Here is a 144,179-nt window from a genome sequence, read left to right on the forward strand (position 1 = left end):
GTTGTATTTATTGAGGATTAAACTCTTAAGTTAATTCATCCACGTATGAAGAAATATGTCATCTAATGCAACGCCCTGGAAGGGTTTTATATGTTTTTATGAGACATAGGTGCAAGCTGTGCTTCTGAGTAAGAGATGAAAAAAGATAAAAAGATAGAATCATGACTTATTCTTCAAAATAAGATGCTACACCCTAATAATTCAAAATAGAAAGACCAGTGAATGCATGTCTGGTGGCGTAGGAGGAGATCAGTCACTGCACGGTCATTGTTGCGTCGAGGGCTTTTAGAAGGTTGTGTGTCTGTACCTTGGTGTGTGCGTCTTGGTCTCTCCGGCCCACCACAGCTCTGACATTTGTGAGGGTGAGCCGGTACCAGCACTCCTCATCCCCTCCCAGAGCGTGGGCTTCATCCAGCAGAATCAAAGCCTGAGCAAAGTTCTGCTCCTCACAAGCCAGCACGGCCAGACTGAACTTTAAAACAAATTTCCATGACAAAATGTTTTGTGAAATCTCGGTGTATACATGAAAAAGTGAGAACATTTAGTTTTTAAACAAACAATGACAATTCCAAAGCATACAGTATAACCTTAAATGACACAAATAAATGAGAGAGAATAGTTTGATTCAAAGAATAAATATTTATATAAATGTTATAAATAGTTTCTAGCTCTGTAGCTTCTAGCTGTGTAACTTCTAGCTCTGTAGCTTCTAGCTCTGTAGCTTCTAGCTGTGTAACTTTTAGCTCTAGCTTCTAGCTCTGTAGCTTCTAGTTCTGTAGCTTCTAGCCCTAAAGCTTCTAGCCGTGTAGCTTCAAGCTGTGTAGTTTCTAGCTCTGTAGCTTCTAGCTGTGAAACTTTTAGCTCTAGCTTCTAGCTCTGTAGCTTCTAGTTCTGTAGCTTCTAGCCCTAAAGCTTCTAGCCGTGTAGCTTCAAGCTGTGTAGTTTCTAGCTCTGTAGCTTCTAGCTGTGAAACTTTTAGCTCTAGCTTCTAGCTCTGTAGCTTCTAGTTCTGTAGCTTCTAGCCCTGAAGCTTCTAGCCGTGTAGCTTCAAGCTGTGTAGTTTCTAGCCTCGTAGCTTCTAGCTGTAGCTTCTAGCTGTGTAGCTTCTAGCTGTGTAGTTTCTAGCCTCGTAGCTTCTAGCTGTAGCCTCTAGCTCTGTAGCTTCTAGCTGTGTAGCTTCTAGGTCTGTAGCTCCTAGCTCTGTAGCTTCTAGCTGTGTAGCTTCTATGTATGTAGCTCCTAGCTCTGTAGCTTCTAGCTGTGTAGCTTCTATGTGTAGCTTCTAGCTTTGTAGCTTCCGGCCCTGTAGCTTCTAGCTGTGTAGTTTCTAGCCTCGTAGCTTCTAGCTGTAGCCTCTAGCTCTGTAGCTTCTAGCTGTGTAGCTTCTAGGTCTGTAGCTCCTAGCTCTGTAGCTTCTAGCTGTGTGGCTTCTAGGTCTGTAGCTTCTAGCTCTGTAGCTTCTAACTGTAGCTTCTAGGTCTGTAGCTTCTACGTCTGTAGCTTTTAGCTCTTTAGCTTCTGGCTTCGTAGCTTCTAGCTGTGGCTCTGCTCTGTAGCCCCGTTATCAGCAACGCTCTGATGTCTGCTTCGTTAATGGCTCGTTAATGGCTCGTTAATGCCGCTTCTCCCATGTTTGAGATGTCTCATGTTTTGTCACCACACAACGAGATTAGGCAAGCATGGTTAAAGCTACACTTCTCTGGCATAGTAGATAATGCACCTGTCCATCCTGGAGAGGGATCCTCATCTGTTGCTCTCCTGGTTTCTTCCCTTTCTTCCCCGCGAAGGGTTGTTTGGGAGTTTTTCCTGATCCGATGTGAGGTTTTGGGACAGGGATGTCTATATGTACAGATTGTAAAGCCCTCTGAGACAAATTTCTAATTGGTGAAAATGGGCTATACAAATAAACTGAATTGAATAGATTATCCCGACCGCTTCCGAGCTACTGTTGCTATGGCTACGAAACTTTTCAGTTAAGTTACGTTCACTTACAGCGCGAAAAAAAAGACAATTGCGCGGTCCGTATGAGAGCATATGCATGCTTATATTTTGAGCGTCTTTCTTTTAAAAACATTAATTATTTCAAACTCAGCATAAATGAACATGTGAATACAATACATTTCCATGACTTTTCCAATTGAATTCCATTTAAGGGTGTCTATTGGCGAGATGTATCTGTAATATAGTAATTCTGAGATATTAATATTTTCTGTTGCGTAACCTAGCCTGAAAATAATAATAATGTTGTCTTCGTTGCCTAACGTACGATACTCGCATAACTTTAGTGATACCACTTATTCTGGTCATCTATTTCTCCTTTAATACCACCAATGCGTCGCTGGTTATGGCTCATACTGCCGTTAGTTATCACTTCATCATAAAGGCACACACAAATGACGGCAGACAACGGTAAACCAAGATGAGCTTTATTTATGTTATGACAAGGTCAATAGTTATCTTGTGTAGGCTATGTGAGGACAAGTGGATGTTCATGGTGGCATTTCAAGCAAACATAAATCAAATTTTGAGATGCATGAAGGCTGGTCCTGCTGTTAAAAGAAAACCAGGCTGACATTTTCAACAAAAATATTGTTACGGTTCAAGCAGGTTTCCATGTCTTTTGATGAAATGAATCACCCAATTGGGGGATACAGCCCTGATAGCAAATTTACAGTTCATGACAATGTTCTCTCTATATATACAAAATGAGGGTTAAGGCAAAAATTTTAGTCAGAGGTGTTAGGCAGATGAATTGTAACGAAATCCCTGATATCTGGCAAATGGCTGTGAGAAGGTTTACCAGTGCAAAGCATGCCAAGCTGCCTATATAAACTCTACTGAGCACACTGGACAAGTGACGTCAGTGCCGCACCACTCACATGACTTGAGGCTGCATTCATTGGTACAGTTGGAAGATACTCTGCTCTCAAATAAATAGCCAGACGAACAATGCACACAAAGTTTTAACTAGGACTATTACGCACGTCATTTTTAATTCTGGTCTGATAGCAAAAAAGACTTGCACTGCATTATGAGGATATATTTTCAAAATCTTTAAGCATATACTGTATTTCAAGATGACTTGATTTGACAATTTTCTCTACAGCAGATGACAATGATGACAATCTATATTGGTGTTATTTATACAATCGAAGCCTCTAAAATGTTCATGCTTTAGTTTGGACTTATCGGGATGAATCCACTCTATGCCTCAAAAGCCAAATCTTTTCCCCTTTATAATATCAAACAATTCCCTTTATATTGGCAGCATCAGCACATTATGAGCCATGACTAAAAAAAGAAACAAATCATAGCATTGCCTAACTATTTTTCCACAATTAATTATATTAAAACCAATATTACATTATGACACATCACTATCTTGTTCAATTCTGGTGAAATGATGAAAACAAATGTATCTATTGCTAAAGCTTTCAAAGGTACAATACAGAAGGTCACCACTGTTTCACTGAGAGAAACCGTCAGTGTAGATTGTTAATCCCAAAACAAAACAAACCGTTGCAGACCCGAATAGGAACATAAAGAAATTCTGACAATTTTCCAATCACTTGTTGTTTATAGCAGATGAAACTGTCACGAAAATTTTATTTCTTCACCTCAAGTAACAAGATGCACATGACTTGATATAACTAGCTTCTGAAAAGTGCCACGTCTGTTTAAGTTCTCATTTTGAGTATAACTGGCACCAGCTGTAACCAAAGGTCATTTTTTCTTAGGAAAACAGCATCGTTTAAAAGCTGCTCACGTCCAAGTGTTGCTAAAAGATAAATGAAGATGATAATGAAAACAACATAGAGAGGATCATGAAAAGGGCCCTCTCCAAGACAAAATGACTAGTTTTGGGACCGTATTTCTGGTCAACAGAGCGTCAGGGGCTCGATGCATGAAGAACTTCAGGAGTGCGGCTCTTCCGTTTCCCAACGAGTCTCTTCAAGGGGAGATTTTACAGTAGAACTTTGATAAGTACATTTTTGAGGAGCCTGATGATACACAACCGAGTCATTTTTCTCACAATGGGTCACTTTATGTAACGGCTGATGATTTGGTTAGATACCTGAGTAACTGTACTGAGGTCGCGGCACACGGCTCAGCTATATGCCAAAGAGTAGCCATGTTCATCGCCTTACAACAAGTAATGTGTCAAACAGTAGTACGCTGCGCACTATGGATACCAGCTATGGGTGTTATACAGGATATAAGGGCAATGACGGCATGTGTGAGAAAAATGGGAGTTGACATCACCCGATGTAGCCCCACAACAGTGTCCTCAAAACAAGCTCAATATGGTCACAAGTAAAAATGTAGTGTGGGTGATAAGAGACCGATCCTTCGTTGCATCTTTCACATCGTTACGGGGCAGAGACAGTAAGTGCCAACAGATCAGCTGCTGGTACTGCACCATTTTGAGTTGAACAGGGAACATTCTGCCTCAATTGCACATATACCACAAATCATAACACAGAAAGGCCACTAAATACAGCAATAACAAGACATCCAGTGGGACACAGACAGTACCTCTGAAAATGAAGGGAGAGCTAACCCTAACCCAATTTGACAATGACATTTATGAGTATGAATCGCAACAACAATAGAGAAAAAAATCACAATAGCAGGAGTAACAGTTTAAAGTCTGAGTGTGGCGGTATGGACTGTGAAGAGTTTCCGGTATTCCATATGGGAGTGCTTTAAGGAGCCCATCAGGTCCTGCTCAGCTGATTCACACAAGTCATGAAGGACAGCACATGGTAGCAGCTCAGCACATGGAAAGCCAGGTGGCACTGTACCTCATTGTATCACTTCCTCCTCCTCCTCTTCCTCACCTCTGTTGCTCATTTGCCTCAAGTTATAAATCAAACGTGCTTTTTTTGTTCTCATTTGTATTTTGATCTGCCTGGCATTTTCACATTGCATACTTATGTGTCCATTCTCTTGCTGATTTGTTGTACCTGTAAAATAGATGCAAAGTTTGGAAAAGGTTTCAGGTGACCTAGAAAACCAAGAACGTAATCTCCAAAAATAGCAAGGCAGTGTGACAGTGAGCAAAGCTGAGCGATGTGGTAAATGTCATTCTTGTTTTACACTCACTTTTCCCTGTCGGCCTTGTACGTATGGGCGATCTCTGGTACCAGTGGGTCGTCCGGGTTTGGATCACAAAGAAGAGAGCAGATAGACAATAATACTGTGGAAGAATGAATCAAAAAGTAATTAGATTACATTAATAGAAACCCAATGTGGCAATGACAGTGGATTGAATGTCGACTCTTACACACAGCCATGTGTGATTTTGACCGTAGATATTCATCACAATAAGGCCCAAGCAATATTGATGACAGGGAATATTAACACACTCGTGACCAAATAACTTATAATATAACTGATTGTTTGTGCCTTAAGAATTATCAAATATTTGTAAGGCACTGATTTATTCTCTCATATTGTAATTGTGATGCATCCTATAGGACATCATTTGAAATTGAAAAGTTGACTAAAAGTTCATTTGTTCAGCAGTGTTCAACAGGGTAGAAATACTTGGGTGTCAACATCACTCTTCCACATGTTGCCTGCGATGAATGGCAAGCGCAGTAATCCGAATCGAGTGTTTAGTGATTGAACACGAGACGCCATCTGAAAACGCCCTGGACTTCAGTCAGAGAACTGAAACTGAAAGGTAAGAGTGTTACACCAAGTTGTCCAAAGTAGAATGAATCTAAGGTTTAATATTACCTCAAAATGACGTACTTTTGACAAAATGGCAATTTTATAGTGAGGATTTCACCTGCCTGAACAAATAGCAGTGGGTATTTGATCCTTCTAAATCTTTTTAAGCAGTAAAATGTGATATTTCAAATGTAGGCTGAACGTTTTTCATTTTCCACTCTGTGCAAAGTGATTGTGGAAACTTTCAAATACTCTAAAACCAAAGTGTAGCTAATAATATTAATAATAATAATATAACCTTTATTGATGCCTGTGGGGAAACTACTTAGTTATTATGGAGCGGTGGGCTGCAGTGAAGCGCCTGGGGGTCCAGTGTCTTGCTCAAGAACACTTCGACATGCAACCTATGGGGAATGCGTGGATCTAACCGGCTACCTTGTGGTTACGGGACGGCCACTCTCCCAGTTGAGCTACAGCCGACCCCAAACTAATAACATTAAGATCCACGATTCAGAGCATTACATACAGCAGCAAACAACTACCTGCAATGTAAAGATATAGTGAAGTAATGTCTAGGAATGAAGTTGCTCTCCCTGTGTGTGTGTGTGTGTGTGTGTGTCAGTGTCTCTTCTTGCCTCGTTGACATGACTGTGCATGTTTTATAATGTGCATTTGTGTATTTGAGCATGCCCCACTGGTTAGCTCTCTGCTGCCACTCGACGGTTACAGCTGATAACACTATCTTGACCGACAGTGTCGTTTTGCTGTAGTTTGCTCTGCTGCAAAGCAAAAGAAATGCTCCCAATCACATATACTGCACCTTCATTGCTGCTTGCATCACATTCAGCCGTGCGCTGGCTAGTGCTAGTCAACATGTACCACTGTTAAATAAAAATGTCAATACTAATATGAATACTGTATTATCACCTACCTTTTGATACTGTAAGTGCAGGTGACCATTGTGATCTCAGTATATCCAGACAAATACTTCCATTGCTGTTGATATTAGGGTGGTAAATTTTTGTTGTGAATGCAACCTGTGACAAATTGAGAAAACAATGTTGTAATGATCAAGTGATGCCAAATAGCATGTATCACGCTTCAAATCAATGAATATGAAGCGACTAGAGAAGTTGAAACATGTGACGCATAAGATAGACCACTCACTTTGGGTGGTTTGAAAGGGTAGTCTGTCGGGAAGTGAATGGTGAGGAAAAACACTCCGCTCTGATAAGGGCTGTCACTCTATTAAAATATGAATAAAAACGAAAGAAGTCAGTGAACAGAAAATGCCAGTGATCTTGTAATATTAAAATCATAAACTATTGGTCCTAGAGAGTTTCACTTACCGGACCCATTATTGTTGCCTGCCAATGAAATACTGAGAAAAAAAGTTATAATGCATTTAGCATATGAATGCAACATTCTTACAACAAATGGCACACCCAATACACTTCTGTTGTAATCTCAAAAAGCTGATGTATAAAATGCATATACTGATTCAGCAATTTCCTCATACTTACAATCCTCCCCAACTGGTCCAGCAGAGCACTGAGCAGGTGGGTCCTTCTGCAGGTCAGACAGCTCCTAAAGGCAAGAAAACCACATCATGAATGGGCTTTGAAGGTATTAGTCAGTTGAGGTATTGCAACACCTGGGCTCTCTGCAAGGGAATTACACTTTAAATTGAGTTTGAAAACACGAGTGGTAGTTAAATCAATATTTAGATTGTGTACACGTGGGTAGAAGAAAATATGCCAAATGCTTAACCCTAAACATTAGGGCAACGTACTTATTGTCAAAATGTTGGATCACAGATTACTTAATTTTGAAGAAATTTGAATTCATCCTAAGGATTCGGATTAAAGAATATAGCATTGATTAATAATGCAATACAAGTTGGATTTAGTGCTGTGACACTGCCAACACAGGTTGAAGATGTACATTACTTTTTAATTCACTATTTCACTTTATGACAAATACCAGTGTACGGTTATATCTAAATGGAAACCCTCGAAAGTGATCAGCCATACTAATTGATCATTCCTACTTGACAGAATAAGCGGCTCTACTTAACTACACTTAGAGAGGTTTATCAGACAGGATGAGCTCCTAGGAGGTCATTCTGAGCAGGTAGCTCAAGTTTCCTGAACACTGGTTTACCAGTTTGCATAAAATCAAAATAGTCTAAACTCTTACAACGAATAAAAAAACACAGATATTTACCAAACTAGTTCTGGGGTTGTTGCCATGTTAATAGTCGTTTTGGGACAGATGGCGTCATAAATAATGTAGTCATCAGTACAGTTCGGAGATATATTTTTTGTAGGTTACAAAGCTGATTATAAATAGACAAAAAAGTTCTACAGAAATAATCAAAGCAAAGAAAAACACTCGTATGTTAAATTCCATTTATTATCCACATAAAATGTAAAGGCGAGTGCCTAACAACATAGCATTAACCGACACAACAACAAATGCTGAAATTTTAAAAAAAGCCCGTTATTTAAAATCTCTTGAAAGTAAGCCTATCTATTCTGTTTTATAAATACACACCGCGGCCTGCTCCAGTGGTCCATTTGCCATTCCATATATGGAAACACTGACACGAGGGTTCAATTTTGGCAACAAGCACGCATCTGTCATTCAGCAACTAAAAACATCACCGGCCAGACTTCTAGTGACCAACCACGAGGATAAAGACGACTGTCAAGCTAAGAAGTTAAAAGCAAATCCTGTAACGCTCGACGTCAGTCAAAGCAGAGGCCTCGCGTTAGCTCCGCGCTGCACTCCGGCTGTCTGAGAAATGTGAGGCACCTTCACTCAAGTATCGATCAGGGGCTTCACGTACAAAAGATAAATACTCACCTAAACACAAACAGACCGTAAGTAGCTGTTATAATAATGGCGCGGTTTGCGTCATCACCGGCTAACAGAAAGGTAGCAATGCAGCAACATGGCCACCAGCGGCTAACTCGTCTTTGTCTGCGAATTGTTTTTAAAATGAGCTCAAAACAAGCGATTCTACGGAAATAATATACACACGGCTACATACCGGTATGATCTTAATAGAGGGCTCAGAGAACAACAGAGGGTGATGGTGGCACATTAAATAAATATATTCACTCACCTTCTGAATTCGTTTCAACGCCATTGCATCAATGGCTAAGCTGTGTAGCCGGCTAGCTAACAGTTAGCTAGCCCTTCGCACACTGTCTCCGCGTACCTCCAAATCTCGCCGAATGTAAAGTCAGTAAATTTCGTCTGATATACAGCAGGCTTGTTTTTTTTTTAGTTTAAGTCTAGCGACAAATTCTGTGTTAAATGTAGATGTTTCGTTCGCTTGCAATAGAGAAAACGATATATGTTTGCTGTCGCTCTTCTCGCCTCCTCTTGGTGCCTGCCTGTCAACCAGGTTGTGGAAATATCGCGAGACTTTTCTTTCAACTCGTAAATGACGAACAGGCAGTAGCTCCAAAATACAGTTTTTGTGAACTGTTTTAGCACTGTGCACATCACAAAATCAAAGTTGCATTCCTTCCAACGATAAAGGCAGATAATCACAATTGGTAATTTCAACAAAACAACTGCACGTTACTTATTTTTTCCAGTCTGTTTTCCAGTTTATCACATATGCTGCATTAACCCTCCTGTTACCTTCACATTTACTAACATATTTTACCCTCGGGGTCAATTTGACCGCAACAATTAAAACCTCCAGAAAATTATTAGAATTAATATTGTTTCCCAAGTTTAAGTGTGAGGTACTTTATGTTTGTTTGTTGACTACCTAAATAGCCCTTTAAATATATAAAAAAGTTGATATGTCTTATATGTTTGACACAGTGAAAAACAGCCTGGGGTCAAATTGACCCCAAAGAACACCGACATTAAACATTGAATGGGGTCAAATTGACCCTAAAGGTAACAGGAGGATTAAATAAAAAGTGATTGTCTATTTCAATGTATTTAAAAAAAACATAAATGCATCATCAAGTTTACAGCACTATTACAATAGCTGAGAATGTACAGGGTACATGGCCCAAACAATATTTGAGGCCAGGCATCCACCAGATGTCACTATTTGAAAAGAACAAAAACACACACAGATATGTCCAGAATGGATAAAGTACAGCTTTGTCCAGAAAACGTGTTTGTCAGATCTTCTGTGTCATTTATCAAATCAGTTGCTACATACTCTGAATAAATTAATTAATTCAAACTTTGTTTTGAAATTAATTTGCTCTCGCGCAAAAAGGACATGACAATGGAGCAGCAAAGTACAATAAAGCTAAACACATGTATTATCTACGCGAGACTAAAGAAAAAGACTATAGAATTGTTCATTCAATACCCAATCATTGTAAAGGCATATTCATCTGAGTCAGCTGCATGCTCTGGTTTCCGCACAGCCTTGTCTTGCAAAGCCTCATGAGCTTCCCTTTATATGTCTTAAACAAGAGTGAAAAAAGAGCTCTCATTATTTTAGTGAGTATGTATGAATGGGTCACAGTGTTCATTCTTCTTAAATGGCTGATTCAGTGTCAGGTTGAGGATCCTATCGTCAATGTGACACTGAGAGGGACCATTTTCCTTTGGAAAGCTGAAGATTCCTTCAGATAATATCTTATTGTTTGCTCATCTCTGTGCTCTCAATGACCTGCCTGTCCTCGGGGCCTGCCTGTAATCAGATTCAGCCAGCAGCAGAGGTAGCAGTTTGGGTCTTGTGCAGCAGGGGCCTTGTGTTCCGAGTTTGTCTTCTTGGAGAGGCCATTTATCAGCATGAGGTTTTCAGACACAGTCAAGCCCACACGTTGTTGGCTTGAAGCCTCAGTTCACAAAGTCTCCCACAGTCACTCTCCTGTAGCTTCCTCTGAAATCTCAAATCACATTGCTTTGCTTGCTACTGTGTACTTTAAACCTACAGGGTTTGGAGTGGACAGATAGCGAGCCTACTTTTTTAATGTTCAAAGCAATAAGCAAGATGTGTTGTGGTTTCTATAAGGCAACATATCACTGGCCTGTATGGGGAATTTCCCATCTATAAGCAGAAGTTGAGTTTTTAGTTACAGGGCTAGTGCCCCAAGTTCCAAATTGATGTATGAGCCAAGGCGTGAGTGTGTCAGAGCTGGGATGATATGGGTGGGAGTAGGAGCTTGGTTGACCTGTCTCATGAGGAATATAGCCTATAGTGCTGTTATTTGAAACCCTGAACTGAACAGACTCCCGTGATCTGTCTCTTTGGTCACATGAATCATCATTAGTAGAAGTTCCAATTTTATAACAGAAAGCATTCCTCTTATAGCTGCAATTGTGCACAAGCTGCGTCTTCGCTTAAGTTTCTTCCTCTCCATGGCACTTTTCCCATGGTTGCCATTGCCATGACAAAGCACATGGTTACTGTCATTTTCAAAATTAACTTAAATGGATCTAGCTAATGTCTAAATTATCCAATAAAAGCACAAGCAATTAATGCTGAGCACAAGCTGGGTTCTCAGTCCCCAGAGGTGTTCTACCTTCGGTCAGTCTATTAGCTTTCTGAGGACTCTCTTATGGAACAAAGATCCATTGTTCTCACATACTCAGAGATATGTGTTCACTCCTTGTATCAATGGTCTTGATTTGATTATACACTCAATGCAATATATGCAGGCAGTGCTCATGTTTGCAGTGAAGTCAGCACTCTGCACAATCAAATAATTCTTGAGCGAAGCAACTGGAAAAAAAGGGTTATTATGTATGGAGCAATCAGTGTTTCATGGCTCATTTCCTTCGCTGTGATTTGATTTTGCTTGTCATAGTTAAAGTGGCCTTTGACCTAGAACATCTCAGAATTATTCATCAAATCTTCCGTTGGCTTTTGTGGGTATTAATATTAGTTTCACAACTTGGATCAATAACAGAATGTCCATTATAAGAGAATTGTGAAGCTTAGTCTTCTTCTTGTGCTTTGAGTATTAAAAGAAGTTGGTCCATGGTGAATGTTTCTTTTGGCCAACAAGGTTAAAATGATGCAATCACATAAACACATTTATAGCTTCAAGAATCTGCTTATTAAATAGCTCTATATGCTTTAACTGCAGGTTTTACTGGTCTAATTGCATAGCTGGTTATGGGATGTATAAAGCCCAAAAATAATACTTCATTAGTGCTTTCAGAGACGAAACCTGTTAAACGTGATGACTTGTTTGCCGAATAAGTGTACAAAAACAACTTTTGAAGAATGGTCCCTTTCAAAGGGCATCTTAGTTTAAACAATAGCAGTCTGAAAGTTTATCATATGTTTTGCATGCAATATGTTCATTTAGAAAGTAAATTCATCCGTCTTTCAGATGTAGTGAGTTACGTGTGGACAGTTTCCCTTTGAAATGTATGTCAAATTTAAAAAAAAGTATTATCAAATTAAACATTGTCGTAATTACAAAAGCAAGAATGAAATATGGATTCATCATCTCCAAAATATTATTTTGGGTTATTCTCTTAATTCCTCTCTGATTATCAGGGTTTAATGTATCTCTGGAGAGAGCAGAATGAATGAGATCTGATTCAGTCCCCTGTGACCATCACCTCTGATCCACCCTTATCAGATGAGCATCATGTGGAGCACAGACACAAAACCACACATATAGTCATAAAGAACCAGTAATCCTTTGGGGTTAAGCACTTAAAGAGAAATCCCCGGAGCCCTCTGTGTCTCTGTGTTGCTCCACAGCTCTGGCACAGTGATTGACAGTTCTGGAAACTGTTTTACTGTGCTGCTCTTGCAATGAGTGCTCTCCGGAGCCGAGGTAATAGCTAGTCTGGAGTGTTGACTAATACGTTTAGCGGCGACTCTCCGTAATTAAATGTTTTCCAGCTGTTTTTGAGTTCTGATGCAAAATTCAGGTTTTCCCAGTTTGCTGAGCTTCCTTGACAGACAAAGGAGGGATTTCCTCTGAAACAGACGGGCAGTGGCAGAACCAACAAATGGCTTGGTGCTGTTATCAAATAGAAAGTCTGACTAAATATAAACGTATCATCTGGAGCCTGAGCCTGTGCAGAAATGAAGGGAAAGCAACAGTTGAAACAATGCGCTGGTAATAAGTAGTCACAGCATGTGGTCATATTTTGAGACCTTGGTCAAACAGAAATATTCCTGTTATCTTGATACTTTTGTTAGGGGCAAAAAAAACACACACACACACACACAGACATGCATCTCTCTAACTTTTTCTCCATGATGCAGAGGTATCGAAGCGGCCACCTGTCGCTGGACATTTGACCGTGTCGAGGTGTGTGGTTAGTGTCTGTGACTGTGTGTGAACGTAAGTGACTGGTACATTGGGGGCTGTCCATCCTGCCGCACAATAAACAGTTTGTTTCCCAGGAGCACCCCTCATGTTCCTGTTGTCGGCTCCATCGTTGCTCACTGGGAAACGTCCTGGCCTCTATTGTCCAGGAGGTCGGAGGGTCACAGGATACTCCTAAAGACCCAAAAGTGGAGGTTGGTTAGTGAGGCATGATAAAGAGCTAACCCCCCCTCCTCCACACACGCACCACTTATAAACAAAACATTAAAATTTCTTTTTTTCCCCCCTCTCTTGTCTCACCGTCTTTCATTCAAAATCTCCGTCATTATCAAGAGTTTGAGGAAACGAAATCCGGACAAGGCTTCTTCGACTGACTACTTCATGTTGAACCTCCCGATGGCCCTTCGTACGTTCTTCACGTGCCGGGCTCTGTTCCTTGCGTGCGTTCTTTAACCCTTGTGTTGCCTTAGGGTCATTTTGACCCGAATCAATATTACATCCTCCCCCCGCCTTTGGGTCATTTTGACCCGATTCAATGTTTCACCCTCCTGTTACCTTTATATTTACTAACATATTTTACCCTTTGGGTTCAATTTGACGCCAGCAATTAAAACCTCCAGAAAATTATTAGAATTAATATTGTTTTCCAAGTTTAAGTGTGAGGCACTTTATGTTTGTTTGTTGACTACCGAAAGAACACCGACATTAAACATTGAATGGGGTCAAATTAATCCTAAGGCGGGGGGAGGGTGTAATATTGATTCGGGTCAAAATGACCCTAAGGCAACACAAGGGTTAAATATCTTGAATGTCGGATTTAGTCCGCAAGCTTTCCCATACAAAAATGAGAAATTCAATTCAGGCAGCGAACAGAGTGTAAGACATATCATTAAAAAAAAGAAAAATGCAGCCAAGAAAGGAGCGGTTGTATTGTTCTATTTTTACCACACAAATGTTATTCTTTAACCACAGGCAGAGCTGAAACACTGGCTGAAGCTATGGAGCAGATACATGCTTGTGATTGCAGTGGCATTTTAAAACTGACGAGCAGGTCCATTATATGTCCAAAATGCGCTGCCAGGCTGCTCACCAGGTCTAGGAGGTCTTGCCAATCACCCCCATCCTTGCGCACTGCACTGCTTCCCAGTGCATCAAGGATTTTTAATTAAGTTTTAGTAGTCAGTCAAGCCCCTGCTATATCTGTGATCTCCAGGACCAGACTTAAAACCAAAGTGACCGAGCTTTTGGGGGGCAGCAGCTGCTCTGGAATGCTCACCCCCCCTGCCCCTGAAATGCCCTCCGAGAGCATGTTTAAAAGTAATTTAAAGACTCTTTTGTTCAGGTTTAATTGTTGCTCCCTGTGCGTGTTCTATGTTCTGATTTTAAATCGTAAATGATCTGTTTGATGTTATTTTATTTTATTTTATTATTTTATTTTATTATTTTATTATTTTTATCTTACCTATTTTAGGATGTGAAGCACTTTGTACATTCGTGTTGTGAAGGGTGCTATACAAATAAAGATTTACTTACTTACTTACTTACTTACTTACTTACTTACATATAAAAAGCCACATAAATGCAGTTTTTGCAGGCTGATTAAATATGTCGCCTCATAACAGCTAAAGTTGGTAAAAACAGACACTCCATGCTGCCATAAGGGAAACTTGTTGCACCTCTCTTTACAAGCTTGTAAAGAGAGCACACTCTGAGGTGTGTATCAGTTTGAGCTATTGTGTGAAATAGCAGCAAAGCAATATTTCAATATTGTAAAGCTTTTGAGCAATGGTCTAATTCTTTTAATAACGCTTGAACCGAAGTGCTTTATAGGGTCTGCAGCCTTTGCTTCGGGACCGGAGGAATGAGTAGACATGCTAGTCTCAGGACATTCACGGAGACACATCTATCTTTTTTATGGAGCTGAGCTAACTGGAGCATTGAACAATATTCCAGATGCTTCTTGCATTTCATTATATCAGCCTAATACAAATTTATCGGCATCCACAGAAACCTCGACAGCAACAAGAAGGATGTGATCCTTTATCGGTCAGAAAACTTTATTTCACGTCTTCCACATCAAATTTCATGAATGGTGCAATCAGATGAGAGATAGAGTGACATCTCTGTTGATTAAAACATACTATAGGTTAAATTACACATTATTTTCAAACTAATCATTTAAGTGTTTTACTTATTATTTATTTATTCTGCATTAAAAATCTTATTTTAAGCAGCTAGTATCCACATTTCTATAATAACGGTGTCAAATGACGGTGCAGAAATGTGACCTGCTCAGAACCAAGTAGCAGATAGACACGTTTAGCAATTAGCTGCTGAACATAGTGGAACATTTAGCAGCTGAAGAGACAGATATTACTCTCAGTAGTTAGTTCAGACAAAAAACAGAGCTAAATGAGTGTCAATATTGGACTCTTTTGCTAATTCTAACTATGTTATGTCGGGTTGGATAGTTTGTTCTGTCACAATGTGATCATAAGTTTGGTTTGCAAAATGTGACTCAGCCAAGTCAAATAATGTCAAGGAGTTCATAGTGCAAGACTTCCCTTTAAAAGCAGTAGAAAAGTATAACATAATAAAAACTAAAATCGATCATATGATCTTTATGTAAATGTACAGTACGTATTACATTCAACCACTGCGTGCTGGGTTTTTAATGTGTTGTTTTTTGCCTTGTTGTTGTACATATGAAGACTTGGAGTGTCTGATGTAAGATAAGAAGTTAATAGAGGTAACATGAGCAACAATAGGTGCAACACTTGGCCATCTTCATTCTTCAACCGCAGGCAATTATGAACATAATGCTCATAGCTTGAGTTACATGTTATGCATCTTCCTTGAGGCCTGACCCTCATCTTGCCCTGTCATATCAGGTTAGGAGTTATACTGGAGCGGGGACGTGACAGCTGGAAATGGTTTGAGGCTCTCCGGATAGTTTGTTTTCAGATGGCGCTGCAGGGAATGGATGAGATCCACGTGCAGGTTCGCCGTTAGCTGTCGTGCTTATGGGCCTCATGGTGATTAAACTGTGACTGGTGATAAAGTCTGCACAGTAACATATTTACTCTGCTCCTACTGCTCCTTGTAAGTATGACTGGCTGTCCAGGTATCCCAGTAATGTGTCACTATCCAACTTAATTAGACTCCTCTACACTTTGAGCACTTTGACCTATCGGGGATCATTTCCTGGCCTGTTGTGCTTCTCAGCCTGCAACTGGGGTTCTGGCATATTTTGTGTTCCCACTTCTCAATCCTTCTCAGATGGTGGGGTGCTTTTCCTTTCTTTATGACCAAATAAATCTAACTGGTGCCAAAAGAAAAAATGGGATTAAAATTCCCCTTTTGCTGTCTTGAGAAGCCCAGCTGCACTGCACTGTTTGTTTTCCACAGCGCAGAGTCTGCAGCTGCAGAGTCAAGCATTACAGAGAGGTGGGCCAAAGGAAAAAAGAAAATATTTTTTTTTATCGGCATGTATACCTTCCAATTCACTGAGTACAAATTGTATTGTGGAAATGGAAAGCAAGAACGACCGTCGTGTTAAAATCATCTTAATGTGGTTCAACAAGCTCTCTGTTTGCATGTAATATCTTCAAGGTGGTTTCCTTCACTTGGAGGATTTCCTACAATCGCACTTGATCTCAGAGCTTAATTCTTCTCACCACAGTCGATTTCAGAAGACCCACCAGCCTCACAGCGCTTACATATAAACACACATCGTGACTGAGGCCAGAACACAGAGAATGATATTAACCTTCTTGGTTAAAAGACGATGTAAACTCGACAGAGCAACATGAACAGTGTTTTCTTTTTAAATGCGACAGTTATTTAACACACATACAGCAGCAGCTAAGAGCAGGTAGTCATTCACCTAGGAAGGAAAGATCTGCAGCGGAGAGAACGAGTGACGATGATGCAGAGATAACACAGGAAAAATGTGGTGCAGCAGGAAGACATGTCTGTGAGTAACATTACCCGGACTATATACTGGACATTTCAGGTGATTCTCTGACAATAATGTCTGAATGTAAATGAGCATGACTGCCCAGCAGGTTTATTATGAGAGCTGCCTCTCTCAGCTGAATCACTCAAAACTCGCCTTAACCTTGGCACAAAGAAGAAAGGGAGCTGCACTTTGCTTAATTATGCAATGTATCTCGGATTTTTTTTCTCTCTCTACAATTACGAACATTTTCAGTTCGAGGCCGGTACGTCCGATCGAGATGACTCCCTGCAAAGAGTACACTACCAGCACAGCAATTTTCTTCTTCTTCACAGCAACCCCTCCTTCCGTGATTGTGCGCACACAACCAGCTGTAGACATTCAACTGTGAGGCAACCTCCAGCAAAGGATTATAGAAATTCTATGGAAGAGAGATTTACACACCAGCACATAAAGTTGATGGTTTCCAGACCCTGTGCTGTGTTCTGACTGTGCAGGCCGTATTCTACAGCTAGAGAGGCTAAAATACGACACTAATAATAAGTAATCCATGTGAAAAACAAAAGTCCTCATGGACTGGGAATAACTTTATCTCCTCCTGTGGATACACAAAGACAAAAACCAGCAAGGACACTAAAAATATGCAGAAGACTTGTGGTGCATGTTTCCCAAGGCCAGAGAAAGGAAATGGACTGACAGTTTCTCCCTGACCTCTTTACTACCCCCCTGTAACCTCCTAACAACCCCCACGGGGGACCCTGTCTCTATGTGTAAAACAGACAGTCAAAAAGCATCCTGGAAACTTTAGAGCCACAAAAACAAGGGGACATGAGGAAGTCCAATAAGCTTGTATGTAGAGGGCTCAGTCGGGAGATAATCTCGAGGCCACACAGACCAGGCGCCAAGCCTATAGTGCCTAAAAGCTCTGTGGCGCAGCAGAGCAGCGTGGTCATTGTTGTCTTTGGAAAGTAAGCAGCATCAGTGAGGCCAGTGGTGTGAAAGCCACCTCTCTTCTTGAGTGTCTGCTCCAGACCCGGTTGTTGACATACAGGGCAGGTGCAGCTGCTCTAGAACCGCATCAAGTAGAACCCCCTCAACACACATACTTGCACTTACACGTAGAGCTTGAATGTCACAAGACGGGGTTATATGGACAAAGACAAATCTACCGTTTTCTTTAATATCTCTGCAACAATCAACGAGGCACTGCTGAGTTAACACAGGGCCCACAGAGATGAAAACAATGGTTGGATTCTTCTGGCTTTAAGATGGCTATGGGAAATGGCAGGGATGCCAGGGCTGATAAGTGACCGAGGGGCTCGAGTTACTTCCAGCTGTCTGCAGCCGTGCATGCCTCTGCGAAACGTATGGTTCACGCTTAATGCAAACCATTTCATTTGCGTGAAGCTCATAAAAAAAAAATCTGGCGGACATATTAAATAGAGTCAACAGCCTCTCACTTAGGCAGGGTTTTGTATCACAGGAAAGAATCTCCAATCCTCCGAGGAGCGCTGCAATGCATCCTCAGCTGAGAAAACACAGACAGTTGAAGACTGTGACCTTGTGAGCGATAATGTTAACTGGATCAATAAAACCAGGCGATAGCAGAAAGTCTGGATGCAGCATGTAGACAGAGTCTGACTCAGGCTTTGTGGACAATGATGGTAGCCACAGAGCTGTGCATAGTAAACAGTGTTCAGGAGGACCTGCTGGCATTACTGGCTCCGCTTGCTTTTTTCCTTAAGCCATAAAAGATAAATTTCCAGATAGACACAGCAAAAATAAAGAGTATACTTGTCCTCTTGTGTTTTAAATGCTGGAAAATTAAAGTTAATATTAAAAGAAGGCCGTAAATGATTAATAGTACTTTATTACGGATGGATTTGTGTTCTGTAAAACGAGTTACATTGAAAAACTAGCGCCACAATGCATTAGCATCATCTCAATACCAGTGAGGGCCTCTTCCTGTCCATTTGGAAAATATCAGTACATTTTCAAGCTGCTGCACACTCCAAAAGGAGAGTGCTTTTGGCAGGCTTTGAAGTTCTCAGAAATAATGCTCCTTAAAAGCATCCTCTGCAATACAGAAAAACATGAACATGTATTTCAGTCAAGAGGCGTGTGCGAGCACTTTCTAGCAACCATGTAAATCTGAACTGGAGGACTCGGACATGTTTGATGTCTTTTAAGTTTCATAATGTTGCACCCTTTGCACGGGCGGCTTTCATTAGCTTTTTGCTGAGGCAATGTTCATTATTCAATCATTAAATTAACGAGTGAAAGCAGTTCACGCACTGCTCATATGAGTTCATTTTACGGAATCTTACTCAATTAAATGCTGTCGCAATTCTGATTTGCTTATATAGAAGAAAGAAAAAACAGTCAACATCCATTTCAATATAAAGTTGTCTTTGAGTGTTTTTTATTCAACCAAACCCTTCAGTAAAAATATACTACAAATGCAAGAAAACGAAAGAGAGAAAGAGAAAGGCAAGGAACAAAAGTTTGCAACAAAGTCTTTTATTTTCTCTTCTCTGCACCGTTTAGTGTTTCAGCTACACCCTTAAGGCAGTAAAAACTGTCATCTAATCATATCCTTACACAGTCTTAAATGCCATATACGCCCCTACCAGCCTGGAAAGGAGCCCTTTCTGTGGATTATAACGGATATGAGGTTATTTTTGTGCGATCCATGATTGCATGAGGCACTCCCATCCAGACTTAGTGTGATGACTGAAGAGGTGAGCTAATATGGCACAGTGGGAATGCAAAATAGTTGCGTGAATCCATCTGCAGTGGTTCCTGCCCTTTGGTTGAAAAGTCAAATGTTTAGTTTTCGTTCTTTTGAATCTGTTGATCCTTCGGTGTTGTCTGAAATAAGGCTGGTACACAATTTATGTTTATAAAATGAGGTCATAAGAGAAAATGTCTGGATCCAATGGAAAACTCAACATCAGTGGCAGATTGAAGGATTTGAATCCCTTGAATTGGTTATTATTGTCATAGAAAAACACTAGAAAACCATATGTGTTACATACTGTGCATGTATCTCAATGGCAGCATCACATATACAACAATATGAGGCCACATCGATTATATTGGTTTCAGATTGGTTTGACTTTTTTCTTCTCAATCTTCAGAAATTCAAGCTGAACAAAGAAATGAACGGAGCTTTTCAAGGAGCACACGTCGGATTAAAGAAAGAACATGATTTTGGGTGCGCTTCAAAGACAATCAAGTGAGACCTAAATCTCCTGAAGTGAGATAGATGGAAGCAGCAGTCGCACATTGTGTGATCTGACATGTCCTCCTCACACTTTAACTGGAATTATTAGAGAGTTTGACGGGGTGGGTTTGGCCCTGGCAAGACGCGTTGGACACACCGCGGAGAGAACACAAGGGAAATGCTTTAACGCCTCTGGAACAGTGAAGCGAAAACGTGACGAGGACATGGGAATTACTGCTGAATTAAGCACCACTTTGATTGGAAACTGATTGACCGACGGTTGGCAAAACATAAAAGAATGACCTTGAATTCTCCAAAGCGAGTATGGATTGGCACACAGCATCTCTCCCTCTCTCCTCCCTCCTCCACTCTTTTTCAAACACACACACGCACACAAAACACACGCACACACCCCGAGCACACTCCGATAGGAACGCGTGGAAACACATGCATGGGGAATCGACACACACGAGTGCTCCATCTCTGCTTTTTCGGGGGGAATTAACACACTGTCACGTACGACAAGCCAGAGTTGGGAGAGCAACTTCAAAGTGAGGCAGCTGCAGGGACAACATCCACTGAATACATTCTCTGGCCACCAGTCGATCTGCCCCCAGGCTAAGATTGTGGCTGTTCGCATCTCTCCTGACCGCTCGTCAACTCCCCGTTCAAACCAATCCCACTCCAAAAAAAGGCAAGCGTAGAGGGAAGGGAGCATGAGTTCATTTAAAAGAGACACAAATGATCTCTCATGTGTTGCAGGTATGAAGAAATGAACTCCCATTACATCGTCAACTGTCAGATTTTCTAAGGAGCAAAAGTAGCTGTTTTGATGACTACATCAAGGGTACCAACACAAAGCACATTAAAAACACCTGGAATTATCATTCGGTAAATATATATGTGTAATAATTATGTTTTTTCCAACCAAAGCTAAAAGAAATCAATAACTGTGCTTTATTTTCATGCCTGCAAGCCCATTTGTAACAATAGGCGTCCTTTTGTTTTTTAATTGGTGGCTTTCTCACCTTTGATTAAAACATTTCAGATATACTTGATTTCTCTTTTTTTTCTTCACATTTATCACTGAACTGTTATATCTCACTGTGCTGTTACAGCTTACTGTGAACAACAGTCTACTTACTGCATGCCAACGGTGCTTAATAGCACACTGCTGAAACACAAGCATGTGTGAGAAGTGTCTGTATTTAGGAGATATTCCTGTTCAGCAACCACTTATGCATGTCATTATTATTTTTCCGTGTTGACTTGTTTGAATATTTCATTTCTTTATCAATCATTCATACAGCTATGGTGCATGAGCACCACTGCATGATTGTAATTACACATGCTGGGACACGCACAGTCCTTTACATCTCTGACATGTGAACGTTAAGAAGAAGAAAAAAAAGGAAAATATAGCTATACCAAAAGACTGCATCACAAATGTGGACAACAACGTGTCTGTGCCTCACATAAGGAGAATGCATTTTCTCCATATTGTATCACAAAACAACAATGATGTGTAGCCCTGAGGGCAATTATTCACCTTAGTGTGTGTATGCAGGTGCAAAAATGTGTACCCATAACCACAATGCAATGCACAGGAGATGCAGTATGCAACTACAGTATAGGTGTTGCTTCTAACTGAATACAAATACACACACAGACCCGCGCCCGCACACACTAACACCCAGGAGGAGTGTGGATATAATGAGGCCCGTGGAGACACTGCTGAATTGTCAGTCAACCCTCAGCTTGCTGACACGCAGTCGAAAACATCAATGACTTCTTTTCTCAAACGGGGGATGCCTGTCGAATAGCATCAGAAGTAAAGAGAAGGCTGAGGTCCATTGGATCTGGACTGAGACAGGTGAAGATAGAACATGCTCTAAAAGAGCTTCAGGGAAACTCAAAAAGTAGCAGCTAACTTTTGGGTTCCACCAAACTTTAAAACTGTTGATGCTTTGTGAGCAGACATTTGTTGTATATTCATTTCATTTAAAAACACACCCAAGATGTATGTGCCGCTTACTGCACGGGAACAAAGAACACACGTTGTAACCTCCCTGCTTCCTTCTTCCAAGACAGTTGTAAAACCGGGCCTCCAATCCTGTTCCTCAAAACAACAATGGAGCCATGTCTGTCAGTCAGAGAGAGACACAGAGAGAGAGAGAGAGAGAGAGAGAGAGAGAGAGAGAGAGGCTTGTCTCGTCATAAGAGGCCTGGCTTTTCAGTGGCGTGTTGCCTCACTGTCATGCGCGTACAGTTGTGCCATAATGGGCCAATGCTTATCCCAGGTGTTATTGAGCTTTGTCTTTCCCAGCGTCGTGTTTCAGGACACGCAGCCGTGCAATTTGCATGGCAGTGTGTAATTATGACTTTCTCACTAAACCCGGGTCTGTTATTTTCACACAGATGGAGGCAGTGTGGTCTCCAACAACACTGGAGCTATCAGCTGCTTACAGCGCAGCATATAGACTGCTGCTCAAGTTTATTTAAACAAGGGGGAAAAACACATACACTGGCAACATTGTCTTTTCTCCATATATGTATTCTTCCTGATCATTCATAGTAATACGAAAGCTTATAATAACACTAATACTAATAAATTACGATCATGAATACAAACCCTGTCTTTATTATATGTGGTTACTGTATTTCTCCACGCACAAGCCTCCCTCATTGTGCGGGCTGCGTGCTGGCGGCCGAGGGGAAGAGCGAATAGCTGATCTCCATGCTGCTGAATGAAGTGTCAGTTTTCACCGCTGACTCCGCCCCTCCGGACGGGCTGCGCTTTTCTTCCACTTGAACAACCCAGTGGTTTTTCTGGGCGCATTCCCCGGCAGCAATGTGGAGGGAAAGGGCGACCACGTCCCGTTGAACATTTTTTTTTTTAGAAGAAAACATATTTACTTTTACATCCGGTTATATTGCTGTTTTTTATACACATTGTTTTAGAGAAAAGCGCGACCGCGGGTTCTCCAGGAGAAAAAAAAGAAGAAGAAGAAGCGATAAGTGAAGAAAAGCTGCAGTCTGACCGTCTCGTGTATTTTTTTTTCTTCTTCTTTAAAAAAGACAAAAAACGCGAGCCATTGTTTTCTCACGCATGGATACGAGGAGATGAAATCGGACGTGTTTCTTGCTCTTTGAGTAACCCTCCCGGTCGCCTCGGACTTGTAGTTTATGTGGTATCCGGGCTCGAGGAGGAGAGAGTCCCATTCCTCAGCAGCGGCACAACACGGACAGACACGCAGGGGCCACAAGTTGTCCACAAGCTGCGACGGAGAACAAACTTTGCCAAGTTTCCGCGCATCCGGCCGGCTGACGCCAAATATCCATCCATAATTTTTTGGTAACTGTCTGTAACTTTAACTGGATTATTATCGCACGGCGCGTCATGGACCGCGGGAGCACGTTCAGAGGATGATACGGAATTTTTGAAACAACATGAACAATTTGTCGTAGTTAGTTTACTCCTCCAGTGACACGTTTGGACTACACCGAGCTTCACACAGTCCGATTGTTATTGCCGTTGTTCCCCCCCCCCCCATCTCCCCTCCTCTCTTCTCGACACTTATCAAAATTCTGCAAACATGCCACAGTTAAACGGAGGCGGTGGGGATGATTTGGGGGCCAATGACGAGATGATATCTTTTAAAGACGAGGGCGAGCAGGAGGAAAAGATATCCGAAAATGTGTCAGCGGACAGGGATTTGGATGATGTGAAATCCTCCTTGGTGAACGAGTCAGAAAACAACAGCAGCTCATCCGACTCAGAGGTAAGGACACAGCGAATAAAAAACACACTCAACGGGACGAACATCATACCATTTAATGTTGTTTCGAGTTTCAATAGTTTCTCCCCCCCACCCCCACCCCGTGTGTGTATTTCTCTCCTTGTCAGCAAGCAGAGAGGCGCCCCCAAACCAGACCCGACTTAGAAAGTTATGAGAAAGCCAGAGACTACTTCAATGAAGGTAAAAACACATGAACTAAACTCGCTACTTTAAGCACCGGCACTTGTGTGGTCGTGTGTGTCTTTCTCAAAGTCTGACTTTTTCTTTCCCCCTGCAGCGCTGAGGAGACAGCAAGATGGTGGCTTTTTTAAGAGTCCTCACTATCCTGGCTACCCGTTTCTCATGATCCCGGACCTCTCCAACCCCTACCTATCAAACGGCTCTCTGTCTCCGAGTGCAAGAACAGTAAGTGTTCCAAGTGGATGTGTTTGTGTTTACTCTATTTTTTCTCTCGTTTCGATCGCACTCTGCAAAAAAAAAAAAAAAACTTTGCGCCCGTGCGTAAAAGTTCCTTGTGCACTTCCAGACCGCCATATTCCCTCCGAGTGGCCTCTCAAGGAGTACTAACTACTTCTTTGTTCTTTTTTGGGGGGGATATTAATTTCTCCCTGCCAACCACTCCTCGACATGACTCGCATTTGACAACTTTTCATTCGGCTCAAAGTTCAGACACATTAGTCATTCTTTTTTTGTCTTTTGACGGATTTATGGCAACTCCGCGTCGAAAATAAGCCGCAGCACCCATGCTGCATTTTGATCATATCGCAAACATGCCTCACTCGAGCTCTCTTCCACGCGTTCTCTTCTTACATTTGGCAGCTGATATTCTTCAAAACGAATCTTTAAAAAAAATGTTGGCCACTAATGTGCTTTAATTGTTCTACTTGTGTTTGTAAGGAAAGCATACGAGTAACTTTTGGCTCTTTTAACCCGTTTGCACACATTTTCTGAAGAAAATATAGGAAAAGAAGATGCTCTTCATGAAGTCATACCCCCTGTAACAACAATGTAATACCTCACTTTGACACACATGGGAGGCATTTCACTGCAGTGTCCGTGACAGCTGTCCAGAGACTTAACAAAAAGTCTCCATATATTTGACAGTTGATGATGAAGAGTTCACATTCATTTACTTGTTGCATCCCATCGGTTGTCCACGAGGCTGCAAAGGGCTTTTAATCTGTACTGCGCTTATTGTGCTGCATTGATTTCGCCAGGATGCAACATATATATCACATATTAAACATGCCTTAACAGCAGGTTAATAAAGCATGTAGGGACTTTACAATAGTTCAATACAAGTTAGCAATGTTGCAAATATGACACATATGTATGTTTTTTTTTTTTAAACACTAAGGTCAAATACAATTTTATTGGTAGTGACAAAAAACACCAATTCCAAACAAATATGCACCATTTGAAGTAATTTAAACAACAATATTTGGAACAGCAACCTACAAAATGCAATTTAACTATGCAAACTTCCTTGAAATAATCTCAGTTGGAGAGCTGTGTTCTTCTGAGTTCGTCCATCCCCCAATCCATGTCACATCCCCCCCAAAAACAAGTACTTTCGTTAAAGCCTGGCAGGCATCTGACTGAAAAGACCTCCTCCCACCCTTTTTTTCTGTCTCCTTTTCACTGTTCCAGGCCCACTCCCCTCGCCTCCCTCTACCTTCCATTCAATTAGAAAGGCGTTAGTTGGCCATTGTTATTCTGAACAGTCTTGATGGCTTCATTGGAGGTCTCCATCGGGGCTCATTAACTAAAAGGCTCCTCTGCTCAGACAAGGTGAAACATACCAGCGTGTAGATCGTCTATCTTGTTGCTTTAGGCCACCCGAGTTTCGGAGGAATAATATAAGAGATAAACATGCAGGAATGTAAATGCCTCACAATGTTTTGGGCTTTTTCTTGAGGAGTTTTAGCGAGGATGGTAGATGTGTTTGGGAAATTCAGGAACAAAAGTAGCAGTCTTAAGTAGCTGACCGAATTTTAGCAGCCTATTATATAGTCTCTGCTTTGTTGTGTCTTGTGTCTCTGGTATGAAAGCCTTTCACTTCCGTGTGTTCATGTCCAGCAAAACAAAGTCGAAAAATATATAAAAAAAGCCGTTGCTCTTGTTACTTAGGCAAAGTAGCAAATAATTGAAGAGGATTTGAAATTCAGAGGTATAATCCCCCATATTAGAAAAAGAAAAGAATGAGGTCAATGGGACAGAGCGAGCTGACTGTGTCAATCATCAGCGTGGCAGAAAACATGCAGGCGGACAATGGCTGGCATACTTAGCAGGCGTCTTAAGGTCCTCCATGTGGCTCACGGCTTAGTGTGAACGCAGTGAATTTGATTGATGGGAGGTTCGATTTTGCCCTATTTTCGGCTCACATTCCGGAGGTTTGGTTTGTTTACACCTGTGGATGAAGTTTGATACAGTCGGATGATATTTCCCAGTCGCCACACCCACGGCGGGCCAACAACTTAGTTTGAAGAATACGCCGATTGGCTTGTGAGATTAAAATAAAAATGTGCCCACAGGTTCATCTTATTTGTGTTGTAACCTCTCAACAAAAAATCCCATCTTATTATAGTGTTTGCCTTTAAAGCCCAGTTGGGACTGACAGATTAGTTTTATACGTGTGGTGAGGTATGTGGTTGTACTTCAGCTGCATGAGACACATTTAACTTATGGCTCTCCAACAGATCATGTGACTTAATGCCAGGCACTAGGCACTTCTAGTTTCTTATCTTTGAATGTAATGGAAATGTGTTTGTAATCACGTATCAAACAATGCACGTGAGTTATTCTGTTTACATTTCCTGCGTTTTTTTAAATTTTACAACTGACCCTTCCAGTCTGACATCTTTTCCTTTTCTTTTTTTTGCGCAATAATGAAGCCATCTCGAGCAGTAATATTCCGCATATATCAGCATTTAAAAGAAAACGCAGCTCGATAATACAAACAAGATGTTGCTCAAGAGTCGCTGCGGAGGGTTTGGGGCCAAACTTTTACATTTGTATGTGGCAACCCTATCATGAGCAATGAGAGACAGACAGACCTACATGGGATCAGCACACAGTTCCCCCGAGGGCCACGCATAACTGATTTAAAGCCTGCTCGGAGCTGACATTCTGCTGTAATCCACTGAGAGCTGAGGAGGAGGTTTTATGTTTGCAGAGATGTTCCACCAGACTACTGCCCGCTGCGGCGTGCGGGGCCAGACGGAGTTTCGCTCCCGACCCAGTCAGCCCGGCAAATCCAGTTTACTGTTTGTCGATTCATTGATGTGATTATCGTCACACTGTTCCCGTAGTGACAGACAAGTGCCAGATTTAATTGGTGAGCACACACTCCTGCTTGACGCCGCCTCTCGTCAGCTTCATCAGCACTTTTAGATAACTCTGCGAGTACATCATCATCATCGTCACCAAAGAGCGAAATGCCTCTTGTGTGTGAGAGGTGGCACGTAAGCGAGAGCGAGGTTAGACGCTCAAATATATCTTCATCAAATACGGAGCGGGACACTCCGACTCCGGAGCGCGATTGTTGAGGAGAAAATGTTTTGAGATATGAACGGCGAGCTCGCATGAGTCTGAACACGTCTGTGGCTACGGTTGCATGCCTCTCTGACTTCTTTTTTTTCCACTCTTTCTCCTGCTTTTGGTGCTTAAAAATGTTCGGACAAAGAAAAAGTCAACACAGACATTGTCCCGGTGAACAAAAGGGCCTCTCCCTGCATAAGCAAACGATGTTTGTGAGGAGGTGTCTTTTCATCGAGTGGCTCACTTGGCATTTCGCTCACCTTGCTTCGTGTGTGTGTGTGTGTGTGTGTGTACGTGAGAATGTGCACACATGCATGCGTGCACACATGTTTGTGTGTGTAAAGTCTGAGAGAGTGTGTGTGTGTGTGTGTGTGTGGGGGGGGGGTGTTCAGGTGAGCTCTGTGGATACTTTGCAACAGAGGGAACAGTGTTCAGCGCTCACATTCTGACAACCCTCAGTGTTGTGTTCCTGAATGTTAGCGCACAAATATTTTTTCAGCCAAGCACTGTGTCAACAGAGTGGACTTCTTTTTGACAAGGTTTATAGTTTTTAAAAGATTTTTCCTTCAAAGTCAAACACATCGACATCAATCTATGTACAATTAAAAACAGGTCGCGGGCAAACACAGTAATGGCATCGCTGCCTGAGAGCTCTTGTCTGGTTGGATTAATTTAGGTAAGGAACTAGAAATGTAATTCAATTTGGCAAAAAAAAATTGAAATATTAGATTAATCATGATTTAGTTTGAGAAGGAAGAGGGAGATGTTTGGACTACATTTTGAAATAGAAGCATTTTATTTAATTACAGTTGAGATTGTTGCATAGTTCAACAATTGTGTGTTTCGGGAAATTACTTTGACTTTAAAAAAAATAAAACCCAGTGTAAAATAGGTTTTAACCTCAGTGTGTCACTTTGAGTGAATATGTATAAATCAGTCGATGTATAGCAGAGATCAAAATCAGAAGTCAATATGAAGGAATTCTGTAGCTTTATGAGATTCACTACCTCCAGGAGCACGCGTCTCTCTTTCAGGCCGAGGGTGCTCGTGTTGACTTCCTTACATCGCTTGTATAGAACTGTGTGAAATGGTGTCAGTCCTGGTCTGTATCCTTCCCTCTTTGGTCTCTGTGGAAAGCATGAGCTGGCGTCAATTCCTCCCACTACCCCATACTCTGCTAGTTCACTACCTAAACCCACCCGCCCGCCTGACATTAGAAATTCTGTTTATAGCGCTCTCTGGCTTCTCCAGCGCGGCGGGGCGGGGCCCATCAGGAGCATCTCAGCACGCTTTGAGAAAAGGATAACCAACATCTCCCCTCTCCAGCCGCAGACTCGCCATGTTCAGCGACATCAATGAATGTCTTTGATGTGCCAAGATGAATATGTGCGCAAATGTGTTTTTATCAATGAATGTGTTTTTCTCGTTGGCCATGTGTAGCCACAGCTACCGTGCAGTTCGCTACGTTGCTTTCCCCGTGAAAATGTAAAACTGAAAAACTTGTGTTGAGAGTGTTTGAGTTGTGAGACATTTGGCCGGAGGTGAACATCTCTGACACACCTGAGTTCACCCCAAAAGCTCCGCTTTTACGCTTGGCTCCGAAACAGTTACAAAAAACAAAGGTCGTGGAGTTGAGGTTAAAGCAATGCTATCTCCAGTCCTCCACAGCTGCTCATTTTCAAAACAAGTTTTTTTTTTTTTTACCACTGGAAGATGGAGACACGTTTCATGTGTCATGTGAATGCCAGCTTAGTCGTGTCTGTTCTGTGGTCTTAACATGGAGCCCGGGTGCAGGGGAGGGGGGGGGGGGGTAGTCAGACTCACTGCCGGGTGACCAGTCCTGAAACTATTTCTGGTGAAACTATTCCTAATCATCGACTAATTCTCTAACGAGTTAATTCATTAAAATACCGTATTTCCAAATAAGAGATTTGCCGCTTTTCCTCTTTTTTTTGTCGTAACAGAATATCATTCAATTTGAATATATTTTGCTTTACGGTCTGTTAGTCAGACTTTAGGGATTTCAAGACATTATGGCTGCAACAAGTGCTTCTTTTTTTACAGTCAGATTCTTCTATTGATAAATTATTTTGGGCCACATTTGGGCTGTAAAATAGTAAAAAATACTCAATTTACTTTCCCAGAACCAACAGTCATATTTTTCCATTGCTTGTTTTTTATGACCAAAAGACAATCTTATTCTGTATATTGTCAAATACAACCACACCATCAACTTGTTTAAGCAATGACTTAAACAATTAATTAATAATTCAGAAGTTGCCAATCAATTCTCTGTCGGATCAATCAGATAATTCACAAGTCGTTCCAGCCCTGCACGGCTCTGGAAGAACCCCTCCAGATGAACTGATACTGAAAACAGTCCTCACTCATGCTTGTCTCTCACTGATAGCCGGGTGTTGGGGAGCCAGTCACCGGGCTGTTGGCCGGTTCCATATATACGTGAATGCCGTCCTCTCATAGCCATAACCACTACTGTTTAGCTCACATAAAGAAATGTTTTCCCTCTGTAATTGTACCTTAAACGCTTCACTCCATGCTAATAAAACGTGATTGTACAGCAGGAAGAAAAAGAAAAAGCTCGAAACAGGGTTTCATCAGTCTGGTATTCCAAGCAGCTGTTTTCAGTTTAAGCACTGCAGGCAGCAGGAGAGAGGGAACAAGAGGGAGGGAGGGGGAGAGAGAGCAGGCAGGAGGAGAGATTGTTGATGAGATGTGGTGGTGGGAGCTTAAACTGGGCCAGATACGGGTCCTGCTATTCCTTTGCCTGTTATCCCGAGGTGGGCCGGCTTCCAGACCTTGAGGCACTCACTTATCTGAGAGACTCGGTCTCCCACAGAGCGCAGTTTCTCCACCGTGGACCACAATGCTTTGCTGTTCCCTCGCAGTCTCAGACCAATCAGCAACCGGCAGGAGGCTATCAGATTGTGAACATGTTGCATCGATACTACTAAGATTCCACTTGGGTTCTCGTATAAATGTGCTCTCCTTGCGCCGGGTCTGAGAAAGGCCGTGTCATACGTGCGTCGCGTCATACTAAATTAAGAAGTGGATGGATATCCGTCCGTGATGAGGTTAGTGGAGCAGCTGTTCGTCTGGTTGCAGTTGTAAATCAGCGCGGCCGCTTCCCACTGAGTCCGTCCCCGTAACGGCGGAGCGACTTTCGGACAAGCGACGTCCCGCTCCCGCGTAAAGCCCGCACACAGAGCGCAGCCGGTCCGCGGTCGGCATCCACACATGTCGGTTATTACACCTTTCACGTTGCATGGATCTGTCTTTTGCTGTGAACAAATAGAGATTAAAAGCTACACATGCTGTAAATTCACAGCTGTAACCGATGATGTAACCGATGAGACCGACGTGCCATCTGTAATCTGAATTTAGCTCTGGCTCTAAAAACACAAGTAGAGTCTGTAATGGATCGTATGTTTGACGGCATAAATCTCGAGCAGAGCCACAGGGAACTTTGCGTGTTTTAATAGAGACATGGAAGCGGGACACATGCTGCCATGTGGTCACTGCCTCGGCCTTTGTCTGGAATACAAGGGGAAACAGAACTAAAGTATTCAAAACATTTTTGTGTTTACTCCGCAGTTAGCTATTGTTGTGTCAGTCTCTTCTCATTGTGGTTTGCATAATGTCTGACAAAAAGTTTAGCTTTATCTCCAAAAAGGTCATTTAAAATCCAACCGGTGTTTATGGTCTCCTGTTAATATTCGGCTTAAAGATGAATCCACCATTTTCAGAATCAGAATCAGTTTTATTGGCCAAGTAAGTTTGCACAAACAAGGAATTTGAATAGGTAAAGTGTCTCTCAGTGCTTACACAAAATATACATTTCAACACAATACAATACAGAACAAACAAAACAGTGCAGTACAGAATAAACAGTGCAAAACAGTGCAACGGTCTAAGAAGTTTAAGAAAGTGACTTAAAGTATATACAAGAGGAATGGCTATATACAGTAGCTGTGAAACAGTAGTGCCAGAAGAAGTGGAGAGTGCGAGAAGTGCAGGGATAAATATATATGCTACAGTGGGTTATTGTTTAGTAGTGAGACGGCGAGGGGGAAGAAACTGTTTTTGTGTCTCGAGGTTTTGGCGAACAGTGATTTTAATACAATCTTAATTATTAGACTGTATAGATTTTTTTCTACATCTAATTGCCATAACTTATTTAATAAAGTCATGAGCCTGTTTTTTGTGATTCTTTTAAATATTTTTAGATTAGATTCAGTTATTTCTGCTCTGTGATCGTTGTCTATAATCGTCGTCGTTGAAATATCATACACATAAGACCAATTTCCCCAAGAGATCAGCCTGCGCATCCTAATATTGATAAAAATGTAACCTTTGGGTGTCCCTCGCTTTCCCCGGTCACCTTCGTAAACCAATTGCACTTGTTAAGAAGTCACAATGTTCTGTGCGGCGACAAATTCGATTTAAGCCGAGCAAAGACACCAGTCATCTAAAATGTGTCGTCTCCTTATCTGGAACCAGACTTGTGAATCCTGTTAGTATAAACAAGCAGAACTTCTGACATTTGACATTGGCCCCGGGCCACACAATATCACCCTTTTCTGACCTTATCTGCTCAATTTAATATGATGAGGTAATGTGACGGTGATTATTTGTGAGTAATGGCCGTTGCAGGCTCCTCAGACACAAGACACTCTGTTGAGATAAAGGGATTCCCCTTGTGCCTCAGATGATCAGCGTGATTAGCTCCATTTGTTTGACGATGTAATCATCTGACACACTCGGGTCCGCCTCTCTTTCTATGAAACATAAAACGTGCATTAGCGTGAGATGAATCTCGTATTGTACGACCACGATGGACGTCGGAGTGTTGGATGGCAGTTCCACATCCTCCGCTGACATAATCCCTCATCTCTGTACATGGCTAAATACCAAATCCCCACACATGTGACTGACTTATTTGCTTCGAATTTAGAGTAGCAACATGAGGAAAAAGAAGATCTAATCAGCCTTATATGACATGGAGTAGGCCAAGGAGCCCTTTTGTTTGATTTGTACATGGGTTGGAGGGGCTGGCTATTGGAAATCCCTGAAGCAGGCTTTAGGGGCAGGTCTGATTCTCGTGTGAAATGGGAAGGCTCTATAGCTCTCGGCTGACTTGACTGGGGCTGTATGGGTGTGTTGGCAGGGGGAGCGCCGGTCATGAATAGGGTCTTTGACTACCTCAGACTTGCCCTGAAAGGCAGGACAAAGACCCTAGGGCAACGGCTTAGAGCCTCACAGCTGAGCTACAGAATGCTTGGCCCAGTCGTCCTCCCTCCTTGCCTGATTTAAATACTACAGTGGCTTTTAGCATTCTGGGGACGGAGGCTCGCATTCACCGCAGCACATTAACCATCAACTTTTCTCTCTGTTTTTGTTTACAGTATACTAATGCCAGAGCTGTTTACGTAATCTTTTGTGTCGAATCCATCAGAGGTGCTGGTAAATATGCATCAGTGACTCTCTTAAAACGGCCGGAAGATTCGCTCCATGTTGTTCGTAATAAGCAGAATTTATTTGGATACGGACCAACTGCCGGCATATGTGTGGGTCACCACGCATCACAACTCTGCTCTGGGTTGTTAATTATGGAAAGTGTGTTGCTTCTCTTTGTGCAAGATGTAGGTATTGGCAAATCAACGGGACAAAACACCTTGATTATTTTTGACGGGTTTGCGCGAATCGTCAGCGGCGAGATTTGCAGAGGCAGAATAAAAAGCCATAAATCTTTTCTGCAGAGTTAATGGGGTTATTTGAGTCCTGTCCAGACACTCTCTCCCCACAGAGTGTCTAGTTTCAGATGTCACTCAGAGCTTTGTTTGCCCCCCGGGGTGAAGGGTTAGAGGTCAAGGTTCAGGGCCAGTTGGCTGAGTGGCCACAAAAGCCCAGGCTTCCCCACAGCACATCCGATCCCTTCTTCCACACCAGCCTGCAGCCACAATGCAGGGATCAGTTTGCAACATTTGTCTTTTCTTATTAGAACCTAAAATTAAATTTCTCTCATGTCAAGAGTTTAATTATAAGGTTGTAGTTCATAGTTTCACAATGAAGTCATAAAAAAGTCTTTAGTTTCCTGCTGAAAACGTGAATTGTTACTCCGTAGAAACTTATTCACTGACAGTTTTGGAATAGTTAATTTACTGTCCGGATACTGTGTAAGCCCACTATTACCATAGTATTTACTTAGTATTACTTGCATGATTTGAGAATGTGTGTTTCTGAGGTTTCCGCACGGGCCGTTATTCTCTCTCTCTTTTCGGTTGGAATTCACAATCAAGAATGGCACCGCAGCAAAACCTCACGTCCAAAAAAAGTTCTCCGTTTCTTTGTTCCAAACACCTCCAAAACACAACCTCACCCGCATCAGCCCCCACCCACAAACTCAACCCCCCCCCCCCCCTCCTCCAACCACCACCACCACCCAAACATGTCCTCTAGCCAGGTTTATTATGCCGTTTCACGCAGACCAAAATTGCAGCTGCATGGAGAACAATCTGGAGCACATTAGCTCAGGCGCTGTGATTTATAAATTGTTTCTCAGGCCATAAATCCCTGCTGTAATTGTGCACAAGCACCCCTCTCTTTCTCCGGTCACTCCCCCTTCGTTCTCTCTCTCTCTCTCTTTCTCTTCCTCCCTCAGTCTCTCTCTTTTTCTCTGAGCAGCTTAAAGTTCTTGGGTTAATACTAATTGTTTGCAGAAGTGTGCAGTTTGGATTGAGGGAAAGTTTGTTGCATTGTGGCGCAGATCTAGGGCTCGCAGAAACAGCTCTCAGTGAAAGATAAACTGTCCTATTTTTTTTTTTTACGCCGTCCGTAAACCTCTTCTGTCATGTGGTGTGAGCTTAACGTCCAAAATGGGATGTGAGCATTTTGTCTTCTGCTCCATGTTGCTGTGGTTCATGCTCTGCATTCCTGAACACTGTGTAATTGTAAGGGGCCTCTCCTAAACTCTGTCCCTGGAAATTTGATATTTACAGCAGTCCATGATAGTAATCACCTTGCCGCTCTCATTAGATTGTATTAAAAGTGAAAGATAGCAGCAGCTGTATATATTGTTTCAAATCGCATGTCCAGCCTTGAGTTCTCAGGGGACATTTTTTAACTTTAAAAAGCGGAACAGCTCCTATTAATCAATGTTACATTGACTGGCAATTTTTTTGGAGCAAAGAAAAAATGACATTTGCCTGAAGGAGCCAGTTGCTGCTGAATGTTACTCCATTGTTTTGCTTTCAAGGGACCTGATGAACCTTGAAGAGGTAGGGGACCTCGTGACCCACCTCATCCCGCCTTGCGACTTCTCTAAAGGCTTTTTTTTTGTACAACCCCGAAAACCTATACGGTCTTACTGGAAAATTTATTCTTTACAAAGTTTAAGACATGTAAAACGATCTCTCGATGTGAACGTGAATTGAATTTACAGCCACACCTATCACAGGATCATGATTTAGCCCCCACATCTGTAGTTTGCAGGGGAATGACTTTTACAAATGTGTTACGGCATAAAAAAAAGTGTGGGCGACATTCCAGACCTCCCTGCAGTCTGCTGACAATACTCATAACTGATCCTGGAGAATGTCGGGGCAGTAAGTTGTGCACTTCGAAAAATTATACACGGCAACAAAGTTTTGTTGTAGTTTGTCTGATTTATTCTGTTGGAAGGAAACAAATGACAGATTACGGAATTATTTTTGCTTCTAGAACATTTGAATCAATTGACAATGTGTCGACAATATTGTTGTCATATATCACACATTTTTTCTAACAGAGTATACACACACGCTGTGGTTTTAATTTAAAACAGTCAGTCTCTGTATCCCTCGTCGAGGCATACCTGTGGCATGTGAATGTGTCTGCATGTTTGAGTAGGATGGGGGTGGGAGGGGGTGGGGGGGGGGGGGGGAGGAGTCGGGAGAGTGGAGTGAGTAGGGTTAGCGGTGGGGTGATAGGGATGTCAGGTAGTAAAAAGTGAGATGAGGCAGGGCCCGGAGTCGGCGGGGGCCTGGAGATTTGCGCCTACACTCAGCGAGCAAATACAGGAAAAAGCATCTGCAGGCAGCTGTGTGTGAGGGGGGGGGGGGGGGGTCGCTTGCTGTTGCTCAGGGCAGGGGGTTGGGGGTGTGGAGCTGGGTGGTAGTGTTGGGTGGTGGTGGAGAGAGAGAGAGAGAGAGAGGAGGAGGGGAGGTGGACTTGCAGAGTGAACACAATCAGCCCTCTGTTTTCATAAGACTTGTGGTATGTGAGAGCAGAAACAAATGTATTTAATTTAGGCCCCTTTCTCTCCCTCTGGCCTCCTCCACTAAACCCACTTATGCCCACCTTTCAAAACTGACTTTTTCCCTTCAAGATGCCCCGTTGCCTCTTCTGCCAATGTGAGTTACTCTTAGGACATTTCAAAAAAAGAAGAAGTAACAATCACCCACTGTGCCCTGTCTGAAAAACAAACACACTTTGAGACACACTTTTAGCAGACACGCTCACGTTCACTCTTTCGGTGGAGGTAAATATTTATCTGCGGTTACTCGAAAAAGAATAGAACAATATTTTTTCCTGAGTTTGGAGTGATTACTGTGCTGCGGTATTTGTCCTGTGCAGTGTGGATGCTGGATTATTGCCTCCTTCGCAGGCAACGCTGTATTATATAACCTATATAATAACCTATATAATAATAATATTATATAACCTAACCTTATGTAACCTATCCTGTCTCCAGTCAATTTGTGTTCGGTCATAGATGAAAAATTCAGGTCTCACTTGTGTGTCATTGGCGTAGACTTGGACACACCTACACACACACACACACACACACACACTTGATCGAGCTGTACTGTAAACATCCAGCCAACCTCGGGTAACCACATCGTGTTCTGGAGTTAATTATACAGACGTTTACGGCTGTGAATTTCTATGAAACACGGCTACTCCCCAAACAATAATAAAGTTGTGTTCCTGTGCAACTGGACAAACAATGCCACAGGACACAGAGAAGGACGACATCTTTGACATTTGAGGTGTAGCCTGTCTTGACATCAGATCACGCTGACATTAGCGCAGCAGTTTGGCACAATTGAAAGCAGATCTCCCAGGTATGGGAAACCACATAACTGACTACACATAATTGACTTGAATAGCTTCGCACCCTCCCCTCAGTCTTTATGAGACGGCCTTGCTCTTACCAGATGCATAATTATTTTCTTGTGTGTCTAATTATACAGAGAGTTTTATATGACCTGCAGTTGTGCTCTGTAACAGAATTACTCACTTATTCCTATGTTTAACCTCAGTGAGACTGAACTGTTTTTTTTTTACAACGTCTGATTTGAAGTACTTGGAAGTTAGTGAGACAGAATAAGAACAATGGCAGCTTCATTTAAAAACTACATGAGCTCTAAATGTGTGGATACAGGAAGCAATAACTCAGGATCATGTCACGCAAAAAGGAAAAAAGCGGAAAAAACCTGATACAAATAATTGCTTGAGTTGCAAAAATGCAAACTCCCGCTGAAGTTGCTGCCGACTCACTGGGACAGAATATTAAAGAAGCTCTTTAGGGGGGTTTATCTTGGCCTTGTATAGTGTTAATGCTGTTTTATTACTGAAACAGCAGTAAATTCCCTCCCAGGACTTTTCAAATAAACCCAGTTTGCTGGCTTGCTTGACCCTGTACAGAATATGCATGAGGCAAGTCACACCTTTTCTCATTGACTTTATCAAAGGTTGAGTATTGGAAATACTTTCCAGTAAATGGACACTTGACCACTTAATATGCAGAGCAAGAATCATGTTCATATTTTGTAATAGATTACTGACACGTAAAGTTCCTTCGTAGTCTCCTCTTAACCCATTGAGGGGCTCCTGGTATCCCACGTATGCTACACACAGACGCATTGGGAGCCGAGTGTGTAACCATCTTGGAAATCTTGGAAAAACCTTGTCGTTGTGTTGTTGGGACCTCCCTCGCGCTGCCTCCCCTCTTCACTCTCCCCTCTCCCTCTTTGCACTAATAGTTCTTTTGTGTACAAGAGCATGTTAAGAGGCCAATGAGCCTGGCCTTAATAGGCCACGTTGCCATAGAAACCACAGCACTCTGGATGTCTGACCTTTGACCCAGTTTTTTTTTACTGGCTGTGAATAAGAGTCCAGGGCGACCAACCGGGTCACAATAGAGGCCCGGCCAACTGAGGGAGTGCCCCTGTCATAGTCACTTAACTTCATTCCTCTATGGGCTAATGGACACTTCAAATGTTGTAGCCAGGATGCTATCTCCATTGCAGGACACCAGGCTTCTCAGGGCAAAGATAACGTAAAGAGACTCCATATTTACATTTACAGGTTCCCGATGAGCTTTTTATACACACATCCAAAACGCATCTCCGCGAATAAAATGCCAGGATCCAAAATCCAGTTAATCTGTTGAGATGATGAATTATAATCCATCAATTACACCCTCGCCAAGATATAGTTGTAGTTTCTTCCTCTGTGTCCCTTCTTTTAAAGATAGCTTTAATTAATAACTTCCTCCCTGGCTAATCTACTTACTTCATAGTGGACCGGATAATAGGACATGGTCCCCATTCAGAACAATTTGCAGTGGCACAGTGGTGCATTGTGGGTCCGACCAACTGAGCCGCTTGTCGTTTCCCCATCAATTACACAGTAATTAGCACAATGACTGCTGAAGTTTGCTCAAGAATTGTCAATGTAATTGCCTCTAATGTTAGTAAACAATGAGCTTTAATGCAAACTCTTGAGACAAGGCGGGGGGCTACTTATCACATTGTCTTTGTTGTCGAAGCTTTAATTGTGTTTCATGCATAGATCAGGTTGAGGTGTCAATGGCCCTGCAGGAGCAGGTGATATCAGCACAGCAAAGCGGGGAGGGACTGTTGTGTCGGGGGCCTGACGCGGCCATTGTCTGAAGTCGCTGTTCATATGGGCAGGGGACGGTAATTAACACCTCAGCCAAACAGCAAGCTGTGCGGCCCATTTGTTTTCTGTTGGGGGGTAAAAGAAAACAATGGGGAGGGGTTCTCCACACAGTAGGTGATTGACATTATCTGCTGGAGCGATCCGTCGAGGCATTCCTGCTGCTGCGCTATTCAACACAAGTTAGGCGAAGCCATTTCACAAGCGTCAGAGCTGCCACTTTATAGACATTGACTCTTTTATTTGTTGTTTGACTTTGTCGGAGTGTTTGCGTTTGACTTGTTCAGTTAATGCAACTCCGCATAAGATGCAATAACATAGAATATGATTTAGAGAGGAATAGTGAATACGCATACACTCGCGTTCAAAAGTTTGGGGTCACTTAGAAATGTCTTTATTTTTCAAAGAAAAGAACTGTTTTTTCAAGAAAGATAACATTAAATTACACACTATACATTATTAATGTGGTAAATTAATATTCAAGGTGGAAGTGTCTGGTTTCGAATGAAATATCTCCATAGGTGTATAGAGGCCCATTTCCATCAACTATCACTCCAGTGTTCTAATGGTACATTGTGTTTGCTAATCGCCTTAGAAGACGAATGTCTGATTAGAAAACCCGTGCAATTATGCTAGCACAGCTGAAAACAGTTCTGCTGGTGATATAAGCTATACAACTGGCCTTCCTTTGAGCTTGAAGTTTGTAGAACAAAGTTAATACTTCAAATATTAATCATTATTTCTAACCTTGTCAATGTCTTGACTACATTTTATATTCATTTGATAAATAAAAGTGTGATTTTTCATGGAAGACACAAAATTGTCTGGGGTGACCCCAAACTTTTGAACGGTAGTGTATCTGCGGTTTTCCAGAATGAAGACATGTTTGATGCATACTTTTCAGTATGTTTACACATTTTATAGAATTATACAAAATATAATTTAACATTAATATTATTTTTGACTCGAGTTTCTGCCGTCCTGAAGTCGACAGACAGTAGCTAGTAAAGTTTTGGATCTTTTTTTTCCTGTCCCTTTGGCAGAGTGTTTGACTTAGTTTGAAAGCAAATGTCCAGACATCTGTCTCTTCTCCATGCTCTGATGTTGGCCTGCAGTACGGCACCACACACTTCAGAGATGACAAAGACTCTTGGCTGGGTTTTCCTTCGCTCTGTGAGAGCGATGTAACAATTAGAACCCAGCTCTGGCAGGCCACATGCCCCAGAGCATATGTTGCATTCTCTCTGTTCGAAAAACCAAAGGGCTCCAGTGCAGCTTTTTGGAAAATCTCAGTGGCATCCTTGCCACCTTTGTCGCATCTGGGTCCTGTAGAAGTAGCACATTCTACTGATGTCTATTCTGAGTGTTGGAGGCAGCAAGGAGGGCTGGAAGACAATTAGAGAGCTATGAAAATGGATCAACTAAACTTCACTTTCGTTACACATTTCTTTCAGTAGTCCGTCCGAGTCTATTTACCAGAGCTTCCAGCTCCCATGCTGAAACAGACATTGCTATGGGCCCAACCATATGTCTGTTATTTGTTTCTTAGAAAATAAGGGCATGTGTAAAGCACCACTACATGTCGTGCAGTTACATTGATAACAATGTATATCCTGTCTCGACCTTTTACAACAATTTAATATGACAGATAACTATTTTAATCATCCATTTAATGCGCTGTCTATCATTCAGCTGTCCTTACTTTTTTTCTTACACTTCCCTCGTGGTCTATTTTTTCCCTGAGAAAGTTTTTGCTGAGCCCACGAGTCCTCGCCTTTTGTTTCCCGAAACAACTCATCGACCCAAGCACCCTTCCTCTCTGCCTCTCATGTGTTTGTGAGTGGTGCGTTGCAGTTGTCTGGACTGGAGCTAATGTGACAGTGTGCGGCTGGCATTACCTAGCTGGATGTTTCAGGGAGTGTGTGAACAGTTGCTCCATAAGGCATGCTGGCAATTAAAGAAAAGTAGGCGCTCAGTAAAAAAAAAGTGCCTGGAGGCATGTTCCTCAGTCCTGGCAGAAGCTGTCAAATAAGGGATGGATTGGGCGGGAGAGCCGGGGTGGGCACGGCAGGGCAAGACCAAACGCTCACAATAGCGCTCGTTTCATTTGTGGAAGGACTCATGATTGACATAGATTAGACAGAGAAAACTGCATTGTTTTGGATTTTTCCTCCGGAGAGCAGCATTCATTAGGCGCCATGCACACAGCAGAGTAAAGTTTCAATAGCAGCCTCTAAAAGCAACTGCCTCCTGACAGTTGTATGGACTTGGGCCCATTAGTTGGAACTTACGATTCAGCCTTGAGCAGTATAGTGAAAATGAAGAGGGCTGATGTCAACTCCAAGAATTCCCCCCCTTTTCGAAGGGAAAAAGGGTCCCCTTCCCCCTGCCTTGGTCTCTGTTGGACCCCAGCTGTCAGGAAACAATACCCTCTGCCTGCTCCGACAAACTCATTCCTGAAAATGTTTTTTTTCCCTCCTCTCCCTTTTCCTCCTCCTGCTATAATGTCTTTTCCATTTTTAAACCACAGCCATCCAAGCTTCCTTCCTCCTTACAAACCCGGAGTGATGAATGAAGTTTTAAAAATCAGAACCTGAAGGCACGACTCCCCCAGTTTGCATGTTTGTCATCATTTATCCGGCAAGAACTTTTAAAAAACGGGGGGGGGGGGGGGGGGGGGAAAAAAAAGTCTGATTCTATTTATTATCTTCTCCATTTATCATGTGTTTGCTCTGGGTGGACGGCAAACTGTTAGTGCATAGGAATTCATGAGCGCAACGCTATTTAAATAACCGAGGGTGCATTGGGAGTTTGTGTGATCGCAACTTCCAGACAAAATGTATATAAACCATAATACTTTCCCATGCACAAAAGCCATCTTTAATGATTTTATGATACCTTTATATCTCTGCATTGCATTGGCCTGGATTAGCAACATTAAACCTATCCAAAACCCTTTTAATTAATTTGAAATTGTACTACTCCAGAGAGAAAATCCCCATGCATGACGAGCTGCTGTGTCCGGTATTTAAACTGATTCATAAACCAGATGGTTGAGCAGTGCTTTTGGAGCTCTGGCTTCATGCTATCTCCATTGCTGGAGGAAGAAAGAAAGAAAGAAAAACTCAGCTTGTTGTTTGAAGCAGTGAATCATGAACGTTCTCCTCGAGTACGCACGGCTCTAACTAAGGAGCGGCCGGCGGTAATACGGTGATGGAAATCTCTGTGAGGTGAGAAGAAACAAGAGGGAGAGAGCAAACATTTCCACAAAACCCTTTATGATAACTTTGATACATGTGCGAAAAGTAGGGATACTGAATGGAGGAGGTACTTTTTTGGGGGGTTAAAAGGCCAAACCAATGGGACGGGAGTTAGCCTCCAGTCCGCGGCTCGACCTCTTTGCTGCTCTGTAAGTGGGCCTTCCTTCCAGCTGTCTCTTCCCACCCGCTCAGCGACGGGCGCCCACAGCTGGCCTCTTGTTTTTCCTTGACAAACGGCAATTTCACAGTCCTCCACCAGTCCGTTGTGTTCACATTGCTCTCCCCACTCTGCCCCGTGCCAGAAATCACTGTCTGACTCCAGCAGCGGTGTGGGACTGGTACAGGTGTCTGCTGGAGATCTCCGCGGGCGAGACACCATTCATACTACTTGTGCACGCTTCAGTCCCTTCAGCACGGCAGGGACATTTCTTTGTTGTCAAATAGAGCCGGAGAGTTTATTTTTTTGTTCTCTCCATCATCTTTTCTTTTAAACGCACTCTGTTAAATGTTATATATTGGATTTTTTCATTACCGTGTGTATTTTCCCTGTCGAATGTTTGCCGCTGTTATATAAAATGCTCCTCCTTTTCTGTCACCCGCAGTACCTGCAGATGAAATGGCCTCTTTTGGACGTTCCTGGATCTGCAGGACTGAAAGACTCCCGTTCTCCAACTCCGGGGCATTTAGTAAGTAGACACTGAAACCGGTGTACCATGGGAAAAACTGTGTTTGACAAAAGAGAACGATTGGACGAGGGCGGAAAAATTATTATGAATTTCCACGTCAACATTTCACACACCAGACAACTGAACACCAGCCGTGTCCCACCGCTTTCCCTCCCTTATTATAGAGCACTAATAGGCCATCGGTTCCTCGGGGCTAAATCGTACGGGACATTAACTTAGTTATCAAACAAATCACGTTAACTTGGGGGGAACTAGAGTGGGCACTCGGTAGATCGCATACCTTCGCATATCACAAGATTGGGCATTGAATTATGAACATTTTGGCATTAGTTGCATGCCAATTGGATAGAAATTCACCGTGCTATGGTAAAAAGAAGAGTTTGACCTTTTCATGACCTTGACCTTTGACCCGATCAATCCCAAAATCTAATCAAATGGTCCCCGGATAATAACCAATCATCCCACCGAATTTCATGCGATTCGGTTTAATACTTTTTGTGTTATGCGAATAACACGCATACAAATAAATTAAAAAATAAATAAATACACGGCGATCAAAACATAACCTTCCGCATTTTCAATGCGAAGGTAATCAGTTTACTGGGAAACATGCTTTAATCAAACGATCACCATGATGTCACAATCCACAAATACAAAGGTATAGTGTGCATGTAAATGTCCTGGTTCCCATCCATCCATCCATAACCCCAATAGCACCCGCAGGCAAACTGCTGAGCAGTCTGTCTGTCTTTTGCCACAAGAACTCCATAAATCTCTCAGCTCGAACCTCCTTGTCATTCTTGAACTTTCCCACACAGGTGTGAACTAGTCATCCCGGTGTCTCACTCTGGTTAGACAATGCAGGGCCTCAGCAGACCTGTTTGGTTTGTGGCTTCACCGAGAGATGTGTGTCTGAGATTGAAAACATTCAATAACACGAGCATCTATCTGGCAGCTCACCTGCTCGATTGTATCAGGGTGTTGTTTAGTCAGTGGAGTCATATAAAGCGTCGCACGGAGCAGAACACTGTCGTAAATACAGCCGTTGATATACATGACCTCACATGTCCTGTCTCGATGTGCTTGCTTAGTTTGTGGTGGATTCACATAATCGCAGCGATGCCCATGATAAGTCCTCATTGAGCACAGTCAATGGGACATTGTTGGGATGGGACGGAGTTTGCTCATGGGAATCCAGGACTGACTTGAGTCTCAATAGAAATCAATTCGACATATTTATTAGAATACATGTTGACCTGGCAGAGACCCTGTTGATTTCCCTGTGAGACACGGCAGCTACTTTGTGAAGATGTGTTGAAGAAAATGTATTTTTAATAGTTTGGACAATGTGTAATTTGATAAAATCAGGGAATCTACATAAATATGGAGACATAATTAAAAGGAAAAGGTCAAAACAGTGAGTTTGATAGAAGCAGTTGAATTTAAAGGAAATGAAAGCAGATTGGCCGAGCTGGAGTTCTCCGGTCTGTCCCTCCGTGGTTGCTGCTCCTCTTCCTGTGGCTCTGCCAGTCGTCTTCTTTTTGCTTGGCCTTCATCTTTGAATGTCATTAATCCAGAGAAGTCAATACAGAAAGAAACATTGTAGAACACTGAGAATGTGAGGAATCCAACCATTTTGTGGGAGAAACGTTCCTCGCATCCGAATAATAAGCAGCTTTCGCCTTTTGTGTACTCACATATCTACTTTCTTCAAGTTTGCAACATTTATCCCTTTGTTCTATGCAATTAAATGTATTTTAGATGCCTTCATATCTACACATAGGAACTTATAAATACCTATACAGTATCGACATTGTTGTTAGCATGGAAGGAGGCTTCTTTGTATCTTGAGTCAATACTGTGAACTGTTTAATATCATTCTACTATTTGTATCGCTGTTGAATAGCACAGCTCTAATAAAACTGCCGTCCAGTGCCAAAGATTGCAAATGAAACACGTAATTTGGTTGAAAAAGAAAACGGGATAACATCAGTGTCTCAGAACTCGTGCAACACGTTCATTTTAAAGCCGTATAAAAGGTGGGGAAGTTCATTGAAAGGGTATTATTAGCCCTCAGTATGTGAACTAAAAGAGGAAGTCGCCATGCTTGATCTGGTGACCTGTGACGAGAGGGTCATTTGATTAGCGGTGGGAAACACTAATACCGGGTGCGGTGTACCCTTGGCACAGAGGAGAGTGAAACACCCTGCTGTGGACTTACCCCCCACTCTGGGCCAGGAGCCCACATGCCCCTCTGGTGCGCTGCTGCTGACAGGGAGCCAGGCTGATTATGTGCTCATTACTCCAGCCGAGGAGAGAGTGGAATAGTGGGAGGGGAGCAGCAGGCTGGCTCCCCAGGCCTGCAGGCTCCCCAGGCCCCAACACTGCACTAATGAGAGCAGGGGGAGCGGATGGGCCACACATGGGGGGCCAGGGATTACTGCCCAGGGCCAAGAGGAGCCAGAGAGAGAGAGAGAGACCCGAGGAGAGGAGACACCAGCAGGGACTCCTGGAGCAGACTTGGAGTCCGAACATCATTCTGCAAGCGTGTGTTGAATCTGACAATGTTGTTTTTTGCTTTTATGATGGACTGTCATGGTTTGGAATATCCGTCTGGATTTGCTTGCAGGCACATGCACATCTTACATTTGTATATGCATGTCAAGTATTCACAATGTTGGTGGACTTAAAAAGCTTTTACAGTCGATTAGTTACAGACCTGCTCTGTCAAGTGTCTCCACAGATTAATAAATCATCCACTGGCAAGCCTCCGCTTGAAGACGTTTTTTGGTGAATTATATCACCTCTCTCATCCACACATACGCCGACAGAGATTAATGCTGCAGTTGCGTGTAAACTGAAATTGCTGTGATATTTCTGATAATTCTGGCCATTTGGACCAAGATAAAAGGATGCTAAGTAGAAATACCAAAGTCCAGGGAAGACCATCCTGTCACTGTGCAGATTGGGTCCATAAGGCCTCTATGCTAATCAGCCCGCTCTGGCCTGAGATCCTCAATTATTCAACAGACAGGTTTGTTTAGCATTCAGTTGGTATTGCTTTTGGTAGTAATGGTGGTGCCGGTGTGGTGGGAGGACTGGGAAGACAGGAGCCAGCTTTTCATACACACACATAAACACATTCGGCACCCTAAAACCCCCACATAGACCCCTGTGCGCTGAATGAATAATACATCAAAGGCGCTGCAGGGCCAGGTGATGCAGTAAAGGGAACATGTCAGCCATCAGTAGTGGCCGAGCTGGAGAGGAGAGGAGAGGAGAGACGAGGAGAGGAGAGGAGTGACGGGGAGAGGAGAGGAGTGACGAGGCGGCGTTGCTCTCTGAATCATGTGCCTCTCGTGCTCATCTTCCACAACGCAACGATTCACAGTCATTAACACTCTCCTGATAGTGATGTGAAGGCCGCGTACTTCCATCTCTGAGGTCATTCCGTCACTTGCAGTAATTTGTCCATAATGCCTAATCTCTGTCATTACCGACTCCACTGACAAGGACAGTTACTCTGGATTAGAGGGAGCTGTGACTCTGTAATGAGGTGGAACTGACTAGCGGTGTCCCTCGGTAACTTATCGGATCACGGTGCACTCGGTGCTCGGATATGTGCAGATTACTTGATAGCGAGACAAGAATTGCCCTCTTTGCTTCAATATTGAATTAGCGCCGTCGAGAGCAATCAAGGCATTGAGGGATTTGGTCCCGTCGGCGTGTCATAAGTCACAGTGGTCATAAGAAGTGGTCAGGTTTAGAGCTGCATTCCAGAGATGCTTTTGTCTTGCTGCACGTGTCCGGTTCAATCTCCAACTCTCTGGGCGATATGGCACTTTAAGTAAAGATATTAACTGGTTTGTTTCTCCCACAGAGATACGTATACTTGCTTTCGACCCATATTCTTCCAACAGACCTTTGACTGGGAGTCCGTGGAGATTCTCTCGTTTTGCATTAGGCAGCGAACAACCGGGATCCATCATGAAATCAAAGGCTTTGGGAGGATAGAACTGAATACTGATCCGAGGTCTGCAGTCCTGCTGGGCCACTGCATAGATAAGATTCCTTTTTTTTCAGAAATGAGAAACAGAAACAGTGCTTTGAATCTATTCAAACTCTGAAATGAAGAAAATGTAGGATTTAGAATGAATCTGTCAGTTGACAAATATTTATCACCACACTAGTTTCCAGTCCATGTTTGTGTCTATATAAGCTGTGTTGATTGTGTTCGGAGCTCTGTTGATGTATCTCATTACCACTGGGGAGATTCACTCCCGTAATATGACGCCGCTCTGTGTTATCGTAGGCTAGATTATCACTCCTGTTGACCCATTCAGGGTCGATCACCAGACGCAAAGCACACGTTGTCTGTGATGAATGGCATAGTTCGGAGCGGTTGATTTTAAAGACATACGACACGGTCGGTCCGCTTCCTGTTGGCGTTGACAAACAAGGCTAGGATTTCTCAGCATGCCAGGCATTCTCTTCACCCTGTCTTTCCTGGAGTTTTGAAAGGCCTCCGAGCCTCCCACCCAGAATCACCGAGCATAAAGACACACAAAGCTGCGGGGTTATTCAGTTTGTTCTAAGCTCTCTTCCCCATCGGCTGTTTGCCTAGTAATTCAATTCAGATGTGCAGGATCCAAAAACATGTTTGCTTGAATGAAATCCACCCCTCCACCCACACTGACCAAGGACTGTGCTTTTCTTAGCGCCGTTCCAAGTTGGACAGCCGAGCGAGGTACTGCCACCTCGGCCTTTTTAGCTTCAACCCCTTAAGAGACAGACGTCTTTTCTCTGACCGGCTCAGCAACTTTTTGCTGTTCCCCCCCGCCCCCCCTTTAAAACTTCCTGTTACTACGTCCAATCCGAAGGCCAGTTGTGGGTGTTTTCACTTGCTCACTGAGAGGTATGCACCACTGCAGACCGGTGTGCAACAAGCACGTCTATGTCAAGAGCATGATTTCTGTCTGCCGATGCAGATACCATCTGGTTCCAGGTTGCCCTTTATCCGTCCTATCACGTAGATGATGTTTATATTTAAAACACGGCTCATGTTCCATGTGGTTTCCTCATTACACTTTGCTCGTGGATCATGAAACCAGACGTATGAAGCTCTCATGGGCAAGAGGAATATTACTTCTACACATAACGCAAGTGAAAGAAGGCATTGATTCGTTAGAGTTTGGTTTAATTCATGATTGAGCCATTTCACAAAAACACATGTTTTGCTGTGTTATAACTTAATACGTTTTTATTTGTTTAAAAAAGGCAGATTTTGATTTATATCATTAAAAAAATTTCATTACAAAAATAATATTCGTTCCTAACGGAGACACTCTGGCAGATCGGATACAGTTCAGAATAGTTTTGCATATGTGGAACCTGCGTACTCCATTTTTCTCCACTTTTTGCGGGGCTGCTGAACTGAAAGACAACCCGGAGTTAAAACTAGTGCCTTCAAACTTAGAAATATGTGTAGAGCACACGTTTGGTGTATTCCAGGAAATGAATAATTAATAGGCATCATTTCAAATTCTCACTGAAGTGCTTCCCAAAATGTGTTGGCACCCAGGTCTAGAGGTCTCAAACAGCCCTCACAATATATGGAGAATTCAGGCATATTGTACATTAAGTAGAACAACAAAGCACAACTCAAATATACATGACATGTGGGACATGGGATTTCAACCTAGCAGGTCAACACTATTTCTGCCAAAGTCTTCTCCATGTTGTGTTATTTGTGTTCTTTGTGCATCATAATATGCATTGACCTTATATGCTCTTAAGTCTGGAGGAACCAAAAGAAGTCCAGAGCAAAGTGATCTTAATATAGCCATGTTAAACACCAGTAAATATTTTCCTCACTCCATCTGGCATTAACAGAATCAAAGTGCGCTTTCGGCACAGGAGAAACCAATTTGCGAAAGATTTAAAAGGAGGAAAAGGTTGGACCTTCCTTTTAAAAAGAAGAAGAAGAAAAAAAGTTGGAGGAGAGAAGAAGAAAAAAAAGCAAAGATTTGGAACAATTCTTAGCAGCGTGAAGCAAGAGAGTGTACAGAAGTCTCAATGCAAACCTTGTTCCCTAGCAGACCCCGTTGGAGAGAGACGAGAGGTTGAGAGGGGGGTGGGGAGGGATATTGAAGAAAGGTTAGCCTGGAGGAACAAGACTCCTTTCTCCCCCCTCCACCCCCTCCACCCCTTGACCCTCCCATGTGACAAGTTGAGCCAACAAGTGCTCTATTCAGCCAGGCAGCCGGGGGAAACGACTGCGAGGCTGAGCGTTGCCTAATGAAAGTAGAGACGCCGGTTATTATTATTGTCTTCATTATCCCCGTCGCGGCCGCAATCCCGTCCAGATCTGGGCTGGTTTCCCCTCGCGTGTCGTTGAAACAGTTAAAAGATCCGCGCCGCACGTGAAAGGAAGCGCCATCTTTCTGTTCTTCAGAACTTTCGGGTTTTTTTTCCCCGACATCAGGGTCATCCGCGCGGTGTGACGTGGCGGCGTGATCCGCCCGCGAGCGTCTGCGTCCTCCCACCAAGTGGCTGCTGTGGGAGATGATGTCTCCACTTGTTTATGGGTATTCAGTTTACCTTCGCCTGGTTGTGTTTGTTTGGGGATCACCGGTGTGACTTTTGGGGCTCGGTAGCACCGTTGTTTGTCTTGTTGGACTGAACAAACAGTTCTCTCCTCAGCTAAATAACCATAATGGTCTTGGCATGTGTCTGCAGGGCTTTTTAGTGTTCCTTGGTGCTGGTCCAGATTGCATCACAGGGCCGGTCACACACACACAGACTGATGTTATGTTTACCAAAGAGGGCATTCACACATGATGGCCTATTTTCAGCGTACATTTCTGTTGAACAATGGGGAACAGAATTCACGTGCGGTATTCACTGTGGGATCGTTACATGCTTGTTTCAGCCACAAGCAGAACAGCTTTGATGGATTACATTCACTATCTTGTAAACGTTATGTGTCAGACCCGTGTTACGCATTAATCACCTCCTGTTTCTAACTTCTTTGTGTCTGTTCCTCTCTCCTTTTTTCTTCTTCTCTTTCGTCATCAACAGTCCAATAAAGTCCCGGTGGTGCAGCATGCCCACCACGTCCACCCGCTGACACCCCTCATCACCTACAGCAATGAACACTTCTCCCCCGGGACGCCCCCGTCACACCTCTCCCCGGAGATCCTCGACCCAAAGACAGGTAATTTTCTCATAGACGGACAGTGATTCACTTCACTGTACCAGGGTTCGTACGGTCATGGAAAACCTGGAAAAGTCATGGAATTTTAAAATGGTCATTTCCAGGCCTGGAAAAGTCATGGAAAAAACTTAAATCATCAAAGTTTTGGAAAAGTCATGGAAATTTGTTATAATCACATGTTCATTTACGCCGAGTTTTAAATAATTAATATATTTTTAAAAGAAAGACGCTCAAAATATAAGCCGGCGTACGCTCTCAATACACAACATTTTCTAAATTTTTCATATTTATACTGAGATTTCAGTTTGGTCATGGAAATTTGGTTTAAACTCCTGGAAAAGTCCTGGAAATCCACTGGTCAAAATGTGTAAGAACCCTGCTGTACACCGTCGATGTTAAAGTGATATTCCACATAAAATCTGTCAGTAGCCTTTAAATGTGGCTGTAAATTTTTTTTCACTTTTGTGAGAGGCTTCATTCAGTTACAAGGAGTATAAATAGTGACCACAGCACATCCACAGCAACCAGGAGGCCGGCCCTGTAATGGGCCCAAAACGAAGGCACGCTAATGAGCCCGACGGGGTCATGAAGTCTGAAAAGGAAACGGCATGTTAAGACACACTTTGGGGGGGGAAATGGTTTTAGTTCGGAAAGTACTGAGCATGTTTCTCTGGAAAATGTGTATTTTTTCCACCTTGGAAACTGGTTACTATTGGAAACACCAAAGTGAATTCCCCACAGCTGCTGTACTCTGAAGGCAAATATATTGTAGGTGATATATCAAGAGCATGGTAATTATTTTCAGAGATGTAAAATATTGTTTTACATTTCTCTTCAAGCAAAAGAGCCGATGTCACCTCAGCAGGTTATAGACTGCATTTAAAAAGCGAGTTTCTTTCCTGCAGGTATTCCTCGGACACCTCACCCGTCAGAGCTCTCTCCGTACTACCCGCTGTCTCCAGGTGCTGTTGGTTCCATCGCACACCCGCTGGGCTGGTTCATGCAACAGTAAGTCACTTTTATTTCCAGCTGTCCACTCAGCCAGATGTGTTTTCGCAAATCGCCGATGCTTGCGAATTCACTCTGTGCGCTTGAGTCGAGTTAAGATTTAGGAAAGCGCAACTAATTAGTTTGATACAGTTGGAGTCAAGAATATATACATTACCGTTCAAAAGTTTGGGGTCACTTCGAAATGTCTTTATTTTTCAAAGAAAAGCACTGTTTTTTCAATAAAGATAACATTTATCAAAAATACACACTATACATTGTTAATGTGGTAAATGACTATTCTAGGTGGAAACGTCTGGTTTCTAATGAAATATCTCCATAGGTGTATAGAGGCCCATTTCCATCAACTATCACTCCAGTGTTCTAATGGTACATTGTGTTTGCTAATCGCCTTAGAAGACTAATATCTGATTAGAAAACCCTTGTGCAATTATGTTAGCACAGCTGAAAACAGTTATGCTGGTGATATAAGCTATACAACTGGCCTTCCTTTGAGCTTGAAGTTTGAAGAACAAAATTAATACTTCAAATAGTAATCATTATTTCTAACCTTGTCAATGTCTTGACTATATTTTACATTCAATTTTCAATTTATTTGATAAATAAAAGTGAGTTTTCATGGAAGACACAAAATTGTCTGGATGACCCCAAACTTTTGAACGGTTGTGTATATACATAGAATATAGAACGCCATTTCTAAAATGTTTGTTTGAAGCGATGTCCTATGTGTATGCTCTGTTTCCAAAGTGCGTGAGCGCCACATCTGTACAATAGCGAATGTTTTACACCAGGAGGAATTTATGGACATTTATGAGTTCTGCTACGGCTCTCGTAATCAATTGCAACGGCGCCGTTCCACAAGCGGGGGATTTGAGTTGATGAGCAGAGGATTAGTGCCGGTGGGTTAGCTGTCAACTGAGTTTGATCCAGCTCGCACCTCACTCCGTCTCCCTCTGTGTCTCAGGCAGGGCCAGCCCATGTACTCCATCCCTCCGGGGGGATTCCGTCACCCCTATCCGGCGCTGGCGATGAATGCATCCATGTCCAGGTGAGCGGATCAAGTTCGGCAACCCCCCCCCCCCTAAAGGGAGACATCCTATATCTGCTGTTTCCATGACATGCTTGTAATCACATTTCTCTTGCCCTCTATGCCAGCCTTTTTTAAACAATTGCTAAAAGAAATGGCCGGTGTGGACCGTTAAACTCCTATTGTATACATTGTTAAACTATTTCGGCAACACTTTACAGAAATCGGATTTTGAATGAAAGACTTGCAGTTGTGTCAGGCCTGCAAAGGGATATGAGGTCTAAGTCTTATCACAGACACGCCCAGCTTCTTAAATAGAGGGAAGGCGGTATTGGCATTCAGCGCTCCTCTCCTGTCTTTTTTCTCTGAGCTAAACTTCTGTGGCCAAGCCAATGTTCTGAGCCAGCCCACAACACACACACACACACACACACACACACCGCCGAGATGAAAGGGCTGAGAATCAATAAAAACAAATCAAAGCTCATCTGAACCTCCACGTCCAATCAGACTAAACTCTCTGACCCACTTTCGAAAATGGGAAAGATTTGTTGCGAGCCTTCCGGTGTTCATGTGAGATTCAGAGAGATCTAAAGTGATCAATAGGATGTGTAGTTTCATTCTGAGACAGACTCACACCTCACCTTTACAGTGTTTCATTTATTATTTATTTTGAATTGTGATTTTGCAATAAAAATGAAACAAATATGAGTAAAAATAAGAACATACACTACCGTTCAAAAGTTTGGGGTCACTTAGAAATGTCTTTATTTTTCAAAGAAAAGCACAGTTTTTTCAATAAAGATAACATTAATCAAAAATACACTCTATACATTGTTAATGTGGTAAATGACTATTCTAGGTGGAAACGTCTGGTTTTTAATGAAATATCTCCATCGGTGTATAGAGGCCCATTTCCACCAACTATCACTCCAGTGTTCTAATGGTACATTGTGTTTGCTAATCGCCTTAGAAGACTAATGTCTGATTAGAAAACCCTTGTGCAATTATGCTAGCACAGCTGAAAACAGTTATGCTGGTGATATAAGCTATACAACTGGCCTTCCTTTGAGCTTGAAGAACAAAATTAATACTTCAAATATAAATAATTTTTTCTAACCTTGTCAATGTCTTGACTATATTTTCTATTCAATTTTCAATTCATTTGATAAATAAAAGTGAGTTTTCATGGAAGACACAAAATTGTCTGGATGACCCCAAACTTTTGAACGGTAGTGTATCTAATGGCAACAACAAACTGTAGGAAATATAAATATGACTGCATTGCATTAATGCTAATGGGAGTATTATTTACAAAATGTGGCGCTTGAGTGCATGCCATCACTTGGAGCAGCAAGGAGATATTCATTAGGGACTATGTGGGATGTTTACAGAGTTATTCAGTATAGGTTTATTACCGAGGGGATGATATGGCACCTCCTTGTTTATACAGCATACATTTTTAAGTGGTTCATAGAATAAAAATAAAAATAAAGCAACATACCAGTTCGTAATAACACATATATTATTAGACTTCTTGAATTTACACAGGTTTTCGTAAGACTTTACTTTAGGTCAGAAATGATACTCAGTCAGAGAGTAAATATTGACTGAGGATTCAGCTTTAAACTATTTTAACTATCCTGTGTGAGCATTTTCAACCTGGACTCCAAAGTTACATTTAGCAACCGTTAGAAAAGTCTCCCTGTATATAAAGTTCAGACTGGGCTGGTCCACACAGAGAGCACCTTAAGGTGGAGCTGATGACCATGAGTACAAGGCGATATTGTGCTTGGTCTCTCATGACTGTGTGACATGTTAAAATAGAGGAATTTTCCATTCTAACATTAACTAGAGTGTATGATAGAGGGATACGGAGCTTAATCCCCCCCACTTGTTCATTACAATGCTCCATTGTATTAACAATTGCAAATAATGAAAGACGCTGTGAAGGTGTTCTGTGCGGACGGCTGTCAGAGAGCTCTCTGGTACGTGGTAAGGAAATTGGTTTCAGGTGTCACGGCCATGATGTTACCATGGTAACAACACACTCCACTTTTCTCCCAGCCATTGCTGAATAAAGGGTCTTTTGAAAAAGTCTCTAATTCAACGAAAAAGCAAGCATGTAACTCATTGTGTGTGTCCATTTGGTCTAGACGGACACAGGGGGCACAGTGAATTTCACCCGGGGGTGAAGGCAGGGCGATTATGGGCCAAGTTAGCTCAACCTCTTCTTGTCAGGTTAACAGAGGTTTGCTGTGAAACCACACTCTTAAAATGTTGAATCCTGTTGCCCTCACAGCTTGGTGTCCAGCCGCTTCTCCCCTCACATGGTGACTAGTCCGCACAGCCTCCACCAGTCCGGCATTCCCCATCCCGCCATCGTCTCCCCGGTTATCAAACAGGAGCCCTGTGACATGAGCCCTTCCATGCACGCGTAAGAACGTTTAAAATCGAGTCTTTCACTGAAGCAAAACCTGCTTACGTTGCGCACAATATTTCCCATTGTTGGCTATAATTCGCCAGCGTCCATCACGGTTTAGAAACAGCATATTTGTTTCCACGTTTCGGATTAGCAGGAAATCCCCCGTTCCTCCCAAGAAAGAAGAGGACAAGAGGCCTCATATCAAGAAACCTCTGAATGCTTTCATGCTGTATATGAAGGAGATGAGAGCCAAAGTAGTGGCAGAGTGCACTCTGAAGGAGAGCGCTGCCATCAACCAGATCCTTGGAAGACGGGTAAGAAGCATAGATGGACATGTGAGTTTCCAACTCTGTGTGTTTTAGCAATCCTTTGATATGTTCTGTCTTTTCTATTTTGGTCCACAGTGGCATTCCCTGTCAAGAGAGGAACAAGCCAAATACTACGAGCTGGCCAGGAAAGAGAGGCAACTCCACTCTCAGCTGTATCCAGGGTGGTCAGCGAGAGATAACTACGTGAGTCGCACATTTCCACGATCGACTCTTCTATAAGTCGTGGAAGTTAGAAACAAAACCCTTTTTCTCACCAGGATGAGTCCAATTTTACTCTTTCGGTCAATTACAGTAATCACACGTGTGTCGTTAGAAATCAATGGCGTACTTTCCCTATAAAAACTGTTTTAACAGCATTTTTTCATCTGCGTAGGGAAAGAGGAAAAAGAGGAAGAGGGACAATAAACCCGACTCAAAACCAGAAGGTAAGGGGCCTTTTCTCTCCGACCACCTTCATTTAGATTTCTTCTTCACAAACTGGAAAGTGCTGCTGCACTGAACCTTTCATCTATTATTCTAATCTCGCTTTTGTGCACGGATTTCTTTCCCCCACTCATACTGACTAACGTTTTCCCTGCTTCTATACTCTGACAAGCAGCTTATGAGGTTCAATGCTAATAGTGGCAGGTATGTCTGTTGTGATGCAACCAAGCGACCGCTGTCATCTCCCCAAATCAAGAGAGCCTTCCCCACATGCACATCTCTGTGTCGCGGGTCCTGTTCTTCTTTGGCATCGTGAATGCATCCCATCTGAATATGTTTAACGTCGTGTTCCACTCACTGTGATGCAATGCATTTTCAGTTTCAACACTTGAATCATGTTTCCCGACTCTCGCCGCCATCGCCTTCACAGCGTTGATAATCGCCCGTTCGCTTCCGTCAGCGGCGGCATTGAGGGACATGAACCAGATTTGAAGCCAGCAGCAGATCCATAATTCAGCTTCCTCACTCCTCTATTTGTTTCCGCCAGACTTTTCGATAAGAAACAAGAAGCAGTGCGTGCAGTACCTGCCCTCGGACAAGATGTGCGACAGCCCGGCGTCGTCCCACGGCAGCATGCTGGACTCGCCGGCCACTCCCTCCGCGTCCTTGGCTTCTCCGGCCGCTCCCGCCGCCACTCACTCCGAGCAGGCCCAGCCGTTATCGCTCACCACCAAACCGGAGGGACGCATGCACCACCACCACTTCTCCCTATCCGGGAAGGCTTCTGGATCCACATCCTCTTCTTCCTCCTCCTCCTCTTCCTCCTCCTCCCACACCCACCACTCAATCCCAATTGGTACTTCAGGTAGCCAGTCGACCACACCCATCCTCAGCCGGCCAATCCCCTTCGCCTCTCTGCACCCCTCCATGCTCTCCCCCCCTTCCCCTTTCCATCAGGCGGCCCTTCACTCCCATCATGCCCTGTTCCAGTCGCAGCCCCTCTCCTTGGTAACCAAACCAACCGAATGAATCCGCAAAGGCAATTGCATCCCATGTATTGTGCTGTATATTGCTTTTCTTTACAATAGGTATTAGAACAGCTTTTTTTCTAAATAATGAGAAGGAAGAAATATTATTGGTCAATATTTGACTATCTCCTTTTCTACAACTCTGAATGAAAACAAAATGTATTTTTTGTAAAGTTTACTGCAGAACTGGTTTCTTTTTGATGCATTTATCCAATGAACCTCTTGTATAAAAGAACCAATGTACATAACGTTTCTTTATAAAAAAACAAAAAGGAACAAAAACATGTTTTCTTTTTAGCCAAAACCTGATTAATGTTAGTATTAAGTTTAAGTCATAGTTCTGGCCAATAATTGCAGCCCCCCTTTTCAATTCACAAGTGTGTGCCCCTTTCTTTGACATGTTAAATAAACATTTGAAATTGTTTCTTAAAAGAAGTGTCTCTTTTTGTATTTTTGTGTTCCGTCAGCATTTCATTGACGAGAGGTTTATTTAACAAGGTAATGCGGGTTAGATTAATATTCTCATACTGGTGACCACAGTGCGTAATAAGTCGACAATAGCCTTATGAAGGTGTTACAAATGTAGATTTAATGAGCTGAATAATTTACAGCCACACTCAAATTGAATAAGAGTCCATAACACACCTGCCATATTTAGTATTGTGTTCTCCGTTAGTTCTGTACAGAACATATTCATAAAAACCTTGCTGATGGTGGCAGGGCGTTTAATGATTAATAACGCAGAATTAGGCTAACCACACTGGAGAATGAGCGCCTGAACCAGGGTAACAAAATGTAAAGCCCAAAATAAATTCAAATAAAAAAAAAAATAGACGTCTGCTCCCTTTTGGAATATAGCGTCCCACAACAATGATAACAAAGCAGGTCAGCCCCGTTACAGCGCAGTAACCCCGCTTGGGTTCCCTGTTCCTCTTGCACTTTTACTGCATCTTTATTCACCGTTTGGCAAACTGCTTAGGATTTAATTAACTCAGAGGTAATGGGATGGAGCCCTAGGGACCTCATTAGGCATTTCAATTAGGGAAAAATACACACGGTAGGGTTCAGTTTTTGGTGGCTTTGGAGATGATGAGTGGTGCCAGGGATGGACCAATTATGTCAGGGGGGGCTGGCCTGGACGAGCCCACTGATACCTCCTCCCCACCGACTAACTTAACCGAGATCCTACCCACAGGGAGATCTACAAAGCTGGGAAATGTTACTTTTCGCTGATTGGAACATTCAGTATGTTTATTTTACGAGTAAAGACGTTTCCAGAGAGTGCACCATAGGGCACATTGGACCAACAGGGCAGTCTGGGTTAATTGTTTTTTAGCTTGAATCCCACAAGAATGATTTCAACATTGTCATACATATCTGGGATATTATTTATCATTAACTCCATTTCTAAAACGAGAGACAGGTGGACTGAGGATGTGTTTCAGTTTAGCCCCGTAGAGACACCACACTGTCAAGTCTCCCCCACTCTGCTTTAAACCATCATTAGCCATAATAAATCTTCGCTTATTTGCCGTTCTATCGTACACCGCAGAGTCTCTGGTGCCTCGGCTGCCTGCTCCGAGTCACTTCACCAAACTGTCAGTGAAATTACAGGTAATGAGTTGTCAAAATAGCCAGCAAATCTGTCTCCTCAAGGCTATACATCCAGTGCAATGTTCCATTCTCTTAAGACATGTACCCATATTATGAAACTCAGCCGCCATGTGAATGGTTTCAAATGTGCTGTTTTTTTTCAAGTGTGTTCCTCTATTAAAAATATTCCTGTGCTGGCTTTTTTAATTTGTTATCTTGTGTATTTGTTTTATCATATTGAATGAAAACCCATGAAAACTATTATAATAATAATACAATTTGATCAATGAAATGTAATACATGACACATGAGCAAGTGGGATTTTAAAGCATGGGCTTTTTGCTCAGTTTTAAAAGCAATATCCATTTGAAACACAATAAAAGCTACGATAGCTTAAAGTTCCCATGCTCCACTCAAAATGTAACACGCCACTGTTTATCTTTAATAACGTATCTGGTTTCTGCTCCACTCAACATCTGCCATGTAAGCGCTAGGTCAGATTTAATACATGTTAATTTTTGCTCATTAAATTCTTCCAATCTCTTGCCAAGGTTCTTTTCTGGGCCTTCCTTTGATCCTGAATTTATTCCAGGTTAACCCTTTGATAGTTCACATGCAGAGCAATATTGCGTCGAGTACTGTCATTTAAAAAGTCACAATTTAAAAAAAAATGTTTCTATTTGTATTGCAACACTTTAGATAAAACAGAAACACACACCTGACAGCACCCTTTCCTCACGCACACAAGTAAAACAGGCTGACCCTGATCGATTCAAATCATTGTGTTCTTTAGTTTAACAATTACAAAAGAACTCATCACAAAAGAATCATATATCTTCCACTGACTCATGACCTTATATTCTTATTAATAACAGGATGCTGTGTTTGCTACACATGTGGTTTCCCAAAGTGATATTATTGATTGTTTCAGTAACATTCACTGAGCTTAGCAACACTCAGCTGGTGCCTTTGTGGAGATAGGTATAGCTGGCTGTGAGCTTAAGAACCTCCTTAATGTATTATTCATCCCCATTTGACCTTAAAGATGGAAATGCAAATGGTTGTTAAGAAAGAGAGGGATCATCGGACTGTTAAAATGTCAAATAGCCGGTCACAATTAAGACATATTCATTACAAAGACCCACAGGTCCCCAACACCCAACTGAGATGTAAAACACCTCCAATTAACATCTCATCTCTTATACTACTGCAAACCAATTCAAATAGAAACCTTATATTATTATTACATACTACTTGTTAATGCTCAGCTGTAAAGCCCAGTGACATAATTAAAATTATTTATATTTAATGGTATTTCACTAAAAGTTATTATATCATTAAACCTTCGCAGTACATGCACATTAAGTGAGCTGGTGTCATGGTATGCTTTTGTCAAAGTTTCACGGTTCTTTTTCCAGTTGCAGTATATATCAATACTGCCATCTGCTGATGAGGTCAAATACTGACACTGTCTCCTTATGTGGAGCGTATCCAGCTGGTGTCCCACCAGCCTGTTGGTGGCAGTAAAAACACACGTCTATCTACTCCACTCCTCCTGACTAAATACAATAAAATAAGAATTACAATTAGTATTGATGTTGCAATCAAATATAAATATATATGTATATATATATATATATACATATATACATATATATATATATGCCTATAATATTTAACGTTTCATTAGTGCTCTCTTTCCCTTTACAAGTCCAGGTCAGCTGTGTACAATGGGGTGTTAGTACAATAGGAGGATGTCGGCTTCACGTACAGAAGCATCTGTCGCTGAATCTGGCCTAAATATTTAGTCTCCCCTTCTTTCCACAAGTGCCAGTGAAATCAAACTAAACAATGCAGCTGTGAAGGTCCTATCTCAGCACTGAAGGCCAAGATTACAACTCAAATAGCTTGAATCAGCTGACTCAAACCAGATCAAGCACACATGTTGTTGTGTATACAGAGAGTTGTGCAGGTATAAAGGGGAAAAGGGCAATGGCAGCTTTTGAAAAGGGGAAGGGCAGTCTTTCCTTTCTCTTTCTCTTCCCAGTTCTTTTAAAGACAGATGGATGTATCCTACCTGAGTGTACGGCCGATCCCAACCCTTCAATGACAAAATAAGTGGAACTTTAAGTGTAACTCTGAACCAATGACATTTATCATGTGATGCATATTGTCTAAATACTTTTTATTCAGTGGCAAGATTGGAGGGTTGTCATCAGGGAATCTGGTCAGATGATGTATTGTTGCTGAACTGCTGTATCCAGGGTTTCAGGGTCAGTTAGTTCACCTGGTGTCACCTGATTGAGACCCGAGAGCTGCACTGCCAAACCACTGAATTTGAACATAATATGGTTGTGATAAATTAAATTGTATGTAGGTTTTTGAATCTGATTGAGACTTGAAAATATAACTTGCATTTTTAAATACAGAATTGCCAATCCCACAATTTCAACTACAATTAAAATTGGTTAAAGTGGATTTCGAAAGAGTTAAAAGCACAAATGCCCAATCTATTTCACCAACACACAACGTTTCCCTTTACTGCAGAAGACGTTATCACTTTTTTTAATCAACACTACATATACCTGATTTTCCTGTTGTTCTTAGTGAAGCATCACACATGTTTACACAAAGAAAGGTGTGATGTGATGAACCCTGCCTTACACAAGGACAAGTAAAGAATGGGTGCATATCAAGAAAGGTGAGAAGGCAGCTGGAGTGGCAATATGGTAACGACTGAGAGTAAAGTTCATTCAAACAGACCAAGAAAAGCCTCCATTCGTTCTTCGCTCACATATAACTCAGCTCTCCTCGGCTGAACCAGCACGCATCACCGCTATGTGACACACACCCCTGTAATGTCAGCACTCCACCGCGCGGGGGCGCTAGAGCGCACCGCTGCGCTTCTCTCCGCAGAAGAAGAGCATGTTCGGATTGTATCGTTTGGACACGGAAGCAGGAACCCGGACATAAACCAAAACCTCCAACCTGTCATCTTAGATTTGTCAACGCGGATTCTGGCGTGAGCTCGAAGAAGAGACCGATTACAAAACATTTGTTTGTGTGGTTTATTCGACACAATGAGGGCGGCTTTCCTGTTCCTCACCGTATTTCTGAGTGTCTGCTCGATCAGAGGTGAGTGGATTTTTGTGTCGTTTTTCTATTTTATCTCATCCTGAGACTATTCCGTGAAATGTTTGCCTCTCATCTAATCGCTACTGAATTAGCCATGACGCTCGTGGTCGCTGTATAACGACGTATCACGTGTTTTAACTGAGCTCATTTGAGCTAATCACAGGACTGTGTCATCTTCAGTGTTGGCGTCACTACAAATCACATCAGTGCATTTGACAGGTTATTAGTTCAATAAATGAAAACATACCTCTGACGTTACACGTCACTGCTGTATAAACTGTACCGGAAAACTCAAGTAGGCTTTACTTTTGTGTATTAATACGCTTCTTGCAATAAACCATATACAAAACAAATATCACGGTACACAAAAGACAAAACCTCTGGTAGTTGTACTAGCTTTTATGTAAACGTCATAACCCCACAATGTGTCGGCTGTTCGCCACACCCTCATACCACGTCAACTGGTTTGTGAACCCTATTGCCAAGTCCCTTTTAAGTACAGTGCACACAGCATACTATATATACCAGCTTAATTACACATGCACAAGTACTTTTATCATGAAGTTCTACCACTGTTTCTTTGTGTATCATATAATGTGACAATTTGAGTGCATATATATATATATGACCCCCCTCTAGATAGTACAATACATGGTCACTAGGTTAGCTAATAATGCAGAAGCCATCTTAGTTGTTATTGTCCTTTCACTAACTAATGTTCAATTATGGAATTAGCAAGAACAAGTGACATGAAGCCCAGGGCCCATGGGGCAGTTCCCTGCTTCTCCTGGTCGGTAATCTAGCCTTGATATGAAATCTGCCTGGTTTATTTAATCAAGCAGGTGAAGTTGACAAGAAAAGAAATTAGTAACCAGTTTGAATATCGCAAAAAAAGTTGAAGAAAAGTAAACAAAGATGGAAAAGTAATGGATACAGGCAAGTTGATGTGTCTAAGACTTCACATTAACATTATTCAATATTCTCTTAATTGTTATGAATTGTCACCAATAACTGCTGTGGCTCAGAGGTAGAGCGTCTTCCAATCAAAATTTCGGTGGTTCGATCGAATCCATGTCACTTTACCCCAAATGTGTCCTGAAGTCTGTGTCTTCGGGGTGTGTGTGGGTGTCAGCGTACGAACGGGTGAATTACATGTTATATTTAAGCACTTTGAATGGTCAAAAGACAAGAAAGGCGCTATAGAAGCACAAGTCCATTTACCATTTGGTAAAAAGTTTATTTTTCTTTTCTTTTAACTTACAGGAGCTTCAGTGCAAAATCCTCTGAAGCCTACAGATTTAAAGGAAACGCAGAAAAATATATCAGAGCAGGCAACAGTTGCTGTAAATGCAGAGAAAACTCTGCTTAATACGACTGAACTAAAGAAACAGGACATAAAACACTCTACGCAAACGCGAGCAGGGACACAAAGTCAGGCAGAGAAGCAGGCAGAGAAGCAGGCGGGTGTTGGCCTTATCCAAACGGATGTGACTAATAAAGGGAAGCAAAATCAAACTGACAAAGACAAACAAAAAGAGCATTCAAGCGGATCCACGTCTGACCTCACAGTTATGAACGTACAACCCAAGCCTAAAACTGTAATCCCACCTGAAGATGCAGAGTCAGGGTCAAAGGTCACCAAGATAGATTCAGAAGAAGACAAAGACAAGAAAGGCAAAATACCTTTGGAGGACGTCACTGGGGGGAAAAGACCTTTGGTGGACGTCACTGGGGGGAAAAGACCTTTGGTGGATGTCACTGAGGACAACACGGAAGAAGAGGTCGTCGAGGAGCTCAAACCAGTAGAAGAGGACAGCGAACATGGAAAAACCGGAGAGAAAGTTCCATACGACCCAACTAGTATAAATCATGAGGCAGAAAGCAGTCATTTCTTTGCCTACCTCGTCACTTCAGCTGCGCTGGTAGCAGTGCTTTACGTCACTTACCACAACAAGCGCAAGGTAAATGTCTTCCCACGTCTTGGAAGTGTTCTCTCTGTGTTTCCACTGACCCAGATTTGCAAATGGTTTGTGCGTGTCAAACACGTTCCTATGCTGCAACAAATGGAAATGGATTTATTTTTAATTTTTAAACCAAGTAGTTGCTGAGCTAGAACTTGAAGACCTTTTGTATGCACTCAGGTCTCCACTATATATCCAATGGAATAATTAGATGATCATTTACTAATTGTGAATGTTTGCTGGTGTAGTTAACAAAAGATTTGGATTGGACTAACAATGCAGAAATATGTATATTATACCATTTGGTACATGTTGCAGATATCATATTTGGCCCAATCAAGCACTGCGAAGAAAAATCATAAAAGAATAGTTTGACATTTTAGGAAAGTGCTGATTTATTTTGATACAGAGAGATTCATTCTCTTCAATGTGTGTCGAGTAAAATTATATCCAGATGTGTTTTGTAGATCAGTTCAAGTCAGTTGAAACCATACCCATATCTTTTTCTCTTTTTCCCAGATAATTGCATTTCTTTTGGAAGGAAAGAAATCCAGAGCCACACGTCGCCCGAAAGCCACAGAATACCAGAAACTGGAACAGCAGGTAAATTGTTGGTAACCCCCCCCCCCCCCTTTTAAAAGCATGATATAGTAACATTAAATATGTTGAGTTTTAAATATCACATGTACATTTTCTTTCAGATGTAACCTCAAGTCATTCTCTTGAAGCGGAATGGTTGAGCAGCTGAATAAACTGGTGGTTGTGTGTGAAGAGGGTGATTAGATACTGGCGTTGGATATTTTCATGGTCGACTCTGCATTGTTTTAACCTCGTGTTAAATGGAAATTCTTCTATTTTATACCTTTTAGTTGCTTATTGTATGACTATGCAGACGACACTGTTGCCTTATTGAGGACTTTAGTGAAATGCAGTGAAGGTAAAATAAGCATGATGTTTTTGCACTTGTGTCGTTATTATCTTGTAATTTGACCTGACTAAGGTCTGGACTCAGGATATTTTAGTAGCAAATGAAAATATTAGCTGTCTGGTTTCCAGAACACTGTGCACCAAATAAGCCATCTGGTTCTTTGTAAAATACTGTGTTACATTTGGTTGTTTTAAATGTCGATTTGATGATTTGTATCACAAATGTATCGCAATGGGATTTCTGCTTAGCGCATGACCATGTGGTATTGGCCAGATGAATGTAGGGACCTTTATTTTCCAAACGAGACGCTCGCCCTCTTTAACTGCCTAAATGCGGAGACTTAAACATCTGAAATATTTGCTTGGAGAAATATTTTTAGGAAAAGCGTCAATTTGCTTAGATCAATACAACTCTCAAATATTTCCAATAAATAACCCTGAAAATGAGCATATTTCCCAAAATGTTAAGATACAACTGAATGATGTTTTAACTGCTGTCGTGGTGTTGGGCTCATGTGCAAAGGCCTCTTAATTTATTCAGTTTAAATGTTGTATGAGGTGTGATTCACATTAAAATATTGTTTATCTACACTGCCAGTGTGGTTACTGTCTGACTGCTCGACATCTCTGTGGCTTTTTCTTTTGGATAAACATCTCTTGGTCTACTTAAATCTGTGAAGAGAATTAATTAATGATCTCTCGTCATGAGTGAAATAAGCATCATACTTATTTAGAAAGCGTCACGAGTCATTCTCTCATAAAGTCTGTCAGGCAGCAGGAAATTAGCATGTTCTTTTTTAAAGATGTGTAATAAATAACTAAGTATAGTATTTAAGTTTGTTAGGAATAGCTGTCCATAAAACAACGTGATGTCCTTCTTGGCTTATTGTACAAGCGTCTGAAGAGCCAACTGAGATGAGTTTTGATTCTAAAATAAAAGCTTTTTGCACTTTCTAGCCGTAAGTGAGTTGGATTATTTATACTTTTTATTATTATATTTTATTTGCAGGACTTTCATACTCAAACCTCAACGTAAAACTCAACACCTTGGGAAAAAAGCAGTAATAGGTAAAGCTCAGAAAAAGGACAACCAGGTGGTTGCCTGGTCAATAAATATGGAATTTATATCTATATCTATATATATAATATAATAATATGTATTACTTTTCCAAAGGGATTTTTGTAATATCTTACCGAGCATTACATTTATATATATATTTAACCCTAACACAAACAGACAGACACACACACAGGATGAGATCAATTATTGATCGACTCTCAAATGGTTAGCAATAATTGAGCGTGTTGCACATGCGAGGCACACATACAGTAACCATCAGCCTAAAATATATATCTAAATATATATATATAATTTAGATTATAACCCAATGTAACAGCGGAAATAGCTTTAAATAGCAGTTCTATTTGGTAAAGGTGGAGCTTGTTTGCCTACTTTGGATACAGTATGGTAGTTTCGTCCAGTGATGCCCAAACAAGGGGTCGGGACCGCTTGAATGATCTAAGGTCAGACTACTCAACTTCCTTTTCAGAACTGCTTTTTGTGAAATATTAGGTGGTTTTAACTCTTTGAAAACACCACAGAAATCTTTTGCAAAACACTCTTTGGTATAATTGCTCACAACATAAAGAAATGGAGCCAGGGTCCCCCACTCGACAATGTTTTTTCAGTAAGCGCCCACAAGCCAAAGAGCTTGAGGATGCATGTTTTATATTATGTTTTTTAAATGTAGGCTAAACTCAAGCTGGTAACTAGCTGTGAGATAAATGCAGTAAAGTAAGGAGTACAATATTGTCCTTTGAGATGTAGTGGAGCCTAATATAACTCACCAGGAAATGAAGCATTTGTTTTATTCAGACGACAGAACAGCAGTTTATCAATGTGCACGTGACACACAATACAGCACATTAATGCCCACACATTGTTTCATAGTTAATACTATCCCCATGAAGCAGTGGTTTGGTCACAGTGGTATCATATTTCTGGCCTCCTGTTCATAAATGTCTGGCACCTCTCCCATGGAGGACACCACCATTCGGACAGAGGTGCACCCACGGAGCTCCATCTCATAGCGGATGAGCTGTTTCCAGAAGCCGTTATTGGGCCTCACGACGGGTCGGCAGCTCCTCACCCACCCGTGGGCCTCCAGGAGAGGCACCCCGCGGTGCTTCATCAGGTAGGCCATGCACAGGGAGGCGGAGCGGCTCACGCCGGCGTTGCAGTGCACCAAAGTGCGGCCGCCGCGCTCTGCGGTAAACTGTATTTTATCCGCCACGTCGTCAAAATGCTCGCCGAGGGGAGACAGCGGGGAGTCGGGCAGCGGGATGTGGACGTACTCCACCCCGGGGTGAAGAGGGCAGCGGCTCCGGGTCTCAGTGACGTTCACGATGCAGTTGATCCTGCACCGGGTCACCTGGGCGGAGTCTCTCGCCGCTCGGACATTGCTGAGGTAGAGATGGTCGGTGACTCGGCACAGGCCTGACAGCCCGGCGAGACCCGACTGATGCATACACGACGTGAAGCACCCCGCTGCGACCAGGCGGGACGGACCGGGGGGAAGATGTCGGGAAAGAATGTTGTGAGATTCCCGGTTAGCCATGCTCAGTTGTAAGGCAACTCCGGAAGGACATATTTGTGTGAGTTCGCCCTCTGGCGCCCCCTGCTGGGAGGAGTTTCCACGAGCCGGACGACGCATACGGTGTCTTTCAGTTTCTTGCTGATTATTAGCATACAATATGACAAGCAAAAAGATGTTCGTATTATATAAAAGCCCAAACGTATGCTTTCTTTCACTGATACTCTTTAGTTCATTCCTGTTTTTGTTTGTTTGCCTATAATGGTAATGTTTGTGAAGAACTTTTGCTAATTTGATTTTAATTAGTTTGTACATATACTTGGGTAATGCTTTTATTATCAACTATAACAGAAAGAAGAAAACGGTGACTATAATAATAAGACTCTGGAGCTCGGGAGGGCTCGATGGGAACAATTAGGAAGCAAAATGTACCTAATAAAAATAATAAAACAGCACAAGTGCTTGGGAAACAAAACAAGACGTAATGTCCCTTAGCTTTTAAAATAGGTTGAATGAGAACGTTTGACTTGCTGATGTTAAAGAAAAGATTACTTAGTTGCTAAAAAAAGGAGGAATAATCCTCTGCGGCAGCATGATTTTCATGGAAACCGGGCCAATATTTGTTGAGATAATATGCCCAAAGGAACAAACAGACTACAATTACATGATTTAGATAGCTTATATTTCCAAAATAAACAACCACTACTGGAAGTAACTATTTAAATGTACTTCATGTAGAATTTTCAAAACATGAAAATATTGTGTAGAACTTGGAAATGTTGTTGATAAATCAGACCATGGGGATATTAATTGATTAAAGTAGTTGATTGACATTCAATAAACTAGTTCAATAATCCCTTAATAATGAAATAATAAGTCATTTTCAAGTAAAATGTTAAATGTTCAATGTATCCAAATTATCCAATGTTGGCATTTTTGTTTAATATCATTCACCATGTAGGCCTTTATCTTTGGGTTTTGAGATTGTTGGTTAGTCATAATACTGTGTAAATTGTGAATGGAAGATATAGAACCAGGCACATAAAGTTATGTTGTTTTGCACTTTGGGAGACTGGTCCGTCTTTTAATAAGTGTTACAGCATCTGTGTTATTATGGAATTAGTCAAACAATGGTCATCAGTTCCGAAAGGTACAGTTGCCTTGTAATGATTTATCCTGCAAAGCAAAGATATTCACAGATTCAACTTTATTTCCAAACAATATATACTACGATATAATATAGAATAAAATAATATAATATTGCACTTTAACAGGGACCTTCATCAAGTGGATCGTCAGCCTCTCCTGGACCGGCTGCACCGGCTGAGCTGGTTCCTCTTCAGCTGATCCAGAAGCGTCTATAACTCAAGCAGCTGCTGCTCCATTGTTTGAGGGAAGTATTTTTATGACGCTGTCACAGGAGCAAGGAGCCTGTCATGAGGTGTGGGTGGAGGCCATACACCTTTATCAACCTCATTGTCAGAAGGAAGTTCCTCTTCGAAGTTCTCCATTGGGCATACCAGTATGTTATCAAAGGACTCGTCCACACTGGGGAAAGAAAACGTGACAATCAATAAACAAATCAGTCAATCAGACTGAAAATCTGTGCATTCATCCAATCATAAATCCATTCAACCATCTTTATACCGGACACACAGTGACGTATACAGCGGGTTCCATCTCACCCACCAGATGGGCCATTATGATGAAAGGTTGCTGGAGAGTGTTCTCACGAGTGATCCTCTTCTCAGGGTCGGTTTGAAGAGATTTCAATCCGGTTTGTTTTTGATCCATTTAGCATTTTGACAGTTTGTTCCTGGGTGGCATATATAGTCTAGAGTACATTGTTCTGTATACTGTATGTGTTATGTATTACAAGCTGGGTTGACTTCACGAGATAAGGGATCTCATTGTTTAGCCATTGTGAATTAATTTGCATTTTAAACTTTTATTTTCAATTTATGAAGATGTATTGTATTATGGCTTATTCTGGGATTCCATACACAAGATATCCACATCAATAATGTCCTTCCTCTTTAGCACCACCCTGAGCCTCGAACATGCACCATACATGCATCTCTGAACTTATTGCATCCCTCAAATACTAGTTTTCAGTAAAACAGCCACCAGGATAAGCACTTCTTATATTACCAGTAATATATTTACTGTCACGATTATTATCATTAGTTTATATATTTAAGTTTTTTATATAAGAAACGGTCGCACAGCACTTCTCAAAAGTCCTCCATTACAAAACATCAAACCATGTCAGATATGCTAATTAGGCGTATATATTACAAGATGAACAAACAGGCATGAAACTTTAAACAAAAAAATTATTCAACCCATGAGTTACACTTTAAGATTAACTGTTATCACTGACATTAATGTAATTTGAAATTAATCATCATAGCACAGCTAAATATGAACAGTATTATTGTGTATCATCTTCCGCCGGAGACTGAAAACACACCTTTTCCGACTATATCTGGATTAAAACACAGATTTGCACTTCAGTGGCACTTAAATAGCTCTTATTATGGTATTTTTGTAGTTCGACTATGTTGAGGAAATGTTACTTCCTGTATTCTTGTTGTTCTTAGTTGGTACTCTAGGTTGAAATGCACTTATTGTAAGTCGCTTTGGATAAAAGCGTCTGCTAAATGACATGTAATGTAATGTGTATTTATGTGCTAAATATCATATACAGTATAATATATATATATATATGTATGTTTATTTTTCCCCGTTTATTTATTCGATCCCCATTAGCTGACGCCTTAGCGACCGCTAATCTTCCTGGGGTCCACAGAAAGGACAAAATACAATACATACAAAAACATACAAAACATATCATGAAACCAACAGTTAAAAATAGTACAACAAAGTAAAAAATAGTGCAGTCAGATGCACAGTACAGTCGAAGGATAAGATATATGTTATGCAATTGAAACTGAATTGCAATTCAACTTAATTCATACAAAGAAAAAGAAAAAGAAAATCAGATGACTAAAAAGCAATAGAATACGTCAAGTGGTGAATGTTCTTGTGTGTGTATGTTATATATATATATATATGTATATGCCTATATACATACATATGATGAGAAGCAGGAAATAAACAATAACTGTCTTGTCCATGTATCTGGAGAAAGCAGTTGCTAATTATATATTACATGTATAATTCATGATATATGTCACAGTATGTCTCTTTAAGTCCAATTACAGCAGGATCCTCTTCTGGTTCGAAGTGGTGCTGTGTTCTGGTGGTGCCTGCAGGCAGTCCTCGGTTGCCCGGGAAACACAGATGGTGGATGAAGGGCGCGCATACAAAAGACCATAAACCTGTGGCAGCAGCTGGAGACCGAGACCACTGAATAATCGGGTCTGTGCAGTCCCTCTTATTCAAAGACGTCTCTGTTCTCTTTAATACCTCCCATCCATGTTCTTTGTCCCGGGGCTCTCGTCTCCACTTTCTCCCGTTTTCCGTGCTCTGGTCTCCCGTCAGTGCGCAGCTGTTGTCGGCACTCCCACATCTGCTGGTCTCCGCTCGGCGGCCATGCAGACGACGCTCAGCCGCGGCTCGAGGAGGTGCGTACAGCCCGGAGGTGCAGGGCGCGACCAGCCTTCTATACTGCGGGCAAATCAAAGCGCACACACGGCATGTATTTGCTAGTTCGGCAGCATTGAAGAAGAAGAAGAAAAAGAAGAAGATATTTTCGCCATCGCCTGATGCTGCGGGTCACGTGCATTGTGGAACCTGGACATCACTGGTAGGAAAAAAAAGACCACATAGTGGATTTTGTTCTATTGTGATTTTCCATTCAACGATGTGTTGTTGCCAGACTCGAACTAGTTCATTTATATGAATCTGTTTAAGATAAACATGAACTCGTTAAATTCCCTGCATAGGAGGGCCTGGTCTGTCTTTTCTCAACCTATATCCTTGAAGGCTTTATGAATATTAAAATATGCATATTTATAGAAAAGCTATTTCTGGTGGACACATGGCAGATTAGATTGATGGTTCATTTAATAAAGATGTTGCTGTAGGTAGGCAGTGTACATATGCCTATAGCAGTGGTCTTTCATCTCCACATAGACATATCCATGAGCTGCAGCCATGCACTGAACTATTTCTGTTACTGGGTTTGGACAACAGAAATGCCAGAAAAATGTAACTCTATTTCTGTATTTTTTTTAAGGTGAATATAGGGCAAAGCTAGCCATTGAATCCTCCAAAAGGAATGCAATAACACAGTGAATCGTGATCGGCTGTATACTTTTTCAGTTTGCCTTTTATATTTTAGGAAACCTACTGGATTCATCTACAGAGCTGCTGTCATGTCGCCGGTCGGGACACTGGGAGGATCCAAATCGGAACCAACAGCAGGACAGGTTATGTGTATATTTATTGAAAAAACACAAAGGATAGTTTTTAATGGGACACAATATCAGATGTAGAATGTAGTAGTAGTATAGCCAGATAACTGACACTATAGCTCCTATCTGCTGGCAGTAGGTGTACTCATCTGTCTTCAACAAAAAGCAGTAAGGAGAAAGAATAATACGAAAGAACATGTAACAGTTTTGCCTCCCACTTTTCTGCTGCTTTGTGTTTTGTATTCCTCTCCAGTTACACGGATGAAGGAGCAGACCGGTGCTCGCTCTGGACCTCACAGCTCCATCGCCCTCTGCTGTGCTGCCTCGCAGACCGGTAAAGGATCTAAAGAGATTTACACCACTGGGACTTTCACTCCTCTCATATTCACTTTACCATCTGCACTGTGACTTGTTATATAGGTCTTGATGAATATAAACTGCAGAGCCAATTTTTATGGACTCTTATCTTGCTTTTTGCCCACATACAGGATGTGTCCCTGTGTGTCTGTGTCTGTGTGTGTGTGTGAGAGAGTGTTAAGCCCCTGTGCCTGCTGAGAGTGCAGATACATGGGGAGCAGATAGAACATGAAAGATTAGTTATGTGTTAAATCGCTGCCATATCTCCAGCTATATACTGCTATCCATTTCCAGGATTATGGTAAAGAGGGGAGATAAACCAACCTGGAAGTGAAGACCATGACCAAATCAGATTTCGCATAATCATCTTTCCAGATTCGTTATTCAACATTATTCCCGATGATCCTGGACATTTTTTTAATTTAATGTTTGTTAGACCAGGACAAAAAGATCTCATGTCATATGTCACGTCCAAGTGGAATGCGTTCAAGGTGTTAAGAATAAGAACGACTTGAAGATCTCTTCTGTATTTCTGCCTCTAACAGCCGTCGGGTCATTCCTCAAGCAGCGATCGATGCACGGTGCCACCGCCGATGTCCAGACCCTCCGAAGGAAAGGATCCCTGTCCAGGTGTTTCCCCACTGAGAGACGACCTCTGCTGCTTCTATGTATCACTGAAAAGGGCTTTGAAGAGTTCAAAATGCCACTGCTGCTTTGTAGACCGTGGCAACGGCTGGTGTTTTGAGTCCAAAAAATGATTTGCTCGAGCGCTCCTTCCCTTTTTAAATGCACACCTTCTCTCGGCTGTGAGTAATACTAATATAGCTTCATCCACCCCCGCGATCACCAGTTTTTTGGCTGATCTAAACCAACCTGCGGCCAACAAGCACCTCTCACGCTTGTTTTCTTCAGCTGCGTGTGCGTTGACCTTTTCGCTCCATTGCCTTGGCTTCCCTGTCCAACACTTTGGACACTTTTCCTCTCATAAGACACTTTCAATTCACCAGAAATTATGTTTCTACATGTGCTCACTAGTCACCAATGATAACATTGATCAGTGCCAGATCCAGAACTGGAAAGTTTTGATATTTTGTGGCATAACATGAAAACAAATCTGTTTTAAGTGAGAGAGAATGACTAGTTTTCTCACATCTTGACAATGTGTAATTCACACAGTATGTTATTTTTTTGTCTTGAAACCTAACTTAATTTTGGCGTGAGAACAATTACTTTTATGGTTCTACTGTGTGTACTCTGTATTTTTACTGTCGTGTGTGGGCAGGTGTGTGTCAGTGTGTGTTTGTGTGCATGTGCTCTATTTATTAGTGTGTTTATTCCTCTATGTGTGCATGTGTCTGTGTGATAAAACACTTTTGTAGTTGGCCTTAAGCTACGACCTGCTTTTCAGTGGATTTCGCATTGCTGCACATATTTAAAATGCTTGAATCTGTCTTCTTTTAACACGTTGAATGCACCAGACAAAGGATGAAAACACATTTACAAATGATTCTTAGCATTTGTTCAGGCCTCATTGAAGTACCAGTTAGGTGGGGGTTCTTATGATTTAGATAATCACAAGAATCACGCTGGAAATGAATGGTGTGTAGTTTTCAAAATAATGCCTTCTGGCATTAATGAAACTGACCCGATGTCTACTTCCCCATCATCTGATACTCCCGCAAATTACAGCAAATGCTAATAATTATGTGCAAATAGCTTTTTACCCAGGTCTGGATTCTACTAACAAAATCTGACTAATATCTAACAATACTAATGTCTGCTAACAGTGGGATGACTACTAACCTGTACTCTGAATGCTGACGGCTGGCTCTGTTCTTTCTAATCCGCTGACTAACCCTCTGCTTTATGCCCGCAGTCCGATGCACATGCTCCTCTCTCATGATCCTGCAATCCTTCTTCTAGAAATCACAGACTAAGAGGAATTATTAAAGAAGGCAATGTATGAAAACTGTTAAAGTGAGCACGTCTAGAAGGGTTTCAGGACTTGGGAAGGTAAATGTTATTAACCACTCGATGGAAAGAGGAGGAGGATCAGCTGCTTATGTCCAATTGGGTTGACCACATATTTAAGAATCCTCACAAAACCCATTCTGATCAAAATGTAATACCACTTCATTCACAGGCTAAATTCACATCTTCAGAGACTGTTTTTCTGTCTCTACCTGTGTGGTCAACCCTTGCAGATGAGTGCCTGGCTTGTCGTCAGAAACCTCAACTCCACTACTAATTTATTACGGTACTGATACTAACAGTGGTGAGGCTCTGAAGACCCACCTGTTGCTCTGACTAACATCCGTGTTCCTTGTGACGGACACATCCGCAATCAAATTATTCCGTCTCTTTGTTCTTCTTTAATTAAATCAAAGCATGCCTTGTGGCGCTAGGGCTGCTTATTAAATGTCAGTACACGGAAGCTTTTATAAAAAGCTTCTTCTAGTGCCATGAGTGTGTGTGCTTTAAAGCAATGGAAGCTAAGTCCTACAGATCTAACCGTGTCGATGACATGCACTTCAGAAATCTTTCTAAACAAGGAACTAACATCTCCTAAAGTTAAATGAACAGGTACTAACCACATCTATTGTATTAGGTCTCTGCAAACTAACAAACTAACAAACTAACCCACTAATGAACTAATAATCTAACAAAAACTAACTAAATTCACTAACTTTGTGCTAAGTGGAAGAATTAGTTGAAGCACCCTGTTTTAAGGAGTTGCATCACTTATTGAATGTACTAACAGAATTTAGTTTTTTTAGAATGACTTATTGATGTTCCTGTCTATACGTGTGTGAAAGAAAGAGCGTGTGTGTGTGTGTGTGATTGTGTTTATTCTCTTAAACAATACATTTAACATATCAATGCAGATTATATTCATGGTGCCGTTTTAGCCCAATGCATCCACAGTCACTGGCTCCTCTGGTCCTGAGCCTCAGGATACAATCCTTAAACCTTCCAAACAATACACTGTGTGAAGTGTCATGGATGTAAAGACAAATAAATATAATGTACACAACTAGTTTTGGACTATATTGCTAATTTATCAGTTGTCCTTTTACATGTTCTTGAAATAAACAATTTTCACAGATAAATAAAACATGGTTTTGTTGTATCATATCTTTTTTATCTACAGGACAAACCGCAACTTACAGAGTCTTATGCAAAAGATCCCATGCAGACAAGCTTTACAATTATCCACAACAACAATAGGAACAGTCTTGTCCAGGAACATGTTTTCTGAACCCAGTGAGAAAATGTGAATGAAATGTGAATTACACTGAACAACGATCGCTCTCAGAGCATGTTCATCGCTACGGAGAGTCCTGCAGGATACATTTATTACAAATAATAATAATAATAATTGAAATCTGTGCAATTCATACTCAACAGAAAGGTTTTAGGATGTCTTTTTACTCAAAAGCAGTACGAGTTGGGGTTTTAACATTTATTTAGCAATTAGTCACCGTTATAGGTAATGCAATTAGATCACCTTGTGTCACCTGTGAATATTATGTTAAAAATCTTTTAAATAACAATCCTATCCTGATACATGTTGCCACACATTGATGGAATATTTCAATATTTCCTGCATAAAGTGTTACAGCAGGGGGCAGCAACTCATCAGATCACAAGATTTGATGTGTTTTGGTGCAGCTATTCCATATATTTGCCACCAATGGACACTTGTTTACATTGGTGCAATGATTTCACTCGATGTATTTTATTTGGATATTACACTTTAAATAGTTGCTGTTTTGTGGTTGTTTGCATTTCTGATTCACTTTCAACCCCATATTTATGATCAACTGTGTTTTGGTTGTTAAAAGAATAACATTGGTGTCTTTCAACAGAAAGGTGAGACACTCTTGGTTGGCAATGCCAGGGGTAACATTCATAAAACCAGCATGTGTAAAGGTGTCTCTTTAAATATGCAAAATAAATGGTCATCCTCCTCCTCTGCTCTGCTCTGCCCCCCATCTGAGCCCGATGTGATCCAGATGACGGGGGATCCAAAGGTAGGAGCAGCGGGGCTCAGGGTCTTCATGGGTCAGCTGTAATTCACCACACAGCTCAGAGAGCAGAGTCCACACACACACAAACCCCCTCACAGAACACCGAGGCTCCACTTAAAGTCTTGAATATCACACAAACTCCAGTTCAAAGGCAGGTATGTTGGGATAAAACACATTAATCGGCTTAATGATAATCTCTAGATGAGGGTTAGTTTAGCCATTCTTTGAAAAACACACTAATTCTCCAGTTTACATGGAGAGAGAGAGAGAGAGAGATGGAGAAGAAACAGAAAGCAAGAAATAATTCCACAATTAGTTTAACAATTCAGATTTTGTGGAGATTTTCCTGTGTTATTTCTGTTTTACTCTTCGAAAAAAAAGAACAAGGAATGTCTGTGCACAAGTGTATGTGTGTGTGTGTGTGTTTGCATTTATGTGTGTGAACCAGAGGCCACTCTCTGTAACCGGAGCCTCCATCACAGGGAGGATGTCTGCTGAAATAACAGCTCTCTGCCTCCAACGGAATTCGTCTGTAAGCTGTAAAAGATGGCGAGGGAGAAGAAGAAAAAGTGAGTTTGGGAAGAAGTACTTCTCTCTGTGGCGCTGTAATCAGCAGCATTCGACCATGACAAGAGTAAATCCGCTCAAAGACAGTTCAAGGGCTGAATAGAGATTGCTCTCCATGCAGGTATGTGTGTTTATGTGTGTGTGTGTGTGTGTGTGTGTGTGTGTGTCTCTGCTTGTAGTTTGAATGAAGACGTGTGAATCTGGATGTTGAGGCGATTTATATTTTCCTTCCTTATACAAGCCTTCTCCACATTCATTGGTGTTGATTGTTCAATCTTAAACAGTCCATAACGTGTCATGACCCGGAGTTTCTGTCTTGTGTGTCTTGTTTTGAAGTCCTTGTGTCATCTGTATCCCTGTGATTGTCTGCCCTGGTCCTGATTGTTTCCTTCTGTGTGATTGCTAGCCCCGCCCTCATTGTGTCCACCTGTGTCTCGTTCCCCAGTGTCCAATCACCTGCACCTCCCTGTGTATTTAGACCCTGTTCGTCTCGTTCCCCTGTGTGTCGTCGTACCGTTTGGTTTGTGTTTGTCATCCTGTGTGACCTGCAAGTTTAGAATTAAATATTGGTTTGGAAGTTGTTGGCATTCGGGTCCTCTCTCTGTCTCTCTCTCGCTCGCTACGACATCCCGTGGCTTAATGCCCCTGTATGTTTGCAAATGCACACAAACCAAAAATAGTGGTGAGATCCTTTCAAAACCGTTATGTTTTGATCGCCATTTATTTATTTGTATGCGTGTTACTCGCATAACTAAACAAGTATCAAACCAAATCGCATGAAATTTGGTGGGATGATTGGTTATTATCCGGGGACCATTTGATTAGATTTTGGGATCGATTGGGTCAAAGGTCAAGGTCATGAAAAGGTCAAAATCTTCTTCTTACCATAGCGCGGTAAATGTTTATCCAATTGGCATGCATCTAATGCCAAAATGTTCATAATTCAATGCCCAATCTTGTGATATGTGACGGTATTCCCTCTACCGAGTGCCCGTTCTAGTTCTAAATGTAGTGGGGACAAAGACCACCAGACAGATGATACACCTCCTTGGAAAAAGGAACCCGCAAGCTCCATTACAAATTCTGTGCTTATTTTAATTATAGTTCTGTCTCATTGTCACATTTCACAAAACTTGTTGTAAGTCATCTCTTGTAGACCCCAGCAGGAGTTATGAAGAAACTTGCAGCAGGGTAATGCAAAACACCAAAATGCAGTTATTTATCATTATTTACTAAACTTGTATTAGTTAGTTAGAGATATACATTATGATACAGTTAAATAATTAAATATGGACAGCCAAGAAATCATCTGTAGTTTTCTTATTGTTGACATTGCACATTCATTCTTTTATTATAAAGTTACCTGTTTGCAATCTTCTACGTAGCAGATATAGACAGACCCCAGAGCTCATGGCCAGTGCTCATATTCTTTTGGGCCCCAATACAAGAGCAGAAATTAGCAGAATTTGGGTCAGGGGTTTCAGGTCTTACGATGTACAACAGAGGATTTAATGCAAGGGAAGAAATCAATGTCTGTAGAACCACACAACATCATTTTCTTCAAGTGTTTTTTGAAAATCTGAGAACACGGTTTCTTGCTCTGCTTTATGATGATAAAAAAATGCATTTTTCTGTAGCAATGTGCCAAAAATACTTTCTTTCTGCATGTCCTGCTTTCTCTGCTTCTAATTTGTAAAATCACCTTCCATTAAACTATTCAACACGTGATCTGCTTCCAATAAACTTTCGGACAAATGATATATCTGGTCACATCATATCCTCAACCATTCCGTGTCTTTCTTCCACACGCTAAGTCCTGTTAATACCGTGAAAATGGTGATATTAAGTCAGCGACCCGGTGCTTCCTAAACGCCTTTCTTTTCCCTTTCTGAAGCCAACATTCAGAGACTAGATAAGCGGACAGTCGGAGAGGGCCAATCGCTCCTGCTGACTGGTGAATGATGGACAGTAATTAAAAGTTAGCTAATAACCTCTTCACACCTGACATTTCAACAGGGAGGTCCTGGACACCATTATCTACATATAGATTAAACGGCGTAATTGGCAGGAAGATAGGGTTAGGAGGATCGCAAAAGGAAAAAGAGAAAAAAAGGCCCAGGCCATCGCAAAACCATTAAGCAGAATATCTGAGTGACACTCTGATTTTGCTCCTCTTGCTAATGCGACAGGAATTGAGCTGAACTAAAAGGCTAAATGAATGAATCCTATCTCGATGTGGTTATTACCGGGGCAAACATCAGCCACGGAAAATAGCTTTAATTTCATAATAATTGCTAGATGGACGTGACTCGTTAGAGACACAATGTGAGAATGGAAAGAGAGGGAGAGGAAGGGGGGATGGGAGGACGAGTGACTCTTCGGAGGATGAATGCTGTTCGTCGGGCTGCACCACTCGTGCTCCAACACACTGCAATTTGCACAAACTCATTGATACTGAGGACTGATGAGATGGAAATGGGGAGAATTAGTTGCACGTTGTCATTAGCATTGTGGAAATGTGAAACTACTTCATTTAGAAACTAAAACATTCCTGAATGAGTTTCTACACAGGTTCACATTTGTATAGTTCCCACAGGTTTGTGTTAAACACTAATAGGCTATTATGCATGCACCTCATCATAGCATTTCAAAATTCCTGATGGCTTTACTAATGAATGTGATATTTAGGTGAATAACTTCTCACTCAGCTTGTGGGAGCTGCTGTGATTAGATGTTTATTTAATACTGTTCCATGTTAAACGAGTGGTAAGACATTTTTGGAAACACACTCATTTGCTTACTTGCCAAGAGTTAGTTGAGAAGTTTGATTCAGGCTCTACCACTCGTGTCCGTTCAATAGGATGCTACCGACAGCATCATATTGTTAGCTTAGCACAAAGACTGGAAGCAGGGGGAAACAACGAGCCCGGCTCCGACCAACGGTGACAAAATAAAATCCCATTCGGAGATCACAAGCGCTAATTAACATAATGTTAGATTTTGTTTAGACTACACAAAAAACAGCTCCCGGCCAAGATATTAGTCCTGCACATGAAACCAGTTTCATGCTAAGGAAAGCTAAGCTAACCATCTCTCGTAGCTAGAACTTTAACAGACAGATAAGTGGCTCTTGTCTCACACCCAGGTCAGGATATTCCTTTTGTGATAGTAGCCAGTGTTGTTATAAACCTATCGATGTTTCTCCAGATAAATGTATAAGCTAACTTGTGTAACATAATCAGAGGCTTTAAAAAAAAACTTTGCCGAGACGAAACAGAATTAGCCAAATAGAGCTTTCATAATAGTTTGAGTTCGGCAGACGGAAAGCAGGAGAAAGTCATTTCTCAAAAGCAGAGGAAGTGGATCTGTCCACACTTCAGTCTCAAAGATGTGATGTGCCGTTGCAACTCTTCCCACCTGTGTAAAGTCAGGAGGGACAGATGTAAATGTGTAGCTAAACAAGAACTAGCGTAAGTATTATTTGCTTACTCCAAAATCAAGTTGACAGTAAAAACTGAACGATAATTTTAAAAACATGCAGATATTTGCGGCCCCTAAATCTATCAAACAGGTATACCTTCTTGGTCGATTATTTTCACCGTCTAAGAAAGGGCAATTCGTCTACAATAGTTGTTCTTATCATTTTTTTTTGCACCAACCATTCATCGAGGGATGATGTGTTTCAAATTAAATAACACATTACATTTAAATTAGAAACTCTATCTACACAGAGGTTCCACATGTTTTTTTCTTCTTCAAACTGTGCATATATTGGAATATGTTCATATCAATACATCTGAAGACTGATTGCAAAAAATGAAGCCTGCTGGACAACAAGCATGCATAGAATATATTTGGCACTCTAATTATAAGTATTCACACATTGCTGGGATTAATCTCACAGGTTTCTCAGCCAAGAACGATTCACACGATTCAAAACATCCACACGCATGGTATGTCCAAGTGTTGTGTGTATTCCTCCATTTTATTTTAAGTATTTGAACTCTTAAATGACTATGAAGTGTCAACATGTATTAGGGATGTGTTATTCTTCCTTGCCTTTTCATTTTAAATCATTAAAAGTGACAGAGAGGTTTTCTTATCGGAGCCAACAAGTTTAATCGATACTTGCTGTAAATAATCTTTTCATTGCATGGAGATGAGGCAAACAAGAAACAAATACTTTCATTAAATGTACAGACATTACTCAACATTAAAAACGTGTCTGAGATTTTTAGATAAACCATCCAGGAGTAATTTATAACCTGGTTATGTTGGAGTTAAGCCCTCTACCACTAGATGTCCCTCTTGCTTTGGTCTGGAGGCTGCAGTGTTGTGACTGGAGCTGTATCTGAGCCATCTGCCCAGGACTCGTCTATCCAGACCCGGGGTTCATCCATCATGTCCGAGCTAGTCTCTCTAAAACCAAACAAGAAAACATTTCTTTATTCCTCAGCTTCATCTCCTCCTCCTCGCGGTTCTCTCCTTCGTTCCTCTGAGATTCTCCACGTTCTCTCTCCGTCCCCCTGTCTTCGATAAAAAGATCCCTTTACTGTTTATACAAGGGGATTGGTGTTGTTAACAGGTGTAGGGTAATGGGATCCCTGCTGGCAGCCAGGCACGGAGAGGGGTCACTCACCCTCCTCTTCCCCACACTCACACTCGCACCAGCGATACTCCTCTGATGGATTGCACCCACCATTCATCTAAATTATGTCACTAGCAATGAGCTATCAGTTCAATCTGGCCCAAACGAACCACAGGGTTTGTTTCTGTTGACACTTCCTCAGCATTCACTTCTCCTCCTGATTACTGTCAGGGCCTGTGGCAGCGAAGCTCGTGGCTGGTCCCCACTCTGCCGTACATTTTCTGTCTGTGTGTGTGTGTGTGAGAGGCCCTATTTTCACAGCACTTTACAGCTGTTGAGAGGCTGTTATCAGAGGATGAGGACTTTAAATTTGCATTCAGCAACTGTGGATTGCTGTTACATGAACCCTGACACTGCTGTACATTTACGACTCATTAGGTGAAACTTTAAGCACGGTGCAAACGGCCCGCCTTTATTGTAAAAGACATTTTTTACGATAAAGGTCAGCATGCAAGTCTGGCTTTCAACGAGACTTCCAGAGTTAATCATCGCAGAGAAATGAATCCTGTTTGACATGGAAATACAACCAGGCTATTATGAGGTGTTCCTCTACTCCTGCCATCTTAATCCAGTCCAGCCATTTTGGATCCTGTGTTTCTCTTCTCTCTCAGCCTTCCCTCGGCGTCCCCTCCTCCATGTGTTTCATTCCTTTTTCTCCTGGCGTCCCTTAGAAATACTCCCAGCTGCATAACAGATGTCGAATATCTTTCTTTCTTTCTTTTTGTATCCTCCTTTCCCTTTATCTATATAACTCCCTGATGGCCATGACGATGACTGAATTCATAATTCTGACCACACAGCCACACACACGATACCCACGGAACCATGATTGTGATGGAGGCTGCAACATCATTTAAATGTATGGTTCTTTTTGTTCTCTAAGCCGGCCTTTCTCTCCCTTTTTTATTTCACTCAATCTATCTCTCAAATTTGCCGTTGGCCTGGAGGACTTCCAGTTGATGCTTTTGGCGAGGCGAGTTGCGAGGGACCGCAGACAAAGTGAGAGGACTCAAAAAGTTACTCTCTGCTCTTTCTACTCATTAGGTAAACTCAAACAAGGGCCTTGGATTAACTGAGAAAAACCCCGAAGCTGATTGTGAGAGCCAAATACAAGATTTCATTTGTTATAATAATTTAGTTTTAAAAGATTTAAAAAGGTAACTGAATATAAATCATTTTCATTATGATTTGAAAGAATGTTTAGTTTAACATTTATCATTTAGTATTGTATTTAAAAGTTGAATAACAAGTCAGAATGCAGGCTCCCAATCAGGTGACGTCATGTCAGAATAACACCTGCGTGTTGGACTGTCAGTGCTGATTTGAGTTCAAAGATGTGAGAAGCAACATAGTTTTTTTTGACCGTGTGACCATGTGCTCTACGTTTTTGTTTAGTAAACACTTTGCATGAAAGAAGTACTGTCTCACTCGCGTTTCAATGAATAGCTTTTAAGATTGAACTCAAAAGGGTGGCACAGAAGAGCCAGAGCTAAACGGAGTGCCGCTACACAGATTATTTGACCATTATACTCATTCATCAAGTGAAGCTTGATAATGCGAGGAAAAGTCCCGTTTCCCGATGGCTAAAAAACACCTAGTGGTTCAGACTTCTTAACTATGGGGGTGGAGAATAGCAAACAATCAGAAAAATGAGGAGAAGGAAGAGACATTTGGCTGGTTTTGTGATTCGCTGGTTAATTGAGCCTATCTAACACGTTGTTAGCTTGTTATTTCAGACAAACAACCCAATAAATGTTCCCCAGATTACATTATTACAGTTGTAAATTCTACCCAGGGAATCAGTTCCTCCATATAAAAAAAATCGTGATCATGCCTCCCCCATGTTCATTGTTTTTTATTGAGTTCTTCACCCACAGGAGCCAAATATAGAACGAAAGCCGCGCTGATAGAAATAAGAGCACGATTTAGTTTAGAATCTACACTCTCAAATGCTTTTAAATGCACGTTATAGCGATGCCTGACAGCGAGTTCACATAACTTACAAAAGAAAGCCCTTTCACGACATTTGCATCATTCCTTTGATGTCTCGACTTTACATGTTCCTTTTCTTCTCTCCTTTTTTTTGGAGAAACTAAAAACCCTACATCTGACGGGCTAGTGTGTCATCTCCGAAGAAAAAAGTACTTGACTGAAGTCACTGTGTAGACAGTACAAAGCTTCCACATGGTCCATATTCATGAAGGTGTGGCTATTACTGACATATTTTCTTATGAGAACAAATCACCAGTCGGGTGTAGGAAGCTGCAGCGTAGACGCCAGCCTCTGGAGTTTGTCACACCGAGTCCAGTCTTTGTGTTTGTTGCGCCTGTCGTGCGGCGAAGTTCCCATGGGCGGACAGTTTCTTTGGCCCCCTCCCTTTGGAGAGTCAGCGGTGGTTTGCGAGTAGGAGGGCTGAGATTAGGGCGACAGCAGGAAAGATGTACGATCAAGGAGATTCAGGAGCAAAAGTCAAAGAGAACTAAAGAGACAGAATGGGAGAGCATCTGTTGTCACTTGTGTACTCAGCAGTTTTGGATGGCCGTCCACTCTTTCTGGTCAAATCGTTGTCTGTGATCTCTCTGAAACATATCCAACGTGCAATCCTGTCTCTTCCTCACTCAGCTGTTACAACTCCAAATGGTCTCAACGGCACAGTAAAAAGTACATCAGAAAATCTCCAGAGAGGAGACTCACACGCCACAAGCAAACTCTCTGATTACAGAGCCATTGTTGATGTATGGAGGAAGAAAAAGCAGCGTTTCCTTTTCACGCCAGCAGTTAGCCAGTACCAAAGGGTGTCGTCATAATTTTAATCTCATTTCCCTCTGATGTGGACGATGAATTCATCGCCGTTAATGCAAATGTCTTCACAATTTTAGGTTAGTTTGCTGACCACTCGCAAACACATGACCTTACCAATGCTATTGATCACTTACAATGATTGTTTGTCTTGTGTTGGTTGGCGACTATTGCTTTCCTCTCCACTATTCCTCCTCCTTTAGGATGACATTGAACATGCACTCAGTTGAGCACACCTGGGAGCGAGGGTTATCAACGAGTCAATAACCAAAACACAGCCGAGCAGTGAAGGTTATAGAGGTGTGCGATGCCTGTCGACTGCTAAATGTGGGACTACCTGTGTGCTTTAGTGCGCTTTTCTGATGAAGGCTTCTGTAGTCTTAGGAGGCCGAGGTATTCCTCCTCTACCTCATTAGTGCTGATTTACACCACAGCTCGGTGAAAGCAGGCAGGTTGGACCTCCCACCTCACCCACCCACACACACACACACACACACCCTCACACACACTGCCCTGCACTCCCCCTCTCTATCTTCTTCCCCTCTTTTTCCCGATCTCTCTCCTTCTCATTCTCCTGCCGCTCACAGACAATGGGGCCCTAGAGAATACCGGCTTGTGCTGAATTATTCAAATCAGCGGTGGCAGCAAGCCGGATAGAGAGCAAAGGAGAGAGGCAAGGAGGTAGAGTAGAGAGAGGGGGGAAGAGAGGGAGAGGGGTAGAAAGTGAGAGAATGCAGAATGATGGGAGGTGGAAGTGGAGGGAGAGAGAGAGAGAGAGGGGAAAAAAAGGGAGAGAGGCATTGTAGAAGTGGTGGTTCTCGTTGTCTCTGCATGCAAATAGCCTTTTGCTCCTCTCTCCCTCCATCTCTCTTTCCCGCTCTATGAGTCACCCCCTGCCCTTCACTGCTTCATTAATACACATCTGTACCCCGGCACTTCCCTCCACCTCCTCTCTCCGCTCTCTCCTAGTGAGGAGGAAGGGAGAAACAGAAGAGTGGGGGGAGGAGGAGGTGGTGCTGGTTGTGAGGGTGGGTGCCGGGGAGGCGCCCGACAGCAGCAGCACGCTGTTGGCAGGAGGAGAATGTGCCGGTAATTAGCCAGCACCGGTACAGACGGGGGGAGAAAAAAACCCAGGAAGGAGAAAGGAGAAGAAGAGGAAGGGAAAAAAAAGAGCAAAGCTCTGAAAACAAGCCTCCTGCCAGGCTAAACTCCCCAGAGGCAAGACCTGGACATGTCGGTGTGCAGTCGGGGAACAAAGGAAGAAGAGCTGGGGAAAAGATGGGAGGCTGAAGAGTGGGCTCATGACAGCACCTGCAGAGATGGAGAATCTGATTGTGTGTGTGTGTGTGTGTGCATGTCAGCATTATCTCCTTGTGATTGTGTTTGCCTCTCAGTGACGGATGCCTTCAGATGCACAGATACGAGATTCATCACCAGGATGTCTATACCGCACGAGACACGACGGCGGGGTAACAACGACGTTTATTTGCCTCTTTCGAAAGAATCTTGAAAACGACAAAGGGACTCTCCCGTCAAGAAATAATCGCTCCGACGCTGATTGGTTGTCTGAATCTACGTCCACACTCATCCTCAGTTAAACTGCTCGGCATCAGCTATAGTTTGACAAATAGCCGCGACAAGCCAAGGTTTGCTGATACGTGTTCATTTATAATTCGTAATGATGTTAATGATAATCCTAACATTCTCCCCAGCAACAAAGATGTCGGACATAAAAGTGTATGAATAAAAGTAAATGTGTTAATAGTCCCCGCATTTACTTTACATGACTCTGGTATGTATCATATCATGTCTCGGGCGCTTTTAGCATTGATAATGCGCAGCAGATGGCATCCTGACATTGCAACGACGCGTCATTGCCTGATGTCGTTGAAGGTTAATGAACTTAAGTCTAAGGAAGAGACTGTGACCTGTCCCAACTAAAAGCGTCAAAATTGTACCTAGTTTTTAAACAGAGCTTAAAAAAAAGAGTGTGTGTATATGAGAGAGAGAGAGAGAGGGGGGGGGGTGATCTTGACCCTCGAGTCCTTTGCTGGCCTCATTAGTGAGAGAACTTGGTTCATTAAATGATGTGAGCAAGAGGTGTGGACGATAAGCACGGATCACACACTGAGAGGCTGTCCCCGTGTTTTTCTTCGGTTAAGTTGGTGTTTTTGCAGAAGAAAATAAATGAGACAAAGTCTGCATCTATATGCAACCGACGTTATCAGTCGGTCCTAAAAAGTCACATCCCATGTGGCTGGTGTCACTTCACAAAAAAAAAACCTCCCCTCTTGAAAAAAAAAATTAAGACAGTTGAAGTCTCTGAAAATGTATTTCATGCACATACTGTATGCAACACTTGATAATAATACAAACGGCTGTGTGTAGAACACTTCAACAACCCCAGCTGGAAGGCACTGAGCGCTCTGCGATGCTCCTTCCTTGCCGACATGACGTGTGGCGGCCTCTCATGACTTGGCTGTGCATCGATTTAGCCTCGTGCACCTGAGAGCGCCAGGCTCGTCCAGCTGTGCGGAGTCCTGGGAAAGACTGGCTGTGGTTTGACAAGGTCCACAGCAGCAGCCAGCCAGCCGGACGGCCAGCCTTCGCAACGTTACCACACACACCGTTCGGATCGTCAGCCCGGTGCTCCATCGGGAGCCGGGCTTGGCAGTGCTGGTTACAGAGCTCAGATGGGCCGTGCATGGGGCCTTCTGCACGGAGCCCCATGAGGGCAGGTAGATCGGATGAGAGACACAGGTGTGCTCATATTCTACTTGTTGCACCCCCTTTCTCCCTCAGAGGCTAAGGACAGATGCCCAGGCCATTGATTTTTGACAGTGACACCAGACAAAGGGGAAAACAGGGGGACATAGAATGGAGGGCAAGAAAAGAAAATGTGATGTGATGGTATTAAAATGTATCTCATAAACTCTGCTCAATAAAAATCAATAGAGGATTCCTATAGGATTCCGTTTGTGACAAAGGCTTCCCTTGTGCACAAAGGCCCGTGCATATGATTTCCATTGCTAACATTCCCGGCCTTAGGCAAGAAACACTTTTCCAGGAAATCCATTTTTCCCAATGCTCCCTGGGCAGTTTACATAGTCCTCCCTTTTATCAGAGCCTCTTGGAAATGAAAATGACTCCATGCTCTTGGAACAAGCATTATACAGTTTCTAGGTTGACGACATAAGCAAAGTCAGGTCGTTTGGCTCAGCGGGTTGCGAGGCTTTGAGTAATCAGGGTTTGGGGATTCTAATTAGGACAATTAAGTCCTAATTACTATATAAACACATTTTGCTGCCAAAACCCTAGACCCCTAGTGAGGCCTCTGTACCGTGGCCTCCCATTCAGCTCTGCTGTAAAGAGAACAGCATGGCCCCGATACTGTACAGCCTGAACAAGTTCACCATGCGCAGGACAAAGATACATGTCATATATTGTGGTTGAAATCTTTTTTAAGCAACTTCTAGACTTTTAGAAATGAAATGATCCACATTGTTCACAGATTTAAATAATCGAATTATTAAGCGGTTATGTTCAATATGTTCAATACGTAGAGAGACATGCATCTCATCCTGCAGCTTTGGAAACAGGCTAAAAAGTTATTATCTTGATTCTTGTGGGCATTTATGCCCCTGTCGTATTTAGTGTTTATTTATTTATTACTGTGTTTTAATTTATGTGTAATGATTCATTCTGTACACATGGCATCTATTGTTCTGTCCATCCTGGAGAGGGATCCTCCTCTGTTGCTCTCCTGAAGGTTTCTTCCCTTTTTTCCCCGTGAAGGGTTGTTTGGGAGTTTTTCCTGATCCGATGTGAGGTTCTGGGACAGGGATGTCTATGTGTACAGATTGTAAAGCACTCTGAGACAAATTTCTAATTTGTGAAAATGGGCTATACAAAAAATCTGAATTGAATGACTGTCGATGATTCCATGGGACAACAGGTGAATGATTTATGACACAAATCCAGATTAATTCGTGAGCAAAGCATAAAGTACAGGAACTGATGTAATAATAAAGTTACTGATTTGAAAACTAATTCTCAACATCCCTCGGACCAAAACCAACTTGTAGCAACCATGCAAAAAAAGATGACGAAAAAAGAAAATGACACTCTACCCATGGCGGCTGCTGTTGAAAATAGAGGGGGAGCGTCAGACAGAGGCACCAGACAGGACAGTGCCGGGTTGTTCTCCCATCAGCTCTGGAGGCTTCGAGGAGCTCCTTGGAGAGAGAGCAGGGAGGTGACAGGTCGTCAGGGTGCTGTCACTACTCAGGATCAGGATTCTTTGTAGCAGAAAAAGAAAAGTGGTTTGCTGCATGAGGTCAAAGAGCTACCATGAGCTGTTATACCTTTGAGGGGGGCGGCACACACACAGTATATGCTTAGATTTTTCCATCTTTTCTATGCTGGTGATTTCCCTCCAACCTTCTCCTCATCATTTTCATAATGCATCATTGCATTGTCCTTTTTTGGCAGTGAGGCCCTCGTAAGAGGCCAAGGTAATTGGCGGCGGGCCTCAGTATGATGAGACTGTTATTAAGTCCCTTATGTTCAGATTCTCTCCTACAAAATAATGTTATGGAACATGCTGCCTTTCTAAAGTAATATAAAGCAACATTTTCTTTTTGATAACATTTATTTCTTATATTTTCAGCGTATTTTCCATTTGAAAGCTCCTTTGTTGCTGTTCCACGTTTCTATATAAGAATGTTCTTCCTCGGAAAAATGTTAAGGAAAGCTGGAAGAGGTTTGGTTACTCATTTGTTCGCGACCTATTATGCCAGTTTTTCGGACAGCAGGGATGCTGGCTGCCCTTCCACCCCCTGCCCACCTCCAGTAGCACATAAGCACCCTAATTGTCACGCCACTTCCCATTACACATGTCATTCCTCATGCCACGCTCCCATGTGCCTAGCCAGCTGCTCAGAAGGGCTTGGAAACAGGTCAAGGTGTCACTGTTTCCATGTTTATATGTCACTTGAACTTTGGAGGTAAATGAACAATAATCAGTTTGGGGAAAAGTTTTTCCTAGCCACACAAATATAATTACCATTGCAAAGAAGTCACTTTCCCATAAGAGTACACACCTGTATAGTCATGTCATTTATTGTGGTTCATGTAATCAAATTTGTTTTTAAAAATGTATTAAGACTGTTTTTATTTCGTGTTTTCTCGAGTTGTGTAATGGTGGGTGGCCTTTTTACATTTTTGAGTTTTCATTATGAATGTAAATTCACAAAGTTGCATTTTTATTCTTGAGGTTTTTCACAGCGGAAAAACATAATCACTGTTGGTTCTCAGCCTTTGGGAGAAAAGTACATGAGTTAAGTACATGAGGAATACATTTGAACAGCTTGATATTTGACAGCTTTTTTTCCGTCTCATTACCGTAGCAAATTCAAATCTAGGTCTCCAAAATACTCCCTTCCCTTTGAGCGCATTGGCTCCCTGTGATAGTATTTCCCTTGTGCACTCCTTCCTTCCTGTGCATAGCTGGACCTGACAACTCCTCCACCCCCACCTGCCACCACTTGGATAGAGCAGAAACTATATTCGGCAAATGAGGCAGCGAACGGAGGCCGTGGTTGACTGGTCTTAAGGTGGAGGCGGAGGCTGTGTCCAGGGGAGCGGGAAGGAGGAACCAGACGCTTTTCAAAATGAGTGTCTCACAGCCATGATGATCTCACTTCCTGCTGGGAAGGTCTTGCTGAGCGACCTGTGCTGTTGTTGCTACAGCTGAGAGGCCGGTCTCCAGACCCTGGAGGAACAGGAGGTATGTGGTGTTATGTGGAGGTGATGAAACATGAAATATACTCAGACAAAGAAATGCATGCATGTATAGATGCACACACATTAGGAAAGACAGGGGGGAGCGAGGAAGCATCGAGTAGTATTTGAGTTTTTAATTACCACACACCATTTAAGTGTTATTTATGACAAAACTACAGAGGGACATTTAACCTTACCATCACCCAACATCGATCATTCTCACATACTGTGTGTGTGTGTGTGTGTGCACATTGAGAGGGATCCTCCTCTGTTACTCTCCTGAAGGTTTCTTCCCTTTTTTCCCTGTGAAAGGTTTTATTTCTGTTTTTTGGGAGTTTTTCCTGATCCGATGTGAAGTCCTGAGACAGGGATGTCGTATGTGTATAGATTGTAAAGCCCTCTAAGACAAATTCGTAATTTTGGATTTTGGGCTATACATAATAATCTGAATTGAATCTGAAATGGTTAAAACATTTTGTCTGGTAGCTTGTAGAAGGAGAACTACAGGAAACTGATGCAGTGGCATTTATTACAACCGCCATTTAATTTCAAACTTGTTCAAGAACACTGAATTGTTTGTTATCTTTCAGCTTATAGTTTGGTTTTAGATTACTCTGAGCAACATTGTTGTCTGCAGCAGCAGCAGCCAGCTGTTTTCAGTGAGAAACCTTTAGAAGTTTACTATATTCTAGTTGCCCAGCAGCAAACAGCAGATAGATGACGTTTCTGGTGAAGCGGTTTGCAGTTAAAGAGCTACGTGTTGGTAGTTGCTAGAAACTAAAAGAAATAAAAGTGGAGCTGGCCGTACATTTGTCAGGTGGCCAGAAACAAAATTTAAAATCAAGTCTTTTGTTGCCCCCTAAAAAAATATTGTATTGCATTAATTACACCAAACACATTTTTTTTTCATAAAAAAATGGGTTCATCGAGACAGGAAGCAAAAGTTGCCAAAATAGGCTTGACAGACAGAAATAAAAAATAAACTATAGGGCATCAGAATTTTGGAAAGCTATGGCACAAGACACCAAATCTGGCAGTGAATACATTTCGTGAATTTTTTCTCTGATTATTTTATCAACTCATTGTTGGCATTCACTTGAAATTAACCAACTGGTTTCCTGAAGCCAATCACATCATTGCTGTCAATATAAAAAAAAGTCCTCCTCTCTGCTGCTGTCATTTGTCATTTGAGCCCGACCCTCCTCCAGCCCAGTCACCTCCAGTCAGCGTCACAGTCATGCTCCTCATTTATCATTGGATTGCAGTAAATCCCATCATCTACTCCACCACCAGTGTCTGGACTCCAGGGGGCATTCTGCCTTATCTCACCTCGGCATCACTAAAGCTCAATTATCCAACTTCAAGATGGAGTCCAATCACCAAACATTCAAATTGTATGCATATATAATACATTATTGTTAAATAAGTGCATTTCTCCGCACCAGTCAACAAACAATTCTGCTCCTTAGTCTCTCTGTGCATGTGCGATAGAAAATAATGCAAACGTCATCTGAGAAGTTTGCTTAAACATTGGGAGGGACACAGTACAATATGTAAAATACAATAAAAAAACAGAATTTTCGAAAAGAGGTCATAGGATCTCGATTTAAAAATGTTCTGAATCAAAAGAAGTAATGAAAAAATAAACAAATCACAGTATATTATGTCAAAGAAAAGTCGTATAATAGTATGTCCAAAAAAAGTAATAGCATATTTTTTTTAAAGTCAGTGTATCCCAAAAAACCATGAAGAGTTGTCATGAAAGTAAAACAAAAAGGAAAAAAAGGTGTAAACAGAAAGAGTATAAGTCATAGTATGTGTTGGAATAAGATTAAAAAATGTCCAAATATTGCTTGTCAAAAAAATCTTTGTATGGCACTTTTAAAAAGTCCTACCATTTCATAGAATAGTATGTCTGAAAAAGAAAAAAAGAAAAGTAATATAGTAAAATCTCATAGTTAATAAACAATTACATATCGTTATTGAAGAAAGTCATCGTGAAGTATGTCGAAAAATGGAATTGAAATTGATGGAACTACAGAATACGTGAAGCTGACATTACGGCTTATTAAGGAGCTCATTTATCTTCTTTATCTGTTCTCAGAGAAAAGAGACGAGGTGTTAGGGGAGGAGCGGCGGACCGGATGAGACGAGGACATCAAGGTGATGAAAGGTGGACCTGAAAAATACTGCCGTCTGGAAACTACTGGAAACTACAACAGGCAATATTTTGCTTTACTGGGGGTTCCTCACTCTGAGTGTATCTGGCATCCTCTGCTGCTGCTCCTGCAGCACTTCCTGAGACACACACAACACATTACAGACCCACAATCACTCAAAAATGAAAATCATGTTATTTGACTGTTGGAGTTTCCAGAGGGAAGTATTTTTCAGGCCCACATTTCCTATACCTTGATGTCCTCGTCTCAGTCCGCTGCCCCCCAACACCACGTATCTTTTCTCTGAGAACAGATAAAGAAGATAAATGAGCTTCACGTATTTCGTAGTTCTGGACGGAGATAAGGATATTCTCGGGAAGTCAAATCACACGGATAGATATCTGAATGTTAATCTCCATTGCAGACATATACGATAATGTCATGATTTTATTTGAGTTCATACCTTAGCTTAAGAGGCCAATGAATAAAAAGATATTACTGTATAATATTCAACAACATTTCATTTACCACAGCTGGTAATGACACAACATATCCTTCCTCAGAGCTTCAGCACAGAGAAGATGTTATACCAGTTGTGGTTTATTTCCCCTCTGATCATCAAGCCCTGGAAGAACACATTTTAAAATCCCAAATTATTGTTAACTGTTGCATAATGTGTGATATTGAAATAACATATTGGGTTAAATTCAACCCAAGTAGTTTAAGTAGTAACAGTGTTTATTATAGTGAATCTTGATGTGTCTAGTTAAACATTTATTTATTTATTTCACAAAAGCAAAACAAACTATATTTTTCTGACAAAATGACACGATAAAAATACACTCTTTACTCTTTACCTTACACGTTCTGTTTTACTGCACCAATGTTACTATTTTCACACAAAGTTTAATGTGATGATCAAACCATCATTTATTACTCAATATAAAAGTACCTTTCTTTTAAAAAGGTGTCTGTGTGACATTTAAAAGCCTCTTGGTTCTAGGAGTACAATATCTACATATTTTGATATTCATATTTCTTTGAATCCACCATTTCAAAAAAAATATGAATAAATATTTTGAGACTTTTTTCACTTTTTGCAACGACCAACTTCATTTAAAATAATGAAATAACATGGTCATGTTTTGTACTACTTCGGGAACAGACCTCTTTCCTTGGGCAAGATGCTGAACCCCAAACTGCTTGTGAAGGCTGCTCCATCGGGGGTGGGGAGGTGGAGGTGGGGGGGGGGGGCTGTGTGTGAATGAGCATGATGGCCCCTTGATTCACAGCCTCGACCATCAGTGTATGGATGTGTGTGTAAGATGGTGAATGATAACGTGTCGGGTAAAACGCTTTGAGTGGTCAGAAGACGAGAGAGGAGCTGTATGAATCAAGTTAATTTACCATTAACTAATAACTGTGTGCCACCACCACCTTTGGTTTTAACTAAAACAAGTCACTTTGATATTGAAATCATCCTGAAGCAGTTCAGTTTGAAGATAGCAATAAGTGCTTTTCACCAGAAAATAGGAAGTGTGTGGTCGCGTTGTTCACTTTATTCTTAGTGGGGTCATGTAGCAGAAACTGTCTCTGCTTAGGAGTCTGAAAAAGGAGGTTTTAAGTATTTATGCAGTTCAAACAAGGTGAAGACAGTGTGTGTTTTATTAGGCAGAAACAGCAATATTTCATTGATTTGAGACGACGCAAAATCGCTGTGCCTATTTGTTATATCTTTATGGCTTTATGGCTATACGGGCGATTATTCTGCAGATCAGTAGCCGTGTTGGTTTGGTTTTGCCGCTAAGATCATCCTCAGGATATACAGGCCTTTTGTGTACATCGTGTTGATTTAATTCTCTCTCAGAAACTTTCCGTTAAATTCAATATACAGTATTGTTTAAACAGGAGTGGGATGCCAACTCCCCTGCCGCGGGACATCAACTTTTATTCATCAGAATAATCATCTATGAATCGTGGTTCATAAAACAAAGTGTCACTGTAAAAGACATTTTGCGAGCAGCAGAGAGATTGTGGAGTAAGGGCCGGTTGAAAAGGAGGAGGTGCCGCCTCCTTGTGTGCAGAGCCTTTCCTGTGATGCTTCCTCTTTTATGTTCTGACCTTTCTCTTAATTGGCTGACATGTCTTTACACTGAGATTCTGTTGGTCTCCCAGCCAAGTAATTCCGCCCCCTCTTCCAGCTAAAGCGTTTCCCTCTGACCCATAAATTGGAAGTGCTTTAACCTTTCCTGAGTGTCCCCTTTATAGTGCTCTCTTTATTCTTTTATTATGCAGATGAGATGGATTTTCAAATTTCAAAAAGTGACTGCTATCACTCACACCTGCTTTTCATTAAATCATTTACATTCTCACATTTCTGCTCTAGGACAAACAAGAGCACATCGAAAATGACAGAAATCATATTCTCTTACTATCAATAATATATTTAAAACATAAAGAAGCATACCGGTTTCTCTGTTATCGCAGATATTGCTAAACAAATTAAAGATCTCCTCATCAGTAATCCCTAAGTCACCTAAATCAGCAGGCAAGTATATTCACTCACAAAGATGCATAAAACAATCATCAGAAATGATGGCCTAGTTTGCTTACTTCATTCAGTTATGCAGTAACACGTGCATTAATCAACTGTCTATTTGGCTAAACGAGCTCCATAATATATCTATGAGAGTGTATGTGTGTGCTCGGGGTGTAATGTACTTGATGTATTGATATGTTTATTTCTATTTATTTCAAGACCTCATCCTGCGACTCTGACCCTGAAATCAATACTTTAATTTATGGTCCACCACCTTCAATCCATTCTGCCCCCGTCTCCCCTCACCGACGGACCGCCTCGGACTGGACACATGTGAGCAGACTTCCAGAAGCTCGGACTCTTTTTCTCTCTCCTGCTGGCTGCTTTCTGTGTCGTTGTGCAGTGGGAGGTTAATGGTCACTCAAATCGAGATTGGCTGCTGGTCATCATCCTGCAGCTTTCCTCGGCTCTGTTTGCTCTCCTGCCCTCCTTGCTCTGCATCCTTCTTCAGCTTCCCCCTCCCCGCTGCCAGCTATATGGCTCTGATGCACGATAAACAAAACGAAAAGGGCTCTTAGTTCTGTCTTGAGCTTCTTCTCTTTCACTGCGGCGCTCTCCGTCTCACCAGCTCTGGCGTATTGATCTGCAGAAATGTGTCGTTTACAAATGCTGTGCACTATAGATATAGTGTGGCAGCCCTTTCCCCACGACACTAAATCATCTTTCTACCAACACAAGCAAAGCTGTTCAGAACATCGCTGTGGTCTGGCGAGGGCGATTTAGCCATGCAGCCCGGTCATCTCCTTTTTTAGAAAGGCTACGGTTGAGGAAAGCCAGGATGCTTTAGTCTTCCTAAAAAGCATGCGTGAGCTGGCAGTATTGCTCAAGCAGCTTTTTGCCTCCTCTGGATTTATTAGCCAATTTCCACTACCATTGTCTTTCACTTCAATCTCAGAAGTGAGGGTGCACCGGGCAAAATATAGGGCCGCAATCATCCGAGTGTGCGGCGACAAAACCTCCAGCGCTCGCACCTGGAACTCAATAGATATTCATGAACATTCTCGTATTTAGAGAAGGAAATAACTTAATGCCGACAGTGTCGATGGAATAATAGCTATTTCCTGCCTGACTTGCAGCCCCTCAGAAAATGAGATTGCGCCGGCCGTCATTTTTCTTGTCTGCTGGGTGTTTCCACGCAGAGGTCTCTGGCTGCAGCTATGCTCCCTGCATTGGCAATGAGGTGCACATACAGAGAGGGGAAAGGAATAGGGAGGGCGAGAGAGAGAGAGAGAGAAAGAGAGAGAGGGGCTGACTTCAACAGGAGACAGAGGATTTGTTGTCAGATTTTTACCATCGATGAAAATGGAGGTTAAAAAGGAAATAAAAGATAACATTTAACAGAATCATACTGTGTGTAATTTTAATAAACTCTAACATGCTGCTTCTCGTGGTTTTTTGATTTAAAAAAAAACAGATTTCGTGTAAACAGGTCATAACTTGACCAAGCCCATGATGCTGCCCTCTGGCTCAGCCAAGTGATATATTTCATCCATCCCGTTAATAAGATTGATTAACAAGAGTGTCCAATAAGGAAGAGAGACAACAAGAAAGAAAAGAGGAGAGCGAGGAAAAGAAGATAGAAAAGGGAACTGAGTGACGTGAAAGGATGCCTGACCTGAGAAACAAAGACATCTTTTTAACTCTTCCTGACCATCACTGGGTCACGATCCCCTCACCGCTGGTCTTATAAATGAACCACCTCACAGAGGAGCTCCAGCTGCAACCCTCTCCTCTACAGTTCGGGTTCTTCTCTCTGTAAGCCTTCCTTATCTCTTTGCTTTTACTCATCAGCACAAACATACATCATGATCTGGCTTTACATTCCATTCTCATGCTCACGAGTGCACAGCGTTCATCGTGAGTTAGAGTGGGTCTGGTTCAGGTTCTACGGGTTGTTGCTCCAGGTGCCTTCATGGACAACACGTAAGTACATCTGGAGCTTCAAGAAATGAACACACTCACCCAGACAATGCATTTTTAAAATAGTTTGACTAAATCTAGACTTTGTTTTACAAAAGTTCATCCTGGCCTGTCATGTCAACTTTCATCATTCTCTGCTGCTGATTGTAAAATCATTAAGAAGTTTTCGCGCCGGCGTAAAAAGATTGCACCATTGAACGCATAAACGCTCACATTCCCTTTTAGTCTAAGTTGGATGCTAAATGTGTGTCCGAGCGTGAGTCATTTCTGTGTGTGCCTCTGCTGGACACTCATACAGCGGTCTGAGGAGCAGATCCTTGCTATTTTTGACTGAGTTTGAAAGATTCCTCGCTGTGGGAATTGCTTTTTAAAAAAGAGAGAAAAGGAGTCTGTGTGATTTTGTGTGGGATAATACTAAGAATGTGCGCTGTAGGGAGAGATTTATCTACAGAGAGTTCAGAGTTACAGTGAAAAGGGGAGATACAGTGAACACGTGTGGGGGAGTGCTGGTAGGATTCAGGGACTTGGAGGGAGGATGAGGGGGGTGAGGCATGGGGGGGGGGGGGGGGGAGGAGGAGAGTTTAAATTAATTTGATCTTGGATGCCTAAGAGACATGGCCGGTGTGAGCAAGCCACGCACCCGGACAGAGACCTGAGCAGATTGCACCACTGCTTTGTATTCCAAATTAATTGGCCTCTGAAGATCGCCCTCCACCCCTCACAACACTACTCATGCCCGTTTCCCTCTCCTCAATTACAAGTGTGTACCCCACAAGAAGCCCTCTCCCCTTATTCACATGACTTCTCACCCCCCTCGTTACAGAGAATAAACTGGGCCTTCACTTGCAGGACTGTGAGGGGAAAAGAAAAATTAAAGGCAAGGACGCATTATACAATCCATCTGTGATTGTCATTAATTACACTTTAAAGATTAGAACAAATGAAACAAATTTCTATCTGCAAACAAATACAAAAAAGACCAACACTTTAATGAATATAATAATATATATAATGGGGTCTGATGGCCGCTGTGTAGCCAGAGTGTGATATAGTTCCTGTGCCACACGACTCCATAATTGTCCGAAAATGCTCTATAGTCCTCATCAAACGTGTATTAATCCGCTGCTGAAAATAATCCCCAACAAATGTGTCTATTTACTTCTGTTTGAGTATTGTTTGATACATTCTTGTGAACATCTCTTGATTTTCTTCTCATTACCTTCGCATTGAAAATGCGGAAGGTTATGTTTTGATCGCCATTTATTTATGTGTATGCGTGTTCCTCGCAAAACAAAAAAAGTTTTAAACCGAATCGCATAAAATTTGGTGGGATGATTGGTTATTATCCGGGGACCATTTGATTAGATTTTGGGATCAATCAGGTCAAAGGTCAAGGTCATGGAAAGGTCAAAATCTTCTTTTTACCATAGCACGGTCAATTGTTATCCAATTGGCATGCAACTAATGCCAAAATGTTCATAATTCAATGCCCAATCCTGTGATATGCGAAGGTATGCGCTCTACCGAGTGCCCATTCTAGTTCATACATGTGTTGTGCATGTGTTGTACATTTCTCTACACCCAGTGATGAAAGCGTCCCCACAGAAATACTTTAGGGACATTTGACTGTTTTGTACTTTTACTGGTAAATACCCCTATGAGGGATTCCAGTCAAGACAAAAGCACGTTGAACATGTTTCTATTTTTTAGGATTAATTAAGGATTAAAACCTAATTAAGAAAAATATAAATCTCAATGAATGAAATTTCAGAGAACAATTTTTACATCTATATCAATTACCAGGTTTTATGTGTGGCAGGCTGCGTTCCATGTTAAATGATGTTCTTCATGAGCTGTGAAAGCTCCCTGAGCAGCAGGGGGCAGTTTTCAGATCCACCTGTGATACACAAAAAGCCATTATTATACTACTCCCTGACTGAAGTCCTTCATTTTACACGCTCAAAGGAGCATCGTACGAGCCGTAACAAAATGGTGACAATAAACAAACCAAAATATCTCGACTCCGGCTTACATTTGAGGTCTACGTTTGATCCGTTATACCATAACTTTCTCTATAAAGTCACGGAAGTGGAAAAGTGGTCCGTCTTGAAGTAAAAATAGTACGAACATGTTCACAACTGACATATTTATTTATGAGAGTTTAGAGGTTTAGAGGGGAAGTAAAAATGTAGGATGAATCTATTTATTGAACAAAGGACAGCAAAACACCACAACAAACATCAGGCGAAGACACTCAAGATCCAAGATATTCAGTCGGGGGAGATGTGGAAATGTTCTCGGAGGAGAATTGCCCCTGCGGACGACAAATGCCAAAACAACTCCGACAAAGAAAGAAAGGAGGAAAATATGAGTGAACAGAAGGAAGAACGATTATTTATGTAAATAAAGTGGCATTGCTGCTTATAATTAGTGGGGAAATTAAGCAGAAAAGAAGAGAAGGAGAGGGGGGGGGGGGGGGACACGCATGTCACCCAACTAATTTTTCTCATGCAAATTAACAATCAAAATTATAAATGGAAATGGTGTTGTTGTGATCGAGAGAGAGAGAGAGAGATTGCCTGTTTTTTTGTGTATATTTGGAATTCATTATCTGGTGAAGCAAGAAGAGGCAGATCTACTTTGACACAAAGGGTGAAGTCAATAACAGCAGCAAGAGGAACCGAGTTGGACTATTGTTTTGGACAGAATGGCTTTAAAAAATGGAATTGTCCAATGCAAGAGGGCAGAAGGAAAACCGTTGTGTTATTTTAATACACGTAGAAATATCCATACACCATTCCTGATACCAATCATTTAACTTTAATTCCTCTTCGAGTGGATTAAACCTGCATAGGCTACATGCCCTGATACACAACTAATTTCCATTTAGTAGTTTGTGTATATTTGTCTGTTGTTGTTTGTTTTGTCCAGCTGTCAGTGTAAAAGTGGACCTGTGCTCTCCACTATCTGTACCTGTCCGTAACGCCACAGTGCCGGTGTGCTCAGATCCGATGTGCCGAGGTGCTGACACAGTTATCAGACACTAAATTCCCGTCGCTCTCCCAGCGAGAGGCGCTGGTTGCAGGGACTGTAAAGGCAGTGTCAATGAGGGTGTGATAACTGTGGAAGTCTGTCGACACGTGTCTCCCGTCTGCTCGTCTCTCCTGTGCCTCCTTGCTCACCACCGGCACCTCACACACACTGCGACCTGCTTTTCGCCTCCCCTCTATCAGTGGGAAGTGTTTTTAAAAAAAGGAGCCAGGGATCAAACAAAGTTGGAAAATGCCTGTCTGGCATTCATCTGACAGCGCTGCATCCTGAACCCCTTTTAAGAGCGGGTGTAGAGGAAAAAAGAGAGAAAATAGGACATGTCTCGCACAATTTATGCAGCGTTAATTTTCCAGCCCCCGCGTCGACTGTTTACAGAGTCCTGTGCATCTCAAACCTCCGTCTCTTGTTCTCTGTTTCCCCCCCCCCCCCCCATATCTCTCAAACCACAATCCATTTCTTACTTTTTCCTCCCACCCCTCTCACTTTTTGTGGCATATGTTATTCAGATTTTTTTTCCTCCAGTCTTTTTTGTGTCACTAGTGAGGATGCTCTCCCTTGGGGTGGCTAAATTTACATCTCTCCATATGACAAACACAAACAAAGAAGCAAATAAATCAAATGTGAGGTAGAGAGAGAGAAAAAAGGGGAGGAGGAGGCAGAGAGCGGCTGTGGATTTTTATCCGTCTCAGAACATATATATGAATACAATAGTGCGGTGGTATTGATAACCCATGAATAGATTCTGGCTGTGCAACATTGGATGGATATCCTGATTATGTTCCTCCACAGGAAGCAATGCTTAGCTTTGATTTTATTCAAAAGACTACATTGACAAGTAGCACCATTAAAACCAAACTGTCATCATTGATGACAACAAATGACAGCAGGCGTAACAGATGTTGGATAAGATAAAAAAAATATATGTCATAAGAAAAAATACAATAAAAGTTTTAAATAGACGTGTGGTTGTTTTTTAAGGCCTCGAGTGTTTATGTGCTTATGAACAGAAAGACTCAAGCGGACAAGATGAGCCATAACCTCAACCAGCACAGCGTTACCTGTCATCCCTCTGCGGGGACCACGCCACGTCAGGTGAGCCCTGTATGTGTCGGGGGGGGGAGGCATGTTTGAGTGTGTGTCAGAGGAGTCTAGAGAAACTAACCCCCTTCACCGCTGCCACCCTCCCCGACAACGGCTCAGTTTACCATAAAATATCACTTATGAAAATTCATGTGGCGGAAACAAAGCCCAACAGAATCAAGTTGTGCTCAGTTCCTGTGTTCCTCTGCGAGTGTGTGCAGTAAGTACATACATATATGTGTACATGGCTTCAGCAAGATGGAGGATGCATCAACAATGGTCTGTACGCGTGTATTCAGAGCATGGCGTCTATCGCCTCCTCTCTCTGCTGCTTCCTTATCTGAATATGGAGAGGAGCACATTGGGCGGGGGCTTCTGTAGAAGAAGGAAAGGGGGAGGTTTGATCAGACCCAAATAGATAGATAGATAGATAGATATATACTTTATTAATCCCCAAGGGGAAATTTGTCGTCACAGTAGCAGCACCAATAAACTAAACACACAAGAATAAAAAATAAAATATAAAAAACAGGGATGAAAGATATAGGAGTATACAAAGTAAAATATAAAAGAAAATATATATGTATATATATAACATATATGCATACACAATACACAATACTAATGACAAATTAAATTAAATATAAAAATATTAAATATAGACAGTGTGCAAAATGCAAAGTGTGTGTGTGTGTGTGTGCGTGTGTGTGTGTGTGTGCGTGCGTCAGTGCTTGTGACAAGCAGAGGAGCCCTGCTGTGTCTCAGCGCGTCTTCCCTGATACATTATTAATTAGGCGGCGTTTAGAGTAACGAGCAGAGCATTTGAGCCCCTCCTGCCCCACCCTCGGTGACACGCTCCCTGGGAATCGGCTGTGTGTGACTGCAGATCAGAGGAAGCGACGATCCGACACCGCATCCAGGAATACCATACTGTCTTCCATCTCCCAGGGAGAAGTATCACAACACCTCCACCTGCATCTCTCTGCTAACGCACCGTATATTATACAGGGATTCTCAGGTGTGTGTCCACTCACTGACGTGTTGCAAGTCCTCTAAAATGAAAAGTAAAGTAGCCTACAAAAGTGATTTTTTATTTTATTTAGAAAACACACCCTGCCTCATGCTCCCAGTCAGTGTTGACTTCTTCAATATCATCTTTTTCTGACCTTCACCAAGAAGTGTGAGTGCCGACACTTTACAGAACACACATGGATAAGTCAGGCAACATTTTTTCAAAATACATTTATTGCGTATTAGCGACTTGGCGTTCATGAACATGTTTTCTTTCTGTTAATGAATAGAAATATGTGGCATTATGTTCAATAAAAAAAAATCTGTTGTGAATTAGTAGTATATTAATGCAACTTCTAGGAAACAGGGTTAACCTGGTCCCCCTGAAATATCATATAAATAGGGTTCATATGTAAATAGTTCAATAATACAACATTTCAAAAGAGGCTGTTCTTCAGAATTAAATGTTGATATTTCAGTAATTGTTACCATTAAAGGAGAAACATATGCCATGCAGAGCATTAGCATAGCATCAAACATGTATTTGCGCAGACAATGAAGTCTCTCTCCTCCACCGGCCGCTGCTCTTCTCTCACGCTGCGGCTGCAGCTGATAATGCCATCTCGACAGATAGCGCTGTGAGGAAGCTGAACAGCCACCCGCCAGGTACACACCGTTCGCCCTGTCAGCACGTTAGCCGGAGTGTGTTCTGCTGGGTGTCACCATGTTGAGAGCCATCGGGAGGCAATCAAAATGCTCTCAATCTCGAATCTCGCCCCTTAAATCAGTCAAGTAAAATGTTCCCTGCTGGCACGCCGAGGGTACTACTTCCTGTGTTTACATTTAGATGGACTCGGTGTGTGGAGGAATTGAAGCTACAGTGACCGTGTTTACATGCATTCGAATAACTGGCTTAGTCGGACTGAAGTCAAATTATCCGTTTCATGTAAACACCTTTGTTCGACTATGTGCGGTCCGACTACGATCCGATTAACACCCCTGGATAACTCGATCCGATCCGGTTGATAATTCGACTATCGCGGCATGTAACGGTGAATTGGATTAGGAACTGGACTTTGCTTGAGATCCCGCCGCCCTCCTCCCCCCTCCCTCCCATGTCGTGACCCGGAAGTCGAAAGAGACGATAAGTTGTCACTGCCGGGAGCTTGGCTGGCAGAAAACAAACAAACAACGCCAATAGCGCCATTTGCATTCGCTGTACTCCTATTAACATCATGCAAGAATAGAAGAGGGATGTAGCTTCGCCTTGCTCTCTGTTCGCCATATTTCTCGAAATGTTGATGTTGTTGTTGTTGGTTGTTGTTGGTAGTGGTGAAGAGGTCAAGCGGAAATGGCTGTATCACCATGAGTTGTAATGAAAACAGCGCCGCCTATCGTATCGGATATGACATGCTTTCAAAGGCCAATGATTCGAATTACTCACTGCCATGTATATTGGGATAACAGCAGATCCCCCAAAAGATAGCATAGTCCGACTAAAGCAAGATTCAAATTATACCATCATGGAAACGCACTGAGTGAATGACGCGTACACTTCAGCAGATAGATGTCGCAACAGAGTACGGAAAGTATTCAGACCCCTTTAAATCAAAAAAGTTCATTTTATTTCTTATTAATGTACACTCAGCACCCCATCTTGACAGAAAAAAACAGAAATATAGAATTTTTGGCAAATTTATTAAAAAAGAAAAACTGAAATATCAAATATAACACCCAGGTTTCCCTTTAATTGAGTATTTTACATTCTTCCATACATTTGTATTACCAGCAGTGAACAACATATGCATTATGAGTGTAGCTTTATAAACCAATTTATATTAACACATTAACACGCCAACATGTTTGGTACACATATATGCATAGTGCTCTTTTATATTTTCCACTATTTACTTTTCCACAGTTGTATAGTGTAATGTAATTGTCTTGCTTTTTGTCTATTATTTGCTGAAAGTAAACATGTCCCAACAACTTTATAAAAATATCCTACGTTACGTTGTCAGTGATAACTTAAGTGGCTTTGCAAGCGACAGCGTGTTTGTGATGCTAGACAAAATAATGGGCGAGTTGTGGCACTTAGAGGATCAACAGCATGCTAATAAGCCTCCTCTCCATTCCCCTCCTCTGATTTTGATAAATGACGATTGGACTGTGTAGATGCTTTTTCCTATTATCATACACCTAAATAATGCAAATGCAAAGCTTCACCCGCCAATTCAACCCTTAGCGTCTTCTTTCTCGGCTGTTAGGGTCATAACCCACATCTTCCCTCCCCCAATGCATGTTCACATTATACTCACCTTTTCCGACTATCACTGTCTGACTAATTCAATACCCCCCCCCCCCCCTTTTGTCCCCCACCCCTCTCTTCTCCGTCTGCCCTTCAGATCTTCTGGGTCTGGCTGAGTCTCTGTTGTCTGCCTCATTACTGACTGTTCAGCCATTTGATTTTCTGAAGCGGCTGTGCCGCCACGCTGAGACCTTCTCATCTATATTATTGTCCACCTCGCAAATGAGCACACACACACACACACGCATGTGCAAGCAACACCAATATAAAGATACAAGCAGTGCTTCTTCCATTTGTCTTGTATGATGCATTAAGCATCAATGAATATGTGGTTTTTCTGTGTTTCTGTTTGCTACATGCCGAGTGCCCAAACGCCGGACAGTGTTAGAGTGCAGCAAAGTGTTCTGGTGACAGCCAAGATTTAGCTTTTATTTTTCCAAGGCTACTCAGCAGAATGTAAAAAGTGCCTCCATAAAGAAGTGTATCGTAGAGCGACTGCCTGTGATTCCACACCACAGTTGGTGATGACAACGCCATTCCTCTTGGTGACGGATGAACTGTTGAATCCTCCCAACTCTTGGCCCCACTCAGGTTATGAATCTCGCTCGCATAGCATAGAAATACTGGAGCGAGTCTTTTTCTTCACTAGTTTCCCTATAAGGCAACTCAAAATGCATCAACATATCATATTTGCACACAAATTAAATGTGAACACGTGTGCTTTGTCTCTCTTTCTCACAGTAACCCTCATTTTCCCACATTTGCCTGGAAATTCCCTGACCACGAGTGTCAGCCTCACCCCTCACATCCCACCGGGAGACCATGAACATGCCCAGCATCCACCAGCATCCCACGTCTCAGCCAACACTGAGCATGTGACTCTGCTGCTGAGTGCTGGAAGAGTCGCCAGAGCGTCCTTCCTTCTTGTTACCTTCGCATTGAAAATGAGGAAGGTCATGCGCATGACATTTGGTGGGATGATTGGTTATTATCGGGGACCAGTTCATTAGATTTTGGGATCGTCAAAGTTCAAGGTCAAGGTCATGGAAAGGTCAAAAATGTTCATAATTCGTTTTCTAAGTGACCGGCTGTCATTTCTTCTGCACCTTGCTTTGTTTTCCTTTGCTGGTATTGAATCAGCATACACATTAGGCTCAAGTGAACAACAGGTCTGGAGGCCTCTTGTCTTTCCCAGTGGCAGACGTGACCCCAGGAATCTTCTTCTATCCACCTGACATTCTACAGTGAGACATAACTGAATGCTTAAAAAAACATTATATTCAATACTGTATATGAAATGCGGAAAACTTTCCTATTTCTAATTCACACGCACACACACACACACACACACACACACACACCACAGGCCTGCATTCAGACTATTCATTATCTCGCCGCCTAGAGCAGTCCAGAGGGGCAAACTGTGTGGCCACTGCAAGCCAAACATGTCTGGAAGCTGCAGGCCACAGCCAAATGGGCCAAGCACCTGCCCTAGGTGTCAACAGGCCTCTTTGGCCCTGAGTGCCAGGCATCCTCCTGAAAAGAAAGGAGACGGAGAGCCTGATAGAACGCCATCTCATTACCTACTCCCCGAGGCCGCAACTAAGCAGCGGGTGTAGGTTGCGAGGGCCGTGTCACCTCTGTGGACGGCCCTCGTGAACTGTGGTTAATTGAAATCTGATATATCTGAGTCCCTACTTGGCACACGACCAGTCAAACAGCAGGCTGAGTTTCATGCAGCCAACTGAGGCTGAAAAAAACAAAAAACGAGAGAGTGCACCATCTTTCTTTCTTTCTTCTTCTTTTTTTTTTTTACATCTACCCCAACTCACTGTCTCTTCTCCAGTCATGCAATCCACAACGTTATTGATTTGCGTGCGAGCTGTGAACACGGTGCATCATTGGCGGTGCTCGAGGATGGTAAGAGCCGATCATAGAACACAGTTTGATGCTAACTCCGTGGACCGTGTGCTGACCTTGGCTGAGATGCACAATGCAGCCTTGCTGGAATCCCAGCCGCTCACAGAGATGGATACCAGGTGGGAATACAGGAGGTGAAGACACAGCCACACAAAGAGCTGTTTAACTGTGCAGAGGTCCTCTGGGTACTCCACCTCTCACTTTACCCTTTTAATATTTCATAACCTGGCCCCAACCACGCTCTGGCCAAATGCCTCAGCCCGGGTTGCTGGAATATGGATGAGAGTGCACATTTACCCATTTACCTGGATGTCAGTCAGAAGCCGCTCTGAACAATGCACCTCTCTCCCCCGTAACCTCACCTCTGCTCACCTCGCCGGCCCCAGAGCCAGCTTGTTATAGAGAGGAGGAGGGATCGAAGCAAACGGAAATTGACAGAAAAATCCTACAAACAGGAGCCCAGGGATAACGAACACACGACAGGTATGTGGAGGAGATGTCGGACTTAAGGTGGTTAGGTGACTGAGGATGTGGACGCAACTGAAATGTACATATATTTGATTGCTATAGTTACACGTTACTTCACATATGATATTAGAGTACATATACAGTAACAGTGTCTAGTTGGGGCCCCTGGTCACGTTTAATATGTCCTTACTGTTGTAAACCACCAACAGAAAATAGGCTCACAGATGATGCTCAGAATCTTCTTCTCTTTATTTGAGGTCCCGTTGACGTAACCTTTATCGCCACCTCCCGGCCCGGCGAGACATTTTTGCATTCTAGTGTGGATGGAGATATTTTACAAAAAATGTTAAACCTAGAAGAAAAATCTGTTGCTCTGACACGGCTTTATAAGAATGAACAGTGAATATGTTGTTTGTTGTAAAATCAGGTTTTGCTTTGGATTGCACGCATGTCTCATTCCCTGTGACGATGTGGATGCATTACGGGAATGGAGGACTCCACCACTAACATTGAAAAATGACTATGAATAGAAACAATCAGTTATTGTAAATACAATGAATGGCTTTTGCAGAAAAAATATATCAAAATGTATTATTTATTTAGCGAATGATATTTCTGTATCTTTAATGGAGTAGGATTTTAAGCGCAAAACTTGTAGTTAGGACTTAATTTACTTGTAATGAAGTACGTTTTTTTTAGACAGTTTCTTTAAAAGATTTGAATACTACTGTTCCATTTTAGTTTCATATACTACACAAACCTGGTCATTAAGTATACCCGTACATCGATGTACTAATTGCAGTTTAAGATTGGGCAGCCGCTACACAAGACTTCACTTAATGCAATTAGGCTGTGGTTTAATTGTTCTTTAATATCTATGAATAAGCCAATGTGTTACATAGAGTAATTATGGCTAATGACAGCAGCGGGGAGAGAGGAGCAGAAAGTGGTGTGTGCGTGTTGAAAGAAACCAGAGAATTTATTTTCGTCTAATAGACCTTTTGTTGAATTGGTTCCGTCCGCATGTGATAAGGGTGTTCAAAATTAATGATTTATAACTATTGAACTAGCAATCACATTTTAATTAGGCAGTAATTTATGATAATTTGTCTTCTTTCATAGTAGAACGGTTAATAATTGTTAATTAGCCGTTGATGATTTGTCCTTTGAACATACACCCAAATGGCCCATTCCCGGCCGACATGAGCACAGACCTCAGCGAGAAGCTCCCCAGTATGTGTTTAAACACATGTGAAAAGACAGACGTGGAGAGAATATAGAAATATTATACAAAAACAGAAAACAGCAACATGTCATGTCCATCTGTACCATCTCTGCATTGGCACCAGATTGTTTCACATTACCAGACTGGCTCTTGGTGCGTGCCAAGTCCGTCCATCTATCGCTGCCTCTGTGTGCCAAGCCAGCACAGAGAGAACCAAGACGAGAACACACTCCAGGAAGTCGTGCCAAGTGGACAGAAGTGAAGAAAGTGGAGCGAACGTAAAGACTCGGGGAGAAAGACGGCGAAGAAAAGAAGGGAATCGTACTTTCTCCGGTCTTTTCTAAACAACTGTTATCTGTTTAACAATTTCAAGTGTTTGAAAATGTGTGTGTGTGTGTGTCTTTGGCTGTGGAGATTGACCCCGGGCTGCCTTCACTGCTTGCAGACGGCTGCAGGGCCGTTCCATCCACGCTGCACTCTGCTAACCAGTGCTGTATTTTATTTGCCGTCTTCATTTCCGCACTTGACTTCTTTACCTGCGACTTTTTGGAAATGACTCGAGTACACATGTTCCTTTTTCACCTGCACATCATCATCCACAAGAATGCAGCGAGGATTTTTGTAGAATTTCTGAAATTAGTCTATAAAGGTCGATGATATGATATGATATATACCTTTATTCGTCCCACAGTGGGGACATTTCAAAAATCACAGCAGCGGTGCACATCAGAGCATTAATAAAAAATAGATGATAGATAGATAGATAGATATATACTTTATTAATCCCCAAGGGGAAATTTGGATCCTCGAAGACAGAAGTGTCTCTGCAGCATCTTTGCGTATCCGCTGTCAACTTGCTTCTGCATCTTCAGAACTCCATCCGCTGGGTGCTAACTGTGTCACAACGCTTAAGGCCTTTGCACACCAAATCTGTATCTTTCTAAATTGTTGCACATTTAAAATATGTATGAACTCAAATTTAGTTCAGAACCAGTCACATGTTCTGCATTTTAAACTCAAAGCCACCATATTACAAATGGAATCCATTATTATTATTATTATTATTACCGTCGCATTGAAAATGCGGAAGGTAATGTTTTGATCGCCGTGTATTTGTATGCGTGCGTGCGTGTTATTCGCATAAGTCAAAAAGTATTAAACCGAATCGCATGACATTTGGTGGGATGATTGGTTATTATCCGGGGACCATTTGATTAGATTTTGGGATCGATCGGGTCAAAGGTCAAGGTCATGAAAAGGTCAAAATCTTCTTTTTACCATAGCGCGGTCAATTTCTATCCAATTGGCATGCAACAAATGCCCAAATGTTCATAATTCAATGCCCAATCTTGTGATATGCGAAGGTATGCACTCTACCGAGTGCCCGTTCTAGTTATGAATGCAAAGGTCATCGTGTGAAATGGCATCTGAAAAGCAGAATCAAGCGTCTTTCGTCTGGGTGTGCAAAGAGCTTCAGGGGCGTACTAACTTAACTTCAAAGGAACACATTCATAAAAAAGTTTCTCAATCCCATCTGCAGACACTGAGACTGTTTCCTCCTTATTTCTGACTCTTGCCATGAAGAAACTTCAAAAGTCAACTTGAGGGTCATTCTCCTGCCTCCACGTCGTGCACAACCCATCCACTGTGTTCACAGTGCTCGTTTGTGTCTTCGCTTATTTTCCCAGCTCTGATGTAAACACTGCAGTCACATGGTCAGCAGGGGTGTCACTGCAACGGGAGAGCAGGACACCAGAACCCACTGAGACATTCTAATGGATTCACCTTCTGACGTTGGAGAGTATTTTTGCCAATTCACACTTTCATATGTTTGCTCGTGTGCTGCCATCTTCATTTACACACTTAGGATGTGTTTGTAGAAACTAGCCTATAATTATATTTAGAGGCTGCATGACGTCGACTCTCCAACTCCAGCAGCATGAAAAACCACAAGCATCCTTTTCAGACATTTTATATTTCAATAATGCCTGTGACAATTTCCAGAGTTAGAAAACAGGAATTCAATTCAATTCAGTTTATTTGTATAGCCCAATTTCACAAATTACAAATTTGTCTCGGAGTGCTTTACAATCTGTACACATAGACATCCCTGCCCCAAAACCTCACATCGGACCAGGAAAAACTCCCAAATAACCCTTCAGGGGGGAAGAAAAGGGAAGAAACCTGCAGGAGAGCAACAGAGGAGGATCCCTCTCCTAGGATGGACAGATGCACTAGATGTAATGTGTACAGAAGGACAGATTTAGAGTTAAAATACATTCAATGAATATGACAGAGTGTATGAATAGTTCATAGTAGGCATATTCCACGATGGAGACCTCCACGATCCATCAGGCAGATGGCGGTGGGGAGGAGGAGTGGGCGGAGTCTCAACAGGACAGTGGCGTAGTCATGAGCAGGAATTCCACGACCCAGACGATCCATCAGGCAGATAGAGCTATGCCGTCCCATAGGGGCCGATGACCCCCTGAGACGTGAAGTCAAAAGGACCCCGGGGAGAAAGCAGAGTTAGTAACGTGTGATTGAGAGATGAAAATTCATCCTTAAGGAGAGAAAAGAGGAGATAGGTACTCAGTGCATCCTAAAACGTCCCCGGCAGCTATAAGCCTATAGCAGCATATCAAGGGGCTGGACCAGGGCAAACCTGATTCAGCCCTAACTATAAGCTCTGTCAAAGAGGAAGGTCTTAAGTCTACTCTTAAACGAGGTGACTGTGTCTGCCTCCCGGACTGAAATTGGAAGCTGGTTCCATAAAGAGGAGCTTGATAACTAAAGGCTCTGGCTCCCATTCTACTTTTAAGACTCTAGGAACTACAAGTAGTCCCGCATTTAGTGAGCGTAGCTCTCTAGTGGGGCAATATGGTACGACAAGCTCCTTAAGATATGATGGAGCATCACCAATCAAGGCTTTGTAGGTTAAGAGAAGAATTTTAAAAGTGATTCTTGATTTTACTGGGAGCCAGTGCAGAGCAGCTAGTGCAGGAGTGTTGTGATCTCTTTTCTTAGTTTTAGTGAGAACACGAGCTGCAGCATTCTGGATCAACTGGAGGGACCTAAGAGATTTATTAGAGCAGCCTGCTAATAAGGAGTTGCAGTAATCCAGTCTCAAGTAACGAACGTGAACCAATTTTTCTGCATCTTTTTGAGACAAGATGTGCCTGATTTTTGAAATATTACGTAGATGAAAGAATGCAGTCCTTGAGATTTGCTTTACGTGGGAGTTAAAGGACAAGTCCCGATCAAAGATAACGCCAAGATTCTTTACAGTGGTGTTGGATGCCAGGGCAATGCCGTCTACAGAATCCACATCACCAGATAATTGATCTCTGAGGTGCTCAGGGCCGATTAAAATTACTTGGTTTTGTCTGAGTTTAACATCAAGAAGTTGCAGGTCATCCATGTTTTTATGTCTTTAAGACATGCTTGAATTTTACAGAGTTGGTTGCTCTCCTCTGGTTTTATCGATAAATATAGTTGAGTGTCATCTGCATAACAATGAAAGTTTATGGAGTGTTTCCTGATAATATTGCCCAAAGGAAGCATGTATAAGGTAAATAAAATTGGTCCAAGCACAGAACCTTGTGGAACTCCGTGATTAACGTTGGTGGTTATCGAGGCGTCATCGTTTACAAATACAAACTGAGATCGATCTGATAAATAGGATTTAAACCAAATTAGTGCCGTGCCTGAAATGCCAATCGACTGCTCCAGTCTCTGTAACAGGATGTCATGGTCAATGGTGTCGAATGCAGCACTAAGGTCTAACAAGACCAGGACAGAGAGGAGTCCTTTATCTGCTGCCATTAAGAGGTCATTTGTAATTTTCACCAGTGCCGTCTCGGTGCTGTGGTGTTTTCTAAATCCTGATTGAAATTTCTCAAATAAACTATTATGATGTAGAAAGTCGCACAACTGATTTGCGACCACTTTCTCAAGGATCTTGGAGAGGAAGGCGAGGTTAGAGATCGGTCTGTAGTTAGCCAACACCTCTGGATCCAGAGTGGGCTTCTTCAGGAGAGGTTTAATAACAGCCACCTTGAAGGAGTGTGGTACGTGGCCTGTTAGCAGAGACACATTGATAATATCTAATAGAGAGCCGCCAATTAAAGGCAAAACGTCTTTAAGCAGCCTCGTCGGGATGGGGTCCAAGAGACAGGTAGACGTGTTCGAAGTAGAAACCGTTGAAAATAATTGGTCACGGTTGATAGGAGAAAATCCCTCCAAATATACACCAGGGCATACAGCGGTTTCCAAGGCCATTCCACTTGAGGACAGATTGGCACTGGTTATGGGCAAGAGATTATTAATCTTGTCCCTAATAGTTAAAATCTTTTCATTAAAGAAGTTCATAAAGTCATTACCACTAAGGTTTATAGGAATGCTCGGCTCCACAGAGCTGTGACTCTCTGTCAGCCTGGCTGCATGTGCAAGATTGCGTGAGGGTGATTATCGTGACACAGCTAAGTGTTGTCCTACGATGTACTTTATCAAGTGAGCCCCTATACAGCGGCTTGTATGCATCTTTGGACCGCTTTTGTTTGAAGGCATACCATAACCCTGAGCACACAAGTCAATGGAGCTGCTAATTAAATCAATATGAGATAATGAAGTGCAATTAGAGGCACTGGCTAGGTTGATCCTTTCCTGTAAGCACTCTTTCCCTCCCTCTGGGCTCGCGCCTCTTTAGAACCTGTTAGTTTTTCCACTTCCAGGAGCCACAATCCCCACAGCAACCGTTTGGAGGAGTGATCACTGAGCTCCCGAGGCTGCCAACGCATTCTCACACTCCAACAGTGTTCTGCTCTCCATTTATCCTCACCTACCTCTCTGAGCACAGTTTACTCCCCCCTCTCCTCTGCATCGTTCTCCAGCTTCTCACATCTCCACCTCCTGCTTCTTATTGCTTCTTCCCTTTCTTCCAACGTGGCTCCTTGTACGGTGCTCTTTTCTCAGCATCAGTGAATTTGTACTTCAAAAGTTGCCCTAACGATCCAGAGGAGGATGCAGCGCTCTGCTTGCATGGGGTGAGAATGTTTGAAACTTTTCTTCAGAAGAGACACCTGTTTTAAACGCAAATATGACATTTGTTATTTGGCTAAATTACATATTTCTATGTAAAAAAATGTGTATTATTCTAATAAATAATCCTTATTAATACAGCTAATCATTATTGTTCCTTCACATCATCATTTGATTATCTTCTGGGTTTGCTACATGATTCTTAAAAGTCACCAGATGGCACTATTTAGCTTTCACATACCGCCTAAAGAACGCAACAAGAGCGTGTTAATAGTTGTTTGTTCTGATGCAGAACTTCACCAGCAGCTTCCTCCCTGAACTCAGTGGTCATGGTTGACCTCTATCTGCGGCGCGGGAGCATATTTAACTCTGCAGTGTGACACTTTGAGGCGCTACCCGACGAGCTAAGAGTGAAACACTCTGGAGAATTCAACGTTCAGCAGCTAAACATCCGTGTCACACTATGAACATGAAGGAATGTCACCCTGATCTGATATTCGCTGCCACTCTCTTTGATATTTACCGCATGAAATGAGCTGAAAAGTCAACAAACATTTTCAGACGGAAGGGGGAAAACAGGTGAAAAACAGGAATTGTTCTGCATCTGGTCTGTCTTCATGCTTTCCCTTTGGCATCGGGACCACTTAGCACTGGCATCTTCACAACACGCGTGGTGACGTCTAATGGGCTTTTAAGAGCTTCGCGAGGGGACTATTTGTGTACCATCAGTTGAAGCCCGTGATCGCTATGTGACAACAGTATTTTAAGCTAGCGCCACAGCGGTGTAGGAAGAGTACCCTGAGCTGTGGCTTTCCCCAGGGGAACGAATGCTACTGAGATCTAACAGCTCAACTTCTCTCCCACTTTCCAACTCAGGTGTCTGTTTCCAGAGAGACAACGAAAAAGTCTTGATTTCTCCTTTGCACCAGAAAATGCATGTTTGTGAAGAAATAGAGCACGACTAAATAGGACGCTTTTCAACACCCGCTTCGCGGAAGAGGGGAAGTTTTGATACGTTGGAGGAGATGTTTGGTTTTCCCCCCGAGACATAAGAGTCACTCTTATTGTATTATTTTCAATTGGATCAACATGGAAATTGTTCCCCGTTTGCGGTTACGCTCATGTTGCTCAGTGACTTTACTTCTAACACAAAGTGGCATTATTACAGGGTAGTCGGCACACAGTGACCTCTCTTCATAGCCAACCTTCAAGTTCACAGTAGACGGAGTTGAAGCGGAAATTCCACATTGGTAAATGCAGTTATGGTTTTTCTTAAATGTGTTATCTGAGTTGTATTTTGTTATGTATTTCATTGTTGCTTAATTACTGTAAAATCATAAATTTTTCTCTTGTTTTAATTGTAGGTATTTCCTGAAAATTAGATCTTTTCTCAACGAGAACAAAAATGTGTCTGCACGGAGCATGCATAACTAAAGAGGGTGTGAAAATTTAGGCTACCACAATGTAAAAAAACAATGTCTATGTGGTAACTTTCACTTCCTACAAACCTGTGGCTGAGAAAAAGTTACTAAAAAAAGCAACATTTTAAAATTGTACCAAACTACAATCAACTGCAGCACCGTTTTGTGCCTCGGCAAAACCTTATTTTTTACGATACATGTTTAAAATACAAAAATATGCCTATAAAGCTTAATGTATGCATTTTGTAAAAATTTTTTTGGGGGTGCTGACATGCAGTGGTACTGGTATTTCAATATATATATAATATTTAAATAGATATGTTTTCTAGGCACTTCCTCTCTGTGTTTTTGATAGATTGTGAATTATAAGGTGTAAGAGCCTTACATGAATGCATTCAAATTGTAACCTCACAAACCTAGAGGAGAATAAAAGCAAAAGTTGGTCACAACATTTTTTTTTTAACCTTAAATTAAGCGTGTTGACAAAAAAACGGTCATTAAAACATTTTTTTATTAATTGTAACTGCAAGGGTATTTTAGTTTTAAAAAAAAGAGGATAAAAAGTGTTGATGGCATTTGAACAATATATTAAAATGAAACCAGATGTTTGGCCTTTTTGTAAAACTTTTCCAGGCCGCCACCATTCCTAATCTAGAAGAAAAGAAAAGTATATAGTGGACTGTCGTCTTCACTTATTTTACAAAGTTCACTAATGAACTCACTGATTCTTTGGTCGCGCATGTTTTGCTTCCCACCAGCAAACACAACTCCTCTTGACCCCAACAACAACAACAACAACAACGGTACAGTTCTTTTTCCTAATGACTTCTAAGAGCTCTCGGTGGGGAAAACGTCACCTCCAGTGGACTCGTCACAATAACTGGGTGGAAAAAGCGTAATGAGCAGCCTGTATGGAAATCATCATTATGTATAGATATTTATGTCAGATACAATAGAGTATGTGGAATAAAACAATTAGCAGGAGTGGGGGTATGATGGTGCAGTCGAGATGTTTACTCTCTGTTGCTTATAATAAAGTCACATATTCCATTGCTCCTATCTGGTCTCTTTGCATAATGAATTCCTGGTGGAGTGAATCGAGGAGTGGGCTGAGATGGGTGTGTGATGAGTGCCAATCAATTATAATCTACAGCATTAATTCATCAAAGGAAAAGGTGCAGGGAAGGGAGTGGTGTGGAGATTGAATCCGACATGCTATAAGACTCTAACTGACTCATCTCTGGTCAAATATGTCGATCTAAACAACTCAGAATATCTTTTAAGTCAACTTGTTCTCAAACAAATGAAAGCAATACATTGCATATAAACACAACTGCTCATTTTACATCGGGCTGAGACGAGTGTTTTGCCAATTTTAACTGCTACGGGAATGAGGATAGTTATCGTGGCATCATTTCTGCATCAAAACAAAATACAAGACATTCATTTTCAAGATAGTGTTTTTATTTCGTGTGTAAAGTTTATAATAGCAACCCAAGGCAGAAATGGAGCCGAAGCAGAGAAGAGAGAGATGTGGCCGAGATTAGGGATGTAGAGTGTGGGATGTTATCTCAGCTGTGAATGAGACAATATAATTATGATATGGAAATGATGCTGAAAGAGGAAAGTTGAGCAGACTGGAGCTTATCTTGTCAGAATGGCACATGGCCTTCCATCTCCCATATCAATTACTAATGTCTCAATAACAATTACAAAATAATTGCTCTATTCGGGATCATATTCTGTTCTTCAACAACAAAATGATATACTTGAAATCAATTTGCTGTGCCCCTTGAAACACATAAATGAATTTGATGCTATGCATGCATTGTTTATTGCAGTGAACGACAACAATGCTGCGTGTGATTCGTCAAACATTAGTGAGATGGAAATAACTGAACAGTGCTTCAGAGTTTCTTTAAACTTCTCTTACCACGGAGAACTTTTAGCGAGTGTGTGTACAGAATGCAAAAATAGTCTCTTCTTAATATTTTATTGGAGAACAAATTAAAACTCTTTTCACCCTGCATTTTAACACTTGCACAGGCAGGCGTACACTCACTCACACAGACACACACACACACACACACACACACACACACGCACACAGAGTGAATCTGCCATTTAATAATTATGAGGCGTAAAATCCTTGCCGATGGCGAGCATACTGAAGGATGTAATTATGACCTCTTTCAGAGAGCCCACGCTCAGTGGCAATGCCTACATTTACACCCAGAGAAAGAGAGAGAGAGAGAAAAAAAACTCCCAAGGAATGACGGGAAAACGTGCCCTTCGTTGCAATTAAGGACAATAATTTTCAGCAAGAAAATCGTTTCAATTGCTTTTCAGCCCAGGAGCAAAGTGGCACTGATGGGGGGGGGGGGGGGGTAGGGTTTAAAACGCAGGTGACGGTGGGATGAGGAGTGACATTTTAGATGGTTGAACTGTTGGATAAGTGTGTGTTAGGAATTCAACTATTTGAGAGGTTGCAGCGAAATGAGGAAGTGGGAAGTAGAGCATGAAACAATACATGTAACTCCAAAAATGTGTATCAGAATGATACATGTGTCTTTCAGGCAGGGATCAGGCAGTGATAGTATACGGTGTGTCATTCAGTGTGTTCATGTGGTTCACTTGATTTGAAATAAATATAGAGTTTCTAATGCAAGTTGTTTGTTTCTCTGAGCTGTTGGGAGTGTTATGTCTTTTTAAATTTTGAATTCAGTCAGAATGTCGTGAAAATATAACATTTTCAAGAGAGTACTACGATTGTTCAACATGAATAAATGGAAAGATTTATATAAAAATGTATGTTTTTGTGGTTGAAGATAAAGATAAATAAAAATAAAAAAACATCTTATTATGCACAGCAGATGTCTGGCTTGGTTATTCTGAGTACTGAACTTCACCTCGAGCTAGTCTGCGGCGTCTGCATTTCACCCAGCTGTGTATAATACCACAAGAAGTTGGTGGAAAATTCCGTAAGTGCATAAGAAGTGTTGTTTAGTAACAGCCACACAGCGGGGTTGAAGGTCTCCTTCACCGAGAACAGCAAGTACTGCACACGCATCCGCTGAGAAATAGAGGATGGGGCACCAGCATGGCTCGGTGTATAAAGAAAGAAACCACATAAATGCTCCAGCATCGGTGAGCTACTCTCTGAAGCTCGCTCCAGTCAAAGCACTGTGATTTATCAAGACCTTTGGACCGCTGCACAAGCAAAAGGAGAATTTCCTTTAAAAATCAATACAGTATCGCATATTTATTATGGCACAAGGGCCTGTAAATTAAATCAGGGAAATGATTAGAGAGTAAGGAAGATTAGATATAAATAACATCATAATTTAAAGTGTAATTGTGTGATGTCCCTGGTCTTAAACAAACATTATTTACCCTGATCAAGTAATGTTTTAGACTGGCTGACAACCAAGCAGCAGGGCAGGAGTTATTTTCATCTCTTTAGATTACTCTCGCTACTTCAGCCAAGCTCACGTGATGTATTGTGCAATAGTTTTAACACAAACTTAGTACTCTGCAATGTACATTTAAGTGAAGGATAATTACAATTTATATTGTTGTTGCATACCCAGGGTCTAACAGCAAAGTCTGTGGATTATCCGGATTAACGAGGACATTTAGTTTTTTAAATATGCATTTTCAGATTAATTTATTTTCACCTACATTGTAATGAGGAGGCAGCAAACTTATTGTGGTTTACATCTTAATACTTGGGCAAGGAAAACCCAAACTATCTGCATAGCTTGGGGTAAGTAATTTCACAATTTAATTACATTTAATTTCATTTCAGATTGAATAAAAGGTGCTATTTTCCCCCTTATTTTTCCACTATTGCTGAGAGACTGAGGTGTTAAATTGATGTAATGTATTTTATGAGATGAAGCTGAAACTCAGACTGCTATCTTCACAACATGGTGGCGAGGACAGCTGGACCCTGGAGGAGGGGGCTGCATGCGGGGGATCCGAATGCTGTGTTTGTGTACTGTATGAAATCCTGTGGTAGGATTGCATCTGTGGTAGCTGGCGGAACAAAAGTCTGAATGAGGAGAAACGGGCACCACAGGGAAATGGAAAGCAGCTTTAGAGGAGGGAAGCATGCACACACGTGCGCCCGCTGTTTACGTTGGGCTGGGACAACACACGCCGATGCATTCCAGCGCTCACGGTGGGCTCGCCAGATCCGGATCCATGTTTTCACGCTTGACTTTTCATTACCTAAATGTGTGCGTACGTGTGTCAAAGTGTCTCAGGATCCTGCGCTCGCTCACGATCTGTAAAAGCTCAAAGTTCGTCAGCGATCTTAGCAGGGAATATTTATGTCTCTTTTTCTTTGTTTTCAGACCCTCACCATACATCTCTGCGTGTCATTTCCCTGAGGTTGGTGGGGATTTGACATGTAGAGAGCCGGGGGTGGGGGTCACACACATTCCAGATCCCATTCCAGATCCCCTTTCTGTCTCTAAACAGTCCCCCCCCCCCCCCCCGAGCCCCCTCTCCTACAGAGGGTCTGCCGTCTTTACTGCAATCAAAATTCACAAGAAGATTGAATCCTTTATATGCAAAACAAACAATGCGGAGGAAATAAAACATTCAGCCGAGCTGTCAGGTCCTTTCAAGAATCAATACGAGGCCTTTCATCTGCGTCCCAACCTCTTCCTGGTAATTATCCTTCATATTTTATTGTATGCCCCCCCCCCCCTCTCCTCCTCTACCACACACACCAACACACTCAAACATATATACAATAAAAACAGTAGTTTGCATAAATCCTTATTATTTGTGTTTTTATTTATTTGTAATTATAATACAATGCTACTTTTTTAAACAATTATAGTTTCATCAGCTTCAGCTCACTCACCACCAACTTCTGTTAAAATTCACAGTGTGTTTTTCTCTCGGCCTGCAGTGCAAACTGTGAGACATCAGGAGAGAGAGAGCGAGCGGCGTCCAGTCAGACGCCTTGATCGGGATTAAAGTGTCGTCAGTGACAGGGTGACGTGCCCTTGAACAGAATCACCCTTAAAGTGTCCTGTCATCACATTCCTGCCTCCCATTATTAGGGCCAGTTGGGCCTCTGGGACGACAGAGAGCGATTGGGCAACGCCTGGCTCCTCCAACAATGCTCGAGCCCCCCGTGATACCAGACGAAAGATAAAAAAAAGTAGAAAGAATAGATGAGGTCTTATTGGTCCCATGGCGGAGATAGTTATGAAACTGTGAGCTGAGTAGAATACCTGAGTGGTTGCTGTGTGCATTGACCAAACAGCAGTGAATAGTTTAAGCCTCCACATATGATGTGCACCCACTGTTAAATATTAAACTACTCCCAAAGCTTTTTTTCACCTGTCTGACCACGGGAGACCCTTGATGAAAAGCAACTGCGTTTTTGCCTTTTCTGTATTGAGTTTGACATCGTCTTCACAGAGAGTTCCTTCCTCACTGCAGGGCTGTCTCGGGGAAGGAACTCCCCCTGCGGTGACACGGCTTGGCTCAACCGCGTGGTGTTATTGCCTTTTTGTGTGCAGATCACTTCATTCATTCAGATTTCAGTGCTACAGAAATAAGCTTTAATGTTAGGCTATTATTAGGGGTGTTTTTATTTTGTGAATGACAAAAAAATACACCTTTTATACCAAATAAATACTTTTAGATTGTTATATTCAGAACATAGAAGAGGCTTATGAGGCTGAGGCCCTTTGGCTGTGTCTGCTTGCTTTAATACAGAATCTCCACAAGTAAAAATGTTAGCAGATGATATCTCTTGAGAAAGGGAAGGCTGCATGTGGGAAGAGAGGACGGGCCCACTGCTCTCTGCTATGCACTACTCTTCCATTGTTGTTGTGGTTGTTGTTGTTTGGCACTTGCGGCCAACACGCGGCGGTTGGTCTTTGTGGTATTTGTCCTTCCTCCATTGTGACTGTCAGAATGCAGCGTTTTACCCAAAGTGGAAAACCTTTCGTTGGTAGAATAGCGTAACGATGCTCCCAGGGCAAGAATAAAAGGTAACCTAAACATAGCGGTTGTTGGCCATCCCCCTGTGGTTGTCTTGTCAATATGCGGTGTTACAATATTGAGGTTATTGCGACGCCTACCTCACTGTTTACCGTCTGCTACAGTACGAGTAGATGAGCTAGCAGAGCGACCTAAGAGTAGCCGACTGCCGGCTGTATCCATCTGTTACATCATGACCTTCGTTTTGCAGGTTGCAACGGTCCGTCGAGTCTCCCGTCTCACCACCTCTACCTTTTATCAACAAAAAAAAGAAATAATTGATACTACTTAACAGGAACGGTCGGACACTTTTCTTTCAACTAACAAACTGTGATAAAAAAAAAACTGCATCCCTCGCAAGAACAGAAAATCTGGCCTGTGAGAATCCTGTGAGACAGAGAGGCCGTGTGGTGGTGCGTCTGGGAGGGTGTGATGGAAGGGCTCTAATGAGGCGGAGCAGAGAATGAAATATGAAAGTTTCTAATTAAATAGAGAGACCTCTTCCACTCTCGTCAAGGTTGTTTGGACCATTATCTCTGCCATGTGATCAGCAGTGACCCGATCCGTTTAGGAGTTTCCTCGTGCTGGAACTGACAGAGCACACGCACACACACACACAAACACACACATGCACACACACACACACACACCTAAGCGCGCACACACACACACACACACACACATGGCCACTGTGCACGTACACTCACACCGCACGCACACACACACACCCGCCCACCGTGCACGCATGCCAACACACTCACACACACACACCGCACGCACACCTGCACACTCCCACACACACACACACACACGCCCACCGTGCACATATGCACGCACACTCACACTCATACACACACACACACACTTCCGCCCACCGTGCACGCATGCACGTACACTCACATACATACACCGCACGCACACTCACACAAGTGCCCGCACACACACACACACACCCGCCCACCGTGCATGCATGCAAACACACTCACACGCACACACCGCACACACTCCTGCACACTCACACACACACAAACACACACTCACACAAGCGTGCACACACACACACGCCCACCGTGCACACATGCACGCACACACACATGCACATTCTCACACACAGACACACACACACACACCCACCCACACACACACACACACACACGCACCTATCAACTTGTTGGAGAGAAATCTCCCAGTCTTTCCGACTACCTGCGCTTTACAAATGACGGTCATGTGTGGAGTTGGAGGCCCTCTCAACAGTCCTGATTATTATTTATTGAAAGAAACAGAAAGTAAAAGGGAATGCTGCTCTCCTTGACATTCAGACTTGTTTGACAACCTGCTGATTTCTGAAGGTGAAACCTTCCTCAGGGACAGAAATACAGCAGAAAACAGGAAAAGAAAGAGGGGCGACAGAGTGTCCTGGAAGAGAGAAAGAAAAGAAAAGAGGCTTTCCGCCGCTGTGGAGAGGAGATGTGGAGAATAGAGGTGATGCAACCTTCCATCGCTCTCCTCTGCTGAGGAGCATACATGTGAGAGCAGCTTGTGAAAATGTAAAAAAGGCCTTGCTCTTTACAAGCACTGAGGCCTGGGACACAGAGACCTGGGGCCTGCATGCTGCTGTATATTAATCAGACAGCCAGTGTGTGGAATAACTACCATCCCTGCTTGAATTTTAATCGTACTGTTTTAATAAGCTCACTGGGATTTTTCCTCGACACAGTTTTAATGATTTGTCCAGCGTGCCGGGTCTGTTGTAACCACATTCTGACACGGCAGGTCAAAGTCACAGCATAAAGGAATATAATTCTCATAAAGAAAGACACACACACCGACACACACGTAAAAAAACAAGTCCGCTGTCCGCATTGGAAGTGTCTTGCGCAAACTTCCCTGCATACTGTAAGTATATCAATATTAAATCACGAGAGCAACCTTTGACTCCATACACAAGAGGCAACCTTCAGGTCTGAGAGTGAAGCCACATGCAGGAAGGGAAGACATCTTGCAGCCATTGGGCATCTATAGGTGGCACTCTGACCCCTGCAGGAGAAGGAGCTCCGGGACTCGGAAGGAGCTCCGGGACTCGGGTACCCAACAACACAAACACAACACTTTTGATATCAAAATATCCTCTTAAGTTCCGTTTCACTGCAACAGTTTGTGTCTCTTAGAGGAGAGGTAAACTAGAACAAGGTAAACTAGAACACTGTGTCGCATTTACTGTAAATATAATGGTTTAGCTCCACACCTTCCTTTTATTATTAGTTGTTTTCATCCTGTCTCACTAACTATCATGTCATTCCAGATCCTGCTTCCCATCTCGTCAGTCCAACTCCCTTCACCTGCCTCTGACCACTCCCACCTCGTTAATCCTTCATTCACTTCACCTGGTCCTCATGCCCGTCTCACCTGTTGCCCATTCCCTCGTTAGTCCCTGTCTACTGAGGTCCCCTCACTTGCTCTTGTCTTCTGCCAGATTGTCTTGTGTTTTCGTGCCAAGTTCTCCAGCGTTATTAGTGTATATTCCTGACCTGCCTGTTCTGACCCTGCCTGCCTGCCCTGACCTCTGATTCTCTGCCCCGCCCCTTTTTGGACTTGTTTGCTTCTTCGACTGATCTCCCGGTTTTGACCCAGCCTGTTTTCAACTAAAGACATTCATCTTTGTTACTCCTGTCTGAGTCGTGCTTTTGGGTCCACTCTAATAGCGCCATGACAGTAAAAGTCATTTTTTTGTGTATGTTGCATAAATATTCATTCAGTCGTGGAAGGCAACTGGCTGCTGTAACTTTTTAATGTCTTTGTGTATTTCTGAGTCTGTCTGTACCATATCATGTTATAAAACAGAGTGCGGAAACAGATTGAACCAAATATCCATCTAGACTCCCGTGCCTGTTGGATGTCAGTCCGGGTTATTTATGGCTGTAATAATGAAACAAGAAGTCAAATAAGTCAAATAATATTATCTTTTCAGCAGAATAATGTAGCGTTCACTTGGGGGGGGGGTGAAGTGTTGAACATCGGAAGTCTGCCTATTGAGTTTTACTTCACATTTACATGGTGGCATGGAGCAAATAGACCCGATTAAAAACAACGCTCACGCACACACACGCACACACACACACGCACACACACACACTCCACTTCTCTTTCCAGCGAGCTGAACACTGCACATCAAGCACACTATGTTGAACAGCCGCTCGCTGCCCCTGAGCACATCACCTCCGGCGGCGTGGACACATACGATACGTGTTAAACTCCTGTTGGTCTGTGACTCCATGCTCCTAACTTATACTCCTTCTCCTCTGGCCGGTTTTCCCTCTGGAGACTTCCACCTGATTGGATTCTGAGAGAGAGATCGAACATAGAGGTCAAAGAGAGCCTCGAGGACGGTCCACAACGGAGTGTGTGTGTAGGTGTGTGTGTGTGCGTGTGTGTGCTGCCACACGCCTCTGGTCAATTCATGTGCACCTTGACAGGGGAAAGTGTCTCATGAACTACACATCTCACTGGAGGTTGTATTGGAATGTATTGACAGATACCTATCCGGAGCATAATGAGCTCCGTTCATATGCGCGCATGTTCATTATCAACCTTTCGTTTACAATGTATCGTTGAGGCAATTTATCACGATACGATCGCCTTATTAATCATACATTATGAGACATCAGGACACATTTTTTGCTGACTTGAATGGCGCTGTGTCGCTCCAATTTTGCAGCTCTATAGGAACATGCAGTACAATACTAATAGAGGCTGCTGCGCCTGGGTTAAACCCACGCTCAGCCATATAAGCACCGTGAAGTCAATTAATTTCTAGCTGCTTAATGACTTGGAACCTCGGCGGCGCAGACACCCCGCCCCTCGCCCACATCTCCAGATTGATTGAGTGGATTTCTTGGACATGGTGCAGAATCCACAGATACGCAGTGAGGGATGATCAAATTCAATTTTCCTATTACTGCCAGTTAAAAAGCCATCAGGATCCTGTACCTGCACTTACAAAAAAACATTGGCAGAATTCATATATTTATGTCAAAAAGGTGAATTTCAAACAGATCTTTTTTGCTGTGGAGAGAGCCAACCACATAGTGCATGTGACAGAACTAGCTTTAGGATGTGTTTGCCATAACCTATAATGCACATGACTTGCAGGCGTAATGTGAAGGTCACAGTGTACATGTGACACGTGTGCACAGACCGCTCTTGCTTTTACCCTGGGATATCATCATTCTAACTGCACGATGCAAGGAGGCGAATAATTACGTCACTCAGAAAACCATCAGTCCTCCACGCTTGGGTCACCTCCTTGTCCTCCCTCTTCTCCTTCTCTCCCTGTTCTTCTGCCCTTCACCATGTCTCCTTGACGCGGGGTTGAAAAACTGGCCCTCCGCAAACTGTCCGCTTGTTTATTCCCTGTGATTCCCAAGAGTAGCAAAAAAAATGCACTGATCACTATCCCTCCTGTTCAAGGCTACCTGAAGGTTCTTGTCCTCTCAGCCTCTCCTGGGCAGAGGAGGATGGAGGGGAAAGATAGAAGGAGAGATTGAGAAAGAAGGGGGAGGGGAGGGGGAACGAGAGAGAGATAGAGAGAGAGAGGGGGGGAAGAAGAGATAAGGGAGATGTGGGGAGGCAGCTTGTAAGTGAATGAAAGTGTGCGGGTGAGGGAAGGTGGGGTGGGCAAACCGTGAAATTGCTCCAACAGTGGCGACACCGCTATGCGCACTGCTTCAACCAAGGCCTCAGCCAGTCTCCTGCAATAGGACCCCCCCCCCCCCCACACACACACAACTCTTCAGCTCCCATACCCCCCCCCCCCACACCCCTCCCTCCCTCCCTGTCTGTCTTTTTATTTCAGGTCTGTTGCACACGGGGCGGAAAAGATCGTATTTATCACCTGTCAGCATTTGGCAGCCCTGAGTTACGCGACGCAGGACAGCATAAAATTATCATACACAGGCATGAAATTACAAAACCGCCCGGGGACCCCACAACAAAATTATTTCATTTTTTCCCCTCCCAAAAAAGGATGGAGGGTGTTTGGTTGTGAGGTGAGAGGGTGACAGGTGAGAAGTGGCGGTGACAGAAGGGAGGGGCAGCTGAGAGATGCAGGAAGCGATGTGATGGAGAGAAAATGTTGGGAAACTGTCTTTCAAACTTAATGTGTGATAGAATAACGCCTGGCTCGGGGGCGCCGCCACCTTTTGGTCAGATATCTATCTGAAGCTTACTTTTGTTATGGATAAACAGTCTTTTACCACTTTTTGTTTTTACATAACTGCATGTCCTCATCGGATGAAGGAATCATTTAAAATGAAATCATAAAAGTAATTTTAGCTTTAGACCTCTAAATGTTTAGTGTCAGGAGGAGGAGGATGTCTTAAAGTGCAAACGCGTGCTGTTGAGCTGAAACTGATGAGATGTTTTACTTTTTTCAAGGCCATGAAGTGACCTTTTTCACCTGCTTTCTTGGCAACCTCAGTCCACCTATTGTGTGTGTGTGTGTGTGTGTGTGTGTGTGTGTGTGTATGACAGGATGGCATTGACGAAGGGAGAGGTGGCTTTACATAGGTCCTCCATAATACTGTGGGTATACTAAATGCTTCATTAACGCCACACACAGGAAATGGAGGGTCAATATTTATAGACCTTGTGCAGAGCACTATGTTGATACGGGATCTATTGGCTTGCTTCCTAGGGAGCGGAATCAAATTAAGTCAACGAGGGACTGGAGTTTTTCTCTCGGTCTCTCTTCCTCTATGAGACGGTCAATTTCCCAACGATCGCCGGTGGTGGCTGGCCGCCACCAGCTTGACCCCATGTGTGGAGGGGAGGGGGAGGCGAGCTGATGAATAAGTCAGTGAAGGTGGCACTGAAGGTCTCTTTTCCAGAGAGAAATACTGGGATAAACAAAAGACCGTTCCCAAACTGTTGCCATCTCTCTCATACTTTTTTTACTTTGCATCATTAGTATATTTTAATCCATCACCACATTTGGCCCAAACTTATATGTAAAAGTGTTGAACATTGTATTGAACTGATCAAAGAAGATAAGTAACTCTTGGACTTTTACTCTGCATGGTGAAAAATGTGCACTGTAAATGTGGTCGAAGAAGGAGAGAAGGTGAGGCACGGTACATTAGCACAAAGAGAAGGAAAGAGAGAGAGAGAGAGAGAGCTAGAGAGTGTATGTTTGAGAGAGAGAGAAAAAGGAGGGAAGATATTGCCATAATTCCTGTGTGTCGGCATGGCTGTTAGGAGCTCAGGTGGCTGAGCGTTTGCCCCGGCCAGGCCTCATCAACGTGAAGGGCGATCTCATCCTTTCTGCATCTCTCCTCTCCTCGGCTTGATTAATTGGGTTCCAAATACGCCAACGGAATACGTAATTCTCCCCTCACAACAGCGCCCCCCCCCCCACCTGATCACCCCCTCCTCCCCCCTCCCCCTTTCCACCACAGACACCCTTCCTCCACCTGCCTCCCAACCTCATTGCTCTGCTGTTCCTCTTCCCACCCCCCTCCTTCGCTCCGTCTCACCTCCGTCTCCTCTCCCTCTCCTCATCCCAGACCCGTTCTCATTCTCATTCCTCCCTCCATCTCCGTGTGTGTGTGTGCTGGCAATCTCCAGAAGACATTAGCATACACTTGGTATTCTGGGAAGGCTCGGGGGGTGGGGGAGTGGGGAGGAGGGGGCGGGGGGTTTGGTGGGGGAATGAAGAAATATGAAAAACAATTTAACAATAATAATGACGCTGATGATAAAATTAATTATGCCCAGGGATGGCGGGTGAGAAAAAAAAAGGGAAGGAGGCCTCAGCGGCAGTCGCTCACCTAATTCGATTCCCAGACACTGGCGGATATCAGGTGCCATTTGACAAGCAGACACAATGAGTGTGTACTGCAAACGCTCTACATTGAGAGTGTGTGTGTGTGTGTGTGCGTGTAAGAATTGCATGTGGAAGCGCCTGCATGTTATCCCTCAGCAATAGGCGCTGTTCTAAGCCCCTCAGACAACAACACATGGGGTGGCTCTTTTCCATTTCACAGTATGTGTTTATGGTGACACTGTGTATGAAGGCACACCCTGCAGACAACACAACAAATGTACATGTGTGCGTGCCCACACGCCAGCCCACCCACATCTCTGCCTGCACACAGGCTGAGAAACCCAAAATACATTCTGCTTTTCAACTGCACACCACATCAGTATAGCCTGTACCGGCGCACAACTCTTGCAAACATGTTGACGCGAGTGATGTCGCCTGCATCGACCAAATGTAGATTTTTTCCACAACATGTTTTTATTTCCTTAGTCTTATGAAACATGCAGCCTCTCCCCAGGGACTGTGATTGACACATGCAAGCTTCGGGGATAGGAGTCAAGCATGACTGGCTCTCTTGAGAGGGGGGGGTGTTAACATTTTTCGAGTATTTTTCTCCACAACTACTGCTGTAGCAAAGCAGTCCCTGTGCTGCTATTGTAACTCATCTCATTAGGATAAATGGTGAGATCATCCTGGGTGCGGTCTGTTTCAATCTCCCGGCATCTCATTCTGCATCATCACGCCTGTCATCATACATGTGCCACGCCGTGTCCCCTTTGTGTTGTTGACACTGCGGCTCAGCGTGTGCAGTTTTTCCTCTCGGAATTCCAAAACTGCAGAGTCTCGAAGCAGAGCAATACAACACATCCTTATCGTCCTTATCCAGAACATCTCTAAGGTTTAGGCTCTCTGTGGGTATCTTTACGTCCGTGTGTGAGGAGAGAGAGATGAGGGTGGGAGGAGAGGGAGAGGGGGCTTGATAGAAGAGAAAAGGGGGCCGAGACCGGTGGCTGCACTGATTTAATTTGCGGAGGTCTGCACGACGGCGAGGCATTCCTTTTAACGATCACTAAATTGTTTTCTGACAGAACCCCACCATGCAATTTCTCCCCCCGACATTTGATTTACATATGATCTTTAAACACCACCGAGGCCGCGCTAGCTATTTGGTTATCATTCAAATCACTCTCCTCCGTGTCACACTCCAGGATAGGTCACTCTCCTCACGCCGGCTCCTGAGACGAGACGGCTGAGACGGAGGCGAGAGGGGGGAAAAAAGGAATGTATAACTAATGAAATAAATTGATTAAGGGGCAAAATCAATTGGTTTGCTGGCCGCGATGAAGATCTAGTGCTTAATTTAGCATGGAGCCTGCAAGCCGGCACATTAGCAGCAGAAAGGGAACTGAGAATCTAATTGGTGCTAAATGAAGTAGTGTACAGTAATGGGCACGGGGACATTGAGAGAGGTTCCTGTCTTTCCCCTTTTCAAGCTCCCATCACCACCCTCTTTGAACGCAATCAAAGCACACATCAACTTTGATTCTCCCTAATGCATTTAATAAGCCTAGTTTATTGGAATGAAGGCAAAAGAAAGAGAGCGAGAGAGAACATTTGCATCTCTTTGAAGAATAAAAGTAGAGCGCTCTTTAACCTGAGAAGTAAAAAAAGTCACAGAAATGTGAGCACGCTGAAGGAGTCATGATGGTAGTTTTTTTCTTTTTGGTGAATGTACCAAATATCTTGACGGAGGTGGATAAATGAATTCTTCATGTATTTCTGAGTTCTGCATGCCTCCAAACATTTGATTTAATTTCCTTAAACAGAATACACACTCACGCTTCTGTGTATCCGGTGTGCTTGACAGGTGTGCGAAAAGTTTTTTAATATTGTGTTGCTTTACAAAAGATCCATTTATAATGTAGTTCTGCCTGCATGTACGATGAAGCTGCAGAAAGGTTAAGTTAAGTTTAAGCCAATTAGAATCCTGCTGAGGACTCCGGGGTCCCGCTGCACATTGACACAATTAAGGCTGATCTTTAAGATGAGACACACTGCCAGACAAACCTCTCCCGTCAAAATGGAGTGGCTGTAAAGCGCAGTGACAAAATGACATTATCTGTCTGCTTGTTCTACATCCCAACTGATGTAAAGTGAGGTTCTGACATTAAGAGGAGTCATTTTGAATGTGCAGCTGTGTCTTCCAGAGAGGCCTGTTTCATGTTGACTTTTCCCATTTCTTATAAATGTTACCACTAAGAGGACAAAAGTGCAAAAATACAAATTGGATATAATACTTCTTCGGCATTCTAAACTGAAACTGGCAAATGTGTGACCAAGTACTGGGTTGGGGTTGCATCAATAAAATGCATAGGTGGTGAAGAAATGGACATTGATTTTTTATTTTTTTTCATTTCTCTGTCTTTTATGAATGTGTTCCATTTTTCCTTACCTTTGCCTGGACTGCTTTTTACAAGACAGGTTTTAGAGAGTCGCCATAAAAGCAATGAGGAGCTACTTAAGTGCACAACAGGGACAGACCCCTGTAAAGATCATCAACAACCTTCACGTCCTTCAGAGGGGAGAGTGTGGGAGGATATAGCGATGTGAAAGATAGTAAATAAAAATGAAAGTAAATGTGAAAAAGCAGTTTTCTAAATCTTGCTTTTTAGTACCTCAGTCATGTTAAGCAGCTGGAGCAATGGGGAGACTTTCCATAAGGTTGTATTCACATATAGAGGCCATAAACCACCTGGATGTTATCTAAAGCAGACCACATGCAGCCTGATTAAAACTGGTGGAGTTTGTTTCCATCTTTTTTGATAACAAATGCCGTTGTAACTTGTGAATTGCTTTCCTTTATAGCTGGGCAGTCTTTTCTAGTTGCTGTTTCCAAAAATTACTTTTCTCTCCAGATGTCTGTAGAGAAAGCAAATATCTATTTAAATAGTGTTGCGCATGGTTTTGCTCTTGATCAATCACTCAACATTTTGATTATTTAATTTTAATCAGGTTCATGTTAGGATGTCTCCGCTTTAGATAGCGTGCGGCTTGTTCATTGGCGTGTGTGCATTAATGCTGAAAGAGACCAGAGATCTGACTCTCGATATATTCTACCTAATGTGCTTTTTAGTTACTCTCTGCATCGATATTAACAGTAACCAAGAATGAAGGGTATCGGCCATGCATTCATGCCTGTGCACAGTAATTGTGATTTCGATAAATTATGGATTGGAGTGTGCCGTCTGTCATTTAAGGAATTTGTACATCTGATTGTAAGTGTCTTTAAACATATATATTTATGGAAATAAAATAGTGAATGATGTGGAGGAATATGTCACGCTATTGAGAGAGAGAGAGAGAGAGAGAGAGAGAGAGATCCTATGGCAAGTGGCTCAGAGTAGGAGAGTTATCAAAGTGGCTCTATGCATGTGAATGAGTCTATTGATCGCGGGGCGGATCGATGCTGTATTTATAACACAGGGGAAGGCTGAATCAATGCATACTTAATGTGTAAAGAGGCGGGGATGCTGGGGCAGGGGTGCAGGACGAGGGCAGGAGGTGGGAGGGGACGAGGGGATGTGAGGATGGAGAGGTGGAGGCTTGTTAAATAACTGGCGTTTACATTTTCTGTTTACTCAGCACTAGCCAGGCTGTGTGTTTGGAATGTTTTAGTGCAGGAGGTTAGGCATCCCTCACATCAGAGCCTGTTATTCCGATGAGCTGTCAATTAAAACTCCATCCACGGTGATGCATGTGTGTGCCCTCTAAGCGACAGTTGATCTAAAGTCTGAACCTTTACAGAAGTGTACGATGCGGACTGTAAAAAACTCTCAAAAATGAAAGAAAACTGCCTTTTTCTTTGCTCTCTGAAACAAACTGCACACTTGCACTCATACAGAAGATGCAAAAGCACACCACGGTGGAGGCTCTCGAGAACGGCCTCCAGACTCCCCTCCACACATGCTGCTACCATACAAAACAATTAGCATTTTAATTGTTTTGAGTTTTCTCTTCTGCTGCATGGGTGTATGCCTGTAAGGTTGCATAATTACATTCCTATCTTCCGGTTTGGAAAACATTTCCTTGAAATGAATCAGTAAGTTTCTTTGTAATCAATTAAGAATTATCTGATTGTACAGTTTCAGCTCGTGGTTTTGGAAAAACACACGCAAACAAACTAATTCCACAGTCAACTTTAGTTATTATCTGTGTCTGATAAGACGGGAGGGGAAGAATGCTCTCCCTTTCCCCACGGACACATCGCATGTTGACGGCCGGAGTGGAGCTCAAGCATCATGTCGAGACGAGGTTCTTCACTTCAAAGTGCTCCCAGAGAACACATCACGTTTTACTGCTTTCTCCTGGCTGGGACATTTTTTGTGAGAATACTCCTGTGGGTCTGATTTGGTTTTTGTCTTTTATAGTATCCTACTGAAGACTGGAGGAGAGGACTCACTCACGAGCATTGAAAACACACATGCAGGTGAACACAGGCGTGTGTGAACGAACACGTACGAGCTTACGTTTAAGGACTATTATGGACCGCTTCCTGTACCGTTGTCGGAAATGTCTTTTTTACAAGTAGAAAGACACCACACGTGGTGAAGACTGTTACGTTCCCCACAGCGGCCATGACCTGAGGCTCTAAAGTCATTAAACCATCTATGCGTCCTGGCTAATTAAAGGTTAAGTCAATACAACAGAGAAGCCTTGAAGCTAGAGAACTACAAATAAGATCCAGAAGAGGACCATATGAGACACACATACACATCTAGATCAGATACAGCTACAGCATTTGGTGTCATTCCCCACCATAAAGCAATTTAAGTGTAGCCTTGACCAAAACCAGTGTCCATCCAACACCCCCAGTGTTGTAGAGGATTGCCTTAAGTGTGTTTTGTTTGACCTGGCAACAGCGAGCCACCCTGATACGTCGTTGTTAAAAGGCTCAGGCCGAGGCGAGCAGTCGAGTCATCCAGCAGGTGCTCGGCAGGAGGACGATTTCCCGGAGATTTATGTTCCTGAAAAGCTTTATGGGGAGGTTCATGGAAAGCTCACAGTGGTCAGGGAGCTGATTCAATGTCAGCTCAGTGTTAATTTTCACCCGATACAATTCTGCGAGACAACGGGTAGCAGAAGCTTTATGGATTCAAGTTTGAAGTTCGTAGAGCCCGATGCATTTTTTGGATTACGGACGCAGCACACTTTAGCAAGCGAGGAACATAGAACAAGAGACAGAAACAATCGAGGAGCAGCAAATCCATCTTTCTCTGAATGGTCGTTACGAATGAAAGGAAGAGCTTGATTTTGGGGATTATGCCGTTGTGCTGGTCCTGACTGGTGAGACACACGATGGTTTAACGTCCGCACAGACAGTAACGTCACAGGCAAGAGACAACATATCTCTGGAGGTCTTCCGTATGAGTGAAGAAGACCAACAACATGAATAAGCAGGTGGAGGAACAACCTTAAAACATAGTTAACTCCAAGTAAAGTACAACACTATCATGATGTGTTCAAATGTTATCTTAAAAAATAATGATTACAGTTGCTTGATGTTTTCTAAAATAGATCTGACAGGTTATATTATGACATGTTTCATTTAGTAATTAACACTAACTATAAGCAGCTATTAATATAAAACTAGAACAACAAATGCTAATATTTGTTTTTATCAAAGCGAATATATACATAAAAAATACAATCATTTATTTCCTAATCATTTGAATTGTGTATGTTTAATGAAAATAACCACAACCGCTTTACATAAAGAAAACTATCAGCCTGACCAAATGTAACAACATCTGAAATACTCCTTCAAGTGTTGTGTTTTGCTCTCCATTTACTTTGGATAAATAGGTCACAGCGACAGTCTGGGACACTCTTCTTACATTGGCATGTTTTAAAAATAGGGATCTATTTTTTTAGAAACATCTTACAGACAGTGTTGTATAAAAGTACCGGAGCATATAGTCACAGAGGTTTTAGAAGAGGAGGAAGTGTAACTAGCATAAAGACAGTCGCAGTGCTCTGGCCTTCAAGATTCAGCTCTGGATGTACCCCCTCCCCCCTCCTCCCCCCTCCCCATTTGAAACTCACATCTAAAAAGCAAACATTTCTCCGTCTCTGTTCGTGCGCACCATCCGGGTTCCTGGCCTCCTGCACATGTTGGCTCTGCTCCAACTCCAGCATCTGCTTTCTGCGTCCCATCCCACACGAGGATTTTTCTTCCCCTGGATGGATCGTTTCTGTTCACAGGAAAACAGATCCCTGCAAACTCTGAACCGGTCTTCGGACTCACCGTGTACATTGGAAGCCGTTCGCGATGATAAGACCTTTCACAACAAGGAGGGCTTCCACACACTCGGCTGAACGTGAATTGGCAGGTTCAAGAGGCCATTAGTGCTGCGGGAGAGGGGGGCGGCGGGCAGCGCAAAACATGACATAAACAGTCCCAACAACTCAATAATACTCTCTGTAATCAGGATACAGAACAAGCAGCGGATGCCTTCCGTCTCCTGCTCCGACTTCAAGTAGCTGCGAGGCGTAAATCACCGTACGACACGTCATGTCCAGCAATGCATACACTCGATATTAATTTACATCTGCATGCTCCGTATTGATAGTGTATGCAGTTACAGTATGTCATGCTACTTCTCACTATGTGCCTTTGGTGTCAAGCAGAGGTAAACTCAAATCAGCACCAGTCTATCCGCCCACCTGCTGTGCACACGTAAATAGAGACACACACACACGCGCGCGCACACACACACACACACACACACACACACACACACACACACACACAGGTGTGTGCAACGGGAAACATTACCTCTATAACTCAATTTAGAGTGGGATGTTAAAGTGAATACACAATATGAAAAATGAGCACGCAGTTACAGTTGAAATATGGATGTTCACAGGTACATATATTTGTCTGCACGCTGAATCATTTAATCTCGCCTCTCAGAGACTGGAAAATCCTTTCACGAGTAAATTTATTCCGTGATTAATCCTGGGACAGTGGAAAAATATTATTCATGAATTTTTCAAATGTTTTAACATTCAATTCAAAGCCAGGAAAAACCTAAGAGATATGCTCGGGAGCCGCACTGAAGAATATTCACGCAGACACATTAGTATTAATGTTGAGGAACACTGAACCTGCCTCTGTTTATATAAGTCTATAATCACTCACCTTTACATGTTAGTGGTGTAATCTACAGACTGTCCATTACATGTAGCAAATAGGAACGCACACATATTTTCCCTGAATCCATCCGTGTATAAGAAATGCAAAAGTTGAACACATTTAATAGGTGAATAAAAAAAGAGAGAAAACAGCGTCGCACCAGCTACGAGATGTGTAGGCCTATTTCATGTGGAAGTAAGTATCTGTAAAAAGTATATTAAAACAGCAGGGGGAGCCGGGAAGATTTAAAGAGCTATATGCAGCTGGCTACAGAATCCTGATGTATGTCTTTGCACATTTCATTTTTAATTTGTCAGGTAATTTGTTACAGTGTGATTGAAGAAACCGCTCTTGTAATTGGAAAGAGTCAATCTATGAGGGAAAGAAGGAGTGAGGACAGAGGAGGAGCGAGAGAGATGAAGGTGAAGATGAAGGGGCGGAGAGGAGGAGAAGGTGGGGCGGATAAATTGGACGCAAAAAGCATGTTTCGCCCCGACACACAGACACCAGCAGTGAACGGAGATGGAAGAGGAGAGAAGAAAGAGAGAAGTGAAGAAAAGCAGAGCATGAATAAACCGAAGCAAATTGTTCACGCGTTTTCAGTTCGATGCCTGTTAGGGAGACTCTTCCTCGACACCCGCTGCCTCTATCCTGTTGCACCAACATGGCTCAGGATGTGTGTGCATGTGGGTGCTGCGCTCATTTCCCAAGGCTGCGTGGATGTGGTCAAGACTTTGATAGCTAACAGTCTCTGGGACTTGAAACAATGACAGAGAAGCTGAAATCCTGGTGGTCCGCCCAGAGCTCAGACTGGGAGTGGGCAGCGCCGCTCGCTCCACATGCTGCAGTGCAGCCTGGTGACTGGACTCCTCCGATGAGTCACGCTCGACCTTTGACGAGACATCTGGACCACCGGGCCGTGTGCCGTGGCGATTAGAACATTACACTTCTTTTAAATCACTTCTTAAAACCCATTTTTAAAGAACAACTTTTAAGTGATCTAGTCTTTTTATTTTTCATTTTAATTTCAATTTTAAAATATATTTTTTAATGTAATATTGGTTTCTTGCTATTCCATTTGTTTTGCTTTGACTCTCTGTGGAGCACTTTGTAAACATTGTTTTTAAAGGTGCTATATAAATAAAATTATTCTGATTATGATTATTATTATTATTATTATAGAGTGAATATCACTGCTGATGCCACATTTGTGTCCGTGTGGGTTCAACATGCCAAGACGACAGCTTTGTAACACAAAGATTCAGACGCCCAGCACATGTCTCACCCTCTGACAGGCGCTGGAAAGCAGTTATAAAGGAAAAAGTACGGCAGTTAAAAATAATTTTCCATTACCAACTCAAACTCTTACAAAGTTATATTTTTGTTGTTTTTGTTTCCGAATTCCTGAGGTAAAATGACAGGTGTTTTGCATCTAATTCTTTCCAAATGCTGTCGTCTGGATGCCACTGATTGTAATCAGAAGGACTGATGATGCTGGAGGTCTTTTTACTTTCAGTAACTTCAGGGGATCTTTCAACCAGCAGGAGGCTGAGACGGGGAAGTGCTTTAACCAACAATCAGACGCGGAACAAACAAAAACTAACACAGTATACAGCATTCTCGTTTTAAATTTATGATTAGAAAACAGCTGTTGAATAGTCTGAATAAACCAGCAACATGCTTGCTCTCAGGATAGAAAAATACGTTTGTTTATTTCACGATATCAATTAATTTGAATCACCTGCGTGAACATATTTTTGTTCTTTGAATACCTTTTCATCGCTGTTTCGGGATTATATCGCTGTAGCTGAATTTCTGCATTAATACGTTTCTGTAGAGACCATAAAGGTAATATAATGCATGCATTAAGTATAAGATAGAACCATTATCGTGAGAGCACTTCATCATTTCAGCTTTTTACAGCTTAAAGGTTGTGCTTAAAATGGCATTTATTTGAATGCAAAGTGTTATGTACTTTGCTATGTTGGATGGTATTTTGCATCTGTACCTGTTAGTTATGTCTCAGGATGCAAATATGTGCATTTAAACAAATTGATCTTATATCCACACACTGTCTCCCGCGTACAATACTGTCAAATTGATATTGACATTGAAGTTCGTTGCAGAACCGATTTTGAAAGTATTTATCCAATCTTAATAAAGTGCAACATCTCAACCTGTATTGAGTCATTTCTCACCCACGTGCGTATATAAAAATAGTTTAACATACATGTTTTTGTTAATGATAAGTAACTGCACCGAGGAAGCCATTCTGACATTTCACAGCAAGTGACTTGTGTTTACGTTATTTCATTTCTAAACTAGAATGGGCACTCGGTAGAGTGCATGCCTTCGCATATCACAAGATTGGGCATTGAATTATGAACATGTTGGCATTAGTTGCATGCCAATTGGATAAAAATTGACCGTGCTATGGTAAAAAGAAGATGTTGACCTTGCCATGACCATGACCTTGACCTTTGACCCGATCAATCCCGAAATCTAATCAAATGGTCCCCGGATAATAACCAATCATCCCACCAAATTTCATGCGATTCAAGAAGATGTTGATATTTTCATGACCTTTCCTTGACCTTTGACCCCATCGATCCCAAAATCTAATCAAATGGTCCCCAGATAATAACCAATCATCCCACCAAATTTCATGCGATTCGGTGTAATACTTTTTTAGTTATGCGAGTAACACGCATACAAATAAATAAATAAATCAATAAATACTCGGCGATCAAAACATTACCTTCTGCGTTTTCAATGCGAAGGTAATAAACCAGAATTCATCGATTTTCTGAAGCATTTTTACAATAAATCCCACCAAAAGTAAGTATACGCTCGACACGTATAGTATTCCCTTCCTGCAATCCAACTTAAATGTTGTCACTTGACTGAAACGGGTGACGTTAAGACACATGCCGTCTCTTGGGGGTGTGACTGACATACCAACACTCTCACTCACATGCAAACAGACAGTATTTATATATCTCAGAGGGCTTAATAAGAATAGTGTCTGTCATTTTAGTGTGTGATGCAGCGGGGGCAATGTGATATGTTGCTATGGAAACATAGTGGCGCATCTCTTGCTGTGTGGTGCTCTGTGCATTTCATCACATTTGCTACATTGATAAGCATAATCATGTGGTTGGCAAGAGAGTGTTTTAAAAAGGATCAGATTACCCCTAAATTGTTGTCAGTGTGATCAAAATGACAGCACATTTGAATAACCATCACCACTAGTGAAAAATAAAGTCAAAAACACAGTAAACTAGAACGGGCACTCGGTAGAGCGCATACCTTCGCATATCACAAGATTGGGCATTGAATTGTGAACATTTTGGCATTAGTTGCATGCCAATTGGATATAAATTGACCGTGCTATGGTAAAAAGAAGATGTTGACCTTTCCATGACCTTGACCTTTGACCCGATCGATCCCAAAATCTAATCAAATGGTCCCCGGATAATAACCAATCATCCCGCCAAATTTCATGCGATTCGGTTTAAAACTTTTTTTGTGATGCGAGTAACACGCATACAAATAAATAAATAAATAAATAATAAATAAATAAATACACAGCGATAAAAACATTACCTTCCGCATTTTCAATGCGAAGGTAATAAATAAATAAATAAATACACGGCGATCAAAACATTACCTTCCGCATTTTCAATGCGAAGGAGAAAAACACCTCATCAGGAGTGTGTAGGAGCTGTTATTTAGGCGAAGCTCCCATTTTGTCCTTTTCCTTCTCCCCTCTACAGCTTATTGGCCTTGGCCACTCTGTAATGTGTGGTGCCTACACTGCCACAATTCCTCCTGGCTCTCGGCTGAGTACGTATCGATCGCTTGCTGGTGTGTATTACGCTGAGGGAAGGTGTCAGAGAGGGAGGGAGAGGTGGTGGAGGAGGAGGGACGTGAAAGACAGAAAGGGGGTTCGGTGGAGGAAATATCCTGACGGCTCACTCATATGTTCGACAATAACACCTTCAGAAGTTCTCGGGAAAGACTTTGGAGCAGTGCTGACCTGTGCTGGGTGTTGCCATGCATCTGCACCTGTATCTCTCTTTCACAATTGTTAATCTTTTCTTCCAGCCATACAAATATGTGAAGTGAATCCTCATAATTAGAGGTCCCCCCATTCACTAAAATACACAGCCATGAAGACAAATGTAAATGAGAATTGTTAATTTCTCTCTAACCCAAACATGGGGATGAGTTTCCCATATATAATGCAGTGCTACTATATCAGGCTCTATCCCCACACAGCCCCTCTACTCTCCACTGGCCTACGATTACAACTGGCTAAATATAGGATCATCAGCGTACGGGACTTCCCTTATTCTCATAAAGGGAAATGAGGCATAGGGATGGTGTAGCCTGGCTTGGTTCATCACAGTGCAGCAGAGCCTTGTACACACACACGCGCACACACACACACACACACACACACACACACACACACACACACACACACACACACACACACACACACACACACACACACACACACACACACACACACACACACACACACACACACACACACACACACACACACAAGCATGCACGCACACAGTGTGCACAGTGGGTAAAGAGGGCCATAATAATGCAAAGAGGTTACAAACTAACTTGTAACTGGTATATGGCATCGGATTAGTTGAACCCTCCTGTTACCTTCACATTTACTGACATATTTTACCCTCGGGGTCAATTTGACCCCAGCAATTAAAACCTCCAGAAAATTATTAGAATTAATATTGTTTCCCAAGTTTAAGTGTGAGGTACTTTATGTTTGTTTGTTGACTACCTAAATAGCCCTTTAAATATATAAAAAAGTTGATATTTCTTATATGTTTGACAGAGTGAAAAACAGCCTGGGGTCAAATTGACCCCAAAGAACACCGACGTTAAACATTGAATGGGGTCAAATTGACCCTAAAGGTAACAGGAGGATTAAATAATTTTGCATTTTTCTGATCTTATTTCATGCCAGTGTAAATGACCCATTAACCCCACGGGGGTCATTAAAGTTTCATCCAATCTGATTTAATCTAATCTAGTATGCACAACTATAGGTTAATGTGTGCCCACAGAGAAAGACCCCCCCCCCCTCCTTCCCTTTTACCTGGCACTCACAGGTTCACCCACAACAGTCCCAGTTCCTCTCCGGTAAGCTACCAAAGCATCACTGCAATCAAAGGGAGGAGAGTGTGTGGCCATGAGCATCCCTATGCAGCAGAGAGCAGACAGGGGAGTCTGATTCATAGCGGGCCCCTCTGCTCTTCATCACTTTAATAAATGGCCCAGGGGACTGGGGAACATTTTGCCTGCTCCAGAGGTACTGATCAGAATGGGGACATTTAGGCTCTTTGTCTCTGCCACTCCTTCTACCTTGCCCACTTCCTTTTCTCTCTCTCTTTCTTTCTTCCTCTCTCTCTCTTCCTTACATTCTTTCCCGGCCATGTCCGTCTGTGCGTCGGCCTAAAACAGGATAGATTCTCTTGCTGCTTTAAAGGATGGCTACATCAGAGGGCCAGCTGGCCTCACTCCTTCATCAGCGACACTGACCTTCTGCTTGTCACCGCTTAAGCGGCCGTCACATCCACTCCACTGGCTCATCGGCCACTGCCACAGGGAAGAAAAAGCTTAAGAGCCACCTTAATCCAATATAGCGTCTGAGAGCCACGTAAACAGTCAGTGTTTCATCTACTTGGGCGGACGCAGTCCGTGTAGGGATACGTCGCTGTGTAAAGGGCCAGCGATGATAGCTTGGCGGTCAACCTTACCCTTGGAGTGAGAGTAACGTATATATAACTGAAGTAATGGAAGTTTAAGAGTTTAAGTCAAAGCATGGAGCTGCATTCATGTATATTACTGTGTCAATATCAATTTTTGGTTTAATGAGACAATGTAAAACTATCCATTCAAAAAACAATAACTCCATCATTTTAAAACCTTAATTAATTTCAGATAGCTACAACAAGGCTCGACAACCTTAATGAAACTTTAACCTTGTGCAATAAAAGCTTTTGTAAAAAAAAGAAAAAGAAAGATACGGGCTCTTTAACGACTACTTCAACTCCAGTGCCTGGGCGACCCTGGCTCCTGAACACTTACTGACCTAAAGATGCAGTGACACAAAAAGCTCAAAGATAATTAAATATTGATTTTTGTTTTCTAATCCTATATAAAAATTGTCCTGAGACTCCCAGCGGTAGTTTTCACACTCAGTAAAAGACGGGGGGGGAAAGTCTGGATTGGCGGTTAACCTCTATTTCATGTAGGGGGGTGTCTGCGTGAGGTTGATGGGATGGGGTGCGATGCCGATACGTTCTTGGCTCCAGCCTTGAACCTGGCCCGCACCATTACTCTCCTGCTACTGATGACACTGATCCCCTCTCTAATCTTTCTCCTGGAGCGGACCGTGGCAGGCTGCCTCTCCGCCGCATGCCCGATTGATATTCTCCTCACCCGGCTCCCCCCATGTTGAATTTACACCCCCCCCCTCCCGATCCACCTTTTTTTCTTTATTTTTTACTACCCAACCCTGATACCTCGCTCCATCTCCTCCCGCACACAGAAGCAGAACTTTGAGGTGACAAGGAGCTCTCAGAACGAAAAACAATTCTCTTTTAAATGTTCTATCTTTCTGCTCAGACTGAACAAACTCACTCGGAAACGAGTGCCGTTGGCCGTGCGGTCCGTAGAATAAAAAAGTTAGCTCCCGCTATAAAACAGCAGCAGTATTAAATCACAGTATGAGGTGGAGACGTGAAAGCAGATTGCTTCCTCGTGTTAATGCTCAATCAAAGACGTAACACGGGGAGGCGAGATGCCAAATGACGGTGAGTCCAGTACTCTGAACAACGGGGTCAGATGTTGTGAGTGTGTGTGTGTATTACGATTAGAGGAAATAGTCATACGGTGGCACTCAATACACACGAAAATGTCCAAAGCTTATGTCGAGAAATGTGTCTGTCAACAACCCCCCCCCCCCCCCCCCCCCCATACACACACACACACACATAGATGGAGCATGCCCTCCAGGGGGCAGCAGTGACCAGCCCAGTCTTCTGCTCCATAGCGCCTGTGCATTAACGTTTTATCCCCTCCATCATGTACGCAGACAAACAAACACTCCTCTGGGGTTGTGAGCCAATAAAAAGTGATCTTATTACCCCCCCTCCAGGATCACTGCAACATCTACATCCCCCCCCCTTCCCTCACCCTGTGGAACATACAACACAACCTGCCGTCACCCCCCACCCTCAAAACGCACACAAACACACGCCCTCAACTCCTGCAGCACCACCTACACCACCCCATGTGTTCAGCGCCTTGCATTCTGATCCTCTACTTCATTAAATAACACTCCGGCGCTGCCACCATGGCCTTCACTCGCTAAGTGCTCCCCCATCGGCCCTCTTAACCCTGCTCTCTCCTCCTGCCTGTAACTGAATGGATAACCCAGTTAAGAGAGCGGGGCAAATCCAATCCACGGATTGAATTCTCAGCTCCGCGCTGGACACAGGTGGGTCCGTCAGAACGGGCTACGACGGGAACATGTGTCGCTTCCTCCGTAATCGATTCTGATAATGCTGTGAGTACTGTGTAAAACAGTCTGTCCGGGTTTGGGCCACATAAACACTTCTCAAACATTTTGTATCGAGTTGAGACACGAAATGTTTATTCGCTGTGACTTTTTGTTGTTGTTGTAAAACTCAAGGAGATGTTTGTTCAAGGCACAAGCTCCCTCATGTTTTATTTACAAATCCGCTGAAGTCGCAATGAACTTATTTGAAAGGCGTCCTGACCGGCGATCGGGGATAAGAGGGTTCCTTTCTCTGCTCGAAGGCTGTCGCTATTGTGAGACACTGGCTGTGGAGCGCCATCCATCACGGTCTGTTTAAAATTGAAATAGCAGTGTTTACCCGTTGAGCATTTCATGACACATCTGAACAAATGACCCTGAGTTTTGAGGTTGGTCAAACAGTGAAATTAATTAGCGTGTTGAAGTGTTAAATTGCTGTAAACGTGTGTTTGTTTTGATCATTTGTCAGGACAAAAATGATGGCACTCACCGAGCTAGTTTGAAGGGACTTACAACAACAAAATGGATAAATGGATTTGATACAGTCACCTCCTCAGCTGCGCATGTCGGTTCTATATCCGCGTCAGGCCCACCATGGAGGGATAATTCTGTTTGCTACCTGCTGCTGTTATCCGTACCTGAGCTGTCATTATTCCTCTGTTACGCAATGTTTGCTGACGTAATCGCTGTCTCAAAGCATCAGGAAATATTGTCTGGCAGTTAAGTAAGAGATGATTCAGACCAGCGCGTACTGCTTCTCAGCACTAGAAATAGATTACAGAGTGGGAGGGAGCAGTCTGTTATCTTTGGGAGAGTCCAGTTGTTCCCAACAATCACACAAATAAGAGTGTGTCATATACACGTTTAGTGTTTTTGTTTGTTTGCTTGTCTTTTTTAAATGGGCTCCTGGAGATAAATATTTCCTATTTAGGACATCTTAACCTCAGGTCTTGAGAGCCTCGAGACCATACTACATCTTTAAGCCTCTATTCCTCAAACTATTTGTTTTCAGCAAATCTCTGCTGTCAAAGTGTCACATTTATTGAAAATCATTGTTTTTCTCTTAAAAGTTAAGAGTCAAATTCATGGCTACTCTCTGTTCCACTCGCTTCTCCAACTCAATGCAATCTCTCCTTCAGCATTTCCTTCATCGATCTTCCTGAAAAACTGCAGAGTGTTCCTGGGGTCTACTTTCCATATTCTAAGACAATCAGCATCCACTGTATCACTTGTTATTAGAAGTTAAAGGCTTTGTAATTTCTTCAAAAGTTAAACAACAATTACTTTGTGAGCAGAGACAGAGCGACTGCTCCCATGGTAATTCACTGGTACTTACATCATCGTAGTTGGTCTTGTCCAAACTCATCATTCACTGCGTTTACATGATGGTATAATTCGAATCTTGCTTTAGTCGGACTATGCTATCTTTTGGGGGATCTGCTGTTATCCCAATATACATAGCAGTGAGTAATTCGAATCATTGGCCGAAAGCATGTCATATCCGATACGATAGGTGGCGCTGTTTTCATTACAACTCGTGGTGATACAGCCATTTCCGCTTGACCTCTTCACCACTACCAACAACAACCAACAACAACAACATCAACATTTCGAGAAAGATGGCGAACAGAGAGCAAGGCGAAGCTACATCCCTCTACTATTCTTGCATGATGTTAATAGTGACATTTTCGACTCTTTCGACTTCCGGGTCACGACATGGGAGGGAGGGGGGAGGAGGGCGGCGGGATCTCAAGCATGCGCAAAGACGCAAAGTCCAGTTCCTAATCCAATTCACCGTTACATGCCGCGATAGTCGAATTATCAACCGGATCGGATCGAGTTATCCAGGGGTGTTAATCGGATCGTAGTCGGACCGCACATAGTCGAACAAAGGTGTTTACATGAAACGGATAATTCGATTTCAGTCCGACTAAGCCAGTTATGCGAATGCATGTAAACACGGTCAATGCTCTCTATTAAAATAATGTTCTCTCTGCTGTCTATAAAAGTATAATTTGCTTCTCTCTGTCCTGCTGTTACTACAAATGTGTGTGAGGCTGTGTGTCGCTCCGACTCTCGACTCATCCATGGACTCTTCTGTCGAGCCATGACGTTTAGCCTGCCATGGGAAATACTATTAGTTAAAGGATGCCATCAAACAATATAAGGTTAGATTTGTTTTTTAATCACCACATTTATGTTAGTTATATAGAGTGAACAGCATTTAGTAAACAACACAACATACAGTTGAGCAAGTCTGTGGTCTGAGGCTGTAGTTTTAGTTATTTACGGTATAAATAGTCTAGGGTCTTTAGGGACCCTTTTTTTCACAGAAGGCAGATTGAAGCATCTGACATCATATTCATAGAAAATAAACCTTGTACAGTAGGAGAGGCTCAACACATTTCTGTTGTTCGGAAGCTCTCAGTTCTTCCGAAAGGCATCTATCTGCACTTCTGTCTCGGCATGACCTTGAGCATGTACGCCTATTAGAGCAAAAGTCTGGCTGGATCCAAAATGAATTTGTACATGACGGCTCTGTCAAACATCCATACACCTCCTCAAGCCCCACCCCCACCTCACCCAAACCCCACAGCCGGGCAGACAGGTGGACGGCACGCGCAGGGGCAGCGTGCCTCTGGAGGGGGTGGGTGGGCGATATTGATTCAATGTCTACTGTACTTGGAGAGAGAGGAGGCCAACGGCGCTTTTCTTACAAGGCTAACTCTGGACCAATCTCATCACACATTCTCTCAGGGGACATGAGCTTCTTTTTTTCTTCTTTCTTTTTTACCATCTCCCCCTTTCTTTTCTTCCCGCTCTCTGCGTTGTATTCATTCTCCCTTTCATTTTTATTCTGTTAAAGAAAAAAAAGAAAAAAAAAAAACAAGGTCGACAAAGGTTGTCCTCCCAGCATTCAACAGAAGGAGGAGGAGGGGGGGGGGGTACAGAAAGCTCTCCAGAAGACAGGCCCGAGAGCCGAGATATCCCACAATGCAGCTGATAAGAAAGTGGGCCATATAACCTTTTGGTGAGCACGTGACAGGAATGCAGACGGCGGATGGCGTTGTGAAGAGGACGGCGGTGGGGAGGGAAGAAGAGGCTGCCGCCACTCCCGCCGCACTTGAAAGATGAAGTCAAAGCCGAGGAAGGAGGGAGGATGGAGAAGGAAGGCAATGATAAGCGAAAGAAGATGTTCGGTGCCAGAGAGAGAGAGAGAGAGAGAGAGGGGGTGGGAGGGAGGATGAAAGAGAGATAAAGAGAGGAATTGAGGGGACTGAAGTGCAGGAAAGTGGTATATGTTATGTCTCACTGAAAAGCTAAACACTAATTGGCTTAGCGTAATTTAAAACACTGGAACTGGAATGAGCCAAGTCGACAAGACGCAGAAAGAAAAACTCCTTGACAAATTATTGTTTAATTTTCTGCTCATGTCTGATTTTAAACTCAAATGACATTCGTATTTAGAGTTTTTTTCTGGTCTCACTGTCGAGATAACAATGTTTCTATCTTTATCTAAATAGGCTACTTGTGTCAGCATGTCAAAGCATCTTTTCTTAAATTATTATCATTTCACATCTTTTGAAACAACACTGTATTTATTACAATAACTGACTTAAACACATACACTCTGTTGCTTTTTGTACAGACATCCCTGGGAATATCTCTCCATAATGCCTCTTACAGCCTTTCCCAGCCACATGCGAACACATATC

The 144,179-nt window shown here is 42.4% G+C and overlaps 4 protein-coding genes and 1 long non-coding RNA gene across 6 annotated transcripts; 3 read left to right on the forward strand and 2 right to left on the reverse strand.

Moving 5' to 3' along the window:
- Positions 1-2,412: 2,412 nt before the first annotated feature.
- ube2d4 (ubiquitin-conjugating enzyme E2D 4 (putative)) lies at positions 2,413-9,051 on the reverse strand. The gene is made up of 7 exons (XM_056419553.1): positions 8,810-9,051; positions 7,203-7,266; positions 7,029-7,060; positions 6,847-6,924; positions 6,611-6,716; positions 5,107-5,200; positions 2,413-4,967 (listed from the first exon to the last, which is right to left on the reverse strand). Exons 1-7 carry the CDS (start codon positions 8,831-8,833, stop codon positions 4,922-4,924), a joined length of 444 nt encoding a protein of 147 aa, XP_056275528.1. The 5' UTR covers positions 8,834-9,051; the 3' UTR covers positions 2,413-4,921.
- A 13,944-nt stretch (positions 9,052-22,995) lies between these two features.
- On the forward strand, positions 22,996-56,280 carry tcf7l1b (transcription factor 7 like 1b). 2 transcript variants are annotated; one of them, XM_056419557.1, is made up of 12 exons: positions 22,996-23,934; positions 24,060-24,132; positions 24,230-24,357; positions 42,317-42,400; positions 49,481-49,616; positions 50,522-50,624; positions 51,589-51,672; positions 53,954-54,088; positions 54,228-54,390; positions 54,481-54,588; positions 54,779-54,830; positions 55,376-56,280. In XM_056419557.1, exons 1-12 carry the CDS (start codon positions 23,749-23,751, stop codon positions 55,855-55,857), a joined length of 1,734 nt encoding a protein of 577 aa, XP_056275532.1. In that variant the 5' UTR covers positions 22,996-23,748; the 3' UTR covers positions 55,858-56,280. The 2 variants fall into 2 exon arrangements, with proteins under 2 accessions (XP_056275532.1, XP_056275533.1); XM_056419558.1 differs by having other exon boundaries at positions 54,231-54,390.
- Positions 56,281-60,403: 4,123 nt separating this feature from the next.
- Positions 60,404-64,063, forward strand: tgoln2 (trans-golgi network protein 2). The gene is made up of 4 exons (XM_056418774.1): positions 60,404-60,584; positions 61,848-62,545; positions 63,065-63,148; positions 63,247-64,063. The coding sequence occupies exons 1-4, from the start codon at positions 60,530-60,532 to the stop codon at positions 63,250-63,252; spliced, it is 843 nt and encodes a 280-aa protein (XP_056274749.1). The 5' UTR covers positions 60,404-60,529; the 3' UTR covers positions 63,253-64,063.
- A 1,261-nt stretch (positions 64,064-65,324) lies between these two features.
- Positions 65,325-66,117, reverse strand: LOC130196944 (dual specificity protein phosphatase 18-like). Its single transcript, XM_056419386.1, has one exon. It carries the CDS (start codon positions 66,088-66,090, stop codon positions 65,455-65,457), a length of 636 nt encoding a protein of 211 aa, XP_056275361.1. The 5' UTR covers positions 66,091-66,117; the 3' UTR covers positions 65,325-65,454.
- A 3,310-nt stretch (positions 66,118-69,427) lies between these two features.
- On the forward strand, positions 69,428-73,900 carry LOC130196857 (uncharacterized). The gene is made up of 3 exons (XR_008832336.1): positions 69,428-69,838; positions 70,376-70,782; positions 71,351-73,900. It is a non-coding gene; the product is annotated as an uncharacterized LOC130196857 (long non-coding RNA).
- Positions 73,901-144,179: the final 70,279 nt, after the last annotated feature.

The sequence above is a fragment of the Pseudoliparis swirei genome, chromosome 7 (assembly GCF_029220125.1).
Source record: "Pseudoliparis swirei isolate HS2019 ecotype Mariana Trench chromosome 7, NWPU_hadal_v1, whole genome shotgun sequence".
In the NCBI taxonomy this organism is placed as follows: Eukaryota; Metazoa; Chordata; class Actinopteri; order Perciformes; family Liparidae; genus Pseudoliparis; species Pseudoliparis swirei.

Coding starts and splice junctions, on each gene's coding strand:
- LOC130196944 (XM_056419386.1), bottom strand. CDS start 66,090: ATGGCTAACCGGGAATCTCACAACATTCTTTCCCGACATCTTCCCCCC.
- tgoln2 (XM_056418774.1), top strand. CDS start 60,530: ATGAGGGCGGCTTTCCTGTTCCTCACCGTATTTCTGAGTGTCTGCTCG. Junction 60,585..61,847: donor GAGTGTCTGCTCGATCAGAG/GTGAGTGGATTT, acceptor TTTAACTTACAG/GAGCTTCAGTGCAAAATCCT. Junction 62,546..63,064: donor CTTACCACAACAAGCGCAAG/GTAAATGTCTTC, acceptor TCTTTTTCCCAG/ATAATTGCATTTCTTTTGGA.
- ube2d4 (XM_056419553.1), bottom strand. CDS start 8,833: ATGGCGTTGAAACGAATTCAGAAG. Junction 6,717..6,846: donor ACCCTTTCAAACCACCCAAA/GTGAGTGGTCTA, acceptor AATTTGTCACAG/GTTGCATTCACAACAAAAAT. Junction 4,968..5,106: donor TACAAGGCCGACAGGGAAAA/GTGAGTGTAAAA, acceptor TCTATTTTACAG/GTACAACAAATCAGCAAGAG.
- tcf7l1b (XM_056419557.1), top strand. CDS start 23,749: ATGCCACAGTTAAACGGAGGCGGTGGGGATGATTTGGGGGCCAATGAC. Junction 51,673..53,953: donor ATGAATGCATCCATGTCCAG/GTGAGCGGATCA, acceptor TTGCCCTCACAG/CTTGGTGTCCAGCCGCTTCT. Junction 54,831..55,375: donor ACCCGACTCAAAACCAGAAG/GTAAGGGGCCTT, acceptor TGTTTCCGCCAG/ACTTTTCGATAAGAAACAAG.